The 144179-nt window shown below is 41.5% G+C and overlaps 5 protein-coding genes and 1 pseudogene across 10 annotated transcripts; 4 read left to right on the forward strand and 2 right to left on the reverse strand.

Annotated features, from left to right (window-relative positions):
• Positions 1-18416: 18416 nt before the first annotated feature.
• On the forward strand, positions 18417-42181 carry LOC115787980 (angiopoietin-related protein 7-like). 5 transcript variants are annotated; one of them, XM_030740811.1, is made up of 7 exons: positions 18417-18492; positions 19672-20228; positions 29286-29520; positions 29613-29747; positions 30048-30264; positions 40288-40483; positions 40631-42181. In XM_030740811.1, the coding sequence occupies exons 2-7, from the start codon at positions 19749-19751 to the stop codon at positions 40775-40777; spliced, it is 1410 nt and encodes a 469-aa protein (XP_030596671.1). In that variant the 5' UTR covers positions 18417-18492; positions 19672-19748; the 3' UTR covers positions 40778-42181. The 5 variants fall into 5 exon arrangements, with proteins under 5 accessions (XP_030596671.1, XP_030596668.1, XP_030596670.1 ...); XM_030740808.1 differs by having other exon boundaries at positions 18433-18492; positions 19397-20228; XM_030740810.1 differs by having other exon boundaries at positions 18433-18492; positions 19397-20228; positions 29643-29747.
• Positions 42182-43852: 1671 nt separating this feature from the next.
• On the reverse strand, positions 43853-50327 carry ndufb9 (NADH:ubiquinone oxidoreductase subunit B9). Its single transcript, XM_030741300.1, has 4 exons — positions 50171-50327; positions 48557-48749; positions 48250-48363; positions 43853-44193 (listed from the first exon to the last, which is right to left on the reverse strand). The coding sequence occupies exons 1-4, from the start codon at positions 50257-50259 to the stop codon at positions 44062-44064; spliced, it is 528 nt and encodes a 175-aa protein (XP_030597160.1). The 5' UTR covers positions 50260-50327; the 3' UTR covers positions 43853-44061.
• Positions 50328-50359: 32 nt separating this feature from the next.
• tatdn1 (TatD DNase domain containing 1) lies at positions 50360-64116 on the forward strand. 2 transcript variants are annotated; one of them, XM_030741298.1, is made up of 12 exons: positions 50360-50618; positions 51506-51571; positions 51650-51699; positions 58086-58149; positions 58347-58490; positions 58622-58664; positions 59067-59152; positions 59251-59291; positions 59562-59638; positions 59715-59785; positions 63303-63429; positions 63575-64116. In XM_030741298.1, exons 1-12 carry the CDS (start codon positions 50468-50470, stop codon positions 63675-63677), a joined length of 1023 nt encoding a protein of 340 aa, XP_030597158.1. In that variant the 5' UTR covers positions 50360-50467; the 3' UTR covers positions 63678-64116. The 2 variants fall into 2 exon arrangements, with proteins under 2 accessions (XP_030597158.1, XP_030597159.1); XM_030741299.1 differs by having other exon boundaries at positions 50567-50618; positions 51465-51571.
• Positions 64117-65976: 1860 nt separating this feature from the next.
• rnf139 (ring finger protein 139) lies at positions 65977-77340 on the forward strand. The gene is made up of 6 exons (XM_030740698.1): positions 65977-66514; positions 68519-69174; positions 74091-74238; positions 74348-74454; positions 74553-74804; positions 76121-77340. The coding sequence occupies exons 1-6, from the start codon at positions 66352-66354 to the stop codon at positions 76907-76909; spliced, it is 2115 nt and encodes a 704-aa protein (XP_030596558.1). The 5' UTR covers positions 65977-66351; the 3' UTR covers positions 76910-77340.
• An 8617-nt stretch (positions 77341-85957) lies between these two features.
• LOC115788649 (transmembrane protein 65-like) lies at positions 85958-136725 on the forward strand. Its single transcript, XM_030741774.1, has 7 exons — positions 85958-86496; positions 120578-120622; positions 121939-122006; positions 122164-122218; positions 131294-131336; positions 131711-131816; positions 132278-136725. The coding sequence occupies exons 1-7, from the start codon at positions 86271-86273 to the stop codon at positions 132386-132388; spliced, it is 654 nt and encodes a 217-aa protein (XP_030597634.1). The 5' UTR covers positions 85958-86270; the 3' UTR covers positions 132389-136725.
• A 6554-nt stretch (positions 136726-143279) lies between these two features.
• The window catches only part of LOC115788648 (protein MTSS 1-like), a 23406-nt pseudogene continuing 22506 nt past the window's right edge, over positions 143280-144179 (reverse strand).

The following is a 144179-nucleotide window of genomic DNA, read 5'->3' on the forward strand; positions in this document are numbered from 1 at the left end:
TGAGCCAAACTGCAAGACAGACTAGAAGCTCACCCTAAATACAACGCCGTGCACCATAAGTGTTTGTATGCTGGACCATGCTCTGAGAGAAAGCCACCACCACATGGCCCAGAAGTAGCAAAGCATTATATGTCATTATGTTTTTGTTTTCTTTATATATAGAGAGTATATGATGTGTGTGTGTGTGTGTGTGTGTGTGTGTGTGTGTGTGTGTGTGTGTGTGTGCATATTGCTTTATAAATAAAACAAAAAAAATATTCAAACTTGTGCCTCACAATTTGTTTCTCTTAATTGAATTCCTTTTAGTTGAGGTTATTAGCATGGCATGAATACAACATAACATACAAGGTATATCACAGAAATAATAATTAAAAATAATTTTTATTACTGGGTTATTATTTATTAGGGAGGGGCTCACCCAGGCCTGTCTTTATAAAGGCCAATGGGGGGACAGATCTACCAACCAATCACATGTGAATACTGAATTGTGATGTCATTTTTATCATCCAATGACTGAGAAGCCACGTGGGTCTCTTGCCGCTGCTTCGGCTTGAGGCGCTGCTATTCATATGTAAAGTGGAGTCGTTAACACCTCGCGCCTGCCGGCTCCCCCCATACCTCTACCCCCCGCTGATTCTAGTGGTACGTAAACGACCATATCCGTCTCAGGCGAACGAATATGCGCTGCCCCGTATGCTGACGAAAGCTGACGATAACTAGGTGCGCCCGCGTCAGTATACGGGGACGGATATGCCTCTTTTCGTGCAGTGTGGGTACGTCACCACTGACGTCTCTGGCGTTATGATGCTGACTCCAGCAAGGAGTTTTCCACATGGACTATTGTAATTCATTATTATCAGGCTGTCCTAAAAGCTCCCTGAAAAGCCTTCAGCTGATCCAAAATGCTGCAGCTAGAGTACTGACAGGGACTAGAAAGAGAGAGCACATTTCTCCCATATTGTTTTCTTTTCATTGGCTCCCTTTTAGATCCAGATTAGAATTTAAAATCCTTCTCCTCAAATACAAGGTCTTGAGTAATCATAACCCATCTTACCTTAAAGAAATTATAGTACAATATCACCCCAACAGAGCACTTCGCTCTCAGACTGCTGGCTTTCTTGTGGTTCCTAGGATGCTTAAGAGTAGAATGGGAGGCAGAGCCTTGAGCTCTTAGGCCCCTCTTCTGTGGAACTAGCTCCCAGCTTGGATTCAGGAGGCAGACACCCCTCTCTATTTTTAAGATTATGGGTTCTCATGGGTTCTCCTACCATTGCTTTGCCGATGATACTCAGCTCTACTTATCATTCCCACCGGATGGCTCTACGATCTCAGCACGGATATCTCATTGTCTTTCAGATATATCCTCATGGATGAAGGCACACCATCTTCAACTTAATCTTTCTAAGACTGAACTACTGGTGTTTCCTGCAAAACAGTCAGTTCAACACAATTTCACCTTAACAATCGATTCTCTCTCACTTTCTCCGGCAAAGGTTGCTAGGAATCTGGGAGTTAAGTTTGACGACCAGTTATCATTTACACACCAAGTGGCCTGACTGTTGCTCGATCCTGCCGCTTTGCGCTATATAACATCAGACAAATTAGACCATTTCTAACGCAACATGCTGCTCAGCTCTTGGTGCAGGGTGTGGTCATCTCGCGCCTTGATTACTGTAGTGCAGTGCTAACAGGCCATCCAGCCTGTGCTATTAAACCATTACAGATGGTCCAGAACGCAGCAGCACATCTGGTCTTCAATCTTCCAAAATGGGCACATGTCACCCCACTGCTCATTGAGCTTCATTGGCTTCCGGTTGCTGCTCGCATCAAATACAAAGCCTGCATGATTGCCTATAAGGTGATGACAGAACAGGCGCCCTACTATTTGCACTTGCTCCTAAAGGCCTATGTTCCGTCTCAGCCTTTGCGTTCCTCCACTGAATGTCGCCTTGCTTTACCCAACATCCAGCCAAAGCAATCCAGACTGTTCTGCTCCATAGTTCCAAGACGGTGGAACAAGCTGCCTACCTCCACCAGAGCAGCGGAGTCCCTTGCCGTTTTTAAAAAACTCCTAAAAACTGAGCTTTTTAGAGAACACCTTCGCTAATTTAGACAACTACTTCTGATGTGTATAGACTAGGGGTGGGACTTGATTAAAAAAATTAATCGAATTAATTACAAGCTTTGTAATTAATTAATCGAAATTAATCGCATTTTAATCGCATTTCAATATTTGACATGAGAAATATTAATTTAAGTTTAGTTGATGAATAAATCAATATACATAAGCTTAAACTTCAAAATTTTGTTTATTTTCCCACCAGTCTACTACACAGACCAACGAAGGGTGGAAGTGCTCCTGTGATAAGCAAACACCTGAAATTAAAGTTAAGCATCATAACTGGATAGTTTTATTCAACATTAATGTCTCACTTGTTATAGTTGGAAATTAATCATTCTCTCAGCTGTATTCCTTGATGTTGAAATGTGTCATGCTTGTTTTAACAGCTTATTTTGAATTAAAGACTTAAAATTAAACCACAAAAAGGAGAAAAGTTCGTTCTCCGTTTAACCAGCTGCTTTTACACAGCTGTGCTTCACACTCATGGTTGCTAGGCGACATGAGCTACGCAGAGGTGACGGCAGCTGATATGAAGGCTAGCCGCTCACTTCCGGCCTTTGTGGTGTTCGTGGGCTGCGAAAGACTTGGGCCGGGTCCTTCGTAGGATGCGGCCCCTAATTTGGACATTGTGCGTCGATATAATCTGTATGCCGGGAACTCGTGCACTGAGAAACGTTCCACGGTGCAAAGTGCGATTAAAATGCGTTAAAATTTTTAACGCGTTAATTTCCCCATAATTAATTAATCAAAATTAACGCGTTAAAGTCCCAGCCCTAGTATAGACATACATTTTTAATGTTACATTGTTTTAAATGTTTAACTCTTTTAATGTTTTATTTTAATGTTTTGGTTTTTGTATTACTGTATCATCATTGTAAGTCACTTTGGATAAAGGTGTCTGCTAAATACAATAAAGTAAAGTAAAAATAAGTGTGGCAACAAAGGAAGGGAAGAGGAAAGTTGAAAAAGAAAGACAGTTAATGGTGGCAAAAACGTGGTTGAAACAGGCACAAAAAAGAGCCGCGGGTAGACAACAAAAGAAGGGAAAACAAACTTCCTGCAATGTGCATGCTGCTTTGTTAAGGCCTGAGGATGAGACTGTTAGGCCTTGTAGGGTGCAACCCCCACCTCAACCAGCTCCCCCAGCTCAGCCACCTTTTCCAGCTCAACCACCTCCCCCGCAGTTACAGGGGGCAGTTGGTGGTTCACAGGTTGAGGAGGAGGGGGAGTTAATGCAGTAATTAAATTTAACAGCACGAAGGATGTTGCGAAAAAAAAACAAAAAAAAAAACTGTAGCATTATTGAGTCATGGGCCTTGCCATGCCTCAACAGGGGGGTGTAAAAGGGTATAAGGACATTGTGTTTCTGTGTACAATGTAGAATTCACTCATGCCCCTCTGGGGTATGGGGCGACTTCTCTTCACATGAGTAATAAACCATGTAAAGGAATCTTCTCTCTCTCATTTGATAAATAAATTTCCATAACAATTTTGGTTATTGTTGGTAGGATCCAGTGAGTTCTTCCACAAAGACGTGACGAGTCTCTGGCCAAGCTGAAGAGAAAAAAAAATGCTTCAGTCCTCCTGCATTTGCAAATTACAGAGGAACTCGAATTTCCACTTCTTTGCTGGACAGCCACCTGGATTCAACAACCCTGCCTTAGAGGCACGGCCGTAACACATATCGAGTGAGAAAGATTCCAAATAATTTAAAATAGGAATTGGGGTAAAAGATAAATTAAAATTAAATTAAAAAGGTAAATTAAAAGTGCATCTGTCACTGTCGGGGTCGAATAGACATTGGGAGTCTGCTTAAAAGGAAAACACCCATCAGCGAATGGGTGGCACGCAGACTGGGTCGCGTGCAAAAGAGGTTAAAGACAAATTGTGTTGTTTAACCTAAGGTGATTAGGCCTCCTTGAACGTGTCCTTTTTCTCTGTTTTCTTACACGTAGAAAGAAGAGAACCTGTGAGAGACGTCTCACTAGGTAAAAAGGGGATCTTAGAGCAGTGATGTTAATCCTTCCCCTGACAGTGCCACATGCAAATGATATAAAGAAGAGATATGGATCCAAATAATTGGAATGAGTAAATTATTGGGTTAGAGTGTGCATAAAAAAATTAAAATTTAAAAAAAGGTGAAAATCTGTAAAATGGCTGGATATGAAAGACAAATGAAATGTTTGAGTGTTTGGGAAAATGGAAATGGGAACGTAGGAGTAGAAAATTAATAGTTAAAGAACTCGGCGGACAGCGAGATCTTAGCGGAGCTTGAGCGGCAGAACAGCTGATGCCCTAATTAATGGAGTGGCGGTTTTGGGGCCACCTCTATTTGTTGTTACTTGTGATACCTCATCTCTCTATGCCCTTTTTGCAGGCAAATTTATAAGCGCTGAAAATCTCTGACCCAAATCTGGACTCCTGCCCTCCGATCAGACATCGTCCGAACCAGAATGATCGTCGGTAAACACGAGATCCACCACCTCCACCTCTTCATTGAGTCGCTGCAGAACAGCTCCACCTCAGAAGAGCCCTCAACACGGCTCTCTCCTGTATGGAGACAGACCATATAGGCCACCCAGAGCAGAGACCTGAAGTGTGACAGCCGTCACACTGAACTGAGCGTCATGTGCAACATGCGCAGGAGATGGTTAATCAGAAGAAGAAGAAGAAGAACCAGAAGAAAAAAGGACAAATAAGATGTTGACAGAGAACAGCAACATTGACTCTGTACTGAACAGTTGCCACTAGGTAAAGTGTTGCCCAAGGGAGAGGACGAGGATGTGGAAGAAGACGGGGGGATTTTTTTTCCAGGTGCATCGAGATGACAGATGTTACAACTGCAGCCTGACGGGCCATTGGTGAAATGAATGTCCACAACTGGTGAAGGGAACACGGACTAACCAGACTGTGTCACACTGATCGGAGAGGAGGACTTCAGACAAGTCAGATGAGGGCGAGTTGCTTGATCAGCAGAGAAGGGAAGTGAGATATCACACACACGCACACACACACACACACACACACACACACACCCATTACTGGCATCTAACACACACACAGCCTAGCACACGTACAACAACCTGCTCAGCAGGCTTCCTGTAACATATTATTTCAATGCATCCATGTACAGTACAGTTGCATCAGAATTGTATAAGAAGATGCCTATACTGAATTTAATTGGATGAGGAAATTTCTACAAAGCAAATAAGTAACCGATGCTAACAAAATGCCAGAAGCATCTTCTCTCTCTCTCCACAGGTGCCACTGATACAGCCAGGAGAATGGGTCATGGTCAGAGCAATCAAGAAGAAGTGCTGGACACAACCCCTTTGGGACGGGTACTACTGACCACACCAACTGCAGTCAAAATAGCAGAGAGATCCACGTGGATACACCTCAGCCATTGCAAAAGGATTGGTCCAACCAACGCTGAGTAGGGGACGGAAGTCGGGGTACAAGGGGGGGGAGCCCCCACTGAGAGCGACACTTCCTGGTAGAGCCCCAGGAAGCCCCCCACTGAGAGCGACGTTTCTCGGGACCTGATGGAGCCTCAGCAACTGTCTCTGGAGGAGGTTCTGACATCCTACAAGCAGCCTACCTACGAGGAGCAGGCGTGGGCAGTATGCTACCAGTGCTGCAGCGGGCTCATTGTGCCCCACCCATCGCATGAGAGAATCAGCTAGGTGAAGGACCCATCCTCCATCCTCCTCCACAGGGAAGGAGCCATGTTGTTACAGTGGGAGCCCCAGCATGACAAAGAAACTGATGGGTCTCCTCTTCCTCCTACTGCAGAGTGCCAGCTGGTCGAGTCACTCACTCTGGCTGTCTACCAAGCCCTGGACTGGGGGATAGATGACACTGAAGAGCAGGTGCTCAGTCCACAGCTAGAGCGCCTCATTGAGCGCATGGCAGCAGTGGACCAGAGCAAAGACGGCTACAGTGAACAGGAAAAAGAAGAGGAGGAGGTGGAAAAAGAGGAGGACCAGGATGGAAAGATAAGGCTGTTGTGTACGTTGTGCCAGGTGATGGCACTGTATGCATCTAGGATGGAAGAGCCAAGTTTGACTCCAGAGCACTACCAGGCCATCTGCAGTGCTCTGTTTTTTGAGACACTGGAGCTCCAGACTCTCCACATCAGGATCAGCAAGACCACAGAGACGCTGAACAAGATTTCACTTGAGGAAAACAGAGCCACAGCTGAACAAGACACACTAAAACTGACAGCTAATGAAGGAGCTCAGGCAGGAGGTGAAGTTGGAAAAAGCGCAGGAGCAGCCATTCAACCTGCCACCCACCAAGTTCAGTCTCAAACCATTTGAGGTGGTCATGCAGGACATTCGAGCTGGCAAGTTCCAAGTTTTTACTGAGTAACAAACTGACCTGAGGTCAGCTCCACCTCCGGGGTCTGCTGTTGTCTCAGGCACTAAAACACAGGTCGTCAGTAAACTCAGTCTGAGCTGTTTCTCCACATTTTTATCTTCACTTTCTGCCTCCTGCATTTTGTCCATCAGGCTTCAGTTGAATAATTAGATTTTAAAAATCAAATGTAAAATTAGGATTCAGCTTCATCTGATGAAGTTTCAAGTTGTGTAAATGATGACAGCAGACATTATGAAAGAAATTATATATTTTATAACAAACTTTTATGCTCCACAATGACACTTGCGATCCTCCATCCATCAGATGAAAATGGAAGCTCTGCTCTTTATTTATCCATTGCATGGTGAATCCTGGTGTCGGGGCTCCCTTGGTGGTGGCTTCCTTTCCTCATGCACTAACTGTGTAATTTGTCAGTAACTACAACAATAACATCACCTTGTGATGGGATGGTCAACCAGTCAGTGCAAGCAATGTCTCAAAATGTCCATTAGAGGTCTCTGTAAACTACACAATGGCATCCACAGCACGTGTTTCACGTGGGCTATCTGGCTCAGTAACAGCGCAAACAGCAGCAGTTACAGAGCCAGATAGCCCATAGCTAAACATGGAAAGCTGTACAACTGGTTAGCTTTGACCCTATTGTATTTGTGAACATTATATTTAAAGTTTTATTATCATTTGTTATCTCGATGCATCCTCTGCTCTGCTGTCTCTGACCAAGGTGTGCTCCTCCACACAGACATAGACTGTGCAGTTAAAGTAGCATGAAAATTATTCAAGGTGAGGACAGATGTGTTTCTTACAAAGACTGCAATAAAACCTCACTGACCTAAAGATGACATTTTAGCAATACATCTTTTAAACAGGCATAAAACATCAGTGTTTGCCTTTGATGGGGAATGAATGGAGACACACATTTTTTATAGTGCATTTTTATTAAACTGAAAAATGGTTACATGGCAAACTGAAACTGATCACAGCACATGGTGGTGCTTAGATTTAGAAAGGGATTTTTTTTAATGATACTGAAACCTGTTCATACATTGATATGTTAGTATTATTTAATCTATTAGTACTTTTTAATCTATTTCTTTGGTTTAGTCTAAGAGTCGTGTCATGTCATGTCATGGCAAGCAGTGAGACAGGCAACGTGCCAGAATGCAGGACTCTTCAGGCAAAACTTAACTTTAACGTGGTTTATTGAGAGAATAGAACAAGTAATAGTAAACACAACTACACTGGGGGTGGACAGGGGACAATCAAAACCAAAAACAAACTGGGACCATAACACAGAAACTCAGTGAAAACACAACCTAAAAGAACTAAACACAAAAAACACTGGGCACATGGCCCAGGACCATGACACTCAACACAGTCCAGTGGCTTTAAATAGTTTTTAGATGGCTCATGTTTCTCAAAATCAGACATGTTCTTCCTACTGTTCATCCATATATTTAATATTTACCACTGATTACTGCTGAAGCTCCTGGAGGCAAAGGATGGTATTATGGAGAGCGTGAGATTTGAGGGACCACTTTGTTTTATGTTGATAGATTAAAGTAGGTAAACTATGGGTTGTTGTTAATCTTTAACACTTCATAAGAAATGAGTCCATGTTGTGTGTGTGTGTTTTTTCTTTCCCCCTAAGCTTTCACAAAGTTCTCCATACCACTCGTTGGTGAAGGCTTCGGTGTTAGTGATGAGACAGGAACTGAGGGGGATGCAGACATCTTTTTCAGTTCAAAATTGGACTGGATCACATGACCCTGAACCACCCCTTAGTTATGCTGCTATAGGCCTAGGCTGCTGGGGGGTTCCCATAATGCATTATTTCTTCTTATTCACCTCTTTCTTCACTCTGTATTTAATCATTAATTCAATTCAATTCAATTTTATTTATATAGCGCCAAATCACAACAAACAGTCGCCTCAAGGCGCTTTGTATTGTGGGTAAAGACCCTACAATAATACAGAGAAAACCCAACAGTCAAAACGACCCCCTATGAGCAGCACTTGGCGACAGTGGAAAGGAAAAACTCCCTTTTAACAGGAAGAAACCTCCAGCAGAACCAGGCTCAGGGAGGGGCAGTCATCTGCCGCGACCGGTTGGACTGAGGGGAGAGAAAAGACATGCTGTGGAAGAAAGCCAGAGATTAATATCAATTAATGATACCATTAGTAATTAATATCTGGCTCTCTTCCACAGCATGTCTTTTGTCCCGTCTCTCTCCTGTCAGCCTCAACAGGTCACGGGAAATGACTGCCCCACCCTGAGCCTGGTCCTGCTGGAGGTTTCTTCCTGTTAAAAAGAGAGTTTTTCCTTCCCACTGTCACCAAATGCTTGTTCATAGGGGGTCGTTTTGACTGTTGGGTGTTCTCTTTATTATTGTAGGGTCTTTACCTACAATACAAAGCACCTTAAGGTGACTGTTTGTGACTGTGATTTGGAGCTATACAATTAAAACTGAACGGAATTGAATTACCCTGCCTCTCGCCCTATGGCCTTGTAAATGCAGATAAACAGGCCCTCCTTTCTTTGTTTACATGTGGGTAGAACGTCATTTATCGTAATTTATATTTGAGTTTTTTTTAAGACATTCAGCTTTGTTATTGACTGTTTGTTTCAAATTTCCAGATTGCAGAGCAGTCTGAATTACTATAGTGAGCACAGAGAAACCTGCAGCTATTTTACTGAGAAACAAGAAAGTCAGAAAGTATTAAAAGGGGAAAGGAATACTGATCTTAGACCAGACGGACTTCTGTTTTCACACTGACTGGTTAGCTGCATGAAGAGAACTTGTTCTGTATATTTTCTTTGACAGCATTAAATAAATAAATAAATAAAAATTTAAGCCTGTCACGCCTGGCAGTTTTTGCAAACGGAATCATGATCCTAATTGTTGTATCCTAATTGTTGTACCAAACATATTTGATTTTAACAAGAAGAGCTCTATAAAGTTCTCTACAGGCTACTCTTGTTAAAGAGAGAGAAGAAAAGAAGAGAGAAGAAATAAGGGGACAGAGCTAGATACACATGAGCATACATGGAGATGGCGCGTGCACACACACACACACACACACGCACACACACACACACACTTGCTGTGTTATGGTGCAATGTATGTGTGTGCGTGTTTCTGTCATGAAATGTACTCAGTGAGGGTGAGAGGCAAACAGGGAAAGACCCTGGGGACCCAGGCCATCTGCAGCCCACAAGGAGCTCAGAAGACCTGCGGCCACACATCTCGGTGATAACTGCTCACACACCCCAGAGAAGGAAGTTGAGAGACCCTAGATGGAGCTCCCACAGCCAAAGGGTAGGAGCCCCAGAGAGCCAGAGGCAATGAGCAGCTCCCCCTCCCCATAGGCTGCCCCCCCAGTGCAAGCTGAGAGCACGGCCCCGGAGCCCCAGGTGCCCAAGAACTGTCCGACAACCAGCAGGGCCCCGCCACACACCAAAGAGGCCTGAGCTACCCCCAGGCACTAACCCCCAAGGGAGTGGGCCAACAGCCACACCAAGACATCTGGCCACACACCCCGGGACCCACAAGCACCTCCATCCCATTGAAGGCAGCAACAATCAGTGGGGAACGGTAGGGATGGGTAATCCCACCCTCTGCACCCATGTCCTGCAAGGCACCCACACACATCCATCGACATCCATTGTTTGCAGTTTGTTTGTAGTGGCGTGGCTTTTTGCTGGGTTAATTTACATGCTGCTGGCTTTTACTCTTTTGCCATGTGATTAAAAGCAATGATCAATGTCCGTTTCCTCTTCTCCCTTTCAAAATAAGAAAATAAGAAATCATGCAACCTGTAGGTACCAGAGAGAAACACTGTCCATCAATGAATCAACTTAGCAGTAGATGTTGCTAGCTCTGTTTGTAACACGAGATGTTCCTTTTTCATTTTCAGTTGTTCCTGTTCCTCCAATGTATAGCATTTCTTTAAAGCTGCCATTCAAGCAACAAGTGCAGCTCTTTCAGCTGCTGCTTTAATTTGTGCAGAGGAAACAGTATTTGACCATTACTAGTGAGACATTTGTTGGAATGTTTACCCACATTGGAAACACCATCATGATGATCAATATCAACACCACCTTAATTGCCACCATCATCAACATTCAAATTACCAGTAATTTCATTTTCAGACACATTTGTTTGGATTTGACCCACTTCCATATTTTCAACAAATTCATCATTGAACATTTTTGCATTAAACCAGGTTTCGTGTTTTTCCTTTTTCCTCATGTAGCATGCATGCACCTTATTTCATCACACAAATCAATGAACCCATCAAGACATTTTTGCACCTCTGAAAACATCCCGCGTTGCATTAAAACTTGTATTAGCAACTGCTTTAGCAGAAAGTTTGACCACCTCTGTGTGTCACTACAGCTGGCCACAGAGTCTGGGTTGTCAGCGGTAGCTGGCGCACCAGCATCAGACGGTCTGTCCACCTTCACTGCGCAGGCTTTCATATTTAAAGGTCTGACAGACAAAATTGCAAGTGTAGGAGTCATAATAAAAGCTGGTCACATTCACTTAAGATTAGAAAGATGATCCAGTGCTTCATTACCTGCCTTTGCATAGTATACTCTGGAGCATCCTTATTCAAGGACAGGAGATCATGCAGTCCTGTGATTTGTAAATAGGCCATAACAAAATGAAATAACATGTTTTAAGCATTTATGTTCAACCACAGGTGACCTCTGAATGTTACATTGATATTTTAAAAGCTGCTTGTCATTAAGTTGTTAATTTGTGTGTAGCACTTTGTAACATTGGCTTAAAAAGTGCTCTCCATATGAAGATGATTAGCTTTATTAAAATGATCAGTATGACGTGAAGGTTGCAATGTAACTCAGTTACACAGCTTATACCTTCGTTTTAGGCAGTGCACCACTGCCAGCTTGTAGAATTTACTTCAGAGATGTTGAAAGTCTGAATGAAGGTGAGATTTAAAGTCACCTCAACAGCAGGACATGAAAACATGTGCAGAATCATAAGGAGCATTTCAGTCATTTCATTTTACCATGTTAATAGGTTATCTCTTTTAAACTTTAGTAATGTTCTCTCTCAGTAATGTGTTTTGTATTGGGTTGTCCAGGTCCACACAGCACTACAGAACAAAGAAAAGTGAGAGCATACCAGGCAAAGTGTCAAAGATTGCAAAGATGCATGTTTTGTAGTGCTGGACATCTGGCAGAACCACACCAACAACATCCACCATCATACTATTAAGCACACTAGTGAGTTTAGCCACATTCTTTGAGCAAGAGACTTGTGATTTGGCATTATAGCAGTAAAACTGAATTAAATTGACAAATTTGAAGATCGCTTTCTTTGAGCGCTGAGCTTTAGTTTCTGCCAAAGGCAAGGAAAAGCGACCAGGAACATGTCATTAAGCTTTCTATAACCATCCAACTGTAACCTTATATTCCTTTTGAGATTATTTCTCAACATGCCCGTGGTGGAGTTTTCCAATAACATAAACTGTTGAACATTGGATCAGACACAGAACCAACTTTTAGTCACAACTAGTGATGTGTCGTTCTGTGTCGAGGCTTCGAAGCGTGTATCGAGTAATTGAAGGAGACTTTTGTGAAGCGCGTATTGAGGCTTGTGTCGTGACAAACCGGCCGTACCACGTGACTGATTCAGGAAACAATTCATGGGTTTGGTGTGCGATTCGAAATATAAGGGGCAGCGAAACGCAACACATCCCCTTGTGGTATTGGCAACCAAGGGCATAGGAATGAGTTTACTATTGGGGGGGCACATATTGGAAACCTGACAGATCCGTAAATACTCTGAGGTGGGACAAATGTGCCTGTCTCCAATATTGGGGGGGACACCCCCCCTCGGTTCCTACGCCTGTGTTGGCAACTGCTGCGCGTTGGTTTGCAATCTATTTGAGCTGCTTCTTTTTTGGTGATAGAACCAGCCAGAAAGAGGAGATTTTCCCTGTTTGGGAACATTTTCAGCGGATCTCTCCTAATAATGAGTGCGCATAGTAATAAATTATTACCCCAGCGTCATCTGTGCCCTGTGATGGTGTATTTTCTGAAGCAGGTGAAATCGTTTCAAACAAAAGAAAATGCCTGAAGCTCAGATCTGTGGCAAAGCTATTATTTCTAAATAAAAACGAATAAGTAAAATGTCCCTAGTGAGCACACTTACCAACCCAATCACATTCACATCACAACTCTCTCCCCAATTTATTTCCACTTTCCCTCTTGACCCCCAACATTGTATTATAAAGACAGACACCATGTTAGTTAGCTCAGGATTTATTGTCATCACAAAAATCGTTTATTCTGCTCAAAGCTTCATGCACCAAAGCCACTTTATGATTATAATCAGTCTGTTTTACATTGACTGTCCTCTTGATGGTGCAGTTTCGACCCATGGGTTCACCGATTGACTGGAAAGCTTAAATGCTTCGTGAAGCTTCATCTCACAGTCATTAGATTATAATCACTCTGCCTGTTTTACATTGACTGTCCACTTGATGGAGCAATAGAGCAAATGAAGCACTATGAAGCTTCGAGCCATGGGTTCGCTGATTGGATGGAAAACTTCAAAGTAGTGATGAGCGTGTGAAACCGAAGCTTCGATACGTGCTTCGAATCCTGGGCTTACATCTCCAGAGAACCACTGCTTCGAAGCTTGCTTCAGGACGAAAAAAATCACGTGACATATGACGTCCGAGGCAGCAACTGCTTCGTTCTCGGAATGAATCAGCTGACTCGTTCCGGTGATTCGCTGGTTACGAGTGAAGGAGCGAGAGCGAGACAGTCAGCCAGGTTCATACTCGCACAGTTTTAGCGTTGTTATGGCCAACAGCTACTGCTGAGCTATGAATTAAAGACAACCTTTGCTGGCTCGTCCTTTCAACGTTATGACGGACGCTGTCGTAACAAGATTAACGCAAAAGCGGTAGTTACACTAGCACACCCAGTTAATGCCATGTTTTCCCAGCACTCTGCTCAATAACACAACACACATATGTATCGATCTTTATTTGTAAATAGAACCTGATATCATGATATTTGGTCATAACGTGTGTGCCTCAAACAATGCAAAGATGCTTCAGATCATTGAGGTGTGTAATTGAAAGCATTGCACTTTTCCAGGAGAGGGCGCTATAATTGAAGCTTCGCGTAATTAACCTATTTTCAAACCATTTGGCTCAAGTGGATCAGTGCTTCACAAAAGCTTCATTTTCTCATCACTACTTCAAAGCTTCATGAAGCTTCATCTTACCATCACTAGTCACAACTAACCTTGGTTTGTTCAATGAAGAAATGCAACCGGAATTGTTAGCCAGATGAGTGCTTCCGCGGACTCACACAAACTGATACCGATTGCTATAAAAGGTCCAAGGCAGGAAAGGTCTGCGCAGAAACAAGCGCGTCATCCACAAGCACACAAAAACCCCATAACTGGAACCAACATTCTTACCTTGCTCTGACACAGCAAGCCAACAACTTCAGCCTTAAATAGCCCATCTTAATCAGCATACATGAGGAACAGGTGAGTAATCAGTAATGAGTAATCTGCTTCAGGTGAGTACTTGACAAATGGGTGGAGCAACCAGGAGTGACCACCTCTGCACAAAGGTAAACAAAAATGAGATGCACCCACACAACACACTATGAGAGCGAGAGAGAGAAAGTAAGAAGAAGCAGAGAGAAAAGAGGGAGCCAACACATAGGACAATTGTGTTAACAAGCAACTGAAAAGGCTGCTTGTTAACACACTTTACATAGTGAAGTGGCTGCTGTGTGTTTCCTCATATGCCCAGTAAGAAAACTACTTCCTGCTTCTTTAAAAAGTCTGTCTAAAACCAAAGCCACTGTCTTGGAAAACACTCAGATCAGATGCTGAATATGCAAAAGCTTGAGTTGCCTTTAAAACCTTTAAAATATGTGCTTGAAAAGTTTTGTGCAGATTTAAAGAACAAATTAAATCAAATATAATAATTAAAAAAAAACAGTCCAAAAACAAATGCTCTAAGGCTTAAGTAAAAAAACTGCTTGAAACAATCACAAGATTTTGAGAACACCACTGTTACTCTCAAGTGCCGCCTGCTTGGACGCAAGACCGTCCATCATCAAGAAACAGCCAATAGAGCAGCTTGACTGTGTTTGAGCCTGGAGGCTGTATCAGCAGATGTAGAACAGCTCAAAATAAACAGCAATGAAATGCATTCATTTACAACAATATACTGTATATTTAGCACTTTAGTCTGATCTGCCTGGGCAACAAGCAGTAGACTGAGTGGTGTAACTGGGGATATAGTACAGTACAAAGAGATGCATGTGTGATGTATCATCCATATACTGTATGTCAACATGTCTCAGTTTGATGCATTCAGTATTATAGAGGAAACCTATAATATATCTCCTGATGTTCTGAGTCTGCTTTACAGAATATGGTCATTTAAAGACATGTCAATCAGATCTCTGTGTACTGTAACTTTCTTCCTTGAGCTTTTTTTGTGGAGCAGTGCATTACTTATTGAAATAAACGATTTAACAGCAAAGAGATTAAAACAGCACTTAAGAGATGTAAACTTACCACAAAAAAAGCAAAGCTAAAAAATTAAAAAAGGGTGAGAGAGAGATGGATGAAAAGAAATGCAAAGAGAGTAAAACTGATGCACGGTGAAAATGGCAACAGAATGAGAACAGCACCACAAAAGATGATAAGACACAAAACAGGCAGACACAAAATGCCCTAAGACACACACACAAAAATGCTATAAAGACATCTCAATACTAAAATCTACTTCAAAGCAAAACACAACTACAGAGGACGCCAAAATGGCCACTGAAAAAAATACACACACAAATGAGACACAAAACTACTTCAAAGGTGACAAAAACTACTACAGCTTATGCCTTAAAATACACACAAACTACATTTTTAATCATTGTTTTATGATGGTTTGGAACTCCCAGCCATTGCTTATCAGTTTCAGGGTCATGGGGGATGGAGCCAATCCCAGCTGTCATAACACAAGGGCTGGACACAGGGAGACAGAGAAACAGCGAGGCACCCAGGCAGAAGGAGAGCATGCCAGCCCCACACAGCACTGAGCTGGAACAGCAGCTCCATGACATCACCAGCTAGATTCTCAAGCAGTTTAACAATTAAAGCTAGCTTGTGTCCAAAGAACACCTGAAAAATACAAAAATCCCTGATGCTTTGGACCAGTGGTGGGTCAGTTTTGGACTGGAACATTTACCATAATAATGGTAGAGATTTGTGCTCTGAGCTTTTTTTCCCAAATTGACAGCAAGAGGTCTTCTGCAGTAAACTGGGCATCTCCCTGCTTATTTCCAAAATGAAATGTGTGTTTTGTAAGCTAATCAATATCCTTAGCCAGTAGTTATTGGGGAGGTAGCTATGCCGTTTTCATTTTAAAAAGAATCAATGCACATAGTGGTTAGCACTGCTGCCTCACAGCAAGAAGGTTGTGGGTTCAAGTCATGCATGTTTGCAGGTTCTCCACACATCTGTGTGTTCTCTCCAGGTGCTTCAAAGACATGCAGTGGGTGGGGTTAGGCTAACTGCTGAGTCTAAATTTTTCATAGGTGTGAATATGTGAATGGTTGCGCGTCTTTCTGTGTTAGCCCTATAACAGACAGTGTACCCTGTGATAAAATAATTATAGTGGGTGATTTTACCATCCATGTAGATGCTGAAAATGACAGCCTCAACACTGCTTTTAATTAGGGCTCGAGCACAACCTGTGCAAAGGCCAGCAACCTGTGCAAAGGCCCTATTGTATCTGTTTTTGATACAAATGAATTGCTTTTTTGAGGGCCTAAACATGCTCAAAAACTCATGAAGTTTTGTATATGTAAGGTCTGGTGAAGATTTACATATTTTAATGATTTCAGACATGGTCCTTTCAAAATGGCTCTATGGTGCCATCTTTAGTTCAATTCCCACTGCTGTGTTTCACGTATATGTATGAAATTATAACATATGTAACACGTCCAGACGAACAAAAAAGACCACTGCGTCTAATGCCCTAAACCCAACAGGAAGTCTGCCATTTTGAATTAAATGGGCAATTTTAGCGATTTCCTACCCTCATACTTTGTCTAACTACTCCTAGGATTTGGATGGGATCAACTTCAAATTTGATCAGTGTAATCTACACACCAGGCACAATATAAATTTAAAAATGGGTACGTTTTTAAATTTGCCGTAACCCCACAAGGAATTTTGATCATTCGGCAGGAAATTTTGATTAGCTCTCATTCACAGCTACATAATCCAATCTGGACCAAACGTCTTCAGTAGGATGAGTGTCCACCCCTGAATATATACATATGACAATATTTAATGAAAGTCACAGCCCCAAGTAGTGGGAACAGGAAATGTCATGTTTTACACTTTGAGGCACAGCTCCAAGGTGGTTGAGCAGAACCGTCTCAAATTTTGCCTGGAAAGCCTTAAGGAGTTGGCCTTACATTGTTTTCAAAACAATTGAGTTTTCGTCAAAGGGCGTGACCCTGGCAGGATGGCAAATATGGATGTTTCGTCATGAAGACAAAAATTACTGCAACTCAAAACCACATTGCCCAATCTGCACCTGCCCTCCGTGGTATGATAACCCTTCTTGAACACATTGATATGCATGTAGTCAGTAAAAGTCAGAGCGCCACCTAGTGGGAGTTGGAAATATCATAAAATACCACGTTTTATACATTGCCCCGGAGCTACATTTTATCTACATATCTGAAACTGTGCAGGTTCATGTAACATCCTAAGATGTACAAAAAAGTCTCTTGGAGCCATACCCAAAACCCAACAGGAAGTCAGCCACCTTCAGTTTAACGTGTCATTTTTGCGGCATTTTTCACCATTTCCAGGCCCTCTATTTTAACAAAGCCCACCTAGGGCATTTGACCAAGTGAGACCAAACTCACTCCAGATCATCTAGACAAATAGCCCATCAAAATTTATCCAAGGTTTTATAGACTCTCAAACCATGTCGGCATAGCAACACATTGATTTTGGGATTTCAATCATATACCACAGGACACCAAACTATCACATCTCAAATATACATTGTCCAATCTGTCCCAAACTTCATATGCTTCATGACAGAGTGAATGAGTCTGGACACACATATCTACCAGCTTTGAATCACACTCATAACACCACCTAGTGGGGACAGAAAATCAGCAGTAGACTGGAAATCATCATCCCATGAGCATTAGATTTTCATTGATGGGTGCTGGCATTACATACAGCATCATGACATGTTAAGAGTTGGCACTTGTTGACACCACCTAGTGGGCACAGGAGACGTTCGGTGGCCGAATGACGCAAGGTACGAGTAGCCTACTGGGCTGACGATATTCAGGTTAGCCTGTGACGCTCCCAACCGCAGCAACCTCCAAGTGCGCCAAGGCTCAACCGCGCCACGGCTCGGCGCACGCAGAGTGCCAGGGCCCGATCATCGCGGCTTGCAGCTGAGATTAACTTGATTTTTAATCTTAGTTATTTACATACTGCTTCTGCATTTTGGCTTAGTTTAAGTAAAATAAATAATGACAGTGTAATATGTCATGTTTCGCTTCTAAGGCTTTACTTAATTTAAGATTATTTTTATTATATTGTGATACATAAAACATTTGAATTGAAAGAGGGTGTACTTTCTTTTTCACATTACCTACAATCCAACAAAAATAATTCTTTATAAAGGTTTTGCAGAGACTGCTATATGGAAATAACTTATCTTAACTTAGTCACTTAGAGTTTTGTTGTCACATTACTCTAATCCCATTACATGTAATCTATTACCTTCCAGGCCACTGGCTGCCAATCCCATTAGAGGATTATCAGGATAAGATGTCATACCTAGTGCTGAACAAACACAGAGAAACACACCCACGCTGTGTCCTGGCTCCCCTGACGCTTCTCCATCCAGTTGAATTCAGCAGTGGGACGTGGTAGCAGGTAGGAAAGTGGTGTGATTACAGCATTTGTGTGTTTCAACTTAAATATATAATCCTAAACAATCAGACCAGTAGCATTAATTGTCTGGTGTGCCATTGTTACATTTTCATTTTGTTACAAATGTTCAAAATCATCTTTTTTTTAAAGCATGATTACCTTTCATTGATTGAAGTTCCTTCTAAGAAAAACACTGTGCAAAGACTGTGTTAGAGGCTACTTTTCATTTTTTACCATCTGTGATACAGCAAGATTAATACAACTTAAAGAGTTTGTCTCTGCTCCTGTAATTAAATAGTCTTATATCTTATATTTCCTAGTTCTTAAATGAAGCTAAACTTGTGGAGGTCCTGAGGGGAAAACATCCAAAATAAAAATATCATCATATTGATAGAAATTGCATCTTTCAACTTTTTAACATCCAAGCTGCCAGTGAAATGTTTGGCATCATGTGCTTGTTTATCAAGAGTGTAAATATGCAACCCAATGCTTCCCCTAAGTCAGTGTTTCTCACACTGTTGGGGCACACCCCACTGATGGGGCACAGGGTCATGTCAAGTGGGCCGTGAACGACTTGAGAGAAATGCAGAACAAAGGAAACTACGTTACCTGGCATGTGTATGTTACCACAGCGTCTAGCAAAACTCTCCACCGTCACCATCTGCTGTGTACATAGAGTCCGACCTGGACCTCTAACCTAAGTGGTTTGCTGGTGACCTGGTTAATGCGAAGAAGTTAACTCTTCTTCACATCACAACATAACTTTTTGTTATGTTTTGATTCAATTCAAACCCATTGAATCCACTCCAAAACATATTCATTCCTTTAGACCAGTTTAAGCATATTCAAAGATACCTGGTTGGGATGTCATATTTCATGTGTAAAGTTCATTTGAGTTTTGTTTCAGATTTCTACAATTCTTCGATCAAAGGCTGCACCTGATGCCCAAGTTTGGGTGAAGTCTGGACCTATTCATACCGTTACAATGTCAAAGCCTGATGCTGACCCAGTATCTAAACTCATTTTACCAGTGACTTGAAATTTCTTTGGATACAAGTACACAACAACCAGGAAGGAGGAGTTATTTAATGTTCAAAATGAAGTGGTCTGAAGTGTTAATATTTTATTTCTTACTAATTGTTTGGTGTGTCTGGCCCATGCCTGGTGACTTTCTGGCCTCAGATGAACACCCAGATGGTGGACACAATGATGATATCCACCCCAACACTCTCACAGAAACAAATGCCGATGCACTGAACATGGACGTCCATACAACCAGGGACATACCAGACACAAATATGGAGACAAACTGGGACGAACCAGATATGAGAAAGGACCACTATGAGGATGCTGACTGGCATCCTCATACCTCCTTTACGGAACTGCTCACCGACCTAACCCCTGATGCCCCACTGGTGATACGCAATGACAACACTGGTGCTGATGATGGCACCAACCGACCCTTCAACCAGACTGTTGGAAATTCATCAGAAGAGTGTGGCGAGTTCAGCAGTCAGCTGACATCTAATGGCCAGTGCCAGCTGACGGCAACGCTGCCTCTGGTGGGAAATTCTCAAATGCCCTGCCCAGACATGTTCCGGTGTACAGATGATGTTTCCTATTGGCTCCATGAAAATGAAAACAGAAAGGAACAGCTGGAAGAGCTGCGAGAGACAATGTCAGAGCTGCAGGAGGAGCTGAGGAACCACCGGCATCGGGTCAAGGCCCTGGAGATGCAGGTAGAGTGACTGCTGTCTACTTTACATTTGTGAAATGTCAACCTTTTAAAAGAACTGGTAGACATTTTGGGATACATAGTAGTCAGATGAAACACATTAGTAGATATGAACTTACCATTCTTGGGTGCCAGGTTAGCTCATGGCATGAGTTGGCAACTGTATGCCTTAGGGCTGAAAGTCAGCTGCCCAGGTTCAAGTCGAACCAGTGGGCCTCTGCAGCATGTCTTCTCTTCTTTCTCCCTACTTTCATTATCCAATAAAGGCCAATTAAAAAAAAATGTACCCATACTCAGGATTAAAAAAAGGATGTGCTATATAAATTCTGACTCAGGAAATCAGTCTAAATAACAGTTTGTGTGAAAAAAAAAGTAGTTACACCTACTATAAATAATGCTGAAGAAAAGAGAATAGTACAGAGCACTGCATTTCTCTTGGCGAACATCTACACAGTCAAAGCTGAACAAAGCTAAATTGGATGAACATTTTTGAATTTGTCATTTTAAGTTTAGAAGTGAATGAGAAATGGAGAAAATGTTTGAATACTGTTTTCATGTAAATAATTGTCTGTTATGTTTTATTCAAACAATTTTTTTCAAAAATTGGGTGGTGAACATTATTCATGCAGGTAAACACAACATACACCTTCCTCTCTTTATATCTCTCTGTCTTGACACCTATTAAGTCCTCCTTAACCCTGAATGCTAACAGGATTATCTGCAGACGGGGTCGTACATCATTCTCAGTATGCCCAACACACAGAGGATCCTTCCGGCTACAGTCTGCTTTTCTAAATCAAGTCTAAACGACTGCAACCTGGCTCAATAACATTATTGTTATTATTATTATTATTATTATTATTATTAGTAGTAGTAGTAGTAGTAGTAGTAGTAGTAGTAGTAGGAGGAGTAGTAGTAGTAGTAAAGTCTATTTTCTCTGTCTATTTATTGTAGGGTCTTTACCTTACAAGGTTGAAGGCAAGTTTCAAGATATTTAAGGTCCATCTGTGTCCTATATGGACTAGGATATTACCATGCTCCTTATAAACCAATAGAGCTAAAATCAAAGGGAGAAGAAGCAAGGTTTGTAAGTGTGGTGGGTTTTCTATAATTACTTATCCTTGAGTCAAGTCAATTCAAGTCAAGCCATTTTAAACAACAATGTTGACCAAAGTGCTGCACATTAAAGTATATAGCCCCAAGAACTACACTTAAATCAGAAACAACATTAAAAGACAATAAATGAGATAATATAAATTAGTTAATTTTAAAAATACCATAAAAAGCAGTCTAAAAGGAGGTTGCACTGCAGCCAAATGCCAACGAAAAGAGACGTGTTTTTAGTAAAGATTTTTTAATGCTTTATTTATTTACATGTCATTTAACAAAAATATAACTTCTCAATAAATGTAATGAAAAAATTAAAAAAAAAAAATATATATATACACACACACAGACAAGACAAACAGACAAGACAAACAGAAAAAAAAACAGAAAGGAAAAGCCAAAGAAAGAGAGAGAAAAAAAAAAGCTGTCAACACATGTAATCAAGTAATAAATATTTCCTATAGAACTGAAAAACATACGAGGTCAATAGCAGGAACTGCTATAAATTTGAGCCCCCATATGTTGCTGATTATGCCACATTGTATCAAGAAATGTCTCAGAGTTTTATCAAATCTCCCAGATGTGTTATTATAATCCATTTGCAGCTTTTCCATTTGTAGAATGGACACCATCTCCTTAAGCCAGGATGTGAAGCAGGGTGCATTAGCAGACTTCCAGTTTAAGAGGATGAGTTTTTTTAGCAATCGCCATTCCTAGTTGTAGAGCTCTCTGGGTGTCAAAACAAAGTTTCAAAGTCTCTTTGCAACATCCAAAAATTGACACATAAGGACTGGGTTTAATTTCACTGGAAAAAGCTTTGGAAAGCCATTCAAAAATTGCAGTCCAGAAATTATGCAGTTTGGGACAGGACCAGAAAAGATGTGTGAGAGAATCTTCTCCCATATTTCTGGAGTGATCTCAGAGTTCAAGTCTATAGCCCAGACTGCAGAGGTTGATGTAATAAGTGTTAAATAATCAGCAACTTTGACACCAAGTGTCTGGAGTCTGGAGAGAAAGAGAGACAAGCTCATAAAAAGAATGAGTAGCTGGTAATGATTGTAGATTGGGAAACAATCCTTTGACATAGTGCCTGACTTGGAGATATCGAAAGACGTGGTCATTTTTAGGGTTAAATTTTGAGCATAACTGAGCCAATGATGCAAATTGATCATCAATATATAAATCTACAAATGTCCTAATCCCTCTCTCTTTCCAAACAGCAAACCCTGCATCCAACAAACCAGGCTTAAATGAGTGATTTTTATATACGGGGGCATAAATGCAGACATTGGGAATTTTGTAAGCTATTTTTATCTGGGACAGTATTTGCAAAGTGCTCTGTATGATAAAATTTTGTTTAATTTCTTTGTCTGGTGATAATGGGCCAGAAAACAACAAGGCAGAGAGTGAAATGTTATTGGCAGCAGAGGCTTCCAAGAGTGTAAGTCAAGATTTAAATGTGTGTATCATCTGAGCTGAGCGGATATGGAGAGTTTTGGTGCTGCTGCAAAAGCCCAATCACCTCTCTGTTTTAATCTAGTTTTAGGTCTCTGTAAGAGCAGCTGGTTAGATGACCTCAACAGCCTTACAGGAGTGTGGCTGTGAAGCAGCTCAGACAGATACAGAAGTGCCAGTCCATTTAAAGCTTTAAAAGTACCATATTTAAGGCGCACTTAAAATCCTTAAATTTCATCAAAAATTGGCAGTGTGCCTTATAATCCGGTGCGCCTTATGTGTGAATTCTTCTTGTGCTTACTGATCTTGAACCAATTTTATGTGGTACACTGCGCTCAGAAATATGTCGAAATGTTTTAGTGCGACTTTGGTAAAGGACGTTTAATAAATATTGCTGCCGTCTGACCGCCGATGGCCGAGGCATCCACACCACTGCACCATTGCATGGTCTGCAGCGATATTTCCTCCGGTCTGGCAGATTAGTTCATAGGTCTCATTGAATTCTCTAAAATAGTCCATCATCGCAAAATGACTCAACTGATGATATTAAACAGGAACAAGCTGTGAGTGCGGCGCAGCCAACTTTTGTGCAACAAAACTCCCTGTTGGCTGTCTCAAAAGTTGCCCTTTTGTTAACAATTAAATGGTTGCTGTGTGCCGCAACCAAAACAAAACAGTAACAACAACGAGACAGACACGGATAATGCATGCTTGATGCCGAAATCTCCCAACTGTTCAACTTAGACACTGAAGATGAGGAATTAAAATGTGAGGGTATTTTTCTGTATTTGTTACAACTGAACAATATTGTGAGTTATTGTGAATGAGTTGAATAAAGTTCGACTTACCTGACGCTTTTGCTTCACTCTACATATGTTTTTATCATGCGCCTTATAACCCGGTGCGCCTTATGTGTGAAAATAGACCCGTTTATTGATAGTGCACCTTATAATGCGGTGCGCCTTATGGTCCGAAAAATACGATAAGCAATAAAATCTTAAGATCTATTCTTAACAAGACAGGGAGCCAGTGAAGGGATGACAGGGCTAGGGTAATGTGTTTATGCTATTTTATACCAGTTCAAAGACAAGCTGCCGGATTCTGGACTACCTGCAGGCAACGCACAGATGATTGACCTATGCCAAAGTACAGGGAATTACATTAGTCCAGGCATGAAGTGATCAAAGCATGAATCACCTTTTCCAGGTTTTGTTGTGGGAGATAGCATTTTACCATGAAAACTACTTTTAGTAACAGCACTTATTTACTTATCGATTTTAAATATTTGATATGATATTGGGTTTTACAAAGTCTGTAGAGCCCAGATAGAGTGGGTTTGGGGAGAGGAACAGACACCCAGTGACAGAAAAAAAAGCAAAGATATCTGGGCCAACCATAAAGATGAAGAAGACCAGAGAAGTACTCAGGGTCAAGACCATAAGGGGACCTGTTCGCAAGAAGGTGAATAACTTCGCATTTAATATGAGATGTAATCAGGAGTCAGTGTAGATGGATAAGTGCAGAAGTACTCTCAGGATTTACTGTGTGAGATATATGTTGCAGCTGATCCAGGACTTTGCTGGATCTTAAAAATGCATTAATTTAGCACTAGATTAAGGGAGGTAAAGTCTGGAGACAAGAGATACTGCAGAGGTGGAATATGAAGATTTGATAGCAATCTTGATTTGTTGAATAACACCCAGATTGCAGACCATTGGGGATGAGCAGATATCTCATAAATCTAAATCTAAGAAATTTGGAAGATGACCTGGTCCCCTAATTTTTCTTGTAGGGTTTTCATCTGCAGAGGTTCAGTGGCTATTGATTTTTGCAGAAGAATTTTTTAAAAAGTAACAGTGTTGGGGCTCAGGCAATTCCTTTATTTGGAATAAGTTCCCCACCCTTTGAAAACTCTCTTACACAGGACTGAAGAAGCAGGGACGGGCTGAAACTGAAGTTCTAATGTGTACAGGTGAGCTTTTGATTATGCTGTTAGAACAGTGGATCACAGCAGACCTCAGACCACCCAGAACACTTCCTCTGTTTCCCAGATCTTTTTCAGCAACTTGAATCACATAATGATGCTGTCAGAAAATGATTTCAGAAAATGGAGCCTCATTTGGCTTTTGCCACGTGATATTCTGAAAAGAGAAAAGGGGCCTCAACAAAGGCTTCATTTGTACACACCCCCTTTGCTTGACATAGGCCTCCGGGCTTTAGTACAAGATGTAACATCACTACCTCTTACCTCATGTTTGTTATTCTGTGGTAAATAAAATAATGATTGGCAACTATTGATGGTATGATAAGGCCCTGTGAAAGTTTCCAACCAAATGCTTCACCAAAAGCCTTATCACACAAAGTCCTGTTTAACAGCTCATTTAGGAGTACTGAAATCTGCTGGACATTTGATGTACAGCATTCCTACTGTTATGTTACATCTTAGCTAGTGGATCATTTAGCATAATTTAAGCATTATGCAATTATTATGTTAAAATCTCCATTTGAGATATAAACCAGATTAAATGAATCTATGCTGATCGTGGTATATATAAGTATCACTAGATCAGTTGTGGTATATCAGTAAAGTATTGTATATAGACAGTGTGTGGTGTGTGTTTGTGGATAAACTGTTGTTTGTATTTTTAGGGGTCCCCATATTTCTTTTGGATGAAAATTCAAACTCAATTAAAACCAAAGTTTCCAAAAAAATCACTGGTATGAGCAGGTTCTGGTGCAGGTTGTTTATTAGACTATATATAAATATTATATAGACTAGTGCCAGATAAAGAGCAAACACCTTATTTTATATTTATCCTTAGCAACAGGGTGCGATGACCAACACACAACCTTCCCTCCTTAGGCACAGATATAGATGTTTTGGCAAAACCTTTGAGGATAACATAAGCGTATTCTTCTCCAAGACCGAGAAGGTCATAAATAAGATGAACATATTGCCGAAAGGCCTGAAGTTAGTCTGGCACTATCTGTCGCTTTCTGTCTAATGTATTATTTAATTGTCTATTATTTGCTTCAGTCACTGTTTATTAATTAATTTCCTGGAGTTTACTTTTAAGCGTTTGTCATTTTATTCATTGGGTAAAAAATAAACCCCAACACTTTGAAGTTGGTAACTGCCCACTTGCCTTTGTCCCCTCCTAATTCACATAAAGTGTCATCCCCTGAAACCTAACGCAGACCAGTCACCTTTGGGCTCCACTAAATAGTTCCACTCCCCTTTTTGCAGGTCCAAAGACACAGTTCACCAGAGCTTTTCATAATCTACAGTAGATCTAACAGCTGTCAAAATGAAAGACTTTTCCCCACTGGCCCTACCTCTCCAAAAATACCCTCACTGACAGCTTTCTAAAACTTCCACTACAGTGTAAAACCCAATGAGTTAGTTCAACTCAAACTATTTGAGGAAACCAATTGCCTTGAATAATTTAAGTTCATTAACGCAAACATTTAAAGCATGAAAAAATTACTCATTATGAGTAAAAGTAACTCAAATATGATGTGTTAAAGCAGCTTGGATGAATAAAGCCAAAAATGCTCTGATTTGATTAAAAGGAAAGATCACGTGACTGCTGAAGGAATTTAAGAAATATGTGTGTGTTGCTGCTTAAGCCTTTAGGTTTCTGCGTGTTCGTTTATCTAACAGGAATGCGACACAAAACATGGAATAAGGAGTCCAATTATTAAATTTAATAAAGCCATTTCAAACAGTTTTACAGTTTACAGTTTTATTCCCACACTTTATTCACATTACACAAAAGCAGGTGGATCTTCAGACTCAAATTTAAAGGGCCCACTGTCCTAAGCAACTTGAACTTTAACAAAAAAGGTGATACAGTGTTATGTTAAAAGTGAGGCTTCTAAAAATAGATGTGAGTGGTTTTTGCAGTAGCTAAGAGTGAGCTCTGAGAATCTGAGGGAGTGAATATAACAGGCCTCAGTTTTATTCTACTGATCTATAGCTTACAGTGTTCCAGTGTGTGACTCACATAACTGGTGCATAATGTTGGGGATTTTTATTACTTTTATGTTGGTATTTACTGTTATTATTTTTATATCATATACTAAAGTATATTAGTTACACACACACACTGAATTAATAGACACTGTATGCTTTAAGGTTACTGGGGAAAAGGTAAGGCCTACTATATCCAGTACTCATATATGCTTGAGGCCTTGGTGGGATGTAGGACCATTTCTGTTTCACATGACATTGTAACCTCATGTTGTATTTTAGGAAGTCTTAGACCCATCAGTGTTTTTGTAACATAGATTAGCAGGGGACAATTTCTAGAGTGGGGATTGTCAAAGAGGTTTTTCATAGCAAAGATTTTAATTGGAAGAAGATCCATCATTATTACACCTGTCAGAGCTATTGTAAACCATTGTGGTACCCTGGTGACTGTTTCTTTAGCCCATGTGGGACAAGAGTTGGAAGAGACACAACAGGTTATTGGTTGGGGTTCAGTTTTCAGGGGTTGAGACTTTATGTAAATTAGGAGGGGTCAAAGGCAAGTGGGCAGTTACCATTTTTAAGATATAAATGTTGCCCACTCTTTGTCTCACGCACTTACTTTTTGCTCTTCCCTTTCCTGTCCTCTTCTTCTTCTCTTCCTGTTTCTACATCTTTCTGTCCCTTTGTTTCTCTCTTCTTTTCTCTCCGTCTCTCTGTGAGTATATCTTAGTCTTAACTATGTTACTCTCTGTGTTTTGGTTTTTGTCTGTGTTTTGTGTAATTAAGATGTCTAATAAACAGCCTGCATCGGAACCTGCTCATCCCAGTGATTTTTTTGGAAATTGGATTTAATTGGGTTTGAATTTTCAGCCAAAAGGAACAAGGGGAACCTAAAAATATTACCAAAAGTAAATGATACAAAATAGTGACAGTAAAATACCAATATCAAAGTGATAAAAATTCCCAACAAAACAGTTACGAGAAGTTCTTGGGTGGAGGTGTGTGTGTGTGTGTGGGGGGTGTTCTATTGATTTTTATTCAAGAAAAAAAACTTTTTAACAGTGTTGGGGCTCAGGTGATTTTGGTGTAACTTCACCAGCCTTAGAAAACACTCTCTTATGGAGGACTGAAGAAGCAAGGGTGCAATGAAACTGAAGTGCTAATGTGTACAGCTTAGGAAACAGGTGCTTCTGATTATGCCGCTATAACAGTAGATCAGACTCACCCCAGATCACCCATTATGTGATTTGAATTGCTTTTTCAGCAACTTGAATCTCATAATGAGGAAGTTAGCTGATTTCAGAAAGCCTGGCTTTGCTTGGCTGAAAAATGATATGGGCCCTAAAACAGGCTTGATTTAGAAACTCCCCCTTTGCTCAACACAAGCCTTGGGGCTTTAATATCATATGTAACATCACTGTTGGCAGCACATCCGGTTTTGTCTGTCCTCTTTGTCACTGCTTGAGCATTGGCTTGTGAAAGTAGGGGCTCACGTGGGATCTGAATTGTAGTAAGACAGTTTGCTTTTGACTTATGACTTCTGATAGATATTATTTTCCCTTCTGTCTGTGCAGGAGTAAAAAGCTTTAAACTTGGGAGCTTTAAACTTGGCACCTCCATGGCTGTGTGGGCTGACAGATTCACTGGTTGCTCTTCTTACACCACTGGTTTGGAGTGCATAAGTTACCCCCCACAATTAAGTGCACAAAGAGGGCTGACCTAGCTAGTTAGCTTTGGATGGAGTTATTGCAGGTAGTGGTGGATTTCCTGTGTGCTAGTTTCCCCCAGCGCTGGCATTAGTGAGCCATTTCATCTGGTTGTTTGTGACTGTGATGTCAAATGGTGAAAGGTCTGCTCAGGCTCCTTTTGAGTCAGTGTCTGAGGAGTGCACCAAGGAGCAACTTCTTAAACTTGCTGAACACTACAAGATAGAAATGTCTGACAAAAAACATTTGAAAACTTCTTTAAAGCTAGGGGTGGTTAAGGCTGGATTGCTTGGCGAGATGGGAAGTCATAGGGGCAATTGGAGATTGGATTGAGGAGGAAGTTGTGTTGGAATTTTGATGGAGATTGAGCAGCAGCAGAGGGAGTTATCTAAGGAAAAGCATGTTAAAAAGCAGTGGTCTGAATGCTGAGCCCTGGAGAACACATGGGGAGACTGAGATCAGCTGAGGAAGATTTGCTCTCCAAATGGTGTAACTGTTGGTCTTAGAGATCAGCCAAGCACATTTTTAGTAAGCAGTGGGCTATATTTAGTTACGCTTCTTACCTGTATAACAAATTTCACAATGAAATGATGGTCCATTAGGTTTTTATGATATACAAATGAGGTGAGCTGAAGTTGTCTTTCTTAAAAGTAACTACTGAGCAGCAATACCCGCCTTAGCTTCTAAGTCAAACCATTTCTTTACATTCCATTTGCATTGCTGTTTGCCATTTTCAGAGGTTTTTTTGTTTTTAAAAGAGGGGAATAATGACTCGCCTCACTATTGCCATACAGCAAGGTCTTCTTCTTGTGTTGCTCAGGGTGAAGAAAGTTTTAGCTTAAACTCAACCTTTCACCAGCGGCTGGTTTCTCTGGAGCGTCATCATGCTGAGGCCGACATGCTGCTCCACGTGCACACAGCACTGCTGTATGAGTTACAGGTGCAGCTCCGAAACCTGTCAGCCACCGCACACCATATGAGCTGCAATACGGACTGCAAGGTCAACGTGATCAAAGCTATGGCCCCGCTCGGCATGCGAGACACACTGCCACCAGGTCCACATCCAACAAACACAGTGATGCATTGTGGGAATGCTTGATGCTCATGTAACTGTTCCACAGAGCATTTTAATTCTGTCTCCCTTTAGATGTACAGCCCCTGTCTTTCTGTCCATCAGACTGCGCCTCTCTGTATCGCAGTGGTGTCCGTCGTTCTGGTGTTTACACCATCATCCTGTCACCAGGCTCCGCCAGGCCTGTCTATTGCGACATGGAGACTGAAGGTAAGACCCACATTATGTTCTTCTTTTTTTTCCACTGTGCAGTATGTGTAACGGTTTCAAACACCAGCAGGCACAGATGCATTTATACCAGTGTGTATTTGCTATATTTTTCATGGAACTGGATTAAAATAATGCTTACACTGTCATAATTTGATTGAACAAATTCAAATTAAGCCCTCCATTCATTTTGATCCTTATGGATATTTGGTGTGTCGGTTCCTGTAATAATGATGTGCCAGGTAATGGAATCAGTTTTGATACTACACATCACACTTTACATAATTTCTGTATGTGCACCAGGTGGGGGCTGGACCATGTTTCAGCGGCGCCGAGATGGGTCAGTGAGTTTCAACCGGGGATGGTCTGAGTACCGTGACGGCTTTGGTGAGCAGCGAGGTGAACACTGGCTAGGCAACCAACACCTCCACTTGCTGACCAATCAGGGCCACTACAGCCTCCGCATCGACCTACAGGACTGGAGCCACGCCCACAAACATGCCCTGTACCACACCTTCAGGTAGACAGAGAGGTCAGGAAGACAAAGGAACTGGACAGTTACTTTGCAAGAGTAAAGATGAAAAAAAAAAAAAATCAAAGATAAAAGATGGACATACCCACTATGACAGGGGTGTCAAACTCAGTCATATAATGGGCCAAAATTGAAGACAGTCTGAGTTGCAGCTGAACGGAATTAAAAATCATTTAAATCAGCAATATGATTTGAATGGTCAAAATACAGCAACTTTTTACTCAACACATTAAATAAAATATAAAATTATATTTTTCTTCAAAAATAATATCAGGAAAAATTAATATTTCAAGCTGATGAAAATTTGCTAATTTTTCAGGTAAAAGCTGTGATTTGAATTTTTGCTTCACAGGCGGAAAAACAGTGTATAAACTTCTCAGTGTGTCCAGTTCATCAGCAAAAAGTGCAGCTGCAAACACAGCGGTGGAGACCTGCTCTGATTTTTCATTTTTGGACAATCACACGTGTAATCACCCGGTCCCATCCCTGAAGCTGCAGGGACAAAGGTACTGCCATTTGCGGACTTTTATTTTAATAAACCCTATATTGGTTGTGAAGCGCAATTTCTCAGCTTTCAGAAACTGGTTGAATTTTTCCTATACGACAAACGGTCGCGGAATTATGGTAATTCAAAATTCCTTTCATTAGCCGGGCTAGGTAAGGGCAGGTGCTTAACAGGTGCTTCAGCGACGATCGCCAGTACTATTTGTGTTGAGATGCTTATGACGCATTCTGTCTTCAGGACTTTGCTGCGCGGCGTTTCCTGGTATGTGAGCAGTGATGCACTGTCAGCTCACCTGTGCAGGTCTCCCTCTGCATCTTCTCCATCCTATCTGTCCCACCAATCTGCTCTTTTCCCGCACATCGCAGGCGGGGAAAAGAGACACATGGTTTACCATCGATGTCAGCGATCAGGTCCCTTGCCTTGCATGTGTTTGGAAAATCCCTGTTTTTCATTTGGCCATTTTGGGGGGGTCAGGGTAGCCTATATGTCACTGTGAAAAGTGCCGTCCGCTGATCAATGATCAATGAGTCATTGGCAACACATATGTGTTAGCACACAGGTCTTGGCCTGCAGCAGCTGTTGCAGTGCATTGTGGGATTTGTAGTATAAGTGGTGGGAGCGGTATTTACCCGGGGGCCATTAATAATAGCTATATGAAATCATCTCGCGGGCCGTATGAAATTACATTCGGGCCGGATGTGGCCTTGAATCATGTATGGTTTGGAGTCCGTGGCACTAACAAAAAGACAGGAGGCAGTGCTGGAGGTGGTAGAGTTGAAGATGTAAAGCTCTTCATTGGGAGTAAACAGGATGGAAAGGATTAGAAATTAGTCCATCACAGTGACAGCTCAGGCTGAGCTGTGTGGAGACAAAATTAGAGAGATAAGGCTGAGATGGTTTGGAATTGTGCAGAGGAGGGATAGTGGATATATTGGATGTTGAAGATGGAGCTGCCAGGCGGGAGGAAAAGAGGAAGACCTCAGAGGAGGTTCATGAATGTAGCAAAAGAAGACATGCAGAGGGTAGGTGTGACGGAGGAAGACACTAGGGATACGGTGAGATTGAGGCAGAGGATCTGCTGTGCCCCCCTCCCCTAAAGGGATCCAGCTTAAAGAAGAAAATTATTAAATAAGACATGAAACCAGTGGTTCCTGATATGGGCGGCATGGGCAGCCGCCCAGGGCGGCTACTCATCTAGGGCAGCATGACCGCCACGCCCCCCCTCCCCCCAATGCATTGCGATTGCCGCAGCAGCGCCTACCGCACTATTCCACTTGTGGGGTAATGAGTACCCTCTGCCTGCTGTGTGGTGTATGTAGCTTTCTGCCATGGTCTGACAAACAGGTTGTAACAGAAGGAAAGGGGCAGACAAGGGATTCTCTCGTCTCGTTGCTGAGCCTAGAATGAATCTTTGCATCTAATAAAATTAGATGAACACAACTGATAGAACACAAAGCACATTTCATTTATAATACTGTAAATATGGTCATTAATTCACAGTATTTGTGTGAACCTGAATCCTGATGAAAAAATAACACAAATACGAATCTAGAAGGTTCGGACAAATGTTGGTGGATGGTGCAGTGTTGCCAGATTGGGCAGCTTGTGAACACATTGGGCTGGAAAATTATATAGATATATCATATAATTATAATATAAATATATAATTTTCCAATAAAAACTTCCTAAAAACCTATCAAATAAGGTGAAAAGCATCCAATATCTTAACAGCCAAAGCTGTGTATATTTAATATATCACACCTGGTGCTATTAACATGAGTTTCAGTGGAGGTTTTGTTATGTTGGGCTGGCAACTGTCAGTCAGCTCTGGCAACCCTGGGGATGTGCGGCAGTGATAACCTATTCCACTGCAGTGTGAATTATGGAAAGCCATCAGGTGCGCAGTTTAGGAAAAAGAGAAAAGAAGAAGAGGAGAAACAAGCAAAAGATAAAGGTAAGCAGAAGCTGTGTAATATTTCAGTTTCTTCCATGTTTTTTCAAATAAAAATTTAAATGAAATTCTGAGTGTGTCTGTGACGGTGGTGGTGGGGGGGGTACCTTCTGTTAAAACCTGTCTGTCAGACGATGGCAGAATGCTACATGCACCACACAGCAGGCAGAGGGCGCTCATTACCCCCCAACTGGAGTAGTGTGGTAGGCGCTGCTGCCAAGTTTGCTATGGGGGGGTGCAGGCAGGGTTGCTCGCCCAGGGCGTCAAACAGGCTAGGACCACCACTGCATGAAACCATAAACTGTGTATTGAAAATTTGTGATAGATCTGCTTTATTCTAAACTTTTATACAACCAGACATGTTTTTGTGGCCCAAAGAAGTTGGACCTGCTGGCTAATAAAAAGAATGCTGGTTTAAGGCACTATGACACTGGATTCTCACCGCAGACCCAAAAACTACATTCAGATTTTTAGTAGCTACATCTCTTTTCTGTAAAGGGTGATGTCCTTTTTGTTTCACCTTTCTGAGCCAAAAAAATCAACAATGGTGTTATCAGGGCTGAATTTAACAAAAACTGTCCCTTGTAATAAAACTGACCTTATTATAAATCCATCAGTGGAGTACATCAGTGGCCAAGTAGTAAATCATCAGCCAACCTTGAATACTTTGGTATCAGAGACGTTTTTCAAAAAGTTTGACTGAGTACAAGAACTTGTGGAACACCTTTTTGGGGCCAACAAAACTGTCATTACCTCTGATGAAGGCCACAACACCAAAATGTTAGCATGGCAATATAAATGAGATCTGTCAACTATTTCCCTGATGTTTTGTGCTAATGCTATTTACACTGCTCAAAAAACTAAAGGGAACACTTAAACAACACAATATAACTTCAAGTAAATCAAACTTCTGTGAAATCAAACTGTCCACTTAGGAAGCAACACTAACTGACAATCAATTTCACATGCTGTTGTGCAAATGGAATAGACAACAGGTGGAAATTATTGGCAATTAGCAAGACACACTCAATAAAGGAGTGGTTCTGCAGATGGGGACCACAGACCACTTCTCAGTACCTATGCTTTCTGGCTGATGTTTTGGTCACTTTTGAATGTTGGTGGTGCTTTCACACTCGTGGTAGCATGAGACGGACTCTAAAACCCACACAAGTGGCTCAAGTAGTGCAGCTCATCCAGGACGGCACATCAACGTGAGCTGTGGCAAGAAGGTTTGCTGTGTCTGTCAGGTAGTGTCCAGAGGCTGGAGGTGCTACCAGGAGACAGGCCAGTACACCATGAGGCCGTAGGAGGGCAACAACCCAGCAGCAGGACCGCTACCTCCGCCTTTGTGCAAGGAGGAACAGGAGGAGCACTGCCAAATAAGTGCCCAATGGTAGCTGAGCAGTAGAGTGCAGAGATTGCTTGTAGAAGGACTGGAAAAATCCAGCCAGCAACCAAGAACTGGCAGAAGTACTTGTATCAGGAACAATTATATATTGGTACAGTTAGTACAGTTAGACGGGAGAGTCGCAGAGCAAGTGTAAGAAAGACAGGTTGCAGGTGTCACGTCAAATTGTAAAGGCCTGTTGGCGCTATTATCAAAACACTGTTAAAGAGGCTAAAAGAGAACTTGTCAAATATCATTGCATCCAACTCCCATAACCCACCCCTGTTATTTAAAACTATTAGCTCTGTCCTGAATGCTTCACAGTCTGCCTGCTTTGAAACCTCTTCTGATATGTGCAATAAGTTTTTACACTTTTTTATTTATAAGGTTGCCACTATAAGGGCCCTCATTCCGGCCCCTGTCTCTGACCCTTCTGCCTCTGTTCCATGTTCTGCTGTTTTTAACCAGTTTGAGCCTGTGACTCTGGCATTCTTAGAGGATGTGGTTCATCATATTAAGCCCTCAGGTTCTCCCTGTGATGTTGCTCCTCCTTGATTTCTTAAAGAGGTTTTTCCTAGTATAGGACAATCAGTCCTTGCCATCATTAATAGCAGTTTGTCTTCCGGTGTGGTCCCTGTAAACTTTAAACTTTCTGTCATGCAACCTGTAATTAAGAAATCTGGCCTTGATCAATCGGTGCTTGCTAACTTTAGGTCCATCTCTAAGCTGCCTTTTATTTCTAAAATTTTAGAGAAGATTGTTTACACTCAGTTGAAGTCTTTTCTGGAAAACCATGATATTTTGGAGGTTTTCCAATCTGGATTTTAAGCCCTCCATAGTACAGAATCAGCACTGTTAAGGGTCTTTAACAATATTCTACTGGCATCTGATTCTGGTGACTATGTAGTTCTTGTTCTGCTTGATTTAAGTGCGGCTTTTGATACAGTTGAACATGATATTTTAATATCCCGTTTACAGTATCTTGTGGGTATTTGTGGCACTGCTCTGAAATGGTTTAAATCTTATCTCAGTTAGCTTTGCTGGCTCTGATTCCTCCTCTGCCCCCCTTTTATGTGGGGTTCCACAGGGCTCAATTTTTGGGCCCTTGCTTTTTTCACTGTATCTGCTTCCACTGGGATCCATTCTTAGAAAACATGGAATCGCCTTTCACTGCTACGCTGATGATAGCCAAATCTATGTGCCATTAAAGAAGAAGGATGGATTCCAAATTAAATCTCTTATTGCATGTCTTGATGACATTAAAGCTTGGATGGCCCTAAATTTTCTACATTTTAATGAAAAAAAGACTGAAGTGTTGGTGCTTAGACCCAGTAGCTCTTGTGAGACTCTGCCCCAGGTTGATTTGGGCCCTTTGGCCTCATATGTTAAGCCCATAATTACAAATCTGGGCTTTATAATGGACAGTGATTTTAAATTGGATAGTCAAATCGGTGCAGTAGTGAAGTCTAGCTTCTTTTACTTAAGGCAATTGACGAAGGTAAAACCTATCCTTTCTAGGCAGCATCTAGAAACAGTGATACATGCCTTTATTACATCTCGGCTTGATTACTGTAACCCACTTTATGTTGGAGTCAGCCAGTCTTCTCTTTCACATCTCCAGTTGGTTCAAAATGCCGCTGCACGTCTCCTGACTGGAACACGTAAAAGACAGCATATTACACCTGTCCTGGCTTTACTCCACTGGCTGCCTGTGCACTTTAGAATCCATTTTAAGGTCCTTGTATTTGTTTTTAAATCCTTAAATGGCCTTGCTCCACCTTACCTTTCTGAACTGCTTTGCTCCTATACTCCTGTCCGAGATCTCAGGTCATCTGATCAGATGCTGTTACGCATACAGAGATCTAAGCCGAAGCTCAGAGGGGACCAAGCTTTTTCCATTATTGCCCCTAAGTTGTGGAATAAATTGCCTTTGCACGTTAGACAATCGCCTTCACTGTCTATTTTTAAAACTCATCTTAAAACTTATTTATACTCTCTGGCCTTCAACCCAGCATGAGACATTGATCTTATCTTATCTTTATCTTCTCTTAATATTTTTATTTATTTGATGTACCGCACTTTGTATTTGCTGTGGCTTTTTAAAGTGCTTGATAAATAAAGCTTGATGATGATGATGATGATGATGATAGCCCTGCAAAATTACCTCCAGCAGGCCACAAATGTGCATGTGTCTGCACAAACGGTTAGAAACCGACTCCATGAGGATGGTATGAGGGCCTGACGTCCACAAATGGGGGTTATGCTCACAGCCCAACACCGTGCAGGATGCTTGGCATTTGCCAGAGAACACCAGGATTGGCAAATTCGCCACTGACACCCTGTGCTCTTCACAGATGAAAGCAGGTTCACATTGAGCACATATGACAGATGTGACAGTCTGGAGACGTCATGGAGAGCGATCTGCTGGCTGCACCATCCTTCAGCATGTCCGGTTTGGCAGTGGATCAGTAATGGTGTGGGGTGGCATTTCTTTGGAGGGCCGCACAGCCCTCCATGTGCTCGCCAGAGGTACCATGAATGCCATTAGGTACCGAGATGAGATCCTCAGACCCCTTGTGAGACCATATGCTGGTGCGGTTGGCCCTGGGTTCCTCCTAATGCAGGACAATGCTAGACCTCATGTGGCTGGAGTGTGTCAGTAGTTCCTGCAATATGAAGGCATTGAAGCTATGGACTGGCCCCCAGACCTGAATCTGATTGAGCACATCTGGGACATCATGTCTCGCTCCATCCACCAACGTCACATTGCACCACAGACTGTCCAGGAGTTGGCGGATGCTTTAGTCCAGGTCTGGGAGGAGATCCCTCAGGAGACCATCCGCCACCTCATCAGGCCCATACCCAGGCATTGTAGGGAGGTCGTACAGGCATTTGGAGGCCACACACAATACTGAGCCTCATTTTGACTTGTTGTAAGGACATTATATCAAAGTTGGATCAGCCTGTAGTACGTTTTTCCACTTTAATTTTGTGTGTGACTCCAAATCCAGACTTGCATTGGTTAATAAATTTGATTTCCATTGATGATTTTTGTGTGATTTTGTTGTCAGCACATTCAACTTTGTACAGAATAAAGTATTCAGTGAGAATATTTTATTCATTCAGATCTCGGATGTGTTATTTGAGTGTTCCCTTTATTCTTTTGAGCAGTGTATTATTCAATTCAGTTCAATTTTATTTACTCTAAAATGACCCCTTTTGGGGTTTGAGAGTACCATTAAAAAAATTTTGAGCAACCATAACATCATGACTCGTGTTTACAGCAACGGTTTAAAAGTAGTTAAACAAAAAAACAAGCATAAACATATGAACAATTAAACAGAACAAACTGTAAAATTTGTGAGCAATAAATCTGAAGTCAGAATGTGTAAAAAGAAAACATTCCTGATTTAACACAGAGAATTTACAGGAAATTATTTAAAATAATATAGAATTATTTTAATAAAATTAATTAAATTAGACAATATTGTTTCTTTCTTAGTTTGGAACAGTTCAGAAAACTTAGATATATTTGGACAAAAGAAAAATTTTTGTCTCAGGTACTTTTCACGTTGGGTTTTAAAAAAATGGGCAAACCAGTATATGATATTCATCACCGACAGCCTTCTTATTACAAAGATTACATTCAGCCTGAGTTATATAATTTTAAAAAATCACCTTCTGTAATTGGGAGCCAATGGTTTCCACAACGAAATTTAGCAAAAAGTATACGATCATGATGATTCAGGTTAGAGACAAGATAACTTTCCAAAGAATTTTCAAATTTAAAGTGACAATAGTTCGAACATAACCTATTACTCCAGATTTCACCACACCAATTTTGCTTATAAATATCAATTCTTCAACTAATGGTATTCCTAAGCCAGTCAGCATCAATTAACCCAATATTTGGCCACACATAAGAAAATCCACAATTATTTATAATCTCTATAACTTTTGAAACCCATCTTGATTTAAAGACATCCTTATCATACATATCTTTAAGTAGTCTGAACATAGCATTGGAAAACTTTTTTTCTTTACCATTAGTAAGATAGCCCAAAAAATTTATTATTCTTTTGTATGCTAAGTTGACCCAATTCTCCAAATGCCACGTCAGAGTCCAACGTCATCATCAAGTTTGCTGACGACACTGCTGTTGTGGGACTAATCTCCCACAATGAGGAGACAGCCTACAGGAGAGAGGTCTCCCGCCTGGAGAACTGGTGCCAGGAGAACCACCTCCTGCTCAATGTCAGCAAAAAGAAGGAACTGATCGTGGACTTCAGCAGGAAGCAGCAGAGGGACTACCATCCACTTGTCATCAGTGGTGCTGAGGTGGAAAGAGTGGACACTTTCAAATACCTGGGAGTGACCATCTCACAGGACCTGTCCTGGACTCATCACATAAACATCACTGTGAAGAAGGCCAGACAGCGTCTCTACCTCCTCAGGCGGCTGAGAGACTTCAAGCTCCCACTCAAGGTGCTCAGGAACTTTTACACCTGCACCATCGAGAGCATCATGCGTGGGAGCATCACCACCTGGATGGGAAACTGCACCAAGCAGGACTTCATGGCCCTAAAAAGGGTGGTTCGTTCAGCTGAACGGACCATCAGAACCACCCTCCCCAACCTGCAGGACATTTACGCCAAGCAGTGCAGGCTGAGGGCCATGAAGATCCTAAAACAGCCCAGCCACCCCGGACACTCTCTCTTCTCCCTGCTCCCATCAGGCCGGCGTTACCGTTGCCTGAGGGCTAAGACTGAAAGGTTGAAGAAGAGTTTTTACCCACAAGCCATCCGTCTGCTCAACTCTGAGCCCTAACTGGACCATTATTGCACAATGTAAATATTATAATCTATAATCTATAATTCCACGTAAAAGTGTGTATAGTGTATAGTATATAGAGTATAGTGTATAGTGTGAATTACTTTTTTATTTTTATTCTTCTTATTTATATGTGTGTGTATATATGGTTGCAGGTACAAAATACATTTCACTGTGCATTGTACTGTGTATAACTGTGCATGTGACGAATAAACACTATCTTAACTCTTAAATCTTAATCTTAATCTTAAATCTTAAAATCTTAATTTGCTGTTCTTTTATTAACTCCAAGTAAAGTTTTTAAAAATTTCTTTTGGAACATAATAACTTGATCTAATTTGTTAAAACCCCATACTTCAGATCCATATAACAAGATGGGCATGATCGTTCTGTTAAAGAGTTCACACTGGATATCAATAGGGAGATTTAACTTAAGCGCCTTGATTTTCAGACTATACAGTACACATCTGGCTTGATTATTTTATCAATTGCTTTAGTAAAATTACCATTATAATTAAATGTGGTACCTAGATATATATAATCACTACAAGCTTCAATCTTATCAGGGCCAAAATGGAAATGTATTTGATGTATTTAAAGTGAGTTTCCATTCATTGCAATACTTATAAACACAGTTAAGAGCGAGCTGTAACTCATCCTCAGATTCTGCCAAAACAATAGTATCATCCACGTAAAGAAGTACATATAACCTAATATACACTTCTACCTCCTCACTATTAAGAAATTCAGAAAACTTAGATGCAAGGCTATTTAAACCTTTGTAAGATTGACTCAAATAATTCTCAAAGTCGTTTAAATAAATTACTTCTGGGGATTCAGTGTTGGAGTTCCATTATTTAACACCATGGATGAACGTACTGGGAAAGTGCATCCTCTTCAGAATGAATTCAAACTGCAACACCACAAAACCCCATTTCCACCAATTTGTTGTCGAACTACAAATTACTAATAAATAATTACTATGTGTCACGGCCTTCTAAACTTTAAACCAAAATCCGTCCAGACATAACGCAACAGGCGGCTTACTTCTTTTACGCACTTCACACTTGCTTATTTGATTACATTACATATCGTTTATTTCAAAAAAACATCTTACAAGTGCTATGCAAGCGCTAAATATGGTTAAAAAATGACTTAACCTCCCATCAACACACCGGACATTTGACTTAACATTTCCACCCCCACACCGGTGTTTTCCCCATTCTTAAATACATGGGAGGGTCTACTCAGCATAAATGGTAAATGGCCACAACACTATGAAAAAAAGTATATTACAGTTTGTAGTGTTGATTGTGACTTCTTTTCCTCCTGCTGCAGGATAGAGGATGAGGACAACCAGTACCGCCTGCATGTGTCTGGTTTCAGCGGGACAGTGGAAGATTCATTTGGCTGGTATCACGACCAGCAGGGTTTCAGCACCCCAGATATGGGAAACATCTGCGCTGAGATCAGCCATGCTGGCTGGTGGTTCCACCAGTGTTTCTATGCTAATCTCAATGGTGTCTACTACAAGGTAAGTTCTGACTGGATCTGCTGTTTTTTCAGTCAAAAACAGTAAGAATAACAGTAAACATATATGAATTAAAAGAAACAGTGATTTCATGTTGAAATGAGATTGTTTTATCAGTGTGTAAATATTGATACTGCGTGTTTCCATTAGGGGGGGCACTATTCTCTGAAAGCTCAGAACTTGCTGGGACCCGATGGTATAGTTTGGTTCTCCTGGAAGGATTCGGACTTCTACTCTCTGAAAGCAATTACAATGATGGTACGACCACACACCTTCAGGCCACACCTGTCGCCATAGTGCTAAAGCAACGCCATTAAGTCCAAAGGCATTAAGAGAGACATGGCACTCATTGAATCCTGAAACAAAACAGATGGGGGGATCCTGCAAAGATGGGGGGTTTTAAAAGATTGTTTGGGACAGTTTCAGCAAAGTGTTTAAATTTTCAATAAACTGACCGGTGATTCCATACATGCAGTTTTAATGTCTCGGTGGCCATTGAAATAAAGCTGAAACCACTGCACAAATAAGTGCCCAATGGTAGCTGAGCAGTAGAGTGCCGAGATTGCTTGTAGAAGGACTGGAAAAATCCAGCAAGCAACCAAGAACTGGCAGAAGTACTTGTATCAGGAACAATTATATATTGGTTGGCTGATGATAATAGTCCCCAGAGGAATGCACAATTTCCTTTTCTATACCCCCCCCCCCTTTTTTTTTTCATAAATAATGAATAAAATTGTCATCAATTGCTTGCTCATAGTAGATTGTTGGATTTATTGTAAGATCTGAACCACACAAAGTGCCCTGAAATTACTTGAATTAAATTCAAATGAACTCACCAGTGGCTTGAATGCGAGAGCCACAGACAGGATAGGAAAGTCAGAAAATAATGAAAGATCCATATTGTTGGTTTGGGGGAGTTTAAGAGCAAAAAATGATTTTATATGGTGAAGATTTCCTCAAGTGGGAGCAGCAGCAAACACAAACATTGGGCTGTTGTGCAGCTCAAAGGCTAATGCCTAAATAGCACTTGATTTCACAGCTAACATCAGCAACCTAGAAAGTCCACAAACTGAATACTTAGATTCAAGACCTTACAACAACCAAGCCTGAAGGAAAACAAGCTACTTACTTCATTTTTTGTAGTTATTTGTACTAGGCATGTGTGGGATTAAATGGACTAGATGACCAATCATCCCTATTGTCACTAGTTGGTACCAGATATTCTACTGTAGTCAGTTAGCCTAATTGTTAAGATTTTAATTGCCCAGTTATATGGTTATCCTAAATGTTACACAGCCATCTGTCACCAGATAGAGCTGCAGCCCTGACATCATTATAGAAAAATGTCATAACTCTGTTAATCTTGGCCTGCTGTTTTTATTAGGTCTAATATTGTTAGTTATTTTTTAAGTTTTACAATGCTACCTGAAGCACGCCTCCTGAGAAACACCTTCATTTCCGGCTACTTCACCCACATTTGTACATCTTTTGCAGTAACTTGTTTTCATATATTTAAGTTTGTTTTTTTTCTCATTGTCTGTTTGGATTATAACATGCTCATGGGGTGTTCATAATGTGCGATGCCACACAGTTAGGCAGCATTTAAATTGTGATTCATTACTGAGGAATGTGGGTAATGGTTTCAAATGCCCTTGTTTAGATAGTTTTTGACAATGTCCATTAAACATTCCTAAAATTTAACATGATATCTGAGTGTTTCTTAGTTTTAGAATAGTCGATTAGTCTAATTTTTCCTCCCTTGTTTAGTTGACTAAAATAGTAGTCGCCAGGAATTTGCATGCGTAATTATAGTTAATGGAGTGATCTAACAGTTTGAAATAGACTATACTGCCAAAAGTATTCACTCACCCATCTAAATCATTGAATGCATGTGTTCCAATCACTTCCATAGCCATAGGTGTATAAAACTAAGCACCTAGGCATGCAGACTGCTTCTACAAATGAAAGAATGGGTCGCTCTAAGGAGCTCTGTGAATTTCAGCATGATAGGATTCCACCCATGCAACAAGTCTAGTCCTGAAATTTCCTTGCTAATGAATATAACAGTCAACTGTTAGTGGTATTATAACAAAATGGAAATGACTGGGAATGACAGCAACTCAGCCACTAAAATCATAGAGCAGGGTCAGTGGATGCTGAGGCACATAGTGTGCAGAGGTCACCAGTTTTCTGCAGTCAATCGCTACAGTCCTCCAAACTTCACGTGGCCTTCAGATTAGCACAAGAACAATGCATAGAGAACTTCATGGAATGGCCAAGCAGCTGCAAAGTGTTGGTTGCAGTGGTGTAAAGCACATCATCACTGGACTCTAGAGCACTGAAGACATACATCCAATGGACACGTCAGGGTCTGGCAGTTGCCAGGAAAACAGTACTTGTCTGACTGCATTGTGACAAATATCAAGTTTGGTGGAGGTGGGATTGTAGGTTGGGGTTGTTTTTCAGGATTTGGGCTCTTTCCCTTAGTTCCGGTGAAAGGCACTCTTAATGCTTTAGCATACAAGACATTTTGATGCTCCCAACTTTGTGGCAACTTGGGGATGGCCCCTTCCTGTTCCAAAATGACTGTGCACCAGAACAAAGCAGGTTCATAAATACGAATTTAGTGTGGAAGAACTTGACTGCCCTGCACAGAGTTCTGATCCCAGCCCCATAGAACACATTTGGCCTTCTCATCCAGCATCAGTGTCTGCTCTCACAAATGCACTGGAAGAATGGTCAAAAATTTCCCATAAACACAACCCTAAACCTTGTGGAAACCCTTCTCAGAAGAGTTGAAGCTGTTACTGCTGCAAAGGGTGTGCCAACATCATATTAAATCCTACTTAAGTTCATATGTGCATGAAGGCAGATAAGGGAATATATAGTGTATTTTCTGCACTACCCCATTTACAGTGCTTTGATTTGGGCATTAAAACTAAATGACTTATCTCTCTGCTATCCTCCCCTGGATATTAATGCAATACAGTTTTTTAGTAAATTATTGAAATACTGAACTTTAATATCAGAAAAAATGATTAATAACTACTTTCCTGTCTTAGCATTTTTAAGACATAAAATACTGGTTTAAAATATTTTAATACCTTTTCAGGCCTTATTTTCATTGATGAATATAATGCCATTAAAGATCTGCAAAAAGGTTTAAAGATGTTGAGCCAGGCTAACAGTGACCCCATTTCTACTTTTTCATAAAATGCAGTGGAACCTGTTTTGATCAGACTTTCACATGATGGTTGGATGAACCAAAACGTTTTAATTAAATACTGTGTATATAACAGCATTAAGCAAGGCAGTCATAATGTTTGGTGCAGATAAAATCATATGTAAGCTACAGTAAAACACACAGCCAGATTTGATCATACAATTATTTATTATAACAGGAATTAAGTGGTACATATACAGGATAACTTTGTCACTCTGAATTCAGAAAGCAATTTTTTCTTTTTTTTTAATTAGGGTGAACTCCTTCAGAAATGACACGGACAGTAATGAGGGGGTCAGCCTGTCTTCGTGCTGTTATGTGGTTTCCCTCAGTCTGCAGGCCCATGTGAAATAGATCTTTATGTGGGGCGCTCCCTGGGACGAGTGACAAACTGCCACCACAGAGGGGGAAGGTCACCCTCCTTGCGGGCAGGAGGGAGGGCTTCGGTCCTGGGGCCTCCATCTGGGGTCTCAGCCTCTAGCTGGGAAACCTGGAAGCAAAAGGACAAAAAAAAAAAAAAAACAACAAAAAAGAGACTAAAATTAAGGCACTTCAGTGGCAACAATAATAAGCCTTTTAAAGGAGATGAAGAACAGCGACCTGAAGTTCAGTAACCTCACCAGCAACTGCATGGGTGTCACCTGGTGGATTATATTCAGAGATAATCAACAGGGACCCTTGTAATCAACAGGGACCCAATATGCTCATTTTCAGCTCCACAATTTTATTCTTGCACTCTACTTGAGGAGCTTTGCATGATTACAGTTCAAAATAATCCTTATTTATCTTATATGGGGCCTTAGCTCATCATCCTGTCTGACACAAGCTCCATCCACCCACCAAGTTTCTTAACCACTTATCCAATCAGGTTTGCAGAAGGGCTGGAACTTATCCCAGCTGTCATAGGGTGAGGCAAGCCTATCACAGGGGTAATACAAAGAGACAGACAGCCATTCATGCTCACATTAACACCTACAGCGACTTAAAAATCACCAGTTAACCAAGTTTTTCATAAGAGACAAGATGGCGACGCAGCGGCTCACGGCTCTTCCTTTCGGTGCTCCTTTTTGTACTTTTTGTATTTCATATTTGCTAGTTTTGGTGCATTTGTCTCTGCAAACAACTGCTACACACGCCAGGATCTTGTGGACATTGGCTACCGGCACAAGATATTAGTATCGAGTGATTTTCACTACACTCATAACATCCCAGACGGAATAGCGAGACCGCCGGGGGCTCCGTGGATTGTTATCGGGTCTGGAAGGCGCCGCCGACGGCGGAGGGAGAGGAAGCAGAAGCGGGGCTGCAGGTCCGGCTTTATGCTGAAGCTGAAATGCCAACCACACAGGCCTCCTCTGCCGAGCCTGTATCTCTCCAACGCCAGGTCCATGGTAAATAAAACGGACAACCTAGAGTTAGAGCTGGCTGTAAATCGCTATGTTCGTGACTGTTGTGTAATGATTATCACCGAGACCTGGCTAAACCCCCACATTCCCGATGCTAGCGTGCAGCTAGCAGGCCGCACTCTGCTACGCGGAGATCAGCAGCGGGTCCACCCCGACGGTGTTCTTATTATCGCGGGAGACTTTAACAAGGCCAACTTAAAGACCGTACTCCCGAAATTCCACCAACATGTCAAATGTTCCACAAGAGGGGAGAACACTCTTGACCATGTTTACTCCAACATTAAGCACGCTTACAGAGCCAAACCCCTCCCCCACCTCGGCCAGTCCGACCATCTTTCCCTGCTGCTCACCCCAGCATACACCCCCCTCAGACGGAGAGCCAGGCCTACTGTAAAAACCATTACAACCTGGCCTGAAAACGCACTCTCCGACCTACAGGACTGCTTTGCATACACAGACTGGGACTTATTCGAACACGAGGACCTAGAAACATTCACAGGGACGGTACTGGACTACATTAAGTTCTGTATTGGAAATGTGACTGTTAGCAAAAACATCCGGGTTTTCCCTAACCAGAAACCCTGGATGAACAGCCAGGTCCGTTCACTCCTCAAAACCCGTGATGCTGCCTTCAGGTCAGGCGACAGAGCTCTGTACAGTGCTGCTCGAGCTGACCTGAAAAGAGGAATTAAAAAAGCCAAAACGGACTACAGGAGGAGAATAGAGTCCCATCTGTCCAGCAATAACACACGGGAGGTGTGGCAGGGCATTCAGAACATCACAAACTTCAGAGGCTGTGATGTGACTGCAGGAGACCTGAGTGTGTCACTAGCAGAGGAACTTAACTGTTTCTTTGCTCGCTTTGAGATGCCTCAGGACCACCCATCTGCTCCAGTCCTGCCCCCCCCACCAGGCTGCACCCCACTCACCGTCCAGGAGCATGAGGTACGGCGCGTGCTCCTGGCAGTGAACCCCAGGAAGGCTGCCGGACCAGACGGAGTACCTGGCAAGGTGATCAGAGCGTGTGCCCACCAGCTCACCCTGATTCTCACCAGGATTTTCAACCTCTCCCTGGCCCAAGCAGTCATCCCCCCCTGCCTAAAAACAGCCACAATCATCCCCGTGCCCAAAAGGTCATCTGTCACCAGCCTAAATGATTACCGCCCTGTGGCCCTCACACCGGTAATCATGAAGTGCTTTGAGAGGCTGGTTCTCCAGCACATCAAAGACCATCTGCCCCCCACTTTCGACACCCATCAGTTTGCATATCGTGCAAACAGATCCACAGAGGACGCCATCGCTGTAGCTCTCCACTCTGTGTTGAGCCACTTGGAGCAGCAGCAGAGCTACGCTCGCATGCTCTTTGTGGATTACAGCTCAGCGTTCAACACAATCATCCCGGACATTCTCACCACCAAACTGCACACCCTGGGCCTCCCCCCTCTCACATGTTCCTGGATCAAGGACTTCTTAACCAACCGGCCCCAGACTGTGAGACTTGGCCCCATCTCTCCTCCACCTGCACACTGAGCACTGGCTCCCCACAGGGCTGTGTGCTGAGCCCCCTCCTGTACTGCCTCTACACCCATGACTGCAGTCCGGCCCACAATAACAACCTCATCGTCAAATTTGCTGACGACACCACAGTGGTCGGACTCATCTCAAAGGGAGATGAGGCAGCTTACAGAGAGGAGGTCCTGAAGTTGACAGCCTGGTGTTCAGAGAACAACCTGGTACTGAACACCATGAAAACCAAAGAGATCATCATCGACTTCAGGAAGCACAGGACTGACCCAGCTCCCCTCTACATCAACGGCGAGCGTGTGGAGAGAGTCCACACCTTCAGGTTTCTCGGTGTCCTCATCTCTGCTGATCTCTCTTGGTCAGATAACATCACAGCTGTTATCAAGAAGGCTCAGCAGCGACTTCACTTCCTGAGGGTCCTCAGGAAGAACAACTTGGACTCAAACCTGCTGCTGACCTTCTACCGCTCATCCATTGAGAGCCTGCTAACGTACTGTATCACAGTATGGTACGGCAGCTGCACTGAGGCAGACAGGGTCAGGCTTCAGAGGGTAGTCAAGACAGCACGAAGAATCGTTGGCTGCCCTCTCCCCTCCCTGATGGACATCTACACCTCCCGCTGCATCAGCAGAGCCAGGAACATCATCAAGGACAGCTCACACCCTGGCTTTGACCTGTTTGACCTGCTGCCCTCTGGCAGGCGCTACAGGTGCATCAAAGCCAGAACAAACAGACTCAAGAACAGTTTCTTCGCCAGAGCAATCACCACCCTGAACTCACACACTCACCCACTGTAACTGTGCAACACCCACATCTCTGTGCAATATTATATTATTCATACTGAACAATATCTATCACTCCTATATTGTGTAATATCCAGTATTCATTCACTAGTGCAATATTCATTCACCAAGTGCAATATTCATCATCTTCATTATTATATGTATACACGCATTTACTTTCTTACAATGTACAGATGCACCAATGTAGGTATGTATGTATATATTTTATACATTCTATTTTTTGTATATTTTACACATTGTTTATTTTCTGTATATCTCTTGATCACATTGATTATACTAGATTATAATATTTTTATAATATTTCTATTTTCATTTTAGAGAGTTTGATTTTCTGTTACATGGCACTGAACAGGAGTGGCCCTCCAATCTCATTGTACATCCTGTATAATGACAATAAAGGCATTCTATTCTATTCTATTCTATTCTAACCGATCAGTTCGATTCCCTTTTATCCATGACCATATCAAGGATAATCTGCTCTCACTGAGATCATACAACTCTAGTTATTTTGTGGTCAGTTTTCAGAGATTTTTATATTTTATATATACAAACATAAAATAAGGAATAGCACCTTTTATTGCTAATTTTTGAGCATAAAGGTTGAGTTACTTATATACTGACATTGGGTACTTTGCTTTGCTGAATGTCCATATATGTCAATTGTACTTTTTTCTTTAAATTTTTCAAAATAAACCTACCTACTTATCCAATAGCACAAGCTATTCTTTTCTTGTCATTAGCAAAGGAAAACAGGTCAAACGAGGAGGTCAAAAGTACTGTAAAATTTTTGCTCTAGCACGCTGTAGCGCCCACCTCTTTCTCCCAGCTCTGTATCCTCAGTTTCTTCCACTGCTCTCTCTTGGAGAAATAATCAGGATACATGGCCTTCTCTGAGGGGTGCCAGTGGTCCAGCACCCACTCTGGGACCTACAGAGACAAAGCAGAGCTCACATCATCTGTCTCTATCCAACATTAGGAGGGTCAGTGTTTTTGCTTGAGGTTTCTAACATCAAATATTTTACTATAATTGTTCCCAATTCCTTAAAAAGGCTACAATTTAAGTCCAGAAGAAAGAAAGTTATATCAAGTGGGAAATGATTTCATGATTGATCCGTTTTACCTTGTAGCACTCGTATCTCTCGTAGGAGGTCCCTCCAGGAGAGTCGGGGAAGATATAGGGCTGAGGATGTTGGTTGGCCCAGAACTCCTCCTCTCCTGCCTTCAGCATCATGGTGGCCTTCACCATATCCTTCTCATTCTTGTTATCATCAAAGCGAGCTCGCAGCAAGCAGGCATAGAAACGGTATTTGTCTCTATAATGTCAGAACACCACAAGAGTTTTATTTTTAAAAAGTCAGACCTTGAGAGAACATCAACATGTCTCCAGCAACTACATGGTCTCAACCAAGAGAATAAAATACTTGTCCATTACTGCACTATGAGAGATATTCTGTAACTGTAAAAAAAACAGATTAACATAATGTGTTCATGATTCTTCAACTGATATAAAGAAGAAAAACAGATATTTCATTTGAATTTCTCAAATACATATTAACCTCAAAAGTCCAATGTATTTCATTGTCTGAATAATTTTGCTGCTGTTCTGTTTTATGTGATTCTACTGTGGTGGTGTAAAGAGGCAAAACAACAGAAAATGTCACTGTCCAAAAACTTGACTTTGTACCAAAGATGCAGACATAAATAAGGCTACAGTTATACAAAGACCTCATGGCCCCTAGTAGCGGGCCCAGGTCACCACACTCCTGCGGTACCTCCAGCATACACTGGAGCAGTTTGCTGCCAAGTGTGAAATGGCTGGGATGAGGGTCGTCACCCCAAAGTCTGAAGCAGTGGTTCTTTGCCGGAACATGGTGGAGAGGCTGGCTCAAGCAAGAGAGTTCAAGTATCTTGAGATCTTATTCATGAGTGATGGGAAGGTGCACTAGTTTGATGGGTGGATTGGTGCTGCATCAGCAGTAATGGTGAAGAGAGAGAGCTGAATCAAAAGGTGATGTTTTCAATTTCTTCACTTACGGTCATGAAATCTGAGTGATGATGCAAATACAAGCAGGTGAAATGAGTTTCCTCTGCCTTAAAGATAGGGTGAACAGCTCAGACACCTGGAGGGAATCTCAGGGTAGAGCTGCTGCTCTTGCATGTTGAAAGGAGACAACTTAAGTGGTTCAGGCATCTGGGCGGACGTCCAAAAACTGTATGTGTTGATCTTTAACCTTTCAGATATTCATACAGCGCAAAGTTGACACACAAATAAAGCTTCACAAAAGTGACTGAATGTAAATTCATCCTTATAATTACTTAGACAATAACTTTTGGGGCCATTTTCACAAAGCAAAGTTTAGACTGGTGCCTCTAATGTGCTGAATGCAGCCGAACCGGCTCAGCTGCAGTTCTGTTATTCACCGCTTTTGATGCTAGCTGGGGCTATGTAAATACGAGCAGGATGAATTAACTCCTGTTGAAAACATTTAAAATGAAACGATTGTACTTTTGCATTTTCGTACTCATAGTCCTGTTTGCGTTACAAGTGGCGAAACAAAGACGACAGCTGGACGTGGAGGTGTCCGACTTCAGGAAAAAGTGACCAGCTATTAGCAGCTATTAGCTATTAGCTTAACAATGGCTAGCTTCGCTGTTAGCTTAGCAGAACAATGAACTGCGATGTCCATAATCTCAGTTTCTCCACAGTCCCCACTAACCAAGAGGCCCTTCTTACCTAAATATGCACCACGACTCAAGGTGTCTCAGAGACCTCTTATAAAGCCGCAGCACCTTCTGCTTGTGAGTGAGATAGGCAGAGGCCATGTTAGCCGTCCCCTGTCACCTTCTCACCGAGCAGTACGGAGGATTCTGGGATTTTGTGACGTTAGCAGGCTGGGGCCGTAAATACTAAACAAAATGCACATTTATAGTTCTTTTCTCTTTGGTCACACATTAATTGTAAGTTATAAAATTGTAAAATTAGCTTCATAAGTCGAATTTACTTTAACACTGTCTAAAATGTTTGGATGAGATGGAAAAAATAGCGGAAAATCCAGCCTTTCAGGAACAGCGTTCCTATCTGTTACAGTTATTAAGGTATTGCAGGATCGTAGGCTTGGCGAAAGCTGCATGTGTGGGTCTTTGTAGGAGAATTTCAGCCATGGCACAACACACATTCATCGGTAAGACGCTTGTGTTTTAGAGTTTGGTAAAACCCAACAAGAAGGTAGAAGAACCCGAGTATTGCTGGCTGCAGCTACGTGGTGTAAAGCGCAGCATCCTACGCGTTTAGTTAGGAGCTAATGGGTTAGCAGTCAGCAGTGACAGCTGTAGGTAGACGGCGTATTGTTGTTGTTGTTTTTTTTAATAAAAACTTTATTTAGTACTTTACTTCTTTTACAACAACAACAGACTTGAAATAAAACAACGTACAGTGATGAAGATGTGACATATGGACAAGAAACGTATAAACATAAAACCCCAAAATAGACAGTTGTCAAAACAGCACAGACAAAAAAGATAAATTGCATAAATAAATGCGCGTTGATATCAGATCAGCAATGTCCTTCCAAAAGTTTTTTTAGCATGTACAATTCCAAAAAAGATTAATAGAAGAATCTGGGTAAAGCTTACAAAAAGAGCAGGAAATATCAACATCAGCTTTGTATTTTTGAAAAAAGTGCTTAGTTGGATAACATTTATGAATGAATTTAAAAGAGACTCCTTTGACTTTATTAGTGAGAAAAAAATTTGTGTGGGAGAGAGCAGACTTTTACCCAATTAAGATTCTGCACAAAGGAGTTCCAATAGGATACATAAGATGGGGAGGAAACCAGATTTTCTTGAAAGGAAGAACAAATTTGGGAATTGACAGCTTTTAGTTGAGTTGACAAACAGAGCTTACCAATAGCAGACTGTTTAGGGTCAAGAGGACCCATAGATTGGATAGAAGAGAGGTCAACTTCCCTAAACAACATGAGCAAACCGGATGGGAAAGCATCAAAGACAATACTGTATTCTCATTACAGTGGTAATGCATGTAGGTGAATTGTGACATCTTGCTCTCCAGACATCGGGGTGAACCTGACAGATCCCATGTTCAGAGGACTCTACAGAGGGAAGCAGAAACATGACGGTGAGCTACTGCTTCACTCATACTTTGACTCTGGGGATGTTAAGATTAAGCTTACCTGAGTCCCTCTTTTCCTGACAGATGACTTCAATGAGATCATCGACCGAGCTCTCAGAGTAGGAGTTGAAAAGGTATGCTGTGGGAATCACTGCAGTGTTGATCTGTTTTTAAAAAGGGAATTGTACAATTCTGGGATGATTCTGACTTTTACAGTAACAATTTGGCTTTTAGCTGATGTTGATATATTTGTTTGTTTGCATATTTTGATTTTTCTGTTGTTTCTGCTGTCTTCCTTGACTCATGGGCCACTTGGCACTGGCATCTGGCCAGTGGAAACCAGGTGCCGGTGCCAAGTGCTCAAACTGTTCAGTGTTTTTTCCACCGCAAATTCACTTGGTGCTTGGCCGGTTCATTGGAACCAGCACTGGCACAGGCACCGGCACCTTGTCAGTCGAAATGTGGTAGTAATATCCTGGATAAAATCCTAATTTGTTACATTTCCCGAAATGGGCTGTATGATGAGGGGAGTGTCGATAGAAGTGTCCAGTATGGCAGGCCATTTTAACATAAAATCCGCTTGTCTGACTATCCGTAATTACATTTCAGATATCTAAAACTGCATTTTGACTAGACAAATCTACATTTTGACTATCCAGAATGATAATTTAAGATATCCGCAATTACATTCTAACTAGTAAGAATAATAATTCAAGATATCTTCAGTTACATTTTGACGAGTCAAAATTCCTTTCAAGATATCTCAAATGACGTCACCGGATTTGTCATTTGAGGGGTCACACATCCGTATTTACAATTTAAGATATCTCAAACGTAATTATGACTAGTCAAAATTACGTTTTAGATATCTGAATTTAACGATTGCATGTGCTGTCCAAACAATTGCCTGTGTAGAATTTCAGGTGGCTGCAATGGCGCTGGCCGTTGTGGACAAAATTGCAAGAAAATGCAACAATATAGAAAGAGCTCTTGAGTATGGGATATGCGGAGACTGCGAAAATCGTGCACTTAAAGGCTGCTTAAGAAATCTGCACAAAATTTCTGATTTTATGGGAGGCCGTTTCAACAAACTGCCTTATAAACATTCTGCCAAAATGCTCCGTAATTCAAGACATCTCAAACGTCATTCTGACTAGTCAGAATGTTAATTTAAGAAATCTTAAATAGAAAAGTTGTCTAATTCAAGATATCTGTAATTTATTTTGAGATATCTTAAAGGGCATTTTGACTAGTCAAAATTACAGTTCTAGATATCTCTAATTTAGTTTTGCCTAGTCATTATTTGCTTTCAAGATATCTAGAAATTAATTTGCACTAGTCAAAATTATACAGGGGTTGGACAATGAAACTGAAACACCTGGTTTTAGACCACAATAATTTATTAGTATGGTGTAGGACCTCTTTTTGCGGCCAATACAGCGTCAATTTGTCTTGGGAATGACATATACAAGTCCTGCACATTGGTCAGAGAGATTTTAAGCCATTCTTCTTGCAGGATAGTGGCCAGGTCACGACGTGATGCTGGTGGAGGAAAACGTTTCCTGACTCGCTCCTCCAAAACACCTCAAAGTGGCTCAATAATATTTAGATCTGGTGACTGTCCAGGCCATGGGAGATGTTCAACTTCACTTTCATGTTCATCAAACCAATCTTTCACCAGTTTTGCTGTGTGTATTGGTGCATTGTCATCCTGATACACGGCACCACCTTCAGGATACAATGTTTGAACCACTGGATGCACATGATCCTCCAGAATGGTTCGGTAGGCCTTGGCAGTGACGCGCCCATCTAGCACAAGTATTGGGCCAAGGGAATGCCATGATATGGCAGCCCAAACCATCACTGATCCACCCCCATGTTTCACTCTGGGCATGCAACAGTCTGGGTGGTACGCTTCTTTGGGGCTTCTCCACACCGTAACTCTCCCGGATGAGGGGAAAACAGTAAAGGTGGACTCATCAGAGAACAATACATGTTTCACATTGTCCACAGGCCAAGATTTGCACTCCTTGCACCATTGAAACCGGCGTTTGGCATTGGCACGAGTGACCAAAGGTTTGGCTATAGCAGCCCGGCCATGTATGTTGACCCTGAGGAGCTCCCGACGGACAGTTTTGGTTGAAGCAGGAGAGTTGAGGTGCACATTTAATTCTGCCATGATTTGGGCAGCCGTGGTTTTATGTTTTTTGGATACAATCCAGGTTAGCACCCAAACATCCCTTTCAGGCAGCTTCCTCTTGCGTCCACAGTTAATCCTGTTGGATGTGGTTCGTCCTTCTTGGTGGTATGATGACATTACCCTAGATACCGTGGCTCTTGATACATCACAAAGACTTGCTGTCTTGGTCACAGATGCGCCAGCAAGACATGCACACACAATTTGTCCTCTTTTGAACTCTGGTATGTCACCCATAATGTTGATCACAGAGACTTGCTGTCTTGGTCACAGATGCACCAGCAAGATGTGCACCAGCAATTTGTCCTCTTTTGAACTCTGGTATGTCACCCATAATGTTGTGTGCATTGCAATATTTTGAGAAAAACTGTGCTCTTACCCTGCTAATTGAACCTTCACACTCTACTCTTACTGGTGCAATGTGCAATTAATGAAGATTGGCCACCAGGCTGGTCCAATTTAGCCATGAAACCTCCCACACTAAAATGACAGGTGTTTCAGTTTCATTGTCCAACCCCTGTATATCGCCTATCCAAAAGTACATTTAAGATATATTTAAAATTTAAGATTATATTAGGATTGCTTCGAAAGAACCAACTGGGACATCTTTGAGGATCAAGACCTGGAAGTGTACACATCAACTGTACTCTGCTACATCAAGAACTGCATGGACAGTGTAACAGTGAACAAGAACATCACAGTTTACCCAAACCAAAAACCCTGGATGAAGAAAGGGGTACGAATTCTCCTCAACAAGCGTAACATCGCATTCAGGTCTGGGGACAGAGCCTTATACAGCGTGGCAAGAACCAACCTGAAGAGAGGCATCAAGGAGGCCAAGATTGCCTACAAGAGGAAAATTGAGGACCACTTTGCCAACAATAACCCACGTCAGGTGTGGCAGGGTATTCAACACATCACCAACTACAAGTCCAGGAACTGTATGACTGCTGAGGGTGATGCCTCATTGGCAGAGAAACTTAATTGCTTCTTTGCACGCTTTGAGGTGGGAACAGCGGAGACAAATACAAGACCTCCATCAGTCTCCAATAACCACATCATCATGGTGCAAGAACACGAGGTGAGACGTGCACTTAAAGCAGTGAACTCCAGGAAAGCGGCTGGTCCGGATGGTGTGACAGGAAAGGTGCTGAAAATATGCGTGGACCAACTAACTGGCATTTTCACCAAAATCCGTCGTACCACCATGTCTGCCACCATCATCCGACTACCAAAAAAAAAACACCATCAGTGACCTCAATGACTACCGTCCAGTCGCATTCACACCAGTCATAATGAAGTGTTTCGAGAGATTTGTTCTACAGCACATTAGAGCCACTCTCCCACCCAGCTTTGACCCGCATCAGTTTGCCTACAAAGCAAACAGGTCCACTGAGGATGCCATCAATACTGCCCTTCTTACAGCACTCACACACCTGGAACACCAGAGGAGTTATGTGAGAATGTTATTTATAGACTTTAGCTCTGCCTTTAATACAGTCAACCCCAGCAGACTGGTGAACAAACTCACAGACCTTGGTCTTTCCCAGCCCACCTGCATCTGGATTAAGGACTTTTTAACAAACCGCACTCAGTCTGTTAGATTAGGTCACCATCATTCATCCAGGGTAACACTCAGCACTGGAGTTCCACAGGGCTGCGTGCTGAGTCCTCTCCTCTACGCACTCTACACCCACGACTGTACCCCCACCCACTCCAGCAACACAATCATCAAGTTTGCGGATGACACGACCGTGGTGGGACTCATATCTGGTGGAGATGAGACCACCTACAGGGATGAGGTCCAGGGAGTGGCTGAGTGGTGTGCAGAGAACAATCTTTCCCTGAACTCCTCCAAAACAAAAGAACTGGTCATAGACTTTCGGAGGAAATGCATAGACCCTGCACCACTCTTCATAAATGGTGACTGTGTGGAAAGAGTCCCTTTCTTCAGATTTCTGGGTACGCACATCTCTGAAAATCTCTCCTGGACCACCAACACCACAGCTGTGGTCAAGAAGGCACAGCAGAGACTCTATTTCCTGAGAATTCTGAGGAAGAACAGCCTTCAGGAGAAGCTGCTGGTGTCCTAATACCGCTGTGCCATTGAGTGTGTGCTGACCTACTGCATCTCAACGTGGTACAGTACCTGCACAGTGGCAGAAAAGAGAGCACTACAGAGAGTGATCAACACGGCCCAGAAAATCATCGGCTGTCCACTACCCAGTCTGGGGGACCTGTTCAGCTCCCGCTGCCTCAGCAGGGCAGCCAACATACTGAAATACTCTTGCCACCCTGGTAATCATCTTTTCCAACAGCTGCCCTCTAGAAAACACTTCAGATCCACCACATGCAGGACAAACAGACTGAAAAACAGCTTTTACCCTAGTGCTGTATGGGAATTGAATACACGCACATGAATTTTTATTTTTTTTTATTTAATTTATTTAAGTATTTATTTATTTAAGCTACTTAGGCCCTGTGCAATAATCTGCAGTTTATTGAATGTTTTTAGAGTTTTTGAATGTTTTTATTGGGTCTAGGCACCTTAAGGATTGCTGCTCAATTTCGTTGCACTTTAGTACAATGACAATAAAAGCTATCTATCTATCTGTGATCAGGACAAAAACTGCATTGTTTCTTTTGGGGTCTCTGGGCAGACCCACCTTTGCAGCCAACCCCTACAGCCCCTTGTCGGCCTTCAAGAGGGCGGGCCCATGCCATATCTTTGGGCTGTGCCTGGCTGGACGTTACAGGTTAATACCCGGCCACCAGTACCCCTTCCTCAAGCTCCCTCCCCAGGCCTGGCTCTAGGGTGGCGTCCCAGTAACCCTATCCCAGGCATTATGAACAGTTCCTTTGTTGTATTTTCTATAAGGGGTCACTGGAATTGCTCTTTGTCTGGCCCCTCACCCAGGGCCAATTTGCTACCAGGGAGCATAGCACCCAGACAACATAGCTCCTGGGATCACTGGGACACACAAACCCCTCCACTGTGATAAGGTGGCAATTCTCGGAGGAGCTGTTATGTACATTTAGAGTTTAGACTGTTTGTTGGTCTAAAATCTAAGTGTATTCAGTTTACTGTCAAGTCTCACACCATATCTGAGAAGCTAAAGACATCAGCATAGGAGCTAATCCATTATCTATCCATTAACTAATGATCATTGCTCCTGAAATCTCAACAACTGTTGGATGGCTCGTGATAAAGTTCGAATGGTCCCCACAGAATAAATCCTCAGTGAATCAGTGACTCTTCCTTCAGTGCCATCATGAGGTTTATGGTTGCGATTTTGAACAACAGTCAATGAACAGACTCAGACTTCACTCATACCCCTTTTCCACTGCCGGGGTTCCGGTGCCTGTGCTGTTCCCAAAAGAACCAGCGAATAGCTTAGGAATGGGCCCGCGTTTCCACTGCGCATGCGAACTGCTCCTTTGCGTATGAGTGTGGGCGGGTCCTCATCTGGACACGGAAGCTAAAGAGCGCAAATGTGGGAGAACACGCTCCCCTGTCTTGTGCTGCGAGCACATTTTACAGTCCAAACAAAACTACTGTACTGAACATCTGTAGCTGCTTTTCCACCGACAGGGTTCCGGTGCCAGTATTTGAACCGTTCAGCGGTTTTTCCAACACGAACGCACTCTGTGCTCAGCCGAAAAACGAGTTCAACTTGGGCCCTGCAAGCTAGCTGGTCTGGAACCAAGAACACGTGACGAAAGAGGCAGTAGGGCGTGACTTTGCTGTCTCAACATAAACTTGTGTATTACATGAGAAAAGCGAAGCGATTTTCATGGCTGTGAATTAGTTTGGGTCTTAAGGCTGAACTTGCTGCTTTGTATCAGTTCATATCACAGATAAAAGGAGGCAAAGTGCGTACTTGTTGTCTTGCTTGTATTTTCTGTCTGTGTTTAATCTCCCACACTCATATGTAAAGGAGCAGTCCACAGGAATGCGGTGGAAATGCAGGATCGTTCTTAAGCATTTCGCCAGTTTATTGAAACCGACACCAGCACTGGCACGAGCACCAGCATCTTGGCAGTGGAAAAGTAGAATCAGATTCACCTGTAATCACTGCAGTGACAATTAAATGCCTTTAAAACTAATGATATTCCCATCAATATTTTAATAGTTAGTATATAAGTTTATCATGCTAGCTGTCATCATAAATATAGGTTAGCATTGCTGATGTAAGGATGCTGATATAGATCTGCTCCTAGATATGGAGTGTAAAATAGATATTTTTTGTGTGTAACATGCCATTTTAAATGTATTTGTCTCAGTTGTAATGATTGTATACTTCATCTGTTGCTTCATTACAGTTTATGATCACAGGGGGGAGCCTTGAAGACAGCAAGGAAGCTGTCAAATTAGCTGTGACCAGAGGTAATGATGACAACACATTTTGTGCAACCAAATGATTTGTGGTTGATTTTCTGGCTCTGAAAGTCTTGAGGTCTTCACTGAAACACACACAGAAACTTTGGTATTATTTTATTTCTTTGTGGTCAGAATCAGCCAAAGCTCCCTAAATGCTTCCTTTGGAGTGTCAGACCTTTAACAAGTTCTCTCCTTTAACACAGAGGAGTTCTTCTGTACAGTTGGCTGCCATCCCACCCGTTGCAGTGAGTTTGAGCAGAATGGAGAATCCCAGTACTTCACGGGGCTGAGGGAGCTGGCAGTGGCACACAGAGGCAAGGTAGTGGCCATCGGAGAGTGTGGACTGGGTGTGTACACACAAACATGGCATTTGTGCACTACCAGATGTGCATATGGATGTGATAGATTTACATCTTGTTTATTTTCCTCTCTGTGGTTTATCCATTCTGTTAAAATGTTTCTTTTCTCCTCATTTCAGATTTTGACAGGCTGGAATTTTGTCCAAAAGAAACTCAAATCAAGTACGTTTGTGTGTTTTTAATAAGTTTTCAAAAAAGAAGCAAACCTTGGCACTCGGCAGCCATTTTTCTAACATCACATCCGGAATGTTAATGGTGACTGTAAGTCTTAAATTACTAGTGAAATGTGATATAAGCCATTTCTGAAGTTTGTTGACTCTTCACCAAAAAAAGTCTAAAAGCTTTTTTCCCTGAATATTCTAATTTGCTTCTGATATTATGGTTCGTTTATGAATCCATAGACTGTTGCTAAAATGTGGACGTTACTTCCCAGCCTGAAATGTGGAGCCTTCTTGGAAGTCCCTTAAAAGCCCGTGTTCTTTAACAGAAACACTGCGTTTGTCTTAATTGGCATTAACTGACTTTTCATTGTTTCCTCTTTTTGCTCCTTCTGGTCTGTCGCAGATACTTTGAGAAGCAGTTTGACTTGGCAGAGGAGACCAAGCTGCCTATGTTCCTCCACTGTAGAAACTCCCATCAGGAGTTCATTGGTATGTTTGTGAACAAGAGACCTGATCTAGTTCAGAAACTGGCTTTTTATTGCAAAGAATTTTACCTTTTGTGTTGTTTGATTTTTGTGTCTTTCCAGACATCATGAAGAGAAATCGAGACAGATGTGTTGGAGGAGTAGTAAGGACAATTTTGTTTTTACTTTTTTATTAATTTAATTAATTATTTTTGTGATGTTACAATTCTCAGTGTGAAATGAACAGAATAAGAACCTAAAATGTAAAATTATGTGCAGCTGATATTTTTGTTGGGATAAATTTACAAAGAAGCCTGATCCTCATTCATTGCAATTCAATGGCTTGCACGTTTAAAAAGCTGCTGAGTCACTTTATAAATGAATGTGGATAATCAGAACACAGTTCAGCTGCTTATCGCTGTTTTTACTTTCAGGTCCATTCTTTTGATGGAACTGCAGAAGATGCTGCTGCCCTCATTGACCTGGACCTCTACATTGGGATAAATGGATGGTGAGATCATTTGAGAAATGCTGTGAGGTGAATTTCAGTTCCATGTCAGGTGTTTTAACAGTGCTGCATTTCTCAGTTCCTTAAAAACTAAGGCCAACATTGAAGCTATGAAGTCGATCCCCACAGAGAGGCTCATGATAGAAACAGGTGAGTCACAGTCTGTTTATTTTAATGTGTCTGACAAAATATGGCCCTGAGTTTGATAACACTGAACCTTTGTTAAAGTTCATGATATTCCAGTTAAATCACTCTTGAGTCGTTGGTTTGAAGCTGTGTCTCATCTGTCAGGGGATATTTTAGGTCAAATTAGTTTGTGCATCACTTTATATACATGTTTTTGCTGTTATTACAGTTATTTCAGACTCAGACACAGCTTTATTGTCATTCAGACTATAAGACATAGTGTGAACAAAATGTGGATTCTCAGGTCTTGGTGTAAGTCAAGCATAGGATTAGAGTAATAAATGAAAATAAATAGAATTTAAATAAGTAAAGGAAAATAAATAAGTAGCTAAACTAGGATAACTACACAAAGTAAAAATACAAATACACTAAACTAAAACTAAGAACAGGTATAGCAGCATTCTTCTGTAGCAGCAACAACTTGAAGTGGTTTGAGGTGCAGTGGTGACACTGTTTGATATGTGGTGTGTGGGGTGCCTAGTTAGTCTATGGAGGTGGAATGGTTCAGCAGTCTGACTGCATCAGAGTAGAAGCTGTTTTCCAGCCTAGATGATTTTGCCTGGATGCAGCACAATCTCCTTCTGGACGGGAGAGGGGTGAAAAGTCTGTGTCCGGGGTGGGTGTGGTCACGAAGAATGCATTTAGCTCTTTCCCTGCATCTGATGGTGTAGATGTCTTTGGTCAGTGATAAGCTGCACCCGATGGTTCTCTGTGCAAACTTAACCACTCTCTGCCAGTGTTAATTTCGTTGATGAAATATTTTCGTCATAGTTTTCGTCGACGAACCTTTTTTTCATGACGATAAACTACCTAAAATGATAAAAACAATAATGAAAATAATTGACACTTTCGTCAACAAATGAAAATGAGACGAAAATGCTTGGCGGGGACGAAATCCAATCAGAACTTGTTTAATTTTGTGACAGGGCGGGACAAGTAAGGAAAACATCCAATCAAACGCACAGTTGCACAAATTTGCTCTAAACCCGGGAAGACCCAACTAGCCTGTGATTTGTCGTTACTTAAGTTATGTAAATAGTGCCAGCAGGGAGAAACTAAAGAGCCGATGTATGGACACATTTGTCCTTTGATGTTGTGACAAACAAAACGATGTGTAAACCATGTGGGGCGACTATCTCGGGTAAAAACACACAACAAATCTTAAACAACATCTGCAAACCAGTCACCCAGATCTCCATGCAAATGTAAGCATTTTAATGTCATGCAGGGTAAAGTGTTTTTCCCAGTTTAGTGTTTGTGTTTAGAGAAAATCTCCACACCGCGGTGGATTAGCCTTTCCTAGTCTTAGTCCTGAACACTGCCCTGTACCTTTCAGCACATGTCCTGCTGTAAAACGCTCGTATTATCTCAGTAAGGTGGTGTTAATGATCAGGTGTGTGGGAAGCAGGTGAAACGCTAATGTTAATATTATTAATAATATTTCATAACTTTTAATAAATGTTTAATTTTGTGTAAGTGTTCTGTTCTTTTCTGTATAATGCCAGTTCTTTAACGGTTTACAGCCACCACGGACATCCAGTCAAGGATGAAGGGAGACATTTAAGGTCCAAATTCTCCTTTAATAAAGCTGAGTGCGGTCTACCAGAAATACAGAATGCAAATCAAAAGGGAATGTTAATAGACACACATAATAAACAATCATCTCAGTTCCTCCAGTAGAGGCCAGTAAGTGACCACAATATTCTTCTAAGTGCATTATTCTGTTTAAACATATATACATATTTACATCACTCCAATAAACAGAATTCTGTTGAATTGCTAAACACTATCAGTATCCCCAATAATTACACCTTACGAACAGTTCTAATAACGAGGCAATGCCCAGACTTTCCCAGTCTCTTCGCTAAATACAAATGTACAAAGAAATGAAATGAAGCATCCTCTACGTAACCGTTTACAAATACAAATACAGAGAAACTTACTTTTCCTCATTTACACACTCTCAACGTCTTCTTCAACTTCTCAACTCAACGCTTGTGTATGGCTTGCAGCAGTTCCCCTCATGACTGATTGCTCCCTAATTACTACCGTGTACTCTTCTACAGCAGCTACTGGCAGCTTCGTGGGCTCTTAAAGGGCTACACACACACATGAACTTAGGCCAATTTTAACAGTACGTAAGTAAGTAAAATTTATTTATATAGCACCTTTCTAGATAAAATCACAAAGTGCTTTAACGGCAGTTAAAAGAAAACAGTGATACACAATGAAACACACAAACCACTAGTTAAAAGCAAGCCTGTAGAAATGAGTCTTGAGCTGTTCTTTAAATGATTCAATAGGGTCCACAGATCTCAGGTGTGATGGTAGTGCATTCCACAATTTAGGAGCTGCAACCTCGAAAGCACAGTCTCCCTTAGTTTTTAGCCTAGAGCGTGGAACCACTAACGGATTTTGGTCAGAAGACCTCAGCAGTCTGTGCATTATGTATGGGTGTAAGAGCTCACTAATGTTTTCAGGCATGTGACCATGCAGAGCTTTGAAAGTGATCACCAAGATCTTAAACTAGAATCTGAACTTTATGGGAAGCCAGTGCAGAGATGACAAGATAGGTGTCACATGAGACCACTTAGGGGATCCATTAACTAGCCTGGCAGCAGCATTTTGGACCAACTGGAGGTGATCCAAAGACGATTTGCTGAGACCAATGTATAACGAATTACAGTAGTCCAACCGAGAGGAGACAAAAGCATGAATAATAATTTCCAGTTCCGGTTTGGACAGCATTCGCCTGAGGCGGGCAATATTTCGTAAATGAAAAAAGCAGGATTGCACAAGGCTAAGTGTGTATAATGACTAATTCAAGGGAACTGAAGAAAAAACATTTACATTTTATACCCTTTATATTTTAGTCGACTAAATTGACTGTAGATTTAGTCGACTATATTCTTATGACAATTTCGTCGACTAAAACTAGACTAAAACAAACTATTCAGATGAATAAATTATGACTAAAACTAAATTACATTTTCTCTGAGTTCTTCTACAGGGTGCTGTAGAAGCACTCAGGTCCTTCTACAGCACCCTCCTTTCAGCATCCTCCTTTGAGGACTGCAGTTTTTATGTGATTTTCAGGCTTTTCTCACCGAGATAAGGCCATTCTGAGGTTTTGTGTGTAATCTCAAGCACTTCATTCAAATTGCTTCAAAACATGATGTCTGTCTTTAAGCCCACCCTGTTTAATTTTTTCAGGAAGTACAAGTGTTGGTGGGCTTTCTTTATTACAGCTGTGGTGTTTGTGCGCCAGGAGAGTGTGTAAGTGAGGTGTACACCGAGGTACTTGATGGAAGGGACCATTTCCACTGCTAATCCCTCAATGTAGAGAGGAGGAGGTGTCGTGCCAATCCTACGAAAATCCACCACCATCTCTTTGGTCTTCTGGATTTTTAGGATGAGGTTGTTGACTTTGAACGTTATATCACTTTTGCTTATGGATTCATACTTTCTTGCTCCTTTCCAGATGCCCCATGGTGTGGTGTGAAGAACACTCATGCCGGATCCAAATATATTAAAACTACATTTCCTACCAAAAAGAAGTGGGAGGCAGGACACTGTCTGAAGGACAGGAATGAGCCCTGTCATATCATGTGAGTAATTTAAGACACAAGTAAAGATGTAAAAGCTTTGTAGAATCAACTGATATACTCAGCAGTTTCATTTAAGTATGATAAATAAATACTTTTAAATCCAAAAAAACTTTAATTTTAGGATTTCACTATTTTTCTCTTGTAGACAAGTCCTGGAGGTGATGGCAGCAGCAAGGGAAGAGGATCCACTGGAGCTGGGCAACACAATCTACAACAACACTGTTAAAGCCTTCTTCAGCTCAAGCTGATGATCAATAACAATATCAGAATTACTGACAGGCCATTAGTACACTTTTAGGAATCTGTTTGTGTACCATTTATGTGTTTTATGTATATTCAGCTGTACTTTTGTTACATTTGGAATATAATAGCCCTTTATTGTCATTGTACATGGTACAACAAAATTTTTAGTGTTTACTATGATTAAGATACAGATATACAGTCATCTGTTAATGCAAAATAAAAATAAGGGACATATCACTTATGTTTAGAAAAATTAATTCTTATTGAGGTCATTTGTAGAGAATACCGCTACATATTAATGCAGATTTTACCATCATACACAGTGGCTTGCAAAAGTATTCATACCCCTTGAACTTTTCCATATTTTGTCACATTACAACCACAAACATAAATATATTTCACTGGAATTTAATGTGAAAGACCAACACAAAGTGGTGTACAATTGTGAAGTGGAAAGAAAATTATACATGATTCAAAAGATTTTTTACAAATAAAAAACTGAAAAGTGCAGTGTGCAAAAGTATTCAGCCCCCTTTTCTCTGAGTGCAACCAACTGCATTCAGAAGTTGCCTGATGACTGCTAATGACTGAAAAGAATCCACCTGTGTGTAATCTAATCTCAGTACAAATACAGCTGCTCTGTGACGGCCTCAGAGGTTGGTTAAGAGAATATTGGGGACTCTGATGCAGTCAAGTTGTAAACAGCATCATGAAGTCCAAAGAACACACCAGACAGGTCAGGAAGAAGGTTGTGGAGAAGTTTAAAGCAGGCTTAGGCTATAAAAAGATTTCCCAAGCTTTGAACATCTCACGGTGCACTGTTCAATCCATTATCTGGAAGTGGAAAGAGTACGGCACAACTGTAAACCTACCAAGACAAGGCCGTCCACCTAAACTTACAGGCCGAACATGGAGAACACTGATCAGAGATGCAGCCAAGAGGCCCATGGTGACTCTGGACCAAATGCAGAGATCCACAGCTCAGGTGGGGGAATCTGTCCACAGGACAACTATTAGTCGTGCACTGCACAAATGTGGTCTTTATGGAAGAGTGGCAAGAAGAAAGCCATTGCTAAAAGAAAACCATAAAAAGTCTCATTTACAGTTTGCCAGAAGCCATGTTGGAGACACAGCAAACATGTGGAACAAGGTGCTTTGGTCAGATGAGGCCAAAATTGAACTTTTTGGCCAAAATGCAAAACGCTATGTGTTGTGGAGAATTAACACTGCACATCACTCTGAACACACCATCCCCACTGTCAAATATGGTGGTGTCAGCATCATGCCCTGGGGCTGCTTCTCTTTAGCAGGGACAGGGAAGTTGGTCAGAGTTGACGGGAAGATGGATGGAGCCAAATACAGGACAATCCTGGAGGAAAACCTGTTGGAGTCTGCAAAAGACTTGAGACTGGGGCGGAGGTTCCCCTTCCAGCAGGACAACGACCCTAAACATAAAGCCAGGGCTACAATGGAATGGTTTAAAACAAAACATATTCATGTGTTAGAATGGCCCAGTCAAAGTCCAGACCTGAACCCAATCGAGAATTTGTGTCAAGATCTGAAAACTGCTGCTCACAAACTCTCCATCTAATCTGACTGAGCTTGAGCTGTTTTGCAAAGAATGGGCAAAAATTACAGTCACTAGATGTGCAAAGCTGGTGGAGACATACCCTAACAGCCTGTTTCCCAGTCATGGATTAAGCATGGTCCTAGACTAAAAGGAAAAAGTCAATAAAGAGCACAACAGGAAAAAGTATTTAGCCCAGGATTAGACATAATCCCTGTACGGGAAACTAGGCCCATAAGACTTGCAGCTGTAATTGCAGCAAAAGGTGGTTCCACAAAGTATTGACTCGGGGGGGGGGGGGGGGGGGGGGGGGGGGGGGTGAATACTTTTGCACACTGCACTTTTCAGTTTTTATTTGTAAAAAATGTTTTGAATCATGTATAATTTTCTTTCCACTTCACAATTGTATACCACTTTGTGTTGGTCTTTCACAATTAATTCCAGTGAAATATATTTGTTTGTGGTTGTAATGTGACAAAATATGGAAAAGTTAAGGGGTATGAATACTTTTGCAAGCCACTGTATTTAACCACAGAAAAGCTGCGATGTTTAAAGACTGTTCAAGCGTTTATTTTACATTTTGTTATTCAATACAAAACATAGGCGCTGATGTTATCTTGTATTTGTAGGCAACTAAACCAGCATAAGATCACCTGAAAGCAACATCAAAACGTGTGTAAGAGAGAGGAAAAAAAAGACGTTGTGCTTAGGAAATGTTACGTTAGCAGTCACGCCCACCCACGCCGTGACACGTTACGTCGGAACAACCCAGCAAGTTCTGCGGTCCTTAAAGAAGTTCAGCAGGGCACTCAGCAGTGACTAACGGGCGATTCAGAGATCCCTGCTTGGATTTGTGACATCTTGTGAAGCCGGCTGTGATAGGAGCCTGAGGTCTACCGGCGCTTACTGGGAGGGTGGGAACGTTAACCCGGAGAAGCAACAGGAGGCTGCGCTGGACGAACATGGCGGACAGCAGCTTTGCAGCTGCCGAATAAACGTTGGGCAAAGCGAAACCGAAGACGAGGGGCGGCTGCCGGGTGACTCGGCACGTATTTCATAGTTACATGGATAGCCAGGGCTCTGAGGGACTGTAAGCCCCCAACCGAAGCCGCATGGCGTCTGCCCAAACCCGAATAGGCCAGCAGGCCTTGGTGGTGCTAGATGTGGCTCTGCGAGTTCCCTGTATTTTTATTATCGACGCCATTTTTAACTCTTACTACGACCCTGGCTCTGGATGGGCCGGGGCGGTGGGAAAGGTGCTGGTCAGAGTTGCAGGTAAGATCACTTTAAAACAGACAAATCCTCATTTTAGCTCAGGGGCAACCAGCTAGCTGCGTTAGCCGTGACTTTGGGCCGGTGCGTGGGGCCGTGTCACCTGTCAGACCGGCTAAAGCCGATTAAGCTGGGGCAGGTGTGTGTGTGTGTGTAAGTAAGAGAGAGTGTGAGACACCCTGTTGAGCTCCGTCACCTCCACCCGTAGTCACTCACGACTGCGCCATCAAAACGCAAACTAGTTAACCAGCTAACTAATGGAAAGCTGTCATTTCTGGTATCCGTGCCGATTACCACGGATGTCCTCAAAGGCACCTTAGACGCAGTTATTGATGATATTCTGCTCATACTTCCTGACAAGACTCACGTCTCCTCTAACTTATAGAGCTCCTCTCTGTTCTGAGCTCTGCAGAATACCTTTACGTCAAACTATGTTGACAAGGTGTCCCACTTGATGGAATACACTTTATGCACAGCATTTGTCTCTCGGTATCCACTTCTCGTGTTTTAAGACAGCAGTCTTATATTTTGACATTTTCAAAAACGATGATTACAGTAATACCCAGAGCTGCTACTAACGAAAGATTTATTTATTGATGTCTATATTTGCAGCCCGGCTCACCTTTAGTTTCCTCTGCATATTATAATTCATAAAGGCGCCTCTTCTTTTAAAATGACATTTTCGTCAACAGAGTAATCCTCTGTTAAGGCAACAACAAGTTATGTAACTCTGTTTTCCAGTTTGCAGACCTTTGAGCAGCTCTGAAGTGTTGGCCAAGAGCGCTGGACAGGAAGCCAGATCAGGTGGTTTAAAATGACTGAGCCCACTGTTGGGTTTGTTTCTTTACCATAATTCTCTGTTTGGTACAAGAAAAAGGCCACAGATGAGTACTGAGGTTGGTTCATGTCCTCATCTGTATGCCACAGTATAATCAAGGGCAAACGTGGTGTTACATGGACCGTGAAAGGAATTCCTTTCTCTATTTTTATTAGTTTTTTGCTATTGTGTGGTATTTTTCACACTGTAAGATTTTAAGAAGTTCATCGCAGTATAATAAAGTGATCCCTCACCTATCGTGGGGGTTGTGTTCCAGAGAATAGGTGAAAATCTGCGAAGTTGCGGCATTATATTTATTATTTATATATATATTTTAAGACTTCATAAACCCTTCCCACACTACTATAAACCTTTCCCACTCTCTTTCTAGAACTTGAATGATGCAGGCAGATAGATACGTTATTGATCCTGAAGGAAATTAGGGGAGCTATTGAAAAGGCTGCCACATGATATAGCGCCAGAAGATGATGAATTATGTAGATGTGCAGTACTGATGGCGATGAAGGTGTTTTTTTAAATCCACGATACAGTGAAGGATGACTGTAGTCAGTAAACATAAGCAGCAGCCCTGGCTGCATATGTTCATGCTTGTTATGTTGACTAGAACTATTTTATTTTAGTTTTGTACAGAATTTAAGTACAGAATTTTGTTAGTGAATTTTAATTTTCCTGAACTCTAGTTTTATAATTTTATTACATAAAACTATAAAATTTTTTTGACACTTGGTTTTAGTTAGCTGTGCTAATGTGTCGCACAGTTTGACACAGAATTAAAATAAAAAAGAATAACTTCATTAATCCCGGAAAGAAATTCATAAATAAATTGATAAAGGAGTGCATTTAAAAAAAAGGACACAATTTTAGCACCCTGGCCTGAAATTATGACAAACACAGGGTGTAAGAGTTTGTCCAGTTGCTTGTTCAGCTTTTTACTTGTTGGGATTATTCAGCCCTATGTAAATTATTTTGCCCCAAATATCATTAAATTCATTCTCACTGATATATTCTGTGTCTGATGGCAACGTGCAATGTCTAATCTTTTCTTAATATGATCAGGCAAACTTAAACTACAGCCAGTTCCTGATATCTGTTCATTTTGTAGTTTGTGCAGTGGGAAATATTTACCATTTCCAGTTTCTGACTGCCTCTCTGGTGTGTTTCTGTCTTAGGTGTCGTCATCTCCGCAGTGGTGCTACTCCTTTCCCAGAAAGCCTTGTTTAAGTTCTACACCCTGTTCTTTGCTGTCCTCCTTGGTATGGCAGCAGTCCTCATAAATTACTATGCCACCTCCCACGTGGACTTCTACAGCACCTATTACAAAGTAGCTTTGGGGTTCAGGTTGCTGCCTAGAAATGGGCCAATACTGTGGTTGGGCATGGCTGCTGTCCAGCTCCTCTTTGGGATTGGCTATGTGTTCTTGCTTAACCTCCAGTCTCTGTGTGCTGCACTGGTGGTTCTGGACATCATGGTCCCTCTGTGGGGACTGATGATTGAACTTCCTACAGACACCAGGCAGCTGCTGGCCATGTTCTCAGGTCTGATGCTGGCTGTCAACACGGCTGTTTGCCTCGCCATGAGGCTAAAATGGTTCTACTATTCATGTCGGTACGTCTACCTGCTCGTACGGCACATGTACAGGATCTATGGGCTTCAGCTGCTGCTGGAAGACACATGGAAGAGGATCCGGTTCCCTGATGTGCTGAGGGTGTTCTGGCTGACCCGGGTAATGGCCCAGGCACTGATACTGGTTTATGTGGTGCAGGCTGTTCGAAGGGAGAGTGGAGATGCCACAGGAGGAGCTGCAGATGGGAGCTCTGATGCACAGGTAGATGCTGATTTCAGTGTCTAAGTAGCGATGTTCCTGGTGACTAATTTATTAGCCGACTATTAAGTCGGCTAATAAATTAGGAAAAAATTAGGAAAAAATTGGACTAACTAGTCTAAAACTAAAACACTCAGATCTTTAAAAAAAAGGCTTTCTTCTATAATGAATCACACTTTAAACTGCTGCCAAACTGTGTGGCACCACGCTTTATGAACACTGCTCATTACACTCCAAACAATGAAGAAAAAACTTAAAATCATTAAAATCAGACATTAAATATATGAAAAATTGTTACTGCAAATGCTGTTTACGCATCATTGAATATGAGAAAATAACATCTGAAAAATGAATAAATTGTGATTTAAAAGTATGGCGCATCGTGCCGTGCATTATGAATGATGCTCGTTACTCTACAATTCATGACATGCATCAAAACAAAACAATACAAAAATCCATCCATTTTCTTCTGCTTATCTGGGGTCAGTTGCCAGGGGTGCAGTCAGGAGTCAGGTAAGGCAGTCATCATGACAAGTAAAATACTAACAATGATAAGAGAAAATACATGTCACCACTTGACAGTTCTATAAAACTGTTTTATAAAACTTTTTTCTTAATTATGTTAATTTTCAACACTTTAATGGTCAAAATTGCAGAATTTACGCATCGCATGTTCAAACATGGAAGAAATGCGGGGTGAGTCAGTTCAGTGCTGTGTCACACACAACAAATGAAGCAGGCGGTTGGTGCATGCCCATTGCCGTCTCTTTATATCGCCAATATAGATGTTCTATTACACATGCTGATCTTCCACAGTCTAATATAATGAATGAATATGTGTGACATGTTTATTCTTTGTGATTGGTCATAAATGCACGGTGAAAATACACAGGGTGAGGCAGAAAGTACCGTGCCACACCGATGGGGGCAGTGCTGCCCCCATCTTCAAATAAAGGTAAGATAATAAATGTTTTTTTTTTTTATTCATTTAAAAAGAGAGACCCCCCCCCCCCCCCCCCCCCCCTCAAAAAAAAAACAAGATTTGACCTTACATTAAATATTTGTTTATCTTGCCATCATCGTTGAACAGTATGGAGTTGATTAAAGCATAAATAATCATTAGTATAATTAAAATTCAAATCTAAGTTTCTATTTTGGGTTCATATATGTGAACATCCAACTCCAGACGAGTCAGATGCCTCACCCATCACAAACCTCACCGCACGTCACTGCAGGGGTGGCATCCTGAGCAGTGGAGCCCAGACGACCCTCCCCCCCAGCCTCCTCCTCCAGCTTACCCCTGGTTCAGACTTTAGAGCTGGGTGTTTGTAGAACTATGAGGTAACCTACATAAGTGACCAATGTTGTTGCCACCCTTTGTGCTTGTGCAGGTGTTTTGCGTGTGTTAACTACCTTTTGGTCCTGTCCCAGTGTTTTACTTGCGATGCCGGTATAAAATACTGGGATTTTTCCCCTCCTGGGTTCTACTCTTTGCTGTGGTCATTTTTGTTTTTATTTTTTTAAGATGCAAACACATTTCTCCCTCTAGTTTTTTTTTGTTTTTTTGTATAAAGAAGCAAAAACAAACAAACTTGGGAAGTAGCCCAAAATGCAGGAAAGAGAGGGTGCGCTTCAGGTTATGTTGTAAAATTTAAATAACAATATTAGACCTAATAAAAGTATCAGGCCAATATTAACACAGTTAGGGCATTTTTTTCTATGAGGGCTGGAGCTCCATCGGGTGGCATGTGGCTGTATAACATTTAGGACAAACATTTACCGGCATTGGGTATCAATTAAAACCTTGACAATTAGGCTAACTGAATAGTACGTCTGGTACTGACTAGTAAGAATAGAGACGATTAGTTGTCTAGTACACTAGTCACGCATATCCCTACTTCTGAGTGGGTGTGTGTGATGTGATATATATAATTATTATTTTTTTTTTTGTATAACGATCGTCCACTGGACGATCTTTATACAAAAAATAAAAAAACAGCTGAACTGAACAATTTAATTGTGGTCATTAACCAACAATACAAAATAAAAACAAAACACTTCATAGGGCAACAGGATGTGTGATATCTTATTCTAGATGGATTTTGCCGCCCCTATTAGTGAGGACATGTGGATACTTCTTTAAGGCATTCTGGGTTGTATGGCCAAGCCCCAGGTTAAAAAGCTGTGCTGATGTTAAATCCCTGATAGTTTGATAGTCTGAATGCATATGCCTGCTGAATGGCCTCTACAACCAGTGGGTTGTAGAGGCCATTCAACCTGGGCTCCCTCCTAGCCTAAGCCAGTAGTGGCACGTGACTATAGCTCGACAGACAGGGACAAGTGGAACTTTGATAGTACCTTCAGCAGAAATGCTGAGTTAGGCTGAAGGATAACCCGAGCTCATTCTGGCAACAGCCTGCAGCAATTACTATTGTATAAGCGCTTTGAGTGCTCAGAGCGCTAAGAACTAGTCTATTTACCATCCCTGTGAACTGACAAGAGTGTGGAGCATTGTAATGCTCCTGACAGGTGTTATGGCAGGAAAGCAATGTCAAATCAGCATCTCTGAGTGGAGTAAAGGGGGGATGCTGAAGAGCATCAAGAACTATGAGGTTCCATGGGGGAAACTAAGGGTCCATGCTATAAGTCTCTGGGCACCTTTAAGAAATTGGGATGATTCGTGCCTATTGAATACTGAGTGACCAAGATGAACTGGCTGAATCGCTGCCACCATACCACACAGGGTAACTGCAGATTTGAATGCCTCCAGCTGGGACTGCAGAAATTGCCAGGATGGTCTTGCTGTGGCCTCAGAGGGGTCGATCTGATGGACTGTATGCCAGAAGGCAAACAGTCCCCTGGAGTATGAGTAAGCAACCCTAGTGGATGGTGCAAAATCTTGTACTTTTGTACTATCTTGTACAGAACCATCTCTGCCTCAGTCCTGTTGCCTACAAGGATTAGGTATCAAAGTACAGGAGACTACAGGACCAGATGGAGTCAGTTCATGTGTTTTCCCATGACCAGCTGGAGAAGGCAGGAATGAGACAGAAATGGAATTACAACATGAGGGTCAAAAGGAGAGACATCAGGGCTGGTGACCTTGTGTGGGTGTACAGCCCAAGGAGGAAGAAAGGCTGGCGCCCAAAATTGGTTTGCCACTGGGTGGGGGCTTTGCAAAGTTTTAGAGAAGCTGGGCAAGGTGGTGTACTGGGTCCAACTGCCGACTAGGGAGACACGAGTGGCCCTCCACCGAGACAGGTTGGTGCCATACAGGGGCGAGGTGTGCCCACTTAAGCACCCTGGGTCCCAGTCAACCCCCTGGAGAAACAAAACAGCCACACCCCCCAGAGTCAACGACATTTTCCCCCTTCTGTCTCCCCTCAGCCCCCTCCATGCTTGCACCCCATCCCGGGTCAGCAACAGGGTGCTGCGGGACTGCAGACACAGCCCTGAGTGTCCACTACAAGGAGGCTGGGGGGGGGTTTCTACTGTTGGTTAAGGTTAGATGCCGTTCTTTAATTTCCCACTGTTTTGTTGTTACCTGAATGTATGTGAGGCTGAGCTAGACAGGTGAATGGCTGAGAAGAGAAGGGGCAGGAGAGATGTGCATGTGCATGCGTGTGTGAGAGAGTTAGAGGTGGAGTCTCATTTCTTGCTGTGTGTGTGTTTTTTGGCGTGGTTGCGGCCCACAGCAACCATTGGATTAACAATTAAAGGGCAACTTTTGCTGGCAATCTTTTTTTTTTTTTTTTCTTCTTCTTTTCAACATCCTGATTATATAATATGAAAAATAGCTTCTGTGTGGTAAAAAGGTTTTTGAAAGTTTACAATTTATGTAACTGATGTATAGAGAGAGTGTACAAAACATGCGGTCTGTTCCTGTGTACTGTAGCCAGTGAACTAAAGCTGATATACTTGGTCATGTAGAAACAAATTTCAATGTGAGACATTTCGTAATAATTTATAATTTATTCTGAATGGCACTTTTTTTTTCCATTTGAAAAATATGTACAATACATAACAAGATCATAACCAAATTTCTACCAAACCTGTTGATTCATGTTATGTGTTGCTGTTAAGAGTGCATGGTCTAAAGCAGTGGTTCTCAAATAGTGGGGCGCGCCCCCCAAAGGGGGCGCGGTGCGATACCTGGGGGGGCGCGTGTGACCCTGGGGAACAGGCTTTTTTTTGGGGGGCCGTACTAGTATAAAGTGTAATTGCGCATCCACTACAGTAGGCGGCAGTGGCGCTGTCATTGTTACTTCTGTCACGTTTGCGACAGTGCAACATTTACGACTTACAAGACAACAGGTTTGCCTTGGTTAGCAGTGTTGAGTCAACAGAAAGCTCCGACTGCGTTCTGCCTATAGCCTCCGTTATTCAACATAACAACCCCCAACATGAAAAAGTTTTTAACAGGGATGAAAAGAAAAGCGGAGAGAGACAAAGATAATGAGACAAAAGAAAGTCACCCGAAAGCTAAGACGAGGAAATACGACGAAGCGTATTTAGCGCTTGGCTTCACTGTCACTACAGTTGGAGAAGAGGAAAGACCGGTGTGTTTGCTGTGTCTAGTTGGTCAAACATGTTTACAGTTTAAACAAGGATTTATTTATTTTTAATTTCAGGCAATGATGCACTTAAAATCTTTTCTGTTGCAGACTTAAAACACAATTTAATAAAGTTATTCTTTGTAAGTTTGACCATATGTCTTTCTTTTTTTCTTTAATGTTAATAAGGATAAAATGTTATGCAGAGATGGATAGTCACAGTGGGGAGTGGGGGGCGCGAATAGTTTTCTTCTTGCTAGGGGGGGCGTAACAGAAAATAATTGAGAAGCACTGGTCTAAAGTAAAGCTAAAAAAGGATCACCAGTAAAGGTGACACGTGTACCTTTTTAACTGCACCATTTTCAGGGTTACCTGCTGAGCTGGGATGTGTTCTGGGATCTGACAAGTAACCTGATCATCTCCGGCTGTGACTCCACGCTCACTGTGCTGGGTATGAGTGCCGTCATCTCCTCTGTTGCACACTACCTGGGCCTCAGCATCCTGGCTTTCATAGGTATGACTGAGTTTTTGTTTCAGTATGTTTGTGGATGGTTTAAATTTTTTTCCCTATATATCTATTTAGATGCTCTTGGCTTGAGTGTGTTCTCATTTTGAATTTTCAGGTTCGACTGAGGAAGAGGACAAGAGGTTGGGTTTTGTTGCTCCCGTTCTGTTTTTCATCCTGGCTCTGCAGACCGGCCTCAGCAGCCTGGATCCGGAGGAACGTCTGGTATGTTGCTGTAGGATTCATGTTTGTTCCCATGTTTATGATGGCCTAACTTCCTACATGTATCAGTAACTAAGGGCCTTTGCCATTTTGATTCAAAGGTCCGCCTAAGCCGGAACATGTGCCTTCTGCTGACTGCCATCCTGCACTTCATTCATGGCATGACCGACCCCGTCCTCATGTCTCTCAGCGCCTCCCACGTCTCTTCTTTTCGGCGCCATTTCCCTGTCTTGCTGGTGTCCCTGGCGCTCTTTGTACTCCCAATGGCACTCAGCTACGCCCTCTGGCATCACTACGCCCTCAACACGTGGCTCTTCGCTGTTACCGCCTTCTGTGTAGAGCTCTGCCTCAAGGTGAACACAGGCAGTTGATATTTGATCAGAATCTGTAAACTCAGATCCTTTCCACAATTTTCAGTCTGAGATTTTTGCGTATTCCTTCAGTCATTCTGGTTTCACATATTGGAGGTATTTGGATCCAGCATGTCTTAAACTAATGGAAAAAAACCCCCATTAAATCTCAGTCTTGAAATTGAGATGAAACCAGCAAGTCTTGGTCCTAAATAATCAAATGTGCAGTAATCCTCTAATTGCTGTGCATATAAGAATATAATTTAGCAATACAAAGTAAGAATTTTGGGCAGTTGATTAAAGTTTATGTTTAATTACATTTATGGCTTCCAGCAATTATGAAAACAAGGTATAATCAGGATCAAGCAATTCATTTTCTGTTTCTTTTCACAATCATGCTCTTGTTTTGTCTTTTGTTATAAATCCAGCGCACCACTTTCCTTTACAGCATCTCTCTCAAAACCCAAACTCACTCTTCGTCAGATGGGCGAGAACCGAGATGATAAGACTTTGGTCATCAAGAGCAGTAAAACCATTTCTTCTGTTTGGAGAAAACTTTTGTTTCAGAGAGGTGGAGAAGGAACAACAATGTATTTTTTTTCCGTGATGTTTTAAAAGACCAAATAAGCACATTTAACATCAGAAAAGTCCAGAATCTAGAGCCGGTTTCTCAGTGTTTCTTAGGTCTCGATAATGGCGACAGCAGGATGTTATGATCTGGAGCCTTATTGGTTTAACTTGAATATTTTTGTACATTTTCAAGTGTTGTTAGTTTGATTTTTCTGCTTCTTAGACACAGACATCACTACAAGAACTCAGAAGCAGGCACATGCTCACTTCACTTAAATTAACCTAGGGGCCTACTGAGGAAGGGCTAGCTTGTGGATGTTGAATCGTAACTGTTTTGAAGGAGAGTGAGAATACAGTTTACATAACTGACAGTTTACTTTCAGCTTAAGGTCAGAAATATTAAGAATTACTTTCTAGTGTTATATAATCTAAAAAACATGTATGCGTGGCTGTTTAGATTCTGAACATTCTTCCTGATTGTGAAAACAAGATATAATCATGAGCATTCTTCCTGTTTTCAGAATTTTTCTACAGGTAGTAAGCATGAAAGTACAACAGTTGTCAGGTAGAAATGTATGAACTTTTTGTTGTTTCTCAAAATAGCTTAGACTATACAATGAAACATGAAGAGACAAACGCCAACCTCCATTTAAAGGAGAGGTTCTTTGTGCTGGCATGCTCGTCGTCAGAAGCAGAAATTGTTCACTTGTTTGTTTTGACCTCTGACATCTCTCCTTCCTGCTCTCCAGGTGGTTGTGTCTTTGACAGTCTATGGCCTCTTCATGGTCGACGGATTCTCCAATGTCCTTTGGGAGAAGCTAGATGACTATGTCTACTACGTGCGCTCCACAGGCAACATCATTGAGTTCCTGTTCGGCGTCATCATGTTTGGAAACGGTGCCTACACCATGATGTTCGAGTCTGGAAGCAAGATCCGTGCCTGCATGATGTGCCTGCATGCCTACTTCAACATCTACCTGCAGGCCAAGAATGGCTGGAAAACGTTCATTAACCGCCGCACGGCCGTCAAGAAGATCAACTCCTTGCCAGAGGTACGCGGGGACCAGTTGAGGAACATTGAGGACGTGTGTGCCATCTGTTATCAGGAGTTTGCCACATCAGCCCGCCTCACACCCTGCCACCATTACTTCCATGCACTGTGCTTGAGGAAGTGGCTCTACATCCAGGACACATGTCCCATGTGCCACCAGAGAGTTTATGTTGAGGAGGAGAGCAGAGACAGAGCAGCCTTTTCTAACAACAATGGGGGCTATGCAGCGCCACAGAACAACGATGCCGTTGCTGTGGGTCCTCCAGTACCGGGGGAAAACCCGCAGGGACAGCTGGCTGCTGAGCTGCCAGCCAATGGAGTGGCAGTCGGCGCACAGGCTGCAAGAAGACCAGCAGTGCTCGACCACGAGCTTCTGGAGGACAATGACAGCATAGAGTATGATGAAGACGAGTGGGGGACTCAGAATGGCAGCACGCCGATAGAAGAAGACTATATTAATGATGACACAGATTCTACCGAGGACTGACGACAAAGATCTATAGACAAATATACATATATCTGTATTATATTTAAGTTAAAAATGATAAATGACATCTTACGCATCTTAATTTTCTTTTGAAAAATGTCAGGGATGTCTGGTTTTTTGTTTTTTTTTTCTTTCTTGTTAGTTTCTTTATGTTTTGAGTTTGAGTTTTATTCTCTAAGGGCTTGTGGAAAGAGTAGCTGCTGTGCGTGCGTGCGCGTGCGTGCGTGTGTGTGTGCGTGCGTGTGTGTGTGTGCGTGCGCATATTGAAACTGTATGATGTAGACCAAAAAAACTCAAATTGTTTTTATTCAACAGTATCTCCAGAGTATTGGAGATCCTGATATAAATCTCGGTATGTGGGCACAGCTGTCTTTGCACAGGTTATTTCCTGATGCGAATCAGTAGGTTTAAAATAAAAAAATGTCAGACTATCTGCAGCAGCATCTTGCCTGTTAGAAACTTTTTGTTCCAAATGAAGGAAAGCCAAGAAGCAACACATTCTTATTTTCTTTCTTTAGATTTTGTCACTTATCAAAACCATAAATGTATCTGATTTTTAAATTTGTATGATCTCCCCCTTCGGGGTCCTATTCTTGTGCACACCTGGACTACCTTCATATTGTTTGCTGTTTTTGATTGCTCTATGGAAATCCATGTTCTACTTGCAGGATCTCCTCCACTTTATCAAAACAGTGACTTGAATTTAATTTTGGGGAAGAGAGAGTTGAACCGCAAGTTCATAGATTTACTGGTTAATCTACGTTTCAACCCTCAACCTGTGCTCATGAAATCTGGGTAGCAACCAATCAAGGAAAGTCAAGAATACATGTGGCTCTAATTTGTAATTAGGCCGGCTGGGCTTAGTCTTATGCATGATTTATATTTATGCATTAAATCTGTGCAGAAACACTGTTGGCAGCATTTATTCCTGTCTGCATTGTTCCTCTGTTGCTCTCCAGTTTGATTCATTCAGGTCTTGGTGAAAAATGGCAGCAGAATACACTGGAGGAAATGACAGTACTGAACAGATCAGTCACAGTTGGTGCAGTCTTCGTTGATGCAACGCATAGTTCGATTTCTACGGAGGTGCAAATCAGGTTGTGGCATAGGGTCTCTTGAAATAATAACATACCTTAGATTTAGTACAAATGCATACATCATCCCACTTTAGACATTGGGTGAGGAATCCAGACATCCATAGGGAGCTCGGAGTAGAGCTGCTCCTTCTTCGTCTCAAAAGGATCCAGTTAGGTGGTTCAGGCATCAGCCTTTGAGGGCCCAATTGGGAAGAAACCAAACAGTAGACCTAGAAGAAGACTTGAAAAGTGTTTCTGGGGAGCAGGACATCTGGAATACCCTGTTTAATCTGCTGCCATTGCAACCCAACTTCATATAGTGGAAGATAATGGAAGGATATCATGGAAAAAGTCACAGAGAGGCTAATCTGGCTGGCACTGAAGCTTCAGTGTAGGCGGCTTGTGCCCTGCACCGTCACTCATATGTCTCAGGACATTACAGTAGAGCTTTGCATTGACAGTTTGACCCTGGGGTATAAAAATATTGGAAGGTCGAAACAATGGGAATATTCCTGATCTGATGTGCCGGCTTCAGGCTGAGATGAGACAAACTTCCATTTGGTTTCTGAGCTGTAGCCAGATGCACAGCTTCATTCTCAAATGATCCTCACCATGAAAGTTGTATCAGTTTGAAAGCAGTTGTTTGCTCTTTGCACTAGTTTGTGGTTAAAGAAAATGTCAGTATTCTAAAAATCCTGTTTCCGAGGTGCGCAATGAGATGACATTGAAGGGGGAGAATGCCCAAATTTAAACTAAGTATGCTTTTTCTGTGTGTGGTGGGAGTCTCGGAACATTATAAATGCATTTAATATGCAGCCTGACATGTATAAGTGTGTAAAGATGAGTGTGCACGTGCCTGCCAACTTATGATAGTGATATGATGGTCTCTTAATGATTGGGTTTATGTTCCCTCATAGCGTTACAGAAAATTGCTGGTAGTAACACAACTGAGGTCTGATTTAACACATTTTGAGCTTTATTCATTCTGCAGGATTTGCATTTTTGGAAAAGCTGTGAGCACAAATGTGTGTTTTGTAAACTGTCATGACTAATTCATCTGGTTTTAACAAATGATCGAAATCAAGGTTACTTTCTTTCACATCTGTGATGTTAATTATGGTTGTTGTTGATTTCTCTGCATTTAAATCACTGGTTACATACTTCATTCATCTCTCAAACCTGCAGATCGGTCACAGCTCAAGTTTGTGGTAAACTTACTCAGCATTTTTTGGATGTTTTTTTTAGGTGGTTCTTAAACTTAGTGTTTGTGAATGACAGCAGTTTAGTTTCCCATCAGCTTTGCACCAGCCAGAGAAAACTGAGAGGTGTGTCTGATTTATTTATTTATTTTTTTTTTAAAGTGATATCCTACTGTAATCACTGATATACCTCTGTTATTACTTACTACTGGTCTCTTGTGTGACCTTGCTTACATTTGTGTACATTGTTGTACACATAATGAAACAAATGTGCACACTTTTCCCCCTTAACGCTACTTTCTATGTCATTCTTTACAGAAGTCAGTATTCAGTTTGGGTAAAAGCTTGTTTCAGACCCAGAAATGGTTAATATGAGGACGGGTATGAAGGTGCAGTGGAAAGCACATCTGAAGAACTATAATCCAAAAATTTTTAAAAACGGCAAAAATGTATTAGAAATTGTCAGTCCAGGAATGGTCATAAAAATACAGTATAAAGAGGTGCCAGTTTTGTTCTCTTGCATTTTGTAAAGCAAAAGTATCATTTAGTGACAGTTCTTTTAAAGGAGATGATATCATTTTTGTTCCCACAGTGGTGGTTTTATCAAATGTACATCGTCTTTCTAATCACTGGTACAGACAGTGTTGTCTCATTGTGTCCAAGCTGAGCGGAAAAACTGACAATGGCACTTTTTCATATGCTATAACTGTATTTCTACTCTCAGGCTGCTGGGTTGGAAGAATAGTTTCAGAAATCTGGAAAAACTCTGCAACCTCTCAGTAACCATGCTCAACTATGTGCAACGTGCAATTATATTGTGAAAAATTATAGTTAAAAGAAAAAACACTTTATTTTCGAGATGTTTATACCTGCTGATCCAGAATTTTAAACTACTGCCCCAAATGTCGTACCAACTCATTCCCTCAGCACCGACAGAGATCTTCAGTGTGAACCTGTTAAAACTGGCTTTCAAGCACAACTCTGAGTATTGAGTTTAGACTTCCACAGCCTGAACGTTTTCAAGGGTTTGACTACAAATTTGTGCTCAGTGCTGTTATAATTACAGGTTGTGGGGAAAAAGCTGAAAGGAATTCATTCAATTCCTGTGTGATAATGAGAAAGTGTTGGGGTCTAATTTGATTAGAAAGCTGTGCTTTTTGTGTGTGTTTTGTTTTGTTTCAGTAATGAAGGACTTTATTAGTTTGTTTTGAAAGGTTTTTAAAAGGTAAAAGCAATTTGTTTTGCCTTTTTGTTTTAAAGAGATTTATGTAAATAAAATCTTTGATATTGAGTCTGGAGTAATGACACCTTTAAATGGTTTCTTCACAAATATATTAGAACAGTCTTCATTATATGAAGGAGCATAGAAATGGGAAAAGTATAAATGCAGATAGGATTATAATAATGCAGTTGAGTCATTAAACCAGAAGGTGGTACTATTTTGCCATTTGCCCTGGGAATGTTTATGTCGGGGTCATCAATTATATTTTTCTAAAGGCTGGAATTTTTCTCAGAAGACACTGTGAGGGCCAGATGCTCTTGTAAAGTAAAATACAATTACTTAGGATACAATATTACTTGTATCCTAAGTAATTTAAAAAATTTTTTTTTAGTAATTTATAATATTTTTAATGATGTGACGTGTTCTTTATGTTGAGGGTTGTTATGGAAACACCACGATTGTGTACAGTTGTTCTCATTATAGATACGATGAGCATGAAAACAATAAAATGTTAGATGAGAGAATACTTGAAGTCACATGGTCCGATCTTGCATTCTGAATGGTTCTAGGGACATGGAGGCATTTGCAATCAATGGGAAGGCTTTTGATAATTCAGACTAGTCAGACAGGTTATGATGTGACATGATTGATTGGCATATAGTACCTGTGAGCAGTACTATTTGGGGGGGCGGATGTGGCCCGCGGGCCACCAGTTGACATTCCCTGGTTTATGTACACAAAACATTGAGTTTAAAATATGACACTTCAAAGTTAGAGATAGGATTATATTGATACATTAATTGGTAGTATATACAGTGGCTTGCAAGAGTATTCATACCCCTTAACTTTTCCATATTTTGTCACATTACAACCACAAACAAATATATTTCACTGGAATTAATTGTGAAAGACCAACACAAAGTGGTATACAATTGTGAAGTGGAAAGAAAATTATACATGATTCAAAACTTTTTTACAAATAAAAACTGAAAAGTGCTGTGTGCAAAAGTATTCACCCCCCCGAGTCAATACTTTGTGGAACCACCTTTTGCTGCAATTACAGCTGCAAGTCTTATGGGCCTAGTTTCCCGTACAGGGATTATGTCTAATCCTGGGCTAAATACTTTTTCCTGTTGTGGTCTTTATTGACTTTTTCCTTTTAGTCTAGGACCATGCTTAATCCATGACTGGGAAACCGGCTGTTAGGGTATGTCTCCACCAGCTTTGCACATCTAGTGACTGAAATTTTTGCCCATTCTTCTTTGCAAAACAGCTCAAGCTCAGCCAGATTAGATGGAGAGTTTGTGAGCAGCAGTTTTCAGATCTTGCCACAAATTCTCGATTGGGTTTAGGTCTGGACTTTGACTGGGCCATTCTAACACATGAATATGTTTTGTTTTAAACCATTCCATTGTAGCCCTGGCTTTATGTTTAGGGTCGTTGTCCTGCTGGAAGGGGAACCTCCGCCCCAGTCTCAAGTCTTTTGCAGACTCCAACAGGTTTTCTTCCAAGATTGCCCTGTATTGACCAACTTCCCTGTCCCTGCTGAAGAGAAGCAGCCCCAGAGCATGATGCTGCCACCACCATATTTGACAGTGGGGATGGTGTGTTCAGAGTGATGTGCAGTGTTAATTCTCCGCCACACATAGCGTTTTGCATTTTGGCCAAAAAGGTCAATTTTGGTCTCATCTGACCAAAGCACCTTGTTCCACATGTTTGCTGTGTCTCCAACATGGCTTCTGGCAAACTGCAAATGAGACTTTTTATGGTTTTCTTTTAACAATGGCTTTCTTCTTGCCACTCTTCCATAAAGACCACATTTGTGCAGTGCACGACTAATAGTTGTCCTGTGGACAGATTCCCCCACCTGAGCTGTGGATCTCTGCATTTGGTCCAGAGTCACCATGGGCCTCTTGGCTGCATCTCTGATCAGTGCTCTCCTTGTTCGGCCTGTAAGTTTAGGTGGACGGCCTTGTCTTGGTAGGTTTACAGTTGTGCCATACTCTTTGAGATGTTCAAAGCTTGGGAAATCTTTTTATAGCCTAAGCCTGCTTTAAACTTCTCCACAACCTTATTCCTGACCTGTCTGCTGTGTTCTTTGGACTTCACGATGCTGTTTACTCCCCAATATTCTCTTAACCAACCTCTGAGGCCATCACGGAGCAGCTGTATTTGTACTGAGATTAGATTACACACAGGTGGATTCTTTTTAGTCATTAGCAGTCATCAGGCAACTTCTGAATGCAGTTGTTGCACTCAGAGAAATTCCAGTGAAATATATTTATGTTTGTGGTTGTAATGTGACAAAATATGGAAAAGTTTAAGGGATATGAATACAAGCCACTGTAATTTTTTTATTTCTTGCTGAATTAATTTTTCCTATGAAAGTGCCATGCATGATATTTCCAGCACATTTAATCTTTTTTTAACAGTCTGGCTGTTTAAGGATTCCCTCCCCAGGCTCATCTTGTATGTAAATTTTACAAACCAAACAATTTATCAATAACCTGAAAAAAATAAGTTAGTTGGTACAATTTTATTATTGCATATACAATATACTGAGAAACTGGTTATACAATGCTGTGTTATTTTAGATCAAGCCACCCAGCATCATATAATTAAGATAATCTCCATCACCAACATTAAAGTAATGACATTAATGCATCTGTAGTCCTTTTTCTTTAGGGGTCACCACAGCAGATTTTATGCCTCCATCTAACCCTGCCCATACCACCCTCCTCTGTCACACCAGCCTTCACTACATTCATGAGGTCTTCCTCTTCTCCTCCTGCCTGGCAGCTCCATCTTCAGCATCCTTTATCTAGACCATCTCAACCTTGTGTCTTTAACTTTGCCTCTAAACTGCTCAGCCTGAGCTATTCCCTCTGATGGACTCATTTCTAATCCTGTCCATCCTGGTCACTTCCAGTGAAGCACTGAGCATCTTCAGCTTGGGCTCCTGTCTTTGTGTCAGCACCACCATCTCCAAATCACACATCATAGCAGGTCTCACTGCCATCTTATAAACCTTCCCTTTCACTCTTGATAACCCAGTATACCCTGCCTGCACTCTCTTCTTCACCTCTCATGCACAGTCAGTCAGAGGTGGGAACTTAAGTAGAATTTTCAGCTATCTGTTCTTTACTTGAGTATTTATTTTTTCTAACAAGTTTTTACTTCCTGCATTTTTACACAAATATCTGTACTTTCTACTCCTTACATTTTCAAAACAGGCTTGTTACTTTAGGTTTAAGACATTTCAGGAAAGTTTTTATTTTCCATAACTACGCCTTCAAACATCACACTGATGTGAGCCTAAATGGAGGGAACAATAACACATAAAGGACGATTGTACTGAATTGAATTGAAATGAATTGAATTCAATTTTATTTATATAGTGCCAAATCACAACAAACAGTCGCCTCAAGGCGCTTTGTATTGTGGGTAAAGACCCTACAATAATACAGAGAAAACCCAACAGTCAAAACGACCCCCTATGAGCAGCACTTGGCGACAGTGGAAAGGAAAAACTCCCTTTTAACAGGAAGAAACCTCCAGCAGAACCAGGCTCAGGGAGGGGGGGTCATCTGCCGCGACCGGTTGGGCTGAGGGGAGAGAAAGACATGCTGTGGAAGAGAGCCAGAGATTAATATCAATTAATGATTAAATGCAGAGTGGAGTATAAACAAAGTAAAAAAGGTGAATGAAAAGAAACAGTGCATTATGTGAACCCCCCAGCAGACTAGGCCTATAGCAGCATAACTAAGGGATGGTTCAGGGTCACCTGATCCAGCCCTAACTATAGGCTTGATCAAAAAGGAAAGTTTTTTTTTTTGTGGTCGTGGTACTTCAGCATCTAGGTAGTGCTACATAAGAGTTAGCGAAAATAATGTTGTGTTGTGGCAGGTAATTTCAAATGCAGCTTTTCTAAATGTTCAACAAATGTCAACAAACATAAACTGTGTGCAGTTCGTTATAGTGTGTCTGTTAGTTAAATGCACAGCTGCTGTATTTCCAGGGAGAGAAAAGAAAGATAACTTCACTGAGTGATGGAGAAAGGTGTAAGAAAGACAGGGGAGGAAGGAGACAATACCATCTGATAAACTGGAAATTTGAAGCTTACATTTTAAAATCAGGTATTAGATCTGTATATGATGTGAAGTTATGATTTTTCATATTGTGAAACATCCTGAAAACAAACTGAGATACACTAACTTTGTGTTATTCAAAGTTTGCATATAATTACTGCAGTTTTTCGCAGGATAAACAGGTCAGCTTGCTTTACTATGGTGAATTTACAGTAAAACTGTGTTGGACTGGTGCATAGTGGCTGCGGTGTTCAAGGTCACAGTTAGGTTACATCAAGAGTAGCAGAGATGAGTTTGAATTTAAGCTGATGATGCTTAGATTCATTCAGTGAATTCAACCTTTATACCAACTGTATATTGTCTGTATAAAGACAGTATAAACAGTAAACTGTCAGTGTAGGGGATGGAAATCAATCAAGATAGCTTGTGAAATAGTGGGTTACATCTTGTTGAATTTGTTTAAATTCTCAGAGCAGCAGCACAGGTCAGCTGATCAGGCTGTACACGAGGAAAAGCTACTGGAGCTCACAAAATAAGTTATTGTTAGCTGGGATTTTTTTCCCCATGCTGAGCCACTACAACTGATCTTAGGGTTCCCACACCTGCTGAATCCCACTTTAATGCCTGACTGTACTCACTTTTCTGGGATTTTCTGGTTTTTAAGTGGGCCACAGCATTCCTAAGTTTTGGAATGGCGGGTTTAGGTGATGAGGCAGAGTCGCCCTCTACATGTAGGTACACCAAATAGAACTTTTTTTTAAAGTCTCCCCTTTTCTCTGCTCATGTTCTCCATAACAGTGTTCAAGCTGAGTGCATTGATTAGAATTAGAATTTAGATTGAAATAAAGTTTGTATACTAATGCAATAATATTGTTTTATTATTACATTAATATAGCACCAGGTGTTCCTTGCATCGTTACTGCATCTGTCTCTCATTCACACACGTATTCTTGCTGTCTTGCTTCAGCTGACCTTTATTTAGTATGATTGAGGTGCGAATGAATAGTGCATGGAATTGTAAAGCGTCTTTGAGTACCTTGAAAAGCGCTGTATAAGTCTAAGTCATTATTATTATTCATCTCTCTCCAGAGCATACTTCCCCCTCTCCAGACTTTCTTCCAGTGTCTGAAAGCATCACATCAACAGAGCCTCCTGCCTGGCCTCACCAGTCAGCCTGTCCATCATCACTGTAAATCAGAGCAGATCCCTGAAGTCACCCCACCCTACCCGAACCCATCTGTCAGTCATACCGCACACCCTACCCCTGTATCCCTCACAAGTCTTGCACCACCCTTACATACTTCTCTGTAATGAATCAGTAATTGTATTCCAATACTATATTATACATTATGCTGACTTATTTCTTTAACCGGCAACCGCCTTATGGTCGCTGCTAATAAGCCTAAAAACATATGACCGGAAGTAGGTCTCTTATTTTGAAAGTCGCCGCCGGAAGTCTAAGTAAAGCTGACTTGTTCGTCTTTAGCTTGAAGTTCATGTGCCAAACTCCTCTCTTGATCCCCGAGTCTTCAAAGAACATGAGACGGCTGGCGCGGCTCACGGCGCGGAAACAGGGAACGCACGACTGCTCCCAATTTGACAAGTTTTACAGAAACGGCTCATAAAAGTCGCCCATTTGATCACCATTAAGTCCGAATTTAGCCCGAAGCACTGACGGACAGCCAACTTCCACCCAAGCGGCGACGCGGCGGAGGAGATCGAACAAACAAAAGTATTTATATTTTCTGGACAACAGTAGTGATTTATTTTGGCGTCATGCTGAAGATCTGCTTGCAGAGGGCTCTCCAAAAGTTCCCGAAGGCGGCGGGGACTGCCCGCCGCGCTCCGTGCTGCTGGATGGGTACACACGGGAGAAACGAGCCGCTGGAGCCGCTCAACTCCCCCACCCGGGCCAAAGAGTTTATTTACCGCCTTCACCCAAAGGAGAGGACATGTTTACTCCAGGAGCTGCAGATCTTCGAGTCCAAAGCAATCGCACAAGGTAATGCACCGAGCAGCTCGCGTTAAAGGTGGCAGATTATATGGGAAGTCACAGGTTGGCAATACAGGCGAGCCGATAGCTCCTTCGGTGCAGACCAGCACTGATGCGCACTCTTGATATCCAGAGCCGGCCCAAGCCTTGAAGGGGTCCTAAGCAAAATTTGATTTGGGCCCCCCTCATACCACTTCATTATCCCCTGAGCCTAACTGTTATTATTTGGGATGCATCGCTGTCTGATGTGCATAAGTTCACTGAAAAACAATGTATTTCAGTATGATACACATTGTAAGGCTATGTCATGTCCATGACACTGAGGAGACTGGGGCAAATGTCAGTGCATGCCATATCCTATCTAGAGTGTTTGACCTGTTTTTCTACATGTTGGACATGCTCTTTTCATCCAAAAGATGTTTAGTTTTGCATAACTATGCAAATGCACCTAATTACAGACTAGTAAATAAGCCATTTGTAATTATATAAATTATAATTATTCAGCACACAGAATTGCAGAGCATCAATACAATAATATCAAACACAAATGGTCAGCAATTGGGCCCAGTGCTACAAGAAGTGCTGTAAATGTTATTACACTGCTATACCACAAAATGGCATGGTGGCAGTTCCCCAAGAGCACAAATGAGGCATAAAAGTGAGGTCCCCTAGTCTATCCATACAACCTGACCACAGTGTGAAAACAAAAAAACGGTGTCAACCACAGGAACAGTGAGTAAACCAGTCAGATTAAACCACCATAGCTCACAAATGCACTGTCATGTCTGAACATGCATGCATGAATAAAACAAAGATATACCTAACTAGCCTGTCCCATGCACTGAACCTTGTAAATAGTGAACAACCCTGACATATAGGAGTCATGATTCTGCAGTGTGGCAGGCAGGAAAAGGACCCAAACACAGGACTCAGGAGGGAAAGTGTGAACTCAGATATAAACAATTTTAATTGCTGGATGCACATCAGTTACAAGGAAACCAGAAAACTCAACTGGAGCTAATAAGTGAACAACTATGAATACTCAGGGAAACTCTGAACCAGGAAACACACTACCTGAATGAGACAATGTGACAACGAACAGGAGGACACAGACAATACACACACGAGGTAATCAGGTAGTGCAGTGGAACAAGACAAGGGGAGTAAAACTGAATACAATACAAAGGACTGCCAAAGTAAAACAGGAAGTAGACATGGAAACAAATGCTGACTTGACACAACACAGGGAAGCAGACACACAGAGGGACTACAGCACCTACACTAGAGGAACAAGATCATAACTAGACACAAGAGGAGGACTTAAACTACAGCACTAGGAACAGAGACCAGGACTAAATCCACTTAACAGGAGAACAAACCAGAAACAACAATAAAACACCAAACAGAACCGGGAACAGAGGAAGCCTGAGAACTGAAACAGGTTTAAAAAGAAAGTAAACACCAGCCAAGAACACAACTCAGAAAACTAAACTAAAAAGCCTGAGGATATAAACAATGAAACCAACCGGGAATTACCAGAAAAAGAGAAAGATGCTAAACTGCAAAAACACAATAAACTAGGAATCAAACAGTAACCTTAAACAATACAAAAATAAAAGTCCAAAAACTAAAAATGCTGTGTCATAAACCCAGAACCATGATAGTAAGATCCAAGCAAAACGTATATTAACATAAACAGACTAAGAATGGTGACACAGGCTGACAGGTTCTGTTTTTCATATAGTGCCATGATAAATACCATACCTAGCCATCTAGTGATAGCTACTGTAACTACGTTTGGAGCTGGTTACCAACTAAACATATTTGTAATTGCTCATGTAAACATACCTTTGTTTATTTTCTTCCTCTAATTTTCTCCTTTTCCTCCTCCCTGCCCCAGAGGGACAGCTCCTTTCTGTCACATTTCTGTTTTGTAGCTTCAGCCACAAATGACTAACAGACAGACCATCAGGTCACCTGGAGCACTGCCGATGCACAGCCTGCCCAAACTACCTGAATGCATGCTGACACACGCAGTCAGTCAGCAAATGGGCTTCTCATTAAATTAGTATTGTTACAACTGTACAAATCTGAAGAGGTGGAATAGCTTCTTCTTTCTTTTAGAACACCGGCATGTTAAAAAAAAAAAAGTTTAATTACAAATGTAGGTGAGCCTTTAGGGCCCCTGGTGGTCAGGGGGCCCTATACAGCTACATATTTAATTCAATTCAATCTTATTTACATAGCTCCATATCACAACAAACAGTCGCCTCAAGGCGCCTGTTATAGGAGGCTTGTAGGCTCTGTATTATTGTAGGTAAAGACCTTACAATAATACAGAGAAAACCCAACAGTCAAAATGACCCCCCCACGAGCAAGCATTTGGTGACAATGGGAAGGAAAAACTCCCTTTTAACAGGACGAAATCTCTAGCAGAACCAGGCTCAGGGAGGGGCAGTCATCTGCCACGACCGGTTGGGGCTGAGGGGAGAGAGACGGGACAAAAGACATGCTGTGGAAGAGAGCCAGAGATTAATAATAACTAGAAAAAGCATTTCCTGAAGAAAATGCACTGTGAATGCTGCAAGCTGAAAGATTGCAGCTGAAATGCTAAGAAATGCTTCAAAGAGCTGAAACTTTATTTGCTGAATGAGCTTCAACAGCTGAACTGCTGAATTGCTGAATAGCTGAAATGCTTGGCTTCATTTTAAAGCTTAAATGGTTTTTCTAGCTGAAAGTATGCTGAAGTTATTAGCTTTTAAAGCCTGAAAGGATTTGAAAACGATTTGAAACTTCCCCATTCATTTTGAATGGCAAAAATGAAGATTATAAAAAGTTCAATATCATAAAAAGTATAAAGGTTACAAAAAAGAAAAGTAACAGCATAAATCTCCAGAACAGGCTGAACGTTTTGATACCAGAACGGTGTCTGTAGGCCAAACGCTGCTTGAGTTTTTAGCGACCGAAGGTTTTTGGAGTACAAGAACAATACTGTGAATGCTTTGCAGCATTCACAGTAACTAATGATTTAACACAGAGTGAAGTATAAACAGAGTACCATATTTTTTGGACTATAAGGCGCACTTAAAATCGATGAATGAATGATGAATGATGAATGAAGTTTATTGCCATGTGGGTGAACAAGTTCACACATTGGAAATTGCAGTTACAGAACACCATCCAAGAATACACAAAACACAACACACATGGGGGGATATGTGTCCTGGGGTCATGCAGCCGACTTGCAGCGCTACCTTTGGCAGGAGGAGAAAACAACACATCATGGGGAAGTTAGGTTAAAAAAAAAGTCATCTGGTACAGTGCTCAAAAAGAGCACTATACCAGGGTCCAAAAAAACCACCTTAGCAAAGCATTTGCACATGTAAAGCTGGGACAGCGGCGGTAGGTGAGGTCAGGTCAGGAGGGAATGCAGACGGAGACGAGAGGTGGGGGCATTGTGGAGCCAGATGCCAGGTTCCAGCCAAAACAGTTCGCTGATAGTGGTGGAATTTCATCAGCGGCCGTGATACACCAGACCCAGCTTCACAAATCACAACGCGGAGTGGGGGGAAGAGCAGCCGCACACAGAGCCCTGGAGAGAGATATGGTTGCCAAAACAAGGCCGGCAGGGGAGCCGAATTCCTGATAACAAATGTTGTTTTGGAACAGGCTGCTTGTTTTTCCAACAGCCTTCAGTCTTACTGGGAAACCATTCAAAAATCCAATATTCCAAATTCGTTGATTGCCGTCCTCACTGTGCAGAACCGAACTATATCTCCTGATCTAACCCCTCTCGCCTGCGAGCCCGCTAATCTTGCGGCTCAGGTCCACCAGGCTTTGAGTCTGAGTTTGTACGGCTCTGCTCAGCCCTTCCACCTGGGTCGGCAGCCTCTGCAGATGTCGAACCGCCGTCCAGATTTTCTTAATTTGCCAGTAAAGCAGGTATCCACCGAGCCCAAACAGAGAAGATACCGCTACCAAAAAGCCGAATATATATGCGTCTTCCACGTCTTCCACTCCAAGGGCTGAGAAGCACACTGGTCTCCACGAGCTCCAAGAGTCGATGACGTATCCAACCGGGTCTATTGCCAGATCCATGTTTCAATCTTGTTCTTATTCGGACAGTGTGTAAAAGACGCTCTCACAGCAAGCAGCAAGCGGAGAGATGGGGAAGGCAGGGAGAGAGAGATAGTGCGACCGTCTCTGACAAGAGCAGGAAAGAAATCCTTAAATTTTCTCAAAAATCGGCAGTGCACCTTATAATCCGGTGCACCTAATGTATGAATTCCTGTTGTGCTTACTGACCTTGAACCAATTTTATGTGGTACACTGCGCTCAAAAATCTGTCAAAATGTTTTAGTGGGACTTGTGTAGGGGACGCTTCACATAATCTACATTTTCCAGAGTGTACAAAGCGCAAGACAGGGGGTAACAGCCAGCGTACGCTTTTCAAATAGTTTCAAATAGTTAGAAAATGTCGGTCAGTCTGTGTAATTTGAGCGCTGCCGTCTGACCGCCGATGGCCAAGGCATCCACACCACTGCACCATTCCATGGTCTGCAGTGATATGGCCTCCGGTCTGGTGGATCAGTTCAAAGACCTCCTTGAATTCTCTAAAATAGGCCATCATCGATTTACAAAATGACTCTATTGATGCTATTAGACAGGAACAAGCTGAGTGCAGCACAGCAGGCGTGTAAAGCAGCCAAAGCCACCGGAGATAAATTCAAAAAGAAGTGGAAGCATTGTTCCGAAAATGTAAACCGTATGCAGTAAACTGCAGAAAACAGTGATGGATTTTATTCTACATGTTCCTAGCCTATTTTTATCTATGCTGGCCTGTATATTTGTGCGTAATCTGGCGATCGGCACTGTTGTTGTTGAGGTCCGGGGGTGTGTGTGCTGTCCCCCCACGGTGCCGAAGAGAGGTCCGGGTGATGCCACAGCGTATGAAATGGATGCAGTCCAAGCGCTCTACACGGTGACAGCGGAGTTTTGTGTTTTGTGTACATTGCGGTGTTGAGTCAAAAAAGGATTTCCTTTTTTGTTTTTTAATGTTTTTTCTTTGCTTATATCAGTAAATATACTGGTGCACAGGATTTAAGAAGGGCTTATATATAAAATGAAGGAATGACTTGTTCTTACCCTCATTAATAAAGAATATATTGTAGCATCTGTTAATACGTTGAAGAAGATGGCGAGAGATTGCCAGCAAAAGTTGCCCTTTTATTAACAATTAAATGGTTGCTGTGTGCCGCAACCAAAACAAAACAGTAACAAGACTGACTCGGATAATGACAGAGCGAACCCGGCATGCTTGGTGACGAAATCTCCTAACTGTTCAACTCAGACGCTGAAGATGAGGAACTTGATGGATTTGTGGAAGATGAATGATTTAAAATGAGCGTGTATTTTTCTGTATTTGTAACAACTGAACAATATTGAGTTATTGTGAATGGGTTGAATAAAGTTCAACTTACCTGACGCTTGAAAAATGAAAAAGAAACAGTGCATTATGGGAACCCCCCAGCAGCCTAGGCCTATAGCAGCATAACTAAGAGATGGTTCAGGGTCACCTGATCCAGTCCTAACAATAAGCTTTATCTTAAAAAAAAGTTTTATATGTCGCCTATGCCTCGGGCTGGCTCTGCTGATATCACCTTAGGTGCAAATCCAGGTGGAACCTGTTGTTAAAGTTGAGTCAAGGCTGTTAATGTTCATTTTAAACTGTCTCCTCAGGGATGGGTGGGCTCTTCCTCTCTGTCTGAACAGTCCAGGTCACTGGGTGGAGTCTTTGGCTGTTTACCCTTAAAGGCACGCACAAATTCAGTGCTTCCTAGAGAATAATGGGCCAGGTGTTGCTAATTAAAGGCCTAATTGATGTTTAAATGTGTCAACAGGAAAGAAGAAACAATATTGGCAACACCAGGTGGGCACTACTGGTAATGCAGCCACACTGTGCTGGGATTTGATGGTTAAAGGTTAAGACTTGTTATGTAGGGAGCACTGTGGCTGCGCCTGTGATTAGCAATGTTAGAGTGTGACAAGACCTACCAGCTCTGGTTCCAGTCTGGATCTCCTGTTCACGGCAGATAAATTGGAGAAACTGTAATTTTAGGTCTTCAGTTCCAGTTACTGACAGTCATTTCTGACTGAAATACTGTGAAATAAACAATATTTCACCGCCAGCTCCCGTCTGTGAGCTTTACTGTCTGCCTCACACATCTCTCCATTCATGGCCTCAGCCAGGCTCTGCTTTGTTGCCTCTTCAGCACAAATAGCTCTCCATAGTGCAAGCTGCTGATCATCTTCCATGCTTCTGTTGGACAGTGTGTTGTCTGGTGCATTGGCTCAGTCACAAAGCTCATTTTCTTTGCTGCCTGCCAGACTGTGCAGGTTGCTGGAAACCTTCTCACTGGCTGGTCCTTGTAAGTTTTAGCTTGCCACATTCAGCTTGGAACAGCCCTGACAACAAGTAAGGAAGACCCCTGATCTGGGTTGTCGAACCAGATGTTGACTTTGTTTAGCCATGACAGAAAGCTGCATTACATCCAGGCTCACATCTTGAGAAGCAGCCTTTTATGGACTGACTCTGTAGCTGACTCTGATAACAAAACTGATATTTAAGTTTTGTTACCAGAGCCTAATAGTCAATTTATTGTTTTCTTTGTGTGGCTTTATTTCAGTTTTATGATGACATTAAATTTTCATATACTTCTGATAGCCACGGAAACAAATTACTGGCCCACTTATGCTTAAATAATACTAATAACAATATTCTTAAAAAATTTCTTAAGATTCTTAAAAAATAATGCAAATTGTTTGTGATGTTGCTCTTCAGTTATCATATATTTTGGGTGTTGTTATACAAAGGCTGTGCTCAGATAGTGACCTCTAGTCTTTTTGTCTTATCGGATTTCCTCTACCTGGATGGAAAACGCTGTAAAACAGTGTGAAGGATCTCATTACCAAGGCTGGAATAATAATAATTTTAAAGGAAACTATAAAGTGAACTGTAAGGTTTGTCACTTCTATCTTGTCTCTCATTCAGCTGGAGAGATGATTCAGTGCAGCTCCTGCCTTCATTACGGCTTTCATTCCCAAAGGCTCATAATGTAGCAGTGCCCAAACTTAGAATGTAAATAATGCAAATTGAATTATGTTAAACTTGAATTCACTTTACTCCTTTTTATATATATATATCACAATCTTTACTTATGCTTAAATTGCAAGGGAACAACCTCCATAAGAAGCAGATCTTTGTCACAGCAGTTCAGAGGTCATCTGTGGGTTTAATAAAACCTGTCTTTTTTTGGGGAAAACAAAATACAATTTAATTTTAACATGCTGTGTACCACTTCTCAGTCATGTTGATTGTTTTCATGAACAGACAGGTAATGCGTCGCTATATTCTTTCCTTTCATAAAGCACATTTCAGTGTAAGAAAGGAAGCACTGAAGCACCTTTGCTTGGTGCTGTGAGAATTTATTACGACTGCCATGCAGATGTCTTCTTGGCACTTCACTCAGTTGGAAACCTTCCTAAGAAAAAAGTGAATATTCAGTCAAAACCGGCATTGTATTATTGGGGACCTGTCTCAGTCCTGAGCCTTCAGGTTACTTCCCAATTACTTTTATGAGTTTATGTTCTCCTTCAGGAACAGGCCTGTGGATTATTAAATAATTCTAATTGGAACCTGCTGTGTTAAAATATGATGAGTAATAGTTCCTGACCATGTGATGAGTGGGTAATGAGGATGTGTTGCAGTTTTGTGTTCAGGAGTTTGGGCTGGCCTGTGGATTGTGTCCTCCCAAGATGGCAGATTTTAATAGAAAAAGCATTTTCCTAAGACTGATGAGCTGTTGAAGAGGCAGATTGATTTTTGAGGTGGTCTGAGACTTTTTTACACTGTCAATATGTAGAGTTGGTGGGTGTGGACAGTCGGGTGTGTGCATGCATATGTATACAAAGTACTGGAGCAATGAGACCAATCCCTTTATTTTTGATGTAGACGGAAAGAAAATGGGTTTGACATAAATAATAATAAAAAATAATCAATGTTAGACAAAAGATCAACATCTCAGCTTTTATTTCCAGGTATTTACATCTGGATGTAAAACATGGTTAAGACAGCACCTTTTGTCTGAACTAGGGATGTGCGCAACTAGTTGACTAGACGACTAATCGCCAACTAATTGTCACTAGTTGGTTCCAGATGTTCTTGTCAGCTAGCCTAATTGTTAAGATTTTAATTGATGCCCAGTGCCGTACATGGTCGTCCTGACGCAGCCATCTACCGGATAAGCTATTATAATTCCCTCGAAGCACAGGTAGATGCAAGTGGCTTTCCTTCTACTGGTTTATATGGGGCAGCATAGATGAAAACACGCCAGAACATGTAGAATTAATGTACATACCTTCTGAATAAAATCATCACTTTCTGCAGTTTTGAACACAGAAATGTTTAATATGCACAAAAATGGTATTTGTTTTGCTCTGGCTCAGTGTTCAAAGTTAAGGTATTATTTTTAAGATTTTTTTACTCACTGCTCATGAAGGGGTTATAAAAGCAAACTAAACTGGCCAAACTGCTATCTTAATCATTGTTATTGGAGTGGTTCAGAATTTCACTTTTGTTGCATAATTATTAGTGTGGTATGGCAACAGAATGATTTTTGTCAGTTCTAACATTAAGGGCATATATTAAAAAAAAATGTTCACATGCAGTATTGGTTCTGTGTTTACCATGGTGTCTGTTATTCTGAAGTCTTTCTCAGTCCCAGCTGACAGGCTGTTCCACTGAGTCCAATTAAAATGAATTCAACTGTGAGTCTGCTGCTGCTCATGTATGGTTTTGAAGCAGATAAATAGTGCTTTTTAACAGTGTGGCTGAGGTCCTTGATATGATCCACCCACGTAGATGAAAACAGCACGGGGTGAATTTCCATTTTTCTATAACGATGTAAGGGCTGCAGCTCCATCTGGTGGCAGATGGCTGCATAACTTTAAGGACAAACATTTACCAACATGGGGTTAATTAAAACCTTAATAATTAGGCTAACCGACTAGTGCATCTGGTACTGACTAGTAACAATAGCGACGATTAGTAGTTCCACTGTTATCTTTATGGTCTTCTTCATTAGTATAGTTGTTGTTGGCAGACAATTGAGGCAGTACTGCCCCCATATCTTCCTGTAGTGTATTGCAGTTACAAAATCACATGATAAGCAGAAGAAAATGGATGGATGGGTTTTAAAATATGACACGTCAACATTAAAATTCCACATCGAGTAACTTTTGTAGTCGACGGCATGGATTACATCGATGAATCGTTGCAGCCTTAATGAAAATATGTTACTTAAACTTGTGGGCCTACAGGAGGGCGGGCACACACAGTCTATAGTGTTGGTGGGGAGCTGCTGACTTCAACTGAGGATATAGTTGGGCGGTGGAAGGAATACTTCAAGGACCTCCTTAATTCCACTGACTTGCCTTCTATAGCAGAAGCATAGTCTGGAGATGAGGATGACTTGTCCATCAATAAGTTCCTGAAGGCTCTGGATGTTGTAGGGCTGTCTTGGTTGTCATGCCTCTGCAATGTCATGGGGAGATCTGGGGTGGTGGTCCCCATCTTTAAAAAGAGGACCACACAGTGTGCTCCAACTCTCGGGGATCACACTCCTCAGCCTCCCCAGTAAGGTCTATGCCAAGGTGCTGGATAGGAGAGTTTTGTTTGCTAGTCGAACCTTGGATTCAGGAGGGACAATGCGGTCTTCATCCTGGTCACAGAACGATGGATCAGCTCTTTATCCTCTCAAGGATATTCGAGTGTGTGTGGAAGTTTGCCCATCCAGTCTACCAGGTGATTTGTGGAAATGGAGAAGGCATTTTACTGTGTCCCACGGGGTATCCTTTGGCGGGTGCTGCAGGAGTATGGGATGTCTACCCCGTTGTTATGGGTCATTCGGTCCCGGTACGACTGCAGCAAGAGCTTAATCTGGATTGCTGGCAGTAAGACAGACTTGTTTCCAGTGGGTGTTGGACTCCACCAGGATTCCTCTTTATCATTGATTCTGCTCATAGGTTTTATGGACAGAATTGCCTTGGTGGCGTCAGCATCTCATCTCTGCTTTTTGTGGATCATGTGTTGATTTCATCTGGTGGTGGCATCCAGCTCACACTGGGGTGGTTTGCATCCATGTGTGAAGCAGTGGGTATGAGAATGGTTCTCAGGCCCCATTAACATGAAACAGTGTAGTTTTGCCATTTTCATTTTCAAAAACACTGCAGTTCTCATTGCCAGGCCACAAGTCGGTGTGTGGATATAGGAGCCACAGCCATAGTGGGTATGTGCCAGTACCCCGGTTTTCAAAAAGTAGTTTTTTTTTTTTTGCCTGTTTACACGGAAACACTCCTCCGTGAATCGCCACCTTATCGTGTGTCCCAGTGATCCCAGGAGCTATGTTGTCCGGGGGGCTTGTACTCCTGGTAGGGTGTATCATGGCAAACTGGTCCTGGGTGAGGGTCCCAACAAAGAGCGGTTCAGAAGACCTCTATTTCAGCAACAACGAGGGAACAGTTTACCCTGCCCGGGATAGGGTTACCGGGACCCCACCCTGGAGCCAGGCCTGGGGAGGGAGCTCGAGGGAGAGCGTCTGGTGACCAGGCATTTGCCCGTGGTGCCCGGTCGGGTGTAGCCCGAAGAGGTTATATGGGCCCACCCTCCTGTAGGCCCACCACCCGCAGGAGGCGTTGTAGGGGTCGGGTGCAGTGTGTGTTGGGTGGTGACCAAGGACGGAGGCCCTGGCGGACCGATCCCCGGCTATCGAGACTGGCTATTGGAACATGGAATGTTACCGCTCTGGTTGGCGAAGGAGCCTGAGCTAGTGCGTGAGGTTGAGAGATACCAGCTAGATATAGTTGGGCTCACCTCAACACATGGCCTGGGCTCTGGAACCAGTCTCCTGGAGAGGGGCTGGACTCTGTTCCAGTCTGGAGTTGCCCTCGGTGAGAGGCGGCGAGCTGGGGTGGCTATTCTTGTATCCCCCCAGGTTGCTGCCTGCACGTCGGAGTTTTCACCGGTGGATGAGAGGATTGTTTCCCTGTGCCTCCGGGCCAGGGAACGGGTCCTGACTGTTGTTTGCGCTTATGCGCCGAATGACAGTTCAGAGTACCCACCCTTTTTGGAGTTGCTGGGTGGGGTGCTGGAGAGTGTTCCATCTGGTGACTCCATAGTCCTGCTGGGAGACGTCAACACTCATGTGGGCAATGACGGTGAGACCTGGAGGGGCGTGACTGGGAGGAACGGCCTGTCCGATCTGAACCCCAATGGTGTTTTGTTATTGGACTTCTGTGCAAACCACAGTTTGTCCATAACGAACACCATGTTCGAACATAAGGATGTCCATAAGTGCACATGGCACCAGGACACCCTAGGTTGCAGGTCGATGATCGATTTTGTAATTGTATCATCAGATCTGCGGCCATATGTTCTGGACACTCGGGTGAAAAGAGGAGCTGAGCTGTCAACTGATCACCACCTGGTAGTGAGTTGGATCAGGTGGTGGGGGAAGATGCTGGACAGACCTGGCGCACCTAAACGTATTGTGAGGGTGCGCTGGGAACGCCCGGCAGAAGCCCCAGTCCGGGAGATCTTCAACTCCCACCTCCAGCAGAACTTCGACAGCATTCCGAGGGAGGCTGAGGACATTGAGTCCGAATGGACCATGTTCTGCACCTCCATTGTTGAGGCTGCTGCTCAGAGCTGTGGCTGCAAGGTGGTTGGTGCCTGTCATGGTGGTAACCCCCGAACCAGATAGTGGTCACCGGAGGTGAAGGGAGCCATCAAGCTTAAGAAGGAGTCCTATCAGGCTTGGTTAGCCTGTGGGACTGACAGGTATCGGCAGGCCAAGCAGAATGCAGCTCAGGCAGTGGCTGAAGCAAAAACTCGGGCGTGGGAGGAGTTCGGTGAGGCTATGGAAAAAGACTTTCGGACGGCATTGAAGCGATTCTGGCAAACCGTCAGTCGACTCTGGAGGGGAAAGCAGTGCTTCACTCACATGGTTTATAGTGCGGGTGGGTGCTGCTGCCTTCAACTGAGGCTATAGTCGGACGGTGGAAGGAATACTTCAAGGACCTCCTGAATCCCACTGACACACCTTCTGTAGTGGAAGCAGAGTCTGGGGACAAGGGAGATGACTTGCCCATCACTGGGGGTGAGGTCACTGAGGTAGTTAAACAACTCCTTGGTGGCAGGGCCCCTGGGGTGGACGAAATTTGCACTGAGGTCCTGAAGGCTCTGGATGTTGTAGGGCTGTCTTGGTTGACACGCCTCTGCAACATTGTGTGGAGATCTGGGGCAGTGCCATTGGATTGGCAGACCGGGGTGGTGGTCCCCATCTTTAAGAAGGGAGACCTGAGGGTGTGCTCCAACTTTCGGGGATCACACTCCTCAGCCTCCCCGGTAAGGTCTATGCCAGGGTGCTGGAAAGGAGGGTCCGCCTGTTAGTCGAACCTCGGATCCAGGAGGAACAATGCGGTTTTCGTCCTGGTCGTGGAACGCTGGACCAGCTCTTTATCCTCTCAAGGATATTTGAGTGTGTGTGGGAGTTTGCCCAACCAGTCTACATGTGCTTTGTGGACTTGGAGAAGGCATTCGACCGTATCCCTCAGGGTATCCTGTGGGAGGTCCTGCGGTGGTATGGGGTGTCTGGCCCGTTGTTGCGGGCCATTCAGTCTCTGTACAACCGCAGTGAGAGCTTGGTCCGTATAGCCGGTAATAAGTTGGATTTGTTTCCTGTGGGTGTTGGACTTCGTCAGGGCTGCCCTTTGTCACTGATTCTGTTCATAATTTTTATGGACAGAATTTCTAGGTGTAGCCAGGTGGCAGAAGGCTTCTGCCTTGGTGGCCTCAGAGTCTCATCTTTGCTCTTTGCAGATGATGCGGTCCTGTTGGCTTCATCAGGGGTGGCCTCCAGCTTGCAGTGTAACGGTTCACAGCCGAGTGTGAAGCGGCTGGTATGAGAATCAGCACCTTTAATTCTGAGGCCATGGTCCTCAGCCGGAATAGGGTGGAGTGCCCTCTCCGGGTCAGGGACGAGTTCTTGCCCCAAGTGGAGGAGTTCAAGTAAATCAGGGTCTTGTTCACGAGTGATGGGAGAAGGGGGCCGGAGATCAACAGACGGATCGGGACTGCTTCTGCAGTGATGTGGATGCTGCAAAGGTCTGTTGTGGTGAAGAGGGAGCTTAGTGTAAAAGCGAAGCTCTCGATTTACCGGTCGATCTATGTTCCTACTCTCACCTATGGTCACGAGCTTTGGGTAGTGACCGAAAGAATAAGATCGCGAATACAAGCGGCAGAAATGAGTTTCCTTTGTAGTGTGGCTGGCCTCTCCCTTAGAGATGAAGTGAAGAGTGCAGCCATCCGGGAGCGGCTCAGAGTAGAGCCGCTGCTCCTCCACATCGAAAGGAGCCAGTTGAGGTGGCTCGGGCATCTGATTAGGATGCCTCCTGGCCGCCTCTTGGGTGAGGTGTTCCGGGCATGTCCCTGGTTTTCAAAAAGTAGTTTTTTTCACCTGTTTACACGGAAACAGAGATGGGAACGTTTCGAAAACGCTCTTCTCTGAAGCCTGCTTTTAAAAAGTATCATTTTCACACTGTTCTTGTGTAAATGTGAGGCCAAAACATCAAAACCTTGCTGTTTTCATCTGAAAACATTCTTGTGTAAATGGGGCCTCAGCTGGAAGTGCCCACTCCAGGTCAGGGACAAGTTGCTGCCCCAAGTGGAGGAGTATCATGGGATCTTGTTCACGGATGAGGGAAGAGGGGAGGGGATTGGCAGACAGATTGGGGCAGCGATTGGATAGAAGCGGTGGAATCCATATTTGAGAAGGTTGACGTGGTTCGGGCATCTGACTAGGATACCTCCTGGGTGAGAGGGAGGTCTGGGTTTCTCTGCTTAGACTGCTGCCCACACAACCTGGACCCAGATAAGCAGAAGAGGATAGATGGATGAAAATTAGATCCAAAGTAAACTCAAAATCTGGCATATTTACCTGAACAATGACTGAACAGATTGTGAGTATATCTTATTTTTCATTTAGATTTACTTGATTAAGTTCGCACTCTTGGGTAAGACTGAAAAATTTGAGACATTTTCATCACATGAATACAGAGCAGAGTTCTCTGTTTATGGTGCTGCTCACTGACCTGCTTGATGGGTCAGCCAGCAGGTGGATCATAGTCAGGTTCTGCTGTGCATTTCAGTTCTTTTTATACAAACAAAATTTTTCTCTCATTTTACCAGAGGACCAAGAGCTTTTTCTGCAGAAATGCTTTCTGGACATTACATTTGAACTGCCTTCATTTGCATACTATAGATTCTGCATGACAGTATATTTTTAGAAGGGTTCCTGCTGGCTCAAACGGGTCAGGCCAACATGTTGATTAGGGCTCACAATATCAATGATCTAGCAAATGCATCTAAAAATCTAGCCATGGGGTTACTTCCTAGCATGCACAGCAACCTGACAAACCCTGATATGTTTGAGAGAGAGAGTCAAGTGTCAGCCTGTGATAAGGATTTAATAAAAAGGTGCTACTACAACAACCTCCAACAAAGCATAGTACTTTGCAAAATGTGGAAGAAAACTGTTCTCGCTAAAGGTGAAAACAGCAAATTCATTTCACCACTTGAGTCCAAAACACACTATTGAGTATAACCAGGCTCCTGAGGCATGCGAGGAGGAGATGCTAGCAGCTGGTGATGTGTGACCCAAAAGTTATCAAATGCATCAACCAAGCAGGAGTGCTGCTAACCGTGCTCCATATGGCAGGAAGAGAAAACTGTGGATAGAAATTACTGATGCAGTTACATGGTGGAAAATCAGGGCTTTAAGCAGTTGGTTTAAAAAAAAAAAAAAAACCCCGAGCCAAGATGCAAAATCCCAGGTAGAAAATATTTTTGTGTGGAAAATGCCCATCATCTTTGTACTAATAAATGCTGCTGCCTCATTACTAAATTTTGCTCAGTATTATTTTTTATACCACTATCGCAAATTTCCTTGGCAGATTATGATATAATTTTGCAGGTATATTGCCTACCACTGCTGCTAATAGGGCCACAGTGACTGCGGTTACAGATTTTGATGTAGTGCTTTTATTTTAAAAGGGGACATTCCCATCCCAGCTGTGCTAAACTACTAGAACTTCAAGTAAAAGGTTGTTCCCTTTGTAAATACCCACTCCCTGGTCTCAGCAAACTGAATTAATGAATTTATTTAAGGACTTGTGTTTAACACTTTTTTCCCACAAGTAGTGCCTGAAATGAATTCAAAAGGTGCAAATCTTTAGGGAGTTAATTAGTGGGATTAGGACACTTTGACTATCACAGCAGTAAACATAGATAGACTTTCTGCTTACTTACAAATCCCGCTGATTGCATCCTTGATTACATCTCAGTGCTCCTTACTCAGACAGCAGCATTGTGCTGGGTGGAAATGGCTGTGATTAGAGATCAGTATCATAGTTGAATAAAGCTTGAAGGAGCTATAACCATAACTGTATATGAAGGATATACTGTGTTGTCACTGTGACTTCACTCATCAATTAGGGACTTCCTATTTTTCAACCTTTGCCATTCAAATGGGAACCTGGAAGCAAACAATTCCAGCACTTTCTTACATATTTATACCTATCTATTTATAGGGATTACATCAGTTTGTAATAAAAAATAATTCAAATCAGAGTACAAAGTCAAATTTAATTTTGATAGGCTCTTTGTAAAATATGATTTTTTAAAATTATATTTTTCTAATAATGGAGAGCTCTTAACTATAACTAGTTATTTACCTAGATATTAAACATGCAATACAGTTGGCAAGTTATTTTTCTTTTCTTTTAGTTTTTTTTTATCAGTTATCCACTCAGTCCACTCCCTGCAGGGTACCCATACATCTCAGGAACTTTTCAGCCCCACAGAGATCTGTGGAAATGAGGTTGCAGAGTGCTGGGAGGTGGGGCAGGTCGGAAGGTCAGTGGTTCGATTCCTGGCTACTCCAGGCTGCATGCCAATGTATCCTTGGGCAAGATACCTAACCCCAACTTGCTCTCCAACGCAAGCGTTGAATGTGCGTGCATGTTAGATAATAAAAGCACTTAGCTTACTTAATCATTGAAGTGCTTGTATGAATGGGTGTGAATGGGGTAAATGTAAACGTGTTGTATAAGCGCGTTGAGTGCTCAAACAGAGTAGAAAAGCACTATATAAGAACTAGTCCATTAACCTTTTTTTTTTTAAACCTTTATTTTACCAGGTAAGATGTTTGAGAACCATTTCTCATTTGCAAACATGACCTGGTTTGAGGTGCTCAGCAGCGACTGGGATGTTTGAGTAAGATTGAGGGAGTGGTGCTCTATGACTGGCACATAAATTAGGTTGGCACTTCAAAATTCAAGCTTCCTCCTTATATCAGTGCCTCTGCCTGCCAGGCTGACATGATATCGCTTTCAACGGAGTCCAAAGTGCTGCCTCATGTAGGGAGATTGAGATGAATCCTCTCCTCTGAATGTTTTTGCTTTTTCAGTATTCTGTGGTAAATATTAATAGTAGACAGGGTGGCCACAGGGCCCAGAATACACCTTTAGTAATTTAAAGCCTTAAAAAGTATTAAATTGTCATAAATATTTGCAGCCTGGTGACTCAGTGATCATCACTGTTTCATCTCTTTCTGTGCTTCTGTGTGAGGGTTTTTTATGCCACCAGAAAAACAAAATACTAGGATAATGTTGCCTATCTTTGCTTTCGAAAGAGATTCTTAATCTTAAGCATTTCACTTGCTGACCTTAAATTATTGATTTGAGTGGGTCTCATTTTATTTAGTTGTGTTAGCACACAGTATTTCTATTTTTGCCCCTATACAAAAAGTAGATTTTGCAATGTAGCCAAATCCTTCCGTTTGTGTTATATTTTAAACAAGACAGACTTTGATCAGTTTCCCAACCAGTTCAATACAATTTATTGTATTGAACTGGTTTTTGTGCTATATAAATTTTATTTATATAGCACCAAATCACAACAATAGTTTCCTCAAGGTGCTTTATATTGTAAGTCAAAGACCCTACAATAACAGAGAGGAAAAACCACCAAAATCAGATGACACTTCCCACTCCCCACATGAGCAAGCACTTGGCAACAGTGGGAAGGAAGAACTCATTTTTAACAGGAAAAAAACCCTCTGGCAGAATCAGGCTCCGGGAGGGGCAGGCATCTGCTACGACTGGTTGGGGAAACTTGCCTCTTTTCCACTAGTACCTACTCAGCACGGCTTGACTCGATGCGACACAACTCACCATGGTCTTGTTTTGTTTCCATTACACCACCTCAATGTGGGTGGAGTCAATATAGCAACGTGGGCAGTAGTCTCTTCACTCAAACACAACAATGTCTACATTGCTGTGTTGTGCAACGGTACCCATGAGCAACCATTAGCTCGGAAACCTCATGATAAAATTTCTCTTTTCTCATCGCTCCATCTAGCTCCCATGGATTCTCTCATCTGCCGCCAAGTAGTAATGGGCAAAGCGAGGCTTTGTGAAACACTGAAGCGTTCGAAGCATTTATACTGGAATTGTATCGAAACTTTGAAACAATCTGAAGCCCATCTCCACAGTGATGCCTGCTTTATCTGTATAATGTTGTTTAATGAAACAGTGACAGAGACAGGCCCTTCACAAGTCCAAACAAAGCTACTGATCATAATTATTGACTATCGAATTGTTGCAGCCCTAGTGGGAAACCCCCAGCAGCCAAGATCTATTGCAGCATAACTAGGGGTCACCTGATCCAGCCCTAACTACACTGCTCAAAAAACTAAAAGGAACACTCAAATAACACATCCTAGATCTGAATGAATGAAATATTCTCATTGAATACTTGGTTCTGTACAAAGTTGAATGTGCTGACAACAAAATTACACAAAAATCATCAATGGAAATCAAATTTATTAACCAATGGAGGCCTGGATTTGGAGTCACACACAAAATTAAAGTGGAAAAACGTACTACAGGGTGATCCAACTTTGATGTAATGTCCCTAAAACAAGTCCAAATGAGGCTCAGTATTGTGTGTGGCCTCCACGTGCCTGTATGACCTCCCTACAATGCCTGGGCATGCTCCTGATGAGGTGGCTGATGGTCTCCTGAGGGATCTCCTCCCAGACCTGGACTAAATCATCCACCAACTCCTGGACAGTCTGTGGTGCAATGTAACGTTGGTGGATGGAGCGAGACATGATGTCCCAGATGTGCTCAATCGGATTCAGGTCTGGGGAACAGGCGGGCCAGTCCATAGCTTCAAATCTTGCAGGAACTACTGACACACTCCAGCCACATGAGGTCTAGCATTGTCCTGCATTAGGAGGAACCCAGGGCCAACCGCACCAGCATATGGTCTCACAAGGGGTCTGAGGATCTCATCTCGGTACCTAATGGCAGTCATGCTACCTCTGGCGGGCACATGGAAGGCTGTGCGGCCCTCCAAAGAAATGCCACCCCACACTATTACTGACCCACTGCCAAACCGGTCATGCGGAAGGATGTTGCAGGCAGCAGATCGCTCTCCACGCCGTCTCCAGACTCTGTCACGTCTGTCACATGTGCTCAGTGTGAACCTGCTTTCATCTGTGAAGAGCACAGGGTGCCAGTGGCAAATTTGCCAATCCTGGTGTTCTCTGGCAAATGCCAAGCATCCTGCATGGTGTTGGGCTGTGAGCACAACCCCCATTTGTGGATGTCGGGCTCTCATACCATCCTCATGGAGTCGGTTTCTAACCGTTTGTGCAGACACATGCACATTTGTGGCCTGCTGGAGGTCATTTTGCAGACCTCTGGCAGTGCTCCTCCTGTTCCTCCTTGCACAAAGGCGGAGGTAGCGGTCCTGCTGCTGGGTTGTTGCCTGTCTCCTGGTGGCGCCTCCAGCCTCTGGACACTACGCTAACAGACACAGCAAACCTTCTTGCCATAGCTCGCATTGATGTGCCATCCTGGATGAGCTGCACTACCTGAGCCACTTGTGTGGGTTTTAGAGTCCGTCTCATGCTACCACGAGTGTGAAAGCACCACCAACATTCAAAAGTGACTAAAACATCAGCCAGAAAGCATAGGTACTGAGAAGTGGTCTGTGTTCCCCACCTGCAGAACTACTCCTTTATTGAGTGTGTCTTGCTAATTGCCAATAATTTCCACCTGTTGTCTATTCCGTTTGCACAACAGCATGTGAAACTGATTGTCAATCAGTGTTGCTTCCTAAGTGGACAGTTTGATTTTACAGAAGTTTGATTTACTTGGAGTTATATTGTGTTGCTTACGTGTTCCCTTTATTTTTTTGAGCAGTGTATAAGCTTGATCAAAAAGGAAAAACTTAAGCCTAATCTTAAAAGTAAAGAGGGTGTCTGTTTTGGAGCTGGTTCCACAGAAGAGGGCCGTGAAAGCTGAAGGGTCTGCCTTCCGTTTTACTCTTAGGTGTCCTAGGAACCGTCTTTATACAGTATGCAGGGAAGTTTCTTTATACCTGTAGGCATCTTTACATCTTCGTAGACGTATGTTTGGCTCCATTAGCCTTTTAGTCTGAGCCCAAGTGTTTCAGAACAATGTCAGGTGAAAGACAGGAAGTTCACAGCAGAACTAACCTCTGCCTGAAGTGTCTGTTTTATTTCCAAAGTAAAGAAACGTGAAGGAAACTGCTTCACTGCGGACTCTCTGTACTTTGCAGCAAGACGCCTATATATTCGGCCTTTTGGTAGCGGTATCTTTTCTGTTTGGGCTCGGAGGATACCTGATTTACTGGGAAATCAAGAAAATCTGGGCGGCAGTTCGACATCTGCAGAGGCTGCCGACCCAGGTGGACGGCCTGTCCAGAGCCGCACAGACTCAGACTCAAAGCCTGGTGGACCTGAGCCGTAAATTTAACGGGCTCGCAGGCGAGAGGGGTTAGATCTGGAGATAAGGTTCAGTTCTGCACAGTGAGGACGGTAACTAATGAATTTGGAATATTGGATTACTGAATGGTTCCCAGTGAGACTGAAGGCTGTTGGGAAAAAACAAGCAGCCTGTTCCAAAACAACATCTGCATTATCAGGATTCGGCTCCCCTGCCGGCCTTGGCTGGCAACCATATCTCTCCAGGACTATGTGTGACAGTTGCTGTTCCCCCCCACTCCGCTTTGTGATTTGTGAAGCTGGATCTGGTGTACCACGGCTGCTGATGAAATTCCATCACTATCAGCGAACTGTTTTGGCTAGGAGCTGGCATCTGGCTCCACAATGCCCCCACTCTCTCGTCTCCGTCTGCATCCCCTACTGACCTGACCTCACCTACCGCTGCTATTCTGGCTTTAAATGTGCAAATATGCTTTGCTAAGGTGGTTTTTTTGGACCCTGGTATGGTGCTCTTTTCGAGCACTGTACCAGATGATTTTTTTTTTTAACCTAACTACCCCATGATGTGTGTTTTCGGGGAACTGTAAAGGTAGCGCTGCAAGTCGGCTGCATAACCTCAGGACACCTGTCCCCCCGTGTTGTGTTTGTGTTTGTTGTATTCTTGGATGGGTGCTTTGTTAATTGCAATTTCCAATGTGTGAACCTGTTCACCCACATGGCAATAAAACCTTCATTCATTCATTCATTCATTCATTCATTCAAATGCCTTCCACTTATTTTTCTGTGGCAGTGGAGGTCTGCTCTTACCACAAAGCCAAGAGGATGTGTGAGCTAATAAATGGACCTTTGAATGAGATGGGGATGTCCAGTTCAGAACTGAAGTATTTAGAAAGTACACTGAAAACTGCACGTGATGGCTGAATTGGGGGGGGGGGGGGGGGGATGCTCCAAAACATGAAGTTAGAGAAAGCAAATTTTCACTAACAGATCCCATCAGGCTGATTTTATATTTCAGTGTTGTCATTTCCCCTACTGAACTCATGTACAGTGAAGAATGCGATGTCTGGTGAGCCTTATAAGCAAAGTGAGCATTGGAACTCATTTAGACACCTGGCTAAAAGTAGGAATGAGGTTGCTTTAAAACAGTTGATGCCATACTGACACTACCAGTTATTTTTACTTTGCATGAAGGTTTGGAATGCAGAGGTTTAAATGTAAAGAAACCTTGTGTGATAGTTGATGTTTGAACTGCCAGCTTGGATGGTGAAGGAGAATACACAACTGGCTGGAGGTTGGTGTTAATTTCCCTTCCTGCTCTGTGTGTTTGTGTGTGTGCGTACAGCAAAGATTTTCTCTTGCAGATCTTTTATTTGCTCATAAAACTGAGCAATAAGAACCGGGGCCGGCGGCAGCATAGGACAAGTGTGGGCTTAGCCCACCCAAATCTGATTCTTGCCCACCCAATCAAAACCTCCCATACAGCCTGCGGGCAGCGAAAGATCCTCCCATCAAGCTACGCCTACAATAATTTTTATTTTCCACACTTTGACTTTCTTACACGCTTTCGTCACGCGTTCGTGGTTCGAGACCAGCTAGTTTGCGGGGCCGGAACTGAACCCGTTTTTCGGCCGAGCACCGAGTGTTTTGGCGGTGGAAAACCCGCCTCATGGTTCAAATTACGGCACGGGCTCCGGAACCCTGTTGGTGGGAAAGAGGCCTGATTCAGGGCTGCACCCCCTCGTTTCATGCTTTTCCTTAATCTGGGTCACATTCTAATTTCCATGTTAATATTTTTACTTCTTTTTACCATGACCATGTATCGCGTCTATCAGTAAATCTAGCACTGGGGTATCCCCAACAGCTCCCGTCCCGCTGCTGCCCGTGCTGAAATATCTCCCCCTGAGCGGGTTACCTGCTCCGTCTCCTCCTCTGTCCGATCAGCAGAAAAATCTGCTGACTAGTTTCTCTGCATGTAATAGCACAAGCACCCCTGATGCTAGTCCTACTCTAGCCACATCCCCAGACCCAAAGCAGGTCCTTCCTCTGGCCATTTCAGCGCCAGGTCCTACCGTTGCGGACCTGAATAGCACTGTGCTCACACAGCCAGTGCTAGCTAACTATCCACAAACGTGCCTTCGGCAATACGTTCCGCTCATTCAGCCCGGCGTGATACCGCACTAGACCTCGGCTGGAATACTCTGCGGCTCGGGACGCATGTTTCTGCTTCCCGAATGAATTTGTCACAAAGTTTGGCCAAAAAAACAGAAGACTGATTCTGTAGTTTTTCACATTTTGCATTTTTTGCATTTGCTGTTCTCTTTTTGTTGTACTGTTGTATAATAAAAAAAAGAAAACAAAAAGAATAAAAAAAAAAAAAAGTATATTCCAGCCACAGAAGGTCACAAATCTGTGTACTTTCTGTGATGTCCCAAGCCCAGCTAACGGAGAGGGTATATGTATATCTTTGTGCCTACTAGGGCTGTATTCAACCCCCCCCAAAACAGACAAATATAGCCTAATATTTTGTGTCGACAGTGTCTTTCAAAAGTATTCATACCCCTGGTACTTTTCCATATTTTGTCACATTACAACCACAAACAAATATATTTCACTGGAATTTAATGTGAAAGACCAACACAAAGTGGTATACAATTGTGAAGTGGAACGAAAATTATATATGATTCAAAACATTTTTTACAAATAAAAAACTGAAAAGTGTGGTGTGCACAAGTATTCAGCCCCCCTGAGTCAATACTTTGTGGAACCACCTTTTGCTGCAATTACAGCTGCAGGTCTTTTAGGGTATGTCTCCACCAGCTTTGCACATCTAGGAACAGAAATATTTGCCCATTCTTCTTTGTAAAACAGCTCAAGCTCAGCCAGATTAGATGGAGAGCGTTTGTGAACAGCAGTTTTCAGATCTTGGCACAAATTCTCGATTGGGTTTATGTCTGGACTTTGACTGGGCCGTTCTAACACATGAATATGTTTGGTTTTAAACCATTCCATTGTAGCCCTGGCTTTATGTTTAGGGTCGTTGTCCTGCTGGAAGGTGAACCTACCGCCCCAGTCTCAAGTCTTTTGCAGACTCCAACAGGTTTTCCTCCAGGATTGTCCTGTATTTGGCTCCATCCATCTTCCCGTCAACTCTGACCAACTTCCCTGTCCCTGCTAAAGAGAAGCAGCCCCAGGGCATGATGCTGCCACCACCATATTTGACAGTGGGGATGGTGTGTTCAGAGTATTGTGCAGTGTTAATTCTCTGCCACACATAGCATTTTGCATTTTGGCCAAAAAGTTCAAATTTCGTCTCATCTGACCAAAGCACCTTGTTCCACATGTTTGCTGTGTCTCCAACATGGCTTCTGGCAAACTGCATACGGGACTTTTTATGGTTTTCTTTTAACAATGGCTTTCTTCTTGCCACTTCCATAAAGACCACATTTGTGCAGTGCACCACTAATAGTTGTCCTGCAGACAGATTCCCCCACCTGAGCTCTGTGGATCTCTGCATTTGGTCCAGAGTCACCATGGGCCTCTTGGCTGCATCTCTGATCAGTGCTCTCCTTGTTCGGCCTGTAAGTTTAGGTGGACGGCCTTGTCTTGGTAGGTTTACAGTTGTGCCATACTCTTTGAGATGTTCAAAGCTTGGGAAATCTTTTTATAGCCTAAGCCTGCTTTAAACTTCTCCACAACCTTATTCCTGACCTGTCTGCTGTGTTCTTTGGACTTCATGATGCTGTTTACTCCCCAATATTCTCTTAACCAACCTCTGAGGCCGTCACGGAGCAGCTGTATTTGTACTGCGATTAGATTACACACAGGTGGACTCTTTTTAGTCATTAGCAGTCATCAGGCAACTTCTGAATGCAGTTGTTGCACTCAGAGAAAAGGGGGCTGAATACTTTTGCACACTGCACTTTTCAGTTTTTATTTGTAAAAAATGTTTTGAATCATGTATAATTTTCTTTCCACTTCACAATTGTATACCACTTTGTGTTGGTCTTTCACATTAAATTCCAGTGAAATATATTTATTATGTTTGTGGTTGTAATGTGACAAAATATGGAAAAGTTCAAGGGGTATGAATACTTTTCCAAGCCACTGTACGTTTATACTTGCCCACCTACATTTTCAGTCTGCCCACCCAACTACAGTGGGCTAGAACCGAGCTTGATAAGAACACAAAATATGCTCAAAAAAATGTATCAATAGTGTGCTCTACACCTTCACTCATTCAGACTGTTGATATTATACATACATAAATGTTAATAATGGGGCACATTAACTGTCAGAGACAGATTAATGTGGGTAAGTGCACTTTGCTACATAAATATCTGTTAACTCCAGCTGTGCCTGTGGGATGCTGTCATCTATAGTGATTATTTATATTTATTCCTGTCTGTGATGTTCTGTGTTAATTTTTCATTGTGTTTGTCAGGTGTGCAATATGTTGCAGGAAGAATTTCCACACTGTTAATCAGCAGTCTGATAGCAGACAGATGATACCGCATCTGCTGAAGTCTAATTATGTATACACAGACACACACAGTCAGCTTATGTTTGATTTAATTGTAGACTGACATATGAACTGCGTTCAGCTCACACTGCTGTCATTAGGAGCTTTATGAGATATTCTACAGTAGGCTGGGAAATGGTGAGAGCTACAACTCTTCCTCATTTACTTATCTGACTCCAAATCTGCAGCTATTGGCAGCTTGTACAGTGATATTTTTTGCTTGCATCAGGCAGACCTATTTCTAGATGTTTTGCCAGGAGTCACAGTGTTTGTACTCACACTGCACAGTACACAAGGAAGTCAAAATCAAAAGGGGTGAAAATAGATTATTCACACTTTGTGGCCTGAAGATTTCAGTGGTGTATTTCAAATTAATGCCTTATTTTGTTTTATTTTTAAAGAAGACACCAAGTAGCCTATCCAATGGCTGCATGATGCATCTTTTCTTGTTACAGACCAGGAAACAAAATAATTGGTAGGATGGGAAAACCATAGAGTTCTTAGATCCTTGGTCTGTATACTTTTTGGTCATTGATTTTTCATTTTCAAAGTGGAAAACTTATGTTTTTTTCTTTTCATTTCATACTACAAATCCATATAAAGTCAAACAATATGTATTTATTTTTTCGTCCTTTGAAATCAAAACATAAATTTGCAAAGAAAAACAAAACAGAAAAACGGTCTATCTTTTTATTTTTCTCAAACTGGACGTTTAACACCGTCATCAAGGAAACTCAAGGCGCGTAAATACAAAGTGCTCACTTTTATTTGATGCTTGTTCTTGTCAGTGTATGGTTTAAGGAGCTGTTAGTTAGGATGGCTTTGGAACTACATTCTGAAGGAATTGTGCGCATGGCAAAAAGGGGACTGTCTTTTACAGCAATCTCTGCAATTGTTCTAAACGAAATTTTGTTGTATTATGACGGAATGTCATTATATAATTCGTTGTATAATGATCAATTTTATTGTATGCATAATGACAATAAAGTTCTTTTTGATTCTGTTCTATTCTTCTATTTTGCATTGCTTTGGAGAAAAAAGGGGGGGGTGGGGGGTTCTTCCAGAAGAGCATCAGGAGATTTTGCATAGAAAGTGGCTTGACTGGACTCTCTGATGCACATCTGCAAAAAAACCCCCAAAAAACCAAAAAAATCCAAATTGAAACATACTTTTGGTTTAACAAAAATTAAAAGACGGTCCATTTTTATGTTTCCTATTCTTTGTGAATTTGTGTTTTTATTTCAAAGGGAAAAAAAAAAAATATAATTAGCTTTACATTACATGGATTTGGAGTGACATGAAAATTTAAAAAAAAAAGATGTTTTTGTTTTTTTTAACACCTGTTTTGAAAATGAATAACCAGTCCGTTTTTAGTTTTTCAGTATCTGTTTTCAAAACGGACCAAAAAGTACATGGACCCCGATTGTTGCTGTTAGTAGGAATGTAAAGTTTGTTTTAAGACAACAACGGCAAAGGATATGCTTGCCTGTCATCTACAGTAAGAGACATTAAAGCTGTCTTCACACATGGACAATTTCAGGATAGTCTGCCGGGATATTGTCTAGAGTTTCTCTCATGTAGCACACACCATGAAATAGGCTGCCTCAGACACGTTCCTAGGACACATAATGCACCAGAATATTAGCTGTGCTTTTTTGATGTTTTATGTTCAAAATGACTGCATTGGACATTTGCGTTCTCATGTGTGGCTTTGTTGGACAAGTTGGCATTAAATCTACAGTCAGTATGTTGTAGCTACAAACGCCTTTGCAACCCAACTCTGTAACCTGACGTGCCGTTCTTTAGAAATGCAGCTCAAACACCCCACATGTCTGTCATTGGCTGTCATTTCCTTCTGCACAGCATGGCTGCCTTTTTAAAAAAAATTTTTTTTAACTTATTGGAAGACAATGGATCAACTCAGAGAAATCATACTAATATGTAGTGTTTTGGTTGAGAAATTGCTGAGTTACAGGCACACCAGCATCAGCCACTTGCATATGCTACATTGTAAGTTCTATGCAGCCGTATATATAAGTGCAAGAAAGGTTTAGAACTGCAGGTTGTGTGTAAATGACTGTACTATGGATGTAAGCCAGGGGTCCCCAAACTTTTTCCTGCAAGGGCCAAATAACTTTTCCCTTCTCTGATGGGGGGCCGGGTCAGTTTGAAATAGAAAAAGTGTGACAATTGCAGGGGTACCTCAACATAAACATTTATTGTTTTCAGAAAACGACACATAACCAAACATTAATAACCCTTTCCGGGATCTTCACAGAAAAAAAAAAGTCAGGAAATAAATAATAACTCTATTAACAAACTAAATAACACTATTTACAAAATAAATAACACTATTTATGAAATAATAAACAAATAACCCTCTCTGGGTTCTTCACAGAAAAAAAAGTCTGTGGAACATTAATTTTATGTTGTGCCGTGCACATCTTAACAGGTAAAGTTGTCAGAGCAGAATCTCTTTCTTAAATGACTCATATGAGCAGTCTTTCAAAGTTCTTGTGTTCCTTCCTTATAAGGAAGGTTCCAGAAGGCTTGTAGATACCGCTGTTTGCAGCTTTCTCTCTCATCAACTTCCCTGTGAAAACCACAAAGCAAGCAGGCTGAGAAACCAAACTCAGTGATACAGCACCTACACAGCACATTACATTTACCAGTATGGTTGTGGGGATGGATTTTATCCCAGTAGATTTTATTATGATCATATTTGTTTATACTCAGAATGACTCATTCAAGTCCGAAAAGTGAGCTTACCTATGTATGTTCATCAGTGTGAACTGTGGGCCTGCAATCTGGCTGGTGAGAAGTTGAATGTCAGGTTCCATTCTAGTCACAGCTAGTCTCAAACACTGATGCAGATGTTCATCTGTCAATCTTGATCTCATCGGAGTTTTCAGGAGTGTCATGTGTGAAAAGGTTTGCTCGCAGATATACGTGCTGCCAAAAAGTGTGGACATCTTCATTGCGTGTTTTTTTATGTTAGGGTACGTGTCATTTGGGAGGGCGGCATAGAAGTCAATAAGACTGTTGGGCTTGAACGCGTCTTTCAGAACATCACAGTTCTGTAACTCGGCCAACTCAAACTGATAAGAAGGCTGGGCTTCATCGATGTCGGCAACAAAGGGGTTCTGGAAAAGACGGATTTCTTTTGCATTAACATGTAGTTCACAGAATCGCACAACGAACTCCGCCTTCAGCATTTCCAGTGCTTCCACACACTTTTCAGTTGGGAACGGGACCGCTGGGTTCTCTGCAGAGAGGTTTTGGGTAGCAGGGAGATGGATGAAGTTGTGCTTTTTCACTTGTTCCAAAAGCAGTGCTAGTTTCACCTCAAATGCTTTTATGTGGGAATACATGTCGCAAATGAGTTTCCCCTGGCCTTGTAGCTGCAAGTTAAGGCTGTTCAGCATTTCTGTCACGTCTGTTAAAAATGCCAGGTGCCATTTCCACTCTGGGTCCATCAGCTCTGGAACCGTTTTGTCTTTTGAATGAAGAAATGCGTTAATTTCGGGTAGCAGCTCGTAAAAACGCCTCAAAACTCTGCCCCGGCTCAACCATCGGACCTCTGTGTAATACAGCACGTCGCCGTGCGCAGACTCCAGCTCAGACAGGAATTGTTGGAACTCCCTGTGTTTGAGTCCCTTTGCTCTGATGAAGTTTATGCATGACACCACAACCTTCATGACAGAATCCCACTTCAACACTTTGCAGCACAGTGCTTGCTGGTGAATTAAGCAGTGGACTTGTAGCGGGGCGGTGAGACCCCGCTCTTCCATCTCCCGCTTGACGCGTCCTGTTAGACCCCGAGACACGCCCACCATACTAGGAGCCCTGTCAGTCGTGATGCTGGCAAGCTTTGACCAGTCCAGGTCCAACTCCTCCATGGTTTGGCATACTTTGCCGAAAATATCCTCCCCCGTTGTAGTCCCTTTGAGACTTTGGAGGGCTGCCAGCTCCTCGCACATCTCAAAGTTTGCGTTAACTCCACGAATGAAAATTACCAGCTGCGCTGTGTCCTGCACATCTGTGCTCTCATCCAATGCTAATGAAAAAAAGTCAAATTCTTTTGTCTTCTGCTGCAGCTGTGCATACACATTACCCCCGATTTCTTCGATGCGTCTGGTGATTGTACTCGCTGACAGACTCACTGCATTGAAGACATCTTTCTTCTCGGGACACACCTCCTCCGCAACAGCATTCAAACATTTCTTAACAAACTCTCCATCCGTGAAAGGTTTACCGCTGCTTGCTATCATTTGAGCAACCCGAAAGCTGGCCCGAACGGATGACTGGTTCAGCTGAGCTTGGCGTACAAATGTATTCTGCTGAGCTAACAGTCCAATTTTAACTTTGACAGTTTGTCTGCCCGCATTTGGCCTTGCAAGCTATCATATTTGTCTTTGTGACGGGATTCATAGTGCCGTCGCAGATTGTATTCTTTGAATACCGCCAGCGCCTCTTGACAGATGAGACAAACAGCCTTTTCTTTGCATTGAACAAAAAAATAATCGTTTGTCCACTGCAGGTTAAATACCCTGCATTCTGAATCGATTTTTCTCTTACCTAACCTTTTCGCCATTACAGTGATCCCTCACCTATCGCGGGGTTACGTTCCAGAGACCCCCGCGATAGGTGAAAATCCGGGAAGTAGTGGAGTTATATTAATTTTATTATTTATATATATTTTAAGGCTTTATAAACCTTTCCCACACTCATATAAACCTTCTCCACTCTCTTACTACAACTTGAATGATGAAGATGATGAATTATGTAGCTGGGCAGTACTGATGGCGATGAAGGTGGTGCAGTATCTTCGCCCTCCGTAACTTCTGTTTCCACTATTGGCATAGGCGTAATTGATCTCTTTGTCCCAGTGATGAACATAGTTATGTGTTACAGAAATATCTATATACCGCAAAATCCCGCAATATAATGAAAACTCCGTGGAACAGAATTTGTAATTTTTTTTTTTTTTTAAATCAACGATAAAGTGAAGCCACAATAAGTGAACTGCGATATAATGAGAGTATTACATTCTCTTTGACAGGGGGCAATATTTTTTTCCCTTGGGGTGGGGGTAAGGGGGGTGTTCAGGGGGCCGGGCCAAATGTGCGGCGGGCCGTAATTTGGGGACCACTGATGTAAGTAGTACTGCTGGCACAACAGCACCGCACACCTGTTTGGTACATGGAAGAAATTTTCGCTTTAATTTTTGGATAGTTTTGGATAGTGTATTTCTTTCGGTTATTCCTCTGTGGGCAGCTGCCAGCTTTAGCTGTAGCCAGGGGATATCTGCGTAGCAGATAATGTTCTGTGTGCTATCTATTGTTTATGAACGTAAACATTTGTCAAACATTAACTGATGGTTTTTGAGATTGCATTTCAACAAATAAAATACTTCCTTTCGCTCTCTTCTTGAAACGTTTAGCTGTAAATAATTTGCAAACTCAAACTTTGTATCACCTGGACTACAAACAGGAAATCCAGAATCTTGTGATTCTGCATATTTACATGCACACATCTGTTTATAGTGATTTAAAAACTCTGTACACATCTGTTGCCATCACTCTTTTGTGCTCCACTGATGCCACTGTGAATGAAATGCTTTGAAGGCCTTGGTCAGCCATGGATGCTGTTAAGATTTTAGCAAATAATTGAGATCGATCTCCTGTGGGTTCATTGATCAGCTACAAGATTTAAAGGTCCGCTCTGGCCAGACCTCCCCAGAGGGTTTGTATTTTTTTAGTTTAGAGATCAATTAGTGTTTTATAATTAGGCTTAAGCGTTTCATTCTGTCAGGGGAAATTAGCGCTGAATCTGTAATTCATATTGCAGCTAAAATATACATTGATTTTTTTTTTTGCAGGTAGTGTTTTAAAACAAACAAAAACTACCCACTATAAGAATCACTGCAATCATATATTCTCAACAAATAAAATAAGTTGGAAGACATAAACTTTTGAAATGTTTGCATAAGGAAAACTCCAGTGAACCTGTGAAGAGTGAGGCAGACCTGTGTACATGTATAATCAGCACATTATCTGAATGCATCACACTGAACTGAACCTGCAGTGGATATCTGTCAGACACACGGACCCTTTACTGTGGCCGTTAGTCACATTGGTATGCTTTTTGCTGAGCCTCAAAATACATATATTTAAAATAGTCTCCAGATAAAATTTATATTACAGCCTGTATGTTTTCAAGATTTCCATGAAATGTATATTTTACTTATGTTTATGCCTCACTCCATCCACTCCCTGTGTTGGTTATATTTTCATTCATATATTTTCATTGTGTGATATATACTTGAACGATGCACGGGGCAGCACGGTGGCACACTGGTTAGCACTGTTGCCTCACTGTTAGAATACCATCTGGAAGGCCTGGGTTTGGTTCCACCTTGGCCCGGGCCCCTCTCTCTCTCTCTCTCTCTCTCTCTCTCTCTGTGGAGTTTGCATGTTCTCCCCGTGTCTGCGTGGGTTTCTTCTGGGTACTCCAGTTTCCTCCCACAGTCCAAAGACATGCACTCACTGGGATTAGGTTAATTGGCCACTCTACATTGCCCATAGCTGTGAATGTGAGTGTGGATGGTTGTCTGTCTTTCTGTGTTGGCCCTGTGACAGGCTGGTGACCTGTACAGGGTGTACCCTGCCTCTTGGCCCCATGTCAGCTGGGATTGGCTCCAGGAAAAAAAAAAAAAAAAAAGTAGTCCAGCTCCATAGCCTTGAACTGCAGTTGGCAATGAATCTTCTTTCTGCTCTGAAGATCTGCTGCAAGGTGGAGAACTGGTTCATGTGCTTGTGTGTTAAACTCACTGATGACTTCAGTGACAGTACAGTTGGATATCTGCAATTAGGATGAGAGACTTGATGGAGAAACAGCAAGATGTTGTAAAAAATTTCAGAGAATATGTCCCTTTTTTTTGTAAATGTTCATGATCATATTCTTGGCCAAGGCAACAGTCAATTTCAGATCACTATCCCATGTAGCCTGAAACTGTTTTTAGTGAGGCTGCTCTCAGTGGAAGTCTAGTTATACCTTCGTTGTCATTTACCAGAAGTGGACAGAGGTGGAGGGAATTGGCTCTGGGGAGTGGTCCACGTGGTAAGCTAAGATTCTGTTGCCTTCTATGGGTAGCTGCTGTTGTACATTAATAAAATAAGAATAATGTTTAACAGATTATCATTTCTGGTATTGACTTGCAAAGGCAGCACTAAAATATCTAGTCAGCTAGTCGATCACATCCCTGAAGATAATCCCCTGTGGACGAGTCCACGTGGTCACAAAAAAACTGGCAGGTTCTTGGACATCTGCGCAGATCCTTGAGCTCACCATCTGACCATATTTATGCCTACTCATAGATCCTGAAACTATGACAGGACTTTCATTTGGTGGATATGTCTGTTATCACAGTCAGTTTGTTTGATTGGCAGGCACTCTCATCACAGCCTCTCAGCTGCCCTCTCTTTGCCTTCTTTTTTAATGTGGAGTTTCCAAAATAAAACCAGTAAATCTTTATAGTTTGAAAAATAAATGAGAAATTTAACCACTCACTGCTTCTGTTGTAGTGCAAACTGTCACTGTTGATGTAAGTGTGAGAGGAGAGCACAGAGGCATCCTGTTGTGTTGAAAATGGGTGAAGAGCAACATTTTGTACCATTGTGTTATGTTGACTATGTTATGGAGACACCACAATTGTGTGCAGTTGTGCTCATTATAGATATGATGAGCACGGGAAACAGTAAAATGTTTGTAAAATGACTGTAAAATGTAACAAATACTATAGAAGCTATAGATATAGAAGATAAAATCACTGAACAAGTATTTATTAGTAAAATTATAAATTAATTTGAGTCAGGATTGAAAAGAAACACCATTCTTTTATATATTCTTTTATATTATTGATTGTCAGAATAATTTTGTCTAGCATGAGTCTAAGTTGAGGCTTCTTCATGCAGCCACAGTCCCTCAGAGAGAGGCCAATGGTGCTGAGACCAACTGTCTGTCTTCCCAGAAACTGTCAAAAAAACTTGGTGAACCTTGTGTGAGAGGAACATACAGAAGCAAAGGCAGAAGTCAGGAAACAAAGGAATCAGCAGATTGATGCTTTAATTGACCTACTCCTGTAATTGGACTCTGGCCGAGAGTGCAGTCTGTTCCAGTGGCACACTTCTCAGAGTCAGCTCAGCGTTTCCTGAGGTGCTCCACGCACCAGCCTGATTTTGCAGCTTCTCGCTAATTAAAATGAGATGATGGTCCAAACCAGCATGTGGGACTACTGAGTCTGTGGATGGAAATCAGAGAGCAGCTCTCACAGAAACACAGCTCGAATTTTCACTGAGTCTCATAGTGACTTTTTTTTTTTTAATGTATTTTCATATTTTAACCCTTGTAATATCTGAGTTTTTGAGCACAGTAGAAATATTCATAAGTCAGCTTTTAGGGAATATGACAGAGGTGTTTGCAAACAGGTGCTTATTTACACATAGAGCAGTATTATAATTTATTAGGAGAGGTGTTTGTGGGTTTTTTAAGCTCTGTTGGGGTCTCTGCCAACATCCAACATTAAATCTATGAGCTGAACTGTCTCCAACTGAATTAAGACGGTTTATACGAGCTGTAACTCTTTGACTTGATTACATTTTTTCTGACGTGATTTAACTAGGTTTCCTACATGGTGGCTCAGTGGTGCAGTGGTTAGAATTGTTGACTCACAGCAAGAAAGGTTCTGGGTTCTGTTGTGTGTGGTGTTTGCATGTTCTCCCTCTGTTTGGTTCTCTTCAGCTTCTCTGGCTTCCTCTCACATTGCACAGACATGAATGTTAGGTTAATTAGTTATTCTAAATTGACTGTAGGCTTCAAGGGATCTGTTAAAAAATTCTACGATACCTGGCAGCCATTCTTATCTTATTTTGAAGGTATTTCAGCAGACAAATTTGTGTAATGGTCTATTGTTGGTTGTATTATATATGCACAAACCTGAGATTAATATTAGTTGTTTTACAAGCACAAGATGTGTACACGTTGCTGTAATAGATCCAGCACAGAAGGGGTGGGAGGGATTTTTGTGGTGTCTTTGTTTTTGTTGCTGTTTTGTGTTTATTTAAAAAAACAAACAAAAAAAAACAATAAAAACACTTTGATCAAAAAAAAAAATTGACTGTAGGCTTGAGTGGTTGTCTCTCTGTCTTAGCCTCGTCTCTGTGTCTCTGGCAGCCTTTCCTTTCCATGAGCCTCTTTCCCCCGTGACAGCTGGAATAATCTTAAAATAATCTTGTTTTAAAGAAATTAATTGCAGTGATGCTCGAGATAAACTCAGGAATGAAGTGTTCTGCAGTGAAATTGAGCCTAGTTGCTGTTTCTTTGGGACTCTTGTAGGACACGAGCTGGTGAGGGTTTCATGCATTTTAGTACATTTTTAGGGGGGGAGCAATTGCATTCTGAAACTTTACTGTGGAGCTTCGGCTGAAAGTCTAGATGGATGATTATACATGAGAGGCGGCTGTGATGAGTTTTCAGTGATGAAACTGTATCTTCATGTTGCTGCAGACACTTAAATTCAAACCTCAGCAGTTAATGAGTGAAATTCTGATGTGTTTTTAATTTATTTTTTCTGCAGATAAACTGGAGCCCTCACCACCGACTGCAGCACAGATCAGATATGGTGAGAGATTAAACCCTGCACACACAAACACAAATCCTCCAAATTTTGGAAGGAAATTGCAAACTGAAATTTATTCATCAGTAATTTTGCAGTTTCCTCCAGTTCAGGCTTTAATGCTTGAACAGTAGTTGATATTTGACTTTGGAAAGAAACTTTTTTTAATGCTCATATTGCAGATGCAGAACACTTTTTTATTTTTACATCGCTTTTACAAGCGATGTACTTAGTTCTTGTGATTTTTTTTTTTTTTTAATTGTCTTTCTCAGTATGAAATAATATTCTCTGAAATCTGAAAATCAGTGATACTGTTGATTCAGTAAGTGACCTCCTATCAGACTTCGATAAAACTGATTTTTGTAGCCAGAGGAGTCGTGGCCTGCTGGTCATTAGGAAGCAAGGGCGCAGGAATGACTTTACTATTCGGGGGGACACATATCGGAAACTTGACAGATCTGTAAATACTCGGAGCAAAGCATAAAAAATGCTATTTGATGTTTACATATGTATATGTTTATAATCATAAGATGTGAGCAAACCACCAAAAAAAATGGCTTTTATCAAGCATAATGACCATGTCATTCCAGGGCTGTGTGCCTACTTTATCAGGTGGCTACACTGATACTAGCAAGCTAAATATTTCAGTAGCACAAAAATAATTTAGTAGCACACACAAGTGCAATGTGTGATAGGTTTTATTGGTCAAAAGCATTTAATACTGGTCAAAAATGTATTTATGTAGGTTAACTGCCAATAGAACTGGTTCTTTAATTAAACAACGTTCTGACATTAAAGAAGCCTCACAAATAATGTCATGAACAAATGATTCACTTTTTAATATCAACCTTAAGTAAAAAAACAGCTATTAAATTATACCTATTCAGTTTGAAACTCTGTTTGTTTAGACAACAAAAACAAAATGTAATCAATGTTAAAATCAATAAAATAACAACCAACAGAAATAAATAAAAGTGATACTTCTCGCATTTAATAGACAAGCTGTGTCTATTAATTTAATAGACAAGCTGTGTTCCCCACCCCCACCCCCGTTCTCCCTATGTTAGGAAGAGTGCAGGTTTAAGACACTTTGCATGCACTACCTTCTTATATACACTTTAGGATTTTATGATTGCTGTCTCATAAGGTTTATAATAAATATTTTTGAAATATGAATCTAAAACCAGCCGCTATGCCTATGAAAACACGGGAAACAACTTCAAAGAGATCTGTAATGCTTTTCCTCATTTTCTCTATTTAATCTGTTAAATGTATTCTATACTTTTAATGTTTTTCATTTACCTTCTCCTCTTAATTTGCAGTTTTACTCCACAACGCCATCCCCTTTGTTGGATTTGGCTTTTTGGATAATGCCATTATGATTGCAGCAGTAAGTGAATCTCATTTTGTAGGAATTAGTTGCTTATAAAGAAAAAAAGGGGAGCCTTACCTCAGCAGTAAAGCTGTAATTTCCTTCTGTCTGCTCTTCCTGATGTGCTAAACACTGAGTCAGGTTGAACATTTCACCTTTTTCTTTTATTTTCCAGGGAACACAAATCGAACTCTCCATTGGAGTCACACTGGGGATCTCCACCATGGCTGGTAAGAGCTGACAGAGAAACAGAGCAGGGAATCTGTAGAGGCAGAGTCACAGTAATATCTAAAGTTACTTTATTATCTTGTTGGCTGTTAACATTTTAATTGAAAAAAGTTTTGATTGGGAATCCAAGCAAAGTTCCAAACTTTGTGCTTCCATCTTCTCAGATGAGTTGATTTCTATCTATTTTACAACAACTGTGATATATATGTTAATAATATATATATATATATATATATATATATATATATATATATATATATATATATATATATATATATATATATAAGGGGTGGGACTCGATTAAAAAAATATCTAATTAATTAGGAGCTTTGTAATTAATTAATAGAAATTAATCGCCATCTTAGCTCATTAATTACTATTAACTATGTACATGAATCTTCAAAATATGTTGGACTGATTTATGATTTTTATACCCAGTAGAAGCTGTTAAGTTTTGATGAGCAGAGGAGAGGCGGGTGTGGAAAAATCAAAACCTTTAGATTTTAGAGCTTATGTTCTCTGTTTTCAGCCTCATGAAGTGAAGAACTGCTGATCTCAGCTAATCTTTTGATATCATTCAGGGCTACTTGTGTTTGGGTTCTAGTGTGCTGATGAATACAAGATCGCATCATTTTAGGCATGGGGCTTTGCAGTATACTGTGACATATTAACAATACAAATGCCTAACTCCAGTAACCATCTTTATAATATTCCAAAACAGCGGGTCGCAGTAAGGCATGGTAATGTTTGCAATGCGCTGTAAAGCCGGCGTGACTATAGCCACGTGCCGTATTTTTCGGACTATACGTCGCTCCGGAGTATAGGTCGCACCAGCCAAAAAATGCATAATAAAGAAGAAAAAACATATATAGGTCGCACTGGACTATACGTCACACTTTTTTTTGGGGGGGGGGGTTGATAGAATCCGAGACCCAGAGCAGAAATTCCATCTTGAACGGCAATTTAAAATAATAATGGATTAAAGAACAGGACGAACACGGTTACGCCTACGTTATGCTAACGTAGCACATTCAGCTACATGACGCACAACGAACACGTGTTCGGTATGTTAACGTAACATTAAGTTATTCAGATAACCATAGCATAAAGAACATACTAACAAGTTAACCAAACCATCAATCCATTGAATTCTTCATCCTCGGTGTCACTTCTAAACAATTCCGTACACTCCGTAGACGAAGCGCCGCTTCCTCTTCTGTGTCGCGTTAGTCAGACTCGTCGTCAGCTGCAGTTCCAATTATTCCAGCCTTTCTGAATCCCAACAGGATGGTTTGTCACTGAAGCCCATGTTTTCTTGATCCATCCAATGACTTCCAGGAAAGTTGGGTGGTGCATTCTCCCAGTTGCCGTTAAGCTGTGCTCTCCATCCATCATCCACTGCGCCCACAGGTTACGCAAGACTGCCTTAAAGCTGCAGTTCACGGAGATGTCAAGTGGCCGGAGTATTTTAGTTCATGTGTTATAAATGTCACATATACGTCGCTCCGGAGTATAGGTCGCACCCCCAGCCAAACTATGAAAAAAAGTGCGACTTATACTCCGGAAAATACGGTAACACAAATTTTGTTGAAGATAAGAGTGAGAAGCTGTTCACAGATTAAGAAACGTGTGGAAATTTTTTTATTGATATCAGCTAACGTCATCACTTCTTATGAAGTTTTAACAAAGGTTGTTATAAATAACAAAAGCTAAGGCGAGGTGCTAAGAAATGTTTTCTTCACTAAATAAAGTAAATGTAAATGTATAATAAAAATGTAATAATGGTTTAACAGAAATTATCATTTACAATAAATCTAACAGAAATAAAGTGCTCACGTTTGAGACCGAGATGTCAGGATCACCGTGAGTCAAAAGCCTTTACATGTGTAATGCAAGATGTAAACGGGCCAGCCACAGTCATGGACCGCGTCGCCATGATATGAAGTTAAATTTTTATGGAGGTGCATGTCGGGTTACAGTGCAGGTTATGGTGTAGGGCAGGGGTCATCAACTACATTTGTCCAAGGGCCAGAATTTTTCTCGGCAGACACTGTGAGGGCTAGATGCTCTCCTAAAGTAAAGTAAAATAAAATTAATATTGTATCCTAAGTAATAATTAGGGGTGGGACTCGATTAAAAAAAATTAATCAAATTAATTAGGAGCTTTGTAATTAATTAATTGAAATTAATTGCATTTTAATCACATTTAAATATTTAACATCATAAATATTAATTTAAGTTTGGTTGATGAATGATTCAATATACATAAGCTTAAACTTCAAAATTTTGTTTATTTTCCCACCAGTCTGCTACACAGACCAACAAAGGGCGGAAGTGCTCCTGTGATAAGCAAACACCTGCAATCATAACTGGATAGTTTTATTCTACATTAATGTCTCACTTAATACAGTTGGAAATTAATCATTCGCTCAGCTGTATTTCTTGATGTTGAAATGTGTTATCCTTGTTTTAGCAGCTTATTTTGAATTAAAGACTTGAAAACACAAAAAGGAGCAAAAGTTCGTTCTCCGTTTAACAGCTGTTTTTACACAGCTGTGTGACACACTCACGGTTGCTAGGCGACATGAGCTACGCAGAGGTGAGGGCAGGCGACGCTGATATGAAGGCTAGCCGCTCACTTCCGGCCTTTGCGGTCTTTGTGGGCTGCCAAGGACGTGGGCCGGGTCCTTCGAACGATGCGGCCCCTGAATCTGGACACTGAATGTCGATATAATAAGTATGCCTGGAACTCGTGCGCTGAGAAACGTTCCACGGTGCAAAGTGCGATTAAAATGCGTTAAAAATTTTTATTCGTTATTTTCCCCGTAATTAATTAATCGAAATTAACGCGTTAAAGTCCCACCCCTAGTTAGAATTTGATAATCAATTTTCCTTTTAAATTCATACTATTTTTAATGATGTGATGTGCAAGTCTTGCACTTACATGTTCTGATGGTTGTCTGCAATTGTGCGCAGTTCTCATTATCCCATATGAGCACGGGAAACAAAAACCATAAAATCCTGGAGCTCGCTTTCTCCCTCTTTCCATCACTCAACTCTTTGGTTTCCATGGATACTTGGCTCCATTTTCCTCTGCAAAGTGCAAATCAGAGGCTGAAGACGAGCTCTAGATCAATAGCTCTGCTGTGACATCTTTATCTATCCAGGGTCTTATGTCTGTGTCATCACAGTCCAACCTGCAGAGTTGTTTTATTTTATTGGGAGGGGGGAACCTTTGAAGTTTTGCTGACTCCTGTTTCTTCTCCCAGGTCTTTACTATCTTATTCTACAAGTGTGCTGGGTGAAATGACTTGAGCTTGTTTCACTGTCTCACGAATGGCCATCAAGGAGTTTCTATTCGAAGCTGTCCATTTGGAGTTTCAGCTCCTGTAGTGCATGTGCACATTCAGTTTCAAGCTTTGTTGCCTTTTAGTTTCAATAAACAAATAACTTTTCCACCACAATGCAGTCCACAGTGTTAATTATTCAGAGCTGTAGTGCATTGTTGGTGTGCTGGAATTATTGTGAAGCTGATTTTGCTGATGGTGAAAACCATGAAAGCAGAAGATAAGCTGACTGGAGTCTTGGTGCCTTTCCAAATATGCTCTTTGATCCATGAAAACTTTCACACCTTCTCTCACTCCTACTGAATCTCATCTGGTATTTTATGCTTTGATTTGTTGTTTGGATACTCTCTGTGCCTTTTCATCATTTGAATATGAATATGCAGCGATGTATGTGGGCCACTTGGCACTGGACACTTGTAGGTATATACACTTTTCTGTCAGGGTGTTGTGTGGGTGGGTCCTTAAAAAGGAGCATGTTGGAGGAGGCATATAGTCTGAGCATCAGGTAAATATTTGTGCTGTTAGAAATCCCTTTTATCCCTGGGGTCTTTTTCTCAGGTGGAACCTTCTGTAAAAGTATTAACTGGACCCCCCCCCCCTGAGTCCCCCCCCCCCCCCCCCCCCCCACACACACACACACACACACACACACACACACACACACACATTAAATACAGAAAAAAAGAGGATTATGTCACAGAGACACATTTGTGCTTAGTCCTAATACTCTGTAGGCACCTTAAAGCACCCTCAGGCACTTATTTTGATGTATCATCTGTATTTCCTTTTTATTTCAGTGGTCAAAGGGACATAAACACTGCATTTTCGCATGCAAATCAGGTTTTCAAATTCTTTCTTCACCTGCAAGCACATAAAAGCTGCACATATCGAACCAGATAAAATCTGATAAAAATCACATAAAAAATATACACACTTTAGCTTTGGGGAAAAAATCCAATGTATTCCTTTTACATCTCTGCGGAGCTATTAATGCATGGTAGTCTCATGAAAGATGTAATGTTTAAAGATCGTTCTGGTGAAGAGGGAACTGGAAATACTTAATACAAGAAATAATGATTTTATTTTTTAATGATTAATTGATAAATGGTAAAAATAGCAACAAAAATAAATATAATAAAAATAAATAAACAAGATAAAACACACTGAAATGAGAAGTGAGCTAAACCTTGCTTTTGAAACTTGTTCGGAAGGAGCAGTAGTTTTTCTTTACATTTTTTTTTCTGAGTTGTGAATATTTTTAGGTCTGAAAACATCTGAAATAAAAAAAATACAGTAATCCTTATCGCGGGTGTTCCGTTCCAGAACTGTATAGGCATTTATTTTAATGCCTATACATTATTTTAGTAGTTATTCACTATTTTAAGTTTTTATAAACCCTCCCCACACACTTATACACCAAATATATACATTACTGTACAACTACGCATGTGATGAACCGCAAAAACCCGCGAAACAGCGAAAATACCGCAATAAATATTTTACACTAATATTGATCGAAAACCCGCGAAACAGCGAGTCTGCAAAAATTGAACCGCGAAGTAGCGAGGGATTACTGTATATAAAGCATAAAAACACAATTATATAATTAGAAACATTGAAAAAAGTGACAGACATGTTTCTAACTTTGCTGTCAGACAGTAATCAGTGTCTGTATTTACAGGTTACTGCTCTGCTTTCAGCCCCATGCTAAAGTTTCAGATTAATCTTAATAATTACTGGATTCTTCCTAGTGCAACAAGACTGTTAAGTAGGCGCAGGAACCTTTTAATTAAATGGTAAATGGACTCATTCAGGGCACTTTGGCAAGTTAAGTGTCTTAATTAAGCATAAAAAAATCCAATTATGTAGCACAAATAACTACTGCTAAAGAAGCAATATATTTATCTTGTTGATTTTCTGGAGCATCATATTTTTTGGGTTTAATTATGCCTTAAAATTACCAAAAAATGCACTTTGTTCCAAAACTCATTGAAGTGTTAAAAAAAAAAGAAGGCGTGTGGGAAATTGGGTTGGGACAGGAAGTGCATCTGGCATAAAATCTTGGCCAGATCAAGCACGCAGAATATAAATACAGAGGGATAAACTTAATGAGCCATACCATGAAGCTATGGGAAAGAGTTGCTGAGAAGAGAGGGTGAAAAGAGAGGTGAGGATCAGTGAGCAACAGCATGGCTTCATGCTGAGCGCTACAGATGTGAAACACAAAACACTATACAGCTCTTCAAATGCACGTGTTAGGACAAACAATCTTACTTCCCAAAGCTTCAATTTGCGGTGGGGCACCAGGCAGGGCTGCCCATTCTCTCCCTCACTTTTTGTAATTTTCATTGTGCCACTAGCAGCCACAATCTGACAAAATTGTCAGACTGCCCCAGGGCAGCTGTGGCTACATTAGTAGCTTACCACCACAGAGTATGATTGAGGTGTGAATGAATAGTGCATGAAATTGTAAAGCGTCTTTGGGTGTCTAGAAAAGCGCTATATAAGACTAATACATTATTATTTATTAATATTAAAATGTAGATATTAAAGGAATTCAAACTGAAAATAAAGACCATAAGATAAGTCTTTATGCTGATCATTTATTACCTTTCCTTGGGAACTCACAAGCTACTCTTCTGAAGACAATCACACTTATAGGTAAGTTCTCATTTATATCAGACTACTCCATCAACTGAAGTAAATCAACATTTTTGCCTCTGAATTGTAATTGTTCCAAGATATGGAATCAGCAACAGTAAATTTCTTGAATATCAGAAATTGAGGTCCATCATACAGGCAAGATTTAATTTAAATCATCTGAACTTAGAAATCGCTGTAAGGGTAACAGAATTTCTAAATCTCTGTACCCCTAAATTGTTATAAAAATATATATAAGTTATTGTTAAAAATTAATTATTCGATTTCCCTTCCAACTGCAAAATGGGAGTGAGATCTTTCCATCAACCCAGATGAAAACTTCTGGACACCGATATACTTAAACACCTTCAAAATGACTAAAAGTCATTATACAATACAAAACTCTCCGTAGAATACACTATATGGGACACAGAATGTTTCAAATGGGCCTCAGAGACACAAATATATACACGCACTGTTCAGGCAACCATGCAGAGAACTATATGCATGTTATATGGTCGTGAACGCCTGTTCAGAGGTTCTGGCAGAGGATATGTGAAGATCTTTCCACATGATTTAATTTCGGTATCCCAACCTCACCCAAACTGTGAATTTAAGGTGATGTAAGTGAATTAGATATGGAAGCAACTATGTCACACATAGTTCTTACTGCCTTATGCATCGCTAAGAAAACAATCCTCACTTCAAGCCCTGGACCTGTGGTCACGTATAGGGAACTGGGGTGCTCAACGAGGCCCTCCTGGTCATGTGTATCCTTGACCCTTCCCCTCCTCCCGCCACTCCCCACAAAACAGAATACGTGTGTGTACGAGAGGGAAATGGGTGGAAAGGTGAAACGGTAAGGAGTTGAGATAGTGAAGGTGGATGATAGTGAAGGTGGTGAAGTTTAAATGTCTGGGGTCAACCATCCAAAGCAAAGGACAGTTCACAAGAAGAATAAGCAGTCCTACATATTTGTTTAAAATGTACATCCTGGTCAAAAATGTCTCCAAGATTTTTCTTGGAGACTAAGGTAATGCCATCCAGAGTAATTATATAATTAGATAACATGTTTCTAAGATTTGTGGGGCAGAGTACAATAACTTCAGTTTTATCTGAATTTAGAAGCAGGAAATTAGAGGTCATCCAGACCTTTATGTCTTTAAGACATTCCTGCAGTTTAACTGTGTGTCATCAGGCTTTATGGACAGATAAGGCTGGGTATCATCTGCATAACAATGAAAATGTATGCAATTTTTTTCTAATAATACTGCCTAAGGGAAGCATCTATAGTGTAAATATAATTGGTCCTAGCACAGAGCCCTGTGGAACTCCATAATTAACCTCAGTGTGTGACGAAGACTGCCCATTTACATGAACAAATTGGAGTTTATCATATGATAAATATGACTCAAACCACTGCAGCACAGCACCTTTAATACCCATAGCATGCTCTAGTCTCCATAATAAAATGTTATGGTCAGCAGTATCAAAAGCTGCACTGAGGTCCAACAGGACAAGAACAGAGATGAGTCCACTGTCAGAGGCGCTAAGAAGATCATTTGTAACCGTCACTAATGCTGTTTCTGTACTGTGATAAATTCTGAAACCTGACTGAAACTCTTCAAATAAACCGTTCCTCTGCAGATGAGCAGTTAGCTGTTTTACAACTACTCTTTGAAGAATCTTTGAGAGAAAAGGAAGGTTGGAGATTGGCCTATAATTAGCTAAGACAGCTGGGTCAAGTGATGGCTTTTTAAGTAATGGTTTAATTACTGCCACCTTAAAAGAGTGTGGTACATAGCCAACTAGTAAAGACAGATATAAGAAAGATAGAGGTATTATATATTGCAGGTATAAGAGCTTAAGTTGCATTTATTTGTCTGGCTGTTAGGATGTAACCAAAATGCTTGTATATAATCTTAATAAAGACTGAATTTAGAAGTGTTACCTGATATAGTGCTGTTGCATTCAGTTAAATGATGGAAGTAATCACAATTTAAAATAAGCTCAAGAGACGAGTGCGACCTCTGCTTGCTTCCTCATCGATAAATGTCTGGGTCAGCAGCAGAAAAGATTGGATAAAGCTTTCACCACATCCAGCATTAGGAGGTGGTGTGTGCATGTGTGTAATGTGTCAGACTTAAATTGTCCTTGATAAGACATTAGCACAGCAAAGTGCAGATTTCCTTCAGAGATTTTGGTCCCTGTTCTCTCAGAGGAAAGTATAGTTGATGGCGAGTTGATGGTTATTAGATTTTTGATTCAGTCTGAAGTAAACCTCATGTTCCTGCGAAATTTTCAGATTAAGACGTCTGAGTTTGTTTTTTTCCTGAAACTTTAAAGCTTATTAAAGTGTAGTCTCTGGAGCTTGAAAAAGGCGACTGGACTTCTTCTTGTTTCTTGAAGACGTTTCACCTCTCATCCGAAAGGCTTCTTCAGTTCTCAACCAAATGGTGGAGAGACCCAGGTATTTAAACCCCTGTGGGCGTAGTCCCCTGGAGGTGGTTATGACCCTCTATTGATCATGTGCTTGAACACATGTGCCCAGGTGTGAAGGGGGCGTGGGTCATATTTAATCAGTGGTTTCAGTTGAAACCAATTTAGGACTCCGCTCCATTGTTTCCTGTGGCCTATTGAGGTCACTGGAACAAAGGTGTGAATGGGGGTTGAGACGTCTGGGAAGGGAGCTCAGGACAGCACTGTAAGCGGGGGAAAGTTGGTGACGTAATCCACCTCCTCTGTTCAATGATGGTTGTTCACAGTACTGTGAACAACCATCATGACCTGACCTATGACCTATGACCTATGACCTGGATAACTGAGAATCTACACAGACTTATTAAAGTGTGTTGAGAAGAAAAAAAAAGCTGCCTCTTAAAGAGAGCGATTTATAATTCATAAAATGACACCATTTCTGAGTCCATTATTTTCCCAAACATTAAACATGACATAAATCAATCACCAAGTTGCTGCTGGAAGCGCACACATCAGCAGCATTTCTCTTTTATGTGTTATCCATTTCTGTGCTAGTAGTTTTTTTTCATCAGAGCGGCAGGAATCAAAGTGGTTTCCTCTTTGTGTTTGCAGCTGCGGCTCTGGGGAACCTGGTTTCAGATCTGGCAGGTCTTGGGTAAGCAGCATCCTTATAAACGGTCTCTGAATATTCAGATTTATTCTGAGCAAACTGTGTGAAGTTTGCTGGTGCAGGTTAGCTGTGTACAGTTCTTTTTCTGTTTAAATATCTTTTTTATTTTCTTATTTATTTGTAGTAAATTTCTGTTTCCTTCATTTAGTTTTTTCCCCTGAAAGAAAGTACTACAAACTGATGTCATCTTTAAAAGGAATATTTTGGTATTAGAATACTGGGCGGCTCACACCAAAATAACATGAATGCAAATCCACGAACAACATGCATATTTGATTTTTGGGGTGAACTGTCCCTTTGAAGTTAAAGATTGGAAGTGTCCATGAGGTTATAAATATACATTTGTTGTTCTTGTGAAGTCTTGCAGGTTATGTGGAGGTTCTGGCTTCCAAACTGGGGATGCAGGTTCCAGATCTGACACCCAAGCAGGTGGATATGTGGCAGACCAGGCTCAGCTCTCACATGGTTAGATTTTTAAAATCCTTCTCTTATGCCAAATAAAAGCAAAAAGAAAGCTGAACTGGAGCAGTCAGGAGGGTGATGGTGCGGCTGGATGGGTTTCATGAGATGTGATTCTCATTGATTCTTCATATTAGTCCCATTCAGGAGCAGGACCACATTATAGATAGTGTACAATAAGGAGAATCCACAGGGAAAAAAGTTTGTAAGCTTTTTTCTTATTGAAAGGAAGTGCAAGATCTTGTCAAAGGTCTATAAGGATAAAAGAAAAAAAGCTAAAAATCTCTGAATAATACATGTAGACTCAGATGAGAGTACACCTGCCCTGTCTTTCCAAAGCTAGACTCAGAAGGTGTTTCACCTCTGGAAGATTCCAACTGTTTTTTTTTGTTATGCTTTTTAAAAAAAAAAAAAAAATCCTACTCAGATTTATGATGATTCGATTTCTTCTTTGCCTCCTTCTGCAGGGTAAAGCCATTGGTGTGTCAATCGGCTGTATTCTGGGGATGTTCCCGCTGCTTTTCCTCAGCGACAGCGATGACAAGGACAGCTGTGACGCACCATCAAAATCCTTGTAACACGCCGCTCTACATAACACTGCACACAGGATACTGCTGATGTCAACGCTCTTTAAAAAACATAGTTAGTCGAATGTTTCTTTGTCATCCTACTCAGGCAGCTTGAAGTTGGTGGAAATGGCTGTTTGAAGCATCTGGTGGTGTTATTTTTATACCGTTTGCTCCAAAAAGAAATGCCATCTGTTGCTTCAGTGTGCCAGTTCAGCGGAAAGTTAAATGGAAGTTTTCATGTGAGATGAACAGTGGAGGAGTTTTATGAGATTTGATTCTCATTGATTCTTCATATCAGTCCTATTCCTAATTGACTGTGCACTTTTGCACAGCTGTGGTTCAGAGTCTCTCTAGCCTCCATTACTTTTATTCTGAGTGTAATTTATTTGCCAAAAAAAAAACCAGGAAAACGTCACAATAAAATTAAAGATTTACTGAAAGTAAAATTACTCTTAATTCAGATTAATCAATATTGCGTTGACATTAATGAGGGTGACATTTATAGCTGTGAGCATCTTTCTTTTTGTTATCATACTTAAAGATAATTAAAAAAAAAAAAAAAAAAAAAAGCTTATTTTTGGTCATCTAGGCCGGTGCTGGTGGACAGCAGGTGGTGGATTGGTGTGCAATGCGTGAATTTGCATGGTTAATTAAAGTTTGTCACCATTAACCTGATTTTTAGCTTCATCTTACATGTTTTCATGCGTGGTGTACACGGTTTATCATAATTCCCTGACTTCTTGTTTAAGCTTCAGTGGGTGTTCATTTTTTTCAATATTCCAGCACCACATAAATGCAAAATAAGATGTGATTTTTAAAAGGCTGGATTTATACCTCCTCCTATACCTTGTTCCCACTGTCAGTTCCATTCAATCACAGCATGACGTCAGTTTTTCATGTACTGTGTAGCTAAAGCACTCAAAGCTGTGAGGAGCTTGAAAACAGGTGAAAATTCACAAAGAAATAAGTAAAATTCAGTAGCAGTTTAATGGTTTTGCTGCACAGGATGTATTCAGTAAGAGACACTTTGATGACACATTTCCTTTTACAGTTCCAGTTTTTAGTGTGTCAGCAGTTAGTTTACTTAGCATAAAAATGGAGCCCACAGTTTCATGCTGTGAGGTATCCTCATTTTAAGCTGATAAAAAATGGAGTGCTGGTGCTGGCAGAGACCCTGGAGAGAGGTTTTGTGCAAAATGAACATAAGCGTAACCTTGGTGGTGCTTTTGCTGCTCTGTAATTATTATTTCAGTATTTTTTTCTATTAGTATTTTCAGAAATTCAAACGTTTGGCTTTTCTCACTCTGACTTGGTCTCAGGGGCTGATGGGAAGAATCAGTGCGACTCTAAACTTTGATTTCCCTCCCTGTTTTTGAGTCAGCACAGATGGCTTGCTTAAATCCTGTCCGAGCAGCTTCTAGGAATATGTTTTATTCTTCCCAGCTCTCAGCTAAAATCCAAAAATCAAGCAGCCAGTTTGACTGTTTTAGCAGCGACGAGTGCAGAGACTGCTGCTAGTTTCCCATCCTGACAGCAGAAACAAAAACCGGAGATACTAACCAACTGTTTCTATTTTGTGTTTTTTTTTTTTTTTAATTCAGATAAATTGGTAGGGGGGAGCACGATATGATGTTTACAATTTCCTTTCAGCACACACTTTATACATTTACAGACTCCATCTCCAAAAACACTATTTATTCATGAGTCAAAAACAACAGATGTTTTTCATGACTCCAGCTGGAACAGAACAGACTTGCCTGTACGGTCACTGTACAGTCATAGTCCTGTGTAAATGAAGACTGTCGTCCACAACCTTGAAGAATGATTTCTGTGTCCTGCATGATGTGGCTCTATAATCTGACTATTTCTATAGCAGATCTTTTTTAGTATGCTCTCACATGTTTTGTAAGCGCTGAAGTAGGAGGCGTTCAGTGCCAGCGCACACTATCTGGAAACTGAAGTTGCTGTTTTCAGTTTTGGGCCACTGTATGTTTGTTTGGTTTTTTTACCACCATCTTTTTCTTTTCTTTCTCTCACACAGATGCTTAACTTGCATTTAGCCGCCTGTTTAATTTAATTATTTCTTTAACTTTTGTTTGACCAGACCTGAAGCTGCATATGGTGCCAAAGAAGGTGCAATTCAAAATCAGTCAGACAAGTTGGCTCAGAAGTTTCAGGAATTTCTCTTACCTTCATTTTCTTTTTCACAATTAAACCTGTCAGCAAACCTGCAAAGCACTTTTTTTGTAACTACACTGAATCCAGTTAATGCCTTTTCTCCTCTTGAGCCTCAGACTGCATTCCCTCAATTTACTGCTCTGTTTACTAGTTCATGGTAACCTCTCATCATATTATTTTGAATTAGTGACTCTTTTCTTATTGATCAGTGTGTTCACCTTTTTTATAAGTAATAATTTGTTTGTTCTTAAAAAATAAAATAAAATTCAGAAATCATGGTTTTTACTCCAGGGTCACAAGAGATTTATTTGGATGGTAACATACTGCAGGAAAAAAAAAACAAATTCTCACATTTTAAAAGTAAAAATCAGATTTGTTTTGTTTTTTCTAATAAGTGGGGAAAAAAGTGTCTAAACAGACAAAGTAAAAAGTTGTTCTAAATGTTGGAAAAAGTGTTTCTTTTACATCCAAACTGAAAAGTGAAGTGACAGCTCTTCTTCTTCAACGCCTCTGCAAACTCGTTAGCTATGAGCCAACTCCATGTCAGATATTTTATAGAACAACCACTCAACAGAACCCTTCCCAGGATGTAGCCCCCACCCACAACCCTGAACGGGATAAGTGGAAGAAAATGGATGCCGTAATAGTAAACACACTGATCAATAAGGCTCTCTCTGCTCTGCTTTGACGTCTAATCAGTGAAGTTTTCTTTTTTTTTTTAATGTTTTATGTAATCCAATAACAGTGACTGAAGAGCCTTCAAGGCTGCAGCAAGTTAGCTTTGGCTGTTGTTTAGCAGTTGTAGGAACATTATCAATTATTTCATCTACCCAGAAATTCGGTATTATTGGGAATCATCTGATTTTTGGCCAGGTCAATTATCACAGCAGATGCCTGTGTCATTGTTTTTAAACCACTCTAGAATCTAGAAGCTCAGATAAATAGAATAAAAGATACTCTGATTTGGCTCTGAAGCACTCACCACTCTGAGGTCTAGAGATGTGTCTGGCTCAGAGTGGCACATTCAGTTTGAAGCAGCCCCAGTGAGCTAGCAGAGGAAAGCTAGCAGGGGTGTAACAGATAATCACAATCCTCTCTGCTGATGTTAGAGCTGCACGATCTTATGTCACTGCATGCAGACAAACAGTAGCCTGCATGTAGAGTTTCAAAATGAATAACGTAAGATTTTGCAGTGAAAGCAAAGTGTAGGCCGTGGCTAAAAGGCTGATGGCACGTCTCTAATGAAGACACTGAGGAAAAGTTTGTTTTTTCCAAATTTTCACATCAAATTATTTTTTTCCAATAACTGATGTTTGGAACAGCTATCTTGTTTATCCCAGATCCACATCAGTTTATTTCAGCAGAATAGTTGACTGATTGTAGTATGTTGGGACTAACAAAGGAGATTGTGAGCCTTTTTACCTTCTGTTCTTCACAGAAAAGCTTTCTATGCCTAGAAAAGTTTGAAAATTGTCTGCTTTTGAGTCCTGCTGTTTTTCTAGCTGATTATGAAACATTTGTCTTGGGGAGGGGGTCACTTTAAGCACAAATCCTAACACATCGTCTAAATTAAAGGCTGCAGGTCCAACAGCGTTCTGAGTTCAGACAGAAATGTTTGCACACTGTCTTAATGAGCATGTGGACTCGACTGCAGAAGAAATTCAAGTTTGTCATTGGATTAACTGTAAAAGCCTTGAGGGAAATGAGTTCTCTTTGTCTGCTCGTCTCATCAGAGCAGAGATTCACTGAGGACGAGGATGAGCAATACACCCTCAGTAAGGAGCGGCTAATGTTAAATGCTGTGTTGTTCTGACGATGCTGCGGAGAACCTGAACTTGTGCTTTTTGTATCATCTCATGTTTGTATTGTGTTTGTATTTCATATTAGAGGATAAAGATTTTAAATCAAACTGGGTTTTTTAAATTATATTTTCCTTAATTTAATTGTGTCAAGACATATTTTGAAGCATATGAACAAGAAGTTTGTCATTTAAGTCTGTCAGGCAAAGGAATTCTGTGCTGTGCTACCATCTTGTGGACATTTGAACAGCTGCTGCTGTGCACTGATACATGTACAGCATGTACTAAACAACCTGTAATGCTGAAGGATACAGTGTGGATGTATTTTGCAACATTATGTGTAGTTTAAACAAAAATAAATGAATATGTTTGGAGTGTTTACTGATGCTGTGCTTCACTTACTGCTATTCATTGCTGAGGTGCTCTGGAAACTCCAGACTGAGGAAGCTGAAGCTGTCCTCAGCAGTTCGATGGTTGTATTCAGTGCAATATATTATTTTTTGGCTTTTTGCCTTTATTCGATAATAGCAGTAAAGAGCAGAGAGGCGAGACAGCAGGGGATAGGGCTGCGTTTAGCCATGGGGCTCACCCACTGAGCTAATTTGGCACCTTTAACATTATTTAAAGGTCCTGAAAACAGCATGTTACTTTGAATCATGGACTCAGACTGTAAAAATAAAAAAGATTTATCCAGCTACTGTGAACTCACTTTGTGAAAATTCGAACTGAGCATTTGATGTCGCCATCTTAGTGTTTGAAAGTGGACATGACTGAGAAACCAAGGTACTCTGCACACTCACTGACTCACTGTCAGTCAAATAGTAATCATACCTTTTTTGACTGGACTGCAGTCTCATGGGGGACGCAGGGACTTGTCCACCCCAATGTTTAGTCATTAGTGGTACAAAGACAAAAGGGAGGACTTTTCAGGAGAGGAAAAAATCAAAATTTTTGCTAGTTTAACCCCAAATTTATAAATTAAATGATATGAACGACTGATACATGCACATCTAAATAAGTTACTTCAAACAGAAGTCTGAGGCTAATTTTGTGTCTGTAAGACTTTACCTCTGGCTCCAGGCAAACATGAAAGATGGCAGAGAAGTAAATCATGTTTGTGTGTGTTGACACTAGGTGTCAGCACACACAAACATGAACCTTCTCATTCTTGCCCTAAACTAAAACATCAGCTCAAACCTGAACCTGAAACTCACTCTGTAAACTCAGCTTGGTTCATTCACCAAAAAAGCACCATCGATCATTTGCCTTTCTTACTGAAGTTTTGAAATGAATAAAATAGAAACTTCAAATAGTTGTCAGTATTTGATAAATTTATTAAGGGACAATCAAAACGTCTTGCATGAAAAAGTAGGACCAAAGATAAACTGTTTATCTTACAATCCTAAGCTCACATTAAAAATAAAATTTCCTACTTCAGCCTCATGAAGTTTAATATAAATTAACTCTTAAATACAAAACAATAAAAGAAAAGCGCAGGTTTCCCTCATCATCAGGTGCACATCGAATGCTACAATTTTATTTTACAGCCAAGATGAACAAAGCTGCTATACATAGAAAAAGGATTAGTATTCAGGAGCTGAATATGAAGCAGAATGTGCAGAATTACAAATGTTATCCAGAAATATTAAAGTAGGAAAAAAAAAATTATATATATATATATATATATATATATAGAAATAAATATAAAAAAAAGGATGTTTTTGCTTCTAGCACCACAGGCAGAAAGTGTGTGTCACAGCACTAGAAAGGTCTCTACCTGCTGAATGTTGAAGTTAACCTATAATATTAATAAAGCCTGTTAGGGGAGATCCTATCATTTTGCTTGTGTGTTTTTTTTTTCTTTTTTTTTTTTTATGGCTGAAATTAGTTTAAAAAAAGTTGCTGTCCTCTTACAGTAGCTGTGATGAGTTCAAGGCTTGTGGGAAGTTTGTCAGTAAAAAGGTACATTCATGTGCCATTATTTTAATTAAAAATCAAGAAAAGGGAATCCTTGCTGGTTTATCAGCTAAAAATATCTGTCAGTGATTACTGCAGTGAGTGAGTTATGGCTTCAAAAAATAAAATCAGGAATAAGTTCAGATTAACAGATTTTACTGAATTTTTAATCCCATTAAAGTTTTTTTTTTTTTAGGTGTTTTTGACATTTCACTGCTGTTCCATTGATGAATAATATATTTATGATTATAAACTTGCAATTTTTTATTTATGTAAAAAGTTCCTTTTTAAATGTATAATTTTGTGTCACTTTAACTGAAATACTGAATGCTGCTTTTGTAAATGTAGCTTAAACTTGATATTGGTGGCAGTTTTATAATGAAGAACTAAAGTAAGATCCTAAATCATCAGAGGTCTGTTTGAAAAGCCACCCGCAGGACTCAAGAGTGTTGGTAGTAACCTGATGTCTTTAAGCTAACTCTCCCATCAAAAGCAAATCCATTTGAACTTAATTACCATCACAAGAGCAAACTGGGGAGGGAAGTCAAGGACCCAACATCCCACAGTTTAATGAGCCTGATTTAATGGTGACTAGTATTGTTCACTGACATTTTCTACTCTGGCTCTTCCTTCTTTAAGGCCACCCTCCCTTTAAAACAGCCTTCTTCTGATTTGATGCCTCTCTGAACAGATGATTCAATGACCGGGTGGGTGGGGCTTAAATGTGCCTGAGATAGGAAAAAATGTTTGAAATGTAGACTGACACATAAATCTTTTTTTTAATAGTTTCTAGTTTTTTGTTATACAATAAAAGATAACTGACTAAAAAAAACATAGTTTTTGTAAGATGAGCACCCAAGACTATGATGATAATTAGTCTAAGCTCAATATTACATTACTTCCAATATTAGATATTTCCCATTTTTAAACAAAATGAACACCTAGTATGGTTAAAAAAAAAGGGGGGGGGGGGGGGGGGGGGGGTTCTGTAATTCTGGCATCATAAAATAATTTGCGTGCTTGAAAGTAACAATGGGTAATATCTGTTTGAGAAATGTACGAGGGAAACCTCATAATTATAGTAGAGCACCTGAAGTAGGAGTATCATACAAAGAAATCAAACCCAGAGCTTCATTAAGCAAATACATTTGGCAACTTGTTTGGCTAAACTTTAAAGGGTTAAGACACACTGACAGCTGCTGTCACTTAGGGACAAGAGTGGTGACTAAACACAGAATGTGGGAGGGGGGTTCTCATCTAACTCTGAAAGGTTTGACATATTTGAGCAAATAACTTTCCAGTTCCAACACTCCTCTAATCCTCAGTGTGTGGGCCTCACTCGGTTCATTGATGACAAACACATCTTCACAGGCTCAAACATTCAGCTTCATACGCTTGTTATCGCATCAGCTACACATGACTGGATTTCTAAACAGGAAAATGAGCACAAATTAAAACAAAAAACAGGCTTCAATCATCATACAGGGCATCACATACAGTATGAAACCTTTCTAAATCCCGATGGGTGACATCTAAAATGCATTCTGGTCCAGAAGAGGTGAATCAACGGTGGGGGTGTTCCAGTAGAAAAAAGCAGACCATTAATCATTTTGCCCAGCTAAAAAAAGACAACATGCATATTAAATATAGTTTTGTTAATACATTTTATATGCTCAAGTCAAATTAAAGGATGGGAACATTTAAAAGAATAAATACATAAATAATTTGATGTGTAATACTACATATTAGCAGTGCTATTTTGGTAGTAACTGGAGTTTTAGTGTATTTTAGCTTGTTAAGCTAATTAACTGGTAATATCTGACATGTATTAACAAGCTAGTACAGTTAAAGTGTAACTATATGAATTATAGTATGTAGCACAGTCTGATTGTGTGCAGCTAAGAGGACTGGCTCACAGATGATTCGGCCTCCTGTGGTATCATCGTGGAGGTCTATCAGCAGCTTGATGTCACAAATTGAGCCTGTGCTAAAAAAAAAAGTTCTAGGCATGAGCCTATATAGCACAATTTTAGTTGGTAAGCAACATACACTACACAACAAGCCAGATAACAGGAGGCTGCAGTGTGAACCATGGGTATGGCTAACAACCGTTGAATAATTGTTATTTTGTGCAATCACTCACAGTTAGAGGGTTTTTTTTTAATGATATCTCTAAATTGTGTCTCATCACTTCGCAAAATTGGTTTTGTTCAGTGAATTTCTACTTCTGGTTTCATGAGGGACATGCGCATAATAGCACAGAATAACTAGTCCGAATGAGTGGAGCACTTAATGTAATGTTTTGGAGGATTTAATTGTAGTAAAATTGTAGTAAAATAGCCTTCTGTAACCACAACCAGCTGCTTCCTTTTCTATTGATTTCACTTTGCTGCTAACGTCTGTTGTAGTGTTTCATGAGCAAAAGTGAAAGCACATTAGTGCTGTTTGATTTCAGTTTGTTGTTGTTGTGATAATATATTCAAGCTCAAATACAATTTTGTCTAGAGGCAGGTGTAAATAATATTTTTATATCCAGCTTAGTTTACACTTAAAATGAAAATTAGGTAAATTAGGGAGTGCTTAAAGGCAGCATGGTGGAACAGTGGTTAGCACTGCTGCCTCACAGATAGAATACCATCGGGAAGGCCTGGGTTCGATTCCACCTTGGCCCAGGCCTCTCCCTCTCTCTGTGTGGAGTTTGCATGTTCTCCCCGTGCTTGCGTGGGTTTCCTCCGGGTACTCCGGTTTCCTCCCACATTCCAAAGACATGCACTTACTGGGGTTAGGTTAATTGGCTAATCTAAATTGCACATAGGTGTGAATGAGAGTGTGAATGTGAGTGTGAAAGGTTGTTCGTCTCTCTGTGTTGGCCCTGCGACAGGCTGGCAACCTGTTCAGGGTGTACCCTGCCTCTCGCCCTATGAGAGCTGGGATAGGCTCCAGCCCCCCCGCGACCCTGAACAGGATAAGCGGAAGCGAATGGATGGATGGATGGAGAGAGTGCTTAAAATTTGACTTCATATCCAAGGACATGGTTACCACAGGGTGTGCCATACCACCTGAAAGACCTCTATGCACTGGGCAGCTGTTAAAGGGCTGTTATAAGATGTTATAAGGCTAGTAAGAAACAGTTTAGGACTAAAACTCACTAAACTCCTAACAATTATGTTGTGTGTATCTTCTCTGTTTAGATAGAACATACACTCGTTAGTGGAGATTTGTATACATGACTCCCTTTAAACTTGTATGCAGAATACTGGGAAACATAACCAACAAGTGTTTTTCACCACCTTGCTCTTGCAGGGCAGTCATTTGACCTTTATAGGAAGTCTGCTATTCTCAGACTTGTACATATTTCAGGCTTACACACAATTTAATTTGTGCACACTGCAGGGTTTGGAACCCATTTTAATTATTTAGTAAAAAATACTAACTACAACTGAGTTATACGACATAGACCAGATTTTCTGAGTTTCAGATATTATGCATTAAACATCAAGTTAGTGCAGGTCACAGGCCCAATACTAAAGCACCGACTTAGTAGTAACTTAACTAAAATAACATCCACAACTGTGTAAATCTGTGCCCCTAAATCAGCACACCTCTATTACAAGAGACCAAATACACAAATCCACATGATTTGATTTACTACAGATATGTAGTAACACTGTGGTGAGAGCCTCTGTCACTGCTATGGACTTGAAGTATACGCTGACACACGCTGTGCAGCTGCTGCGTTATCAATGGAGTTTACTTCTTTTTGTGCAGTTTTGAATTTGTTTGAAACTCATAAAGAACTGCAGTTTTAGGAAATAAACCTCAAACTGTGCCTTACAGTATCCTTGTTTTCAGTTTATAAAATCAGTGACGAGACAATGAACAGCAGACTTAGCCTTGAGTTGTTCCATCCAGAGTTCTTCTGCTGCTGGGATTTTATAATTCACTCATGAATCACATTTAAGAGGCAAAAGGATTATTTATACTGGGGCAAACTGTAAGTACATGCAGGTCAATCTACTTTAACAACATAAAGTCCTTACCTGTGAATGGTTACATGCCAGTCTTCAACACGCTACCCTACATATACAAATTCCCTTTCAGTTTGTGTCCAAGTATTCTCTATCAAACACCCTATCCATGTTTTTACATTAAGAAAATCCAGCATAAATATGTAAGTCATATTTAGCACATAGGCTTTTGGCACCTTAATTGGAAATGGGAAACTACGGGGATGTAAAACATACAAACACATCAAAATAGAAATATGTACATACAAATAATGATTTGATCTTTTGAAAATACTCCATCATTCCTTCCAGCTCAGCATTACCACTTTGAGAAGTTTTCTGTACTTCATCTGCCATCAATTCTCCCCAGTATTAGGATTTAATTTAAGCCTTTTTTTCCTGCTATGAGGTCGACCTTGTCCGGGTAACAGGATTATCCCTTCACCCTCCGCCTGTTGTTAAAGTTGCCCTGAGGAAACAATCTTGGATCAGAGTTCCTGATGTGGCCTCAGGCAGGAACTAGAATTGATCATGTGCAACACTGACCGTTTCAGCTCGTATGTGTTTTTGTTTCTTTTTAAAGGGAGATGTGCTTTTCTTGTTCCACTTTCCAGTCAACACTTTATAGAAAATTGAATTTCTCGTCAGTAAGATTCTAAGACTGTACTGGAAAATAGCAATTCATCTTACTGTGACCTCAACTTAATCTATTTCTTTAACTCCTTATGCACCTGTGTTTGCAGGTGAGGCAGCTGACACTGGGTTTGAGGGTGGCGCACCCTGAACAGGTTAGCAGTCCTTTACAGGGCCAACACCTCAACATGTGCAAAAACAAAACCAAACTAAAGATTTTTAACTCTGTTTGGATATTTGCACTTTGACCAACTTTAATTTATATATTTGGATTTTCAGGCTGTGATACCCAAAGCCACTGCCATTTGATTAAAAAAAATATGATTACTCTTTGGCCAAACTGTGAAGGTGCAGATTTTTATCATTGCTTAAAGACACCATTTCTAAACTGATCCTCGATCAGCATCTCTGGGCAACTTCATCCTATTGTTGGCATCCATTTATTGTTGGTGTGATTTGCTTTTTTTTTTTTTTTTTTTTTTTTGCAGTAACCATTTTGTGTCCCTTCCAACAGTATTTTCAGCCAGGGACACAAAATGGGTCAAGTTAAACCAACCTTTCTAATCTCAAAGAATCATTGGTGCTGATCGGTCATTAGTTGTTGTCTTCTTGAGCTTGACGCCTCGTTGGATAGCCACCAGAAAGTCCTCCACCTCAGCATATTCCGTCTCTTCCAGGAGCTCCGGGAGAGGTCGACGCTCCCACTCTGATGCCCGACCGCTGGGCTGCGGAGGTGGGGTAGGAGGATCTGATCCCTTGCCCATGTGCTGGGTGTCCCACGGGACAGACTTTGGTGACATTGACCCATTGCTGCCTGGTGACAGAGGCATGGTGGCTGGGCTTAGTGGGGTCCGTGGTGTGTTGCCATCTTCTGGCACTGCTTTGCTAGGGAAACCAGGATGTTCAGGCACAGTAGGAGTCTTAACTGGGATCATGGGTGGCTTAATGGGGATGGGGCCCAAGTTGAGGCCCCCAGATGGTCGCCGTAAGTTGGGTTTGGAGGATGGTGTCCGTCTGATAGTAGCAACCCCTGGAGTGATTACAGCAGAGGGGTTGGAAGGCAGGCCAGCAGTGGAAGCAGGACGTTTCGACTGAAACATGCGGCGGTAGGACTGACTGATGTCACTGTTCCTTGGGATGGTGGAGGATTTATCAAAGTCTGAAGACTGCTGGTCCCCCTCCTGATCTGCTCCCACAGAGTAGTAGTCACAATCTGACACTATGAAG

The sequence above is a fragment of the Archocentrus centrarchus genome, chromosome 11 (assembly GCF_007364275.1).
Source record: "Archocentrus centrarchus isolate MPI-CPG fArcCen1 chromosome 11, fArcCen1, whole genome shotgun sequence".
Classification (NCBI taxonomy): Eukaryota; Metazoa; Chordata; class Actinopteri; order Cichliformes; family Cichlidae; genus Archocentrus; species Archocentrus centrarchus.

Coding starts and splice junctions, on each gene's coding strand:
- LOC115787980 (XM_030740808.1), top strand. CDS start 19,578: ATGTTCAAAATGAAGTGGTCTGAAGTGTTAATATTTTATTTCTTACTA. Junction 29,521..29,612: donor GCGAGACACACTGCCACCAG/GTCCACATCCAA, acceptor GTCTCCCTTTAG/ATGTACAGCCCCTGTCTTTC. Junction 40,484..40,630: donor TCAATGGTGTCTACTACAAG/GTAAGTTCTGAC, acceptor TGTTTCCATTAG/GGGGGGCACTATTCTCTGAA.
- ndufb9 (XM_030741300.1), bottom strand. CDS start 50,259: ATGGCCTCTGCCTATCTCACTCACAAGCAGAAGGTGCTGCGGCTTTAT. Junction 48,364..48,556: donor AGAGATACGAGTGCTACAAG/GTAAAACGGATC, acceptor TTGTCTCTGTAG/GTCCCAGAGTGGGTGCTGGA. Junction 44,194..48,249: donor TACAGAGCTGGGAGAAAGAG/GTGGGCGCTACA, acceptor TTTTGCTTCCAG/GTTTCCCAGCTAGAGGCTGA.
- tatdn1 (XM_030741298.1), top strand. CDS start 50,468: ATGGAAAAAATAGCGGAAAATCCAGCCTTTCAGGAACAGCGTTCCTAT. Junction 51,572..51,649: donor AGGGAAGCAGAAACATGACG/GTGAGCTACTGC, acceptor TTTTCCTGACAG/ATGACTTCAATGAGATCATC. Junction 59,786..63,302: donor GAGGCTCATGATAGAAACAG/GTGAGTCACAGT, acceptor GCTCCTTTCCAG/ATGCCCCATGGTGTGGTGTG.
- rnf139 (XM_030740698.1), top strand. CDS start 66,352: ATGGCGTCTGCCCAAACCCGAATAGGCCAGCAGGCCTTGGTGGTGCTA. Junction 66,515..68,518: donor GGTGCTGGTCAGAGTTGCAG/GTAAGATCACTT, acceptor TTTCTGTCTTAG/GTGTCGTCATCTCCGCAGTG. Junction 74,455..74,552: donor TGGATCCGGAGGAACGTCTG/GTATGTTGCTGT, acceptor TTTGATTCAAAG/GTCCGCCTAAGCCGGAACAT.
- LOC115788649 (XM_030741774.1), top strand. CDS start 86,271: ATGCTGAAGATCTGCTTGCAGAGGGCTCTCCAAAAGTTCCCGAAGGCG. Junction 86,497..120,577: donor GTCCAAAGCAATCGCACAAG/GTAATGCACCGA, acceptor TTTTTTCTGCAG/ATAAACTGGAGCCCTCACCA. Junction 122,007..122,163: donor ATGCCATTATGATTGCAGCA/GTAAGTGAATCT, acceptor TTTATTTTCCAG/GGAACACAAATCGAACTCTC.